Source organism: Sceloporus occidentalis, unplaced genomic scaffold (genome assembly GCF_023333645.1).
Source record: "Sceloporus occidentalis isolate IW3139 unplaced genomic scaffold, rSceOcc1.0.p SCAF_88, whole genome shotgun sequence".
NCBI classification, from domain to species: domain Eukaryota; kingdom Metazoa; phylum Chordata; class Lepidosauria; order Squamata; family Phrynosomatidae; genus Sceloporus; species Sceloporus occidentalis.
The window spans coordinates 4,200,627-4,325,488 of NW_028317068.1; the positions used below are offsets into that span (position 1 = coordinate 4,200,627).

Sequence of the window (124,862 nt, forward strand, 5' to 3'; positions counted from 1 at the left end):
CACCATGCCCTTACCAACCCATATGTCAGACAACCGCAAGGCCCCTTTACCTCCCCTATTCACACTAACCAACTCTCCTGGTACATTATATTATATTTATTTATAAAGCGCCGGCAGATTCCGCAGCGCTGTTACAGTCAGTAGAACAATTTAGAAACACATACTGTGACGGAAGCCTCCATCACTGGGACCACTGGAGAAGCCTGACTGCCAGCCTCCTCCCTATTGACTATGGGCCCTGGGTTTGTAAAGGCTTCTGTGGCTACCCCCAGCAGTATCATCTCATCACTGGCTGAGGGGATTATCTCCAGTTGACAGCCAGGATCTGCCACCAGGGAGTGACCACCATTGTTTCAGTTTAATGTTGTATAAATTAGTCTCCCCCCTAATGTATTGTTAATCTCGTTACTGCCCCTGTTGTCTCTGGGAGGCAGATTAAGGGGGCGGTTTGTGTCCCAATATCTTGTTTTATGTTAATGTGTGTTTTGCTGGATATATCCAGTCCTGTGTGTGAGAAATAAATCAGTCTTCGTTTGGTTTTACCCTACACTGAGTCTCGGCTAGTGACTGGGGAACCGGGGAAAGTGTGGTGTCCCAAGCTAAGGGAGCACAAGACAGCGGAGGTAGTCGGTCTGACTAGCCAGCTCCGTGACACATACAATAAAAAACTGGTGCAAAGGAGAAGAGGGCCCTGCTCTTGCAAGCTTACAATCTAGTCGGTGGTTGAGGGGGAAGTGAGACAATAGGAGAGGACTGCTTGGATGGGGATGAGTTGATTGTTCAGATGGCTTGATTATGATGATGGTTGGGAGTAATGGGAAGGAATGTTGTACGCTTCCCTGAACAGGGGGGTTTTCAGAGAGGTTTTGAAAGTTGCGTATGAGGCAGAAAGTCTGATGAAACGGGGAAGGGAATTCCACAGGAGGGGTGTGGCGCAGGTGAAATCCTGAATACGGGAGTGGGAAAAGGTAACAACAGTAGAAGATACAGTGGGGCGAAAAAGTATTTAGTCAGCCACCAATTGTGCAAGTTCTCCCACTTAAAAAGATGAGAGAGGGCTGTAATTTTCACCATAGGTACACTTCAACTAAGAGAGATAGAATGGGGGGAAAGAATACAGGAAATCACATTGTAGGATTTCTAATGAATTCATTGGTAAATTCCTCGGTAAAATAAGTATTTGGTCACCTACAAACAAGCAAGATATCTGGCTCTCACAGACCTGTAACATCTTCTTTAAGATTCTCCTCTGTCCTCCACTCGTTACCTGTATGGCACCTGTTTGAACTTGTTATCAAACCAAGACCAAAGAGCTGTCGAAGGACAACAGAAACAAAATTGTAGACCTGCACCCGGCTGGGAAGACTGAATCTGCAATAGGCAAGCAGCTTGGTGTGAAGAAATCAACTGTGGGAGCAATTATTCGAAAATGGAAGACATACAGGACCACTGATAATCTCCCTCGATCTGGGGCTCCACGCAAGATCTCACCCCGTGGTGTCAAAATGATCACAAGAACGGTGAGCAAAAATCCCAGAACCACACGGGGGGACCTAGTGAATGACCTGCAGAGAGCTGGGACCAAAGTAACAAAGGCTACCATCAGTAACACACTACGCCGCCAGGGACTCAAATCATGCAGTGTCAGACGTGTCCCCCTGCTTAAGCCTGTACATGTCCGGGCCCGTCTGAAGTTTGCTAGAGAGCATTTGGATGATCCAGAAGAGGATTGGGCGAATGTCATATGGTCAGATTAAACCAAGGTAGAACTTTTTGGTAGAAACTCAACTCATCGTGTTTGGAGGAGAAAGAATGCTGAGTTGCATCCAAAGAACACCATACCTACAGTGAAGCATGGGGGTGGAAACATCATTCTTTGGGGTTGTTTTTCTGCAAAGGGACCAGGACAACTGATCCGTGTAAAAGAAAGAATGAATGGGGCCATGTATCGTGAGATTTTGAGTCAAAACCTCCTTCCATCAGCAAGGGCATTGAAGATGAAACGTGGCTGGGTCTTTCAGCATGACAATGATCCCAAACACACCGCCCAGGCAACGAAGGAGTGGCTTCGTAAGAAGCATTTCAAGGTCCTGGAGTGGCCTAGCCAGTCTCCAGATCTCAACCCCATAGAAAACCTGTGGAGGGAGTTGAAAGTCTGTGTTGCCCAACTTTTGTTATTGACCAAATACTTATTTTCCACCATAACTTGCAAATAAATTCTTTAAAAATCAGACAATGTGATTTATGGACTTTGTTGTCTCATTCTGTCTCTCATAGTTGAAGTGTACCTATGGTGAAAATTACAGGCCTCTCTCATCTTTGTAAGTGGGAGAACTTGCACAATTGGTGGCTGACTAAATACTTTGGAGGTTACGTTAGATTTGTGGTGGTTTCTGAATAACAGATATTTGGAAGTACCACCAGTAATCTTCTCAACATGCTCACTGAGCACCCCCCACTGCCCTCCCTTTCCTCACTAACCGACCCACCCCTATAGTTAGCCCTCTTTATCTCTCTTATCCCCCGTCTTACCCCCTGACTACCATTTGAGACTCCTTGTCGGCTCTGCCAGCTATAAACCCTGCCCAACTAGCAGCAGGAGTGTGGCCCACCTGTCCCAGGTGAGCTAGGCACCCTAAGGAATGACATGGATGACCAGGCAAAATTACAGCCCGTCCTGCCCCCAGCCCTAGCTGACCAGAACCCATGCTCAGAGTACTTTTCAAAATGGAGCCTCCACATGTCTTTCTCACCCCCAGACCTATGTTTAGGCTCTGGCTATAGGGTCACCTGACCGCCCCACAGTCTGGTCTCCCCACTATACCCTTCCCCATGGGCCCTGTCTAGTAGCCCTACCTCCCACTAGTTACCTCAAAAAAACAGGAGACTGACTCGGGTCAATTAAACCACCCCCTTCACCCAACCCCCTGTGCTACCTATACTTGCCTTTCATTACTGATGGCTCCTTGCCTCTCTTTCCCCTGCTCAGAGGCACCACTCCCCTTCCACCTGCAGGGATCACCATCATCCTTCCTTACTTCAGCTTTCCTGGATCCCAATGACGTTGCCGCCACCATTTTCTTTCTTCCCGCCACTTCCAAGACCAGACCTTCCAACATCACCTCTGACTCCCTGAAGGGCTGCTATGGGGGCCTGGTCCTCCACATCGATCCATGTCCAGATGCATACATCACTCACTCTCTAGTGCTACCTGGTGTTAGAGGTAATGCACAATGCTATATAGAAATAACAGCTATGGTAATATATGCCACAGTTAGGGGAGATAACTCATATCATCAATAGGCACGTATGAAATTGCATCTGTGATGTGAATCACTAATAATGAACAACGCAAGCCATGTCCGCTACAGTCTTCTGAAGGGTGAATTGATTTTTTATACACACAACAGCATAAGCATAGGAAAAAGAATAAATCAGGGATTGATTGGTTTATATTTCTGTTATACATAAAGTGATGGCAGTAACTTTAGCATCCCTATTAGACAATAGCTTAGTTTATTAGACTCATTGTCACATACAAAAAGTCCATGTCCATGTTGTGACACAATAGAAGTTGCTTATAAAAGTATCCCTGGACAGCAACATTTTTATAGGTAGCTGCCCAGGCTGCTTCGACACATAATCCTGCTGTGGCATAAATGTGTTTTTTAAAACATTTTTTATCAGGTTCCTTTAAAATAAATCTGACTGACAACACTAATTCAGGTTTGGACTATGTTTCAAATTAAACAATGTTCTCTGCAGAAAATGTCAATGCTTATCGTTACCTGTCACTGAAAACATGTTAAAATAATATGTCAAAACATCACTCAGAAAAATGCCAAACTACATCATTTTCTTTACATTACTGATAATTAAATACATAATGTATGTTAAACATGTGTTATATAAGTGAATTTTGTTCAAGTATGGTTCTTCTTATCTTAAGTATGTGTTGTTAATATAGATTCTCTGTTCTCTTGTCATTGGTGTTCTTGTCTGGAGCTGAATGTTGCCTATAGTATATATTGTCCCTAATCAGTTCAAGTTGCTCACAATATTGGATTAGTTTAACAAAAGGCTGATGTACTTTGCGTGCAATGTTTATATGGACTTGAAATTTATTTTTGTTAAGGGAGGTTTGCCTTAAATTCCTTTCATCACACAGCAGCTACGATACTTGCCAGAAATTACGGATGACAAACATGCTTTACAGATTACGAGTTAAATTTTTGTGAGAGATGTTTTTCTCATGGAAGTATGATTCCTAAACATCTGAATTATGTCTTATTCTTAAATACACAGTCTAGCTGAAGTCGGTGCCATATTTATTTGATCAACATGACTTAAAGATAACTTGTAAGGATAATGCTGTACAAAACTGTACAACTGTCTCAGGGTCTGTTTGCTATTGCCCTTTTTGGCAGTATCATGGAATTGTGATGTTTCCAAAGTAACAGTTCAAAGAATAATAAGTAGCTACATTATACTCACAAGGATAAAATGACCTTTAGCTCTTCATCATGCAGTCAGAAAATGCATTGGTATCAATGAATGTTCCTGTCTATCTATTGCTCTATCTACCCATCTATCTAATCCAGGCATGTCCATACTTTTTTCGAAGAGTGCCAGATTTGATGAAGTGAACATGTGCGAGGGCCGACCATTTTGCCTGACATTCTTTGAACCATTAAAATGAAATGCAAATTAACTATTTTATGCAAAGTTTATTGAAAACGGCATACTTTTCATTTTGTGACTTGGATGACAAATCTAAACAGGTGTTAAATCACTCTGCTTTTAATATAAAAAAACAGATCTATATTTGGGCAACTTATCTGTGGGGCCTTATCAGTCCGGAACGTGGGCCGCAATTGGCCCTCGGCCCGGACTTTGGACATGCTTGATCTAATCTGTCTATCTTGGCTCAGACACTTGGCTTTACTGACTTTTACATAGCAGATCCTGTCCTTTAATATAAAGCCACAGGTTCAATACACACAACCAGGCACTACAGGAGTATAAAATGGGCCAAATCTTGGGTGTACTTACCCTTGCGGTAGTATGGCACATTTCACCAACTTAAGTTAATACTATCCTGAATCTATCCTGAATCTATTTGGTGTGACAAACTGCAAGCCACTTATTCAATGCTGTGATGAAAACAAAATTAAATTTACAGTAATACTAAACCGGATGTGTGTAAAAGTAATGTAAATATTGCAAACCCAGAGGAAAAGGAAAAACCTGACTAAAATGTATGTTTATTTCATGTCCGCAAGCTCTTAATCATAGGGCTATGCTTAAACTTCTCAGATTGTGAAAGATTTTCTTACTTGGGAACTCTCTGGGTTTATATTGCAGCTGATTACATTGCCTCCAGGGAAATGCCTTTTTTTTCCTAGTTGGGCTAAGTATTCATTGATGTATTCCGCTCCACTTCCACTCTTTCTCTCTTCCAACCGTTACCCACCTCCTAGGTGATGCAATAGGAGCCACACTCCTGTATGCAACTAGTCACGCCTCCCTGGCCCAACCCCACACCATACATGCTTCAGCAAACCTGTGAAGTTATTATATATTGTGATAGGACACTCTGTACTCCAACTGGGTACTACCACCAAACGTTTCTTCCTCCCGCCAGGTCACCAGCGATTAACCCCTTCAGCGCCAGACAGAACTAGCGTTGTAGAGAGGAGGATGGCGCTGCACCGGAGCTAGCTGAAGCTTACCTACACTGTGCGATGATTATCTTAAAAGGGACAATTATAACCCTTACGAAAAATTACTGCATTTTTTTCTGAAGTAATATTGCAGTTTTACTGCAATATTGCAGTATTACTGCAGATTTACCGCACTTTTACTGCACTTTTACTTCATTATATTGCATACCTACAGTTGTACTCCAATGTACTGCAGTTTTACTGCATTTGTACTTCCTTACAAAAAATAACTGCAGTAAAACTGCAGTACATTGAAGTACAAATGCAGTAATACTGCAGTAAAAGTGCAGTATTGCAGTGTTTTCATGTCCAAAAAACTGCAGTATTACTTCAGAAAAAAATGGAGTAATTTATCATCTAAACTATTGTCAGCCTCCTCCTCTCTCTGTCTCTCCTAATGGACCACCTCCCCCACACACTGTAATGGTTACCAAATTGACCTGGTGTGACCTTTGCTCAATCTATCACTTTTCCAACTCTCCCTTCTCTCTGTCCAACCACAGCCTGTTAAAATTTAACCTTGTCATACATCTCACACCTCCTCTGCCTTAAAAAAAACACCTTCGGAAAACCTTCTTAACATCAACAGTGCACAGATACAGTCTGGTCGCTTCAAGTATCTCCACCTCCTTCTATCCTGATGTTACCAAAGTTCAGTATAACCATATGCTAGCCTCCTGGATATGGTTGCTCCTGTAACTGTGTGCCACCCCATGCTGCCCATGGAATTCCACACAGACTTGTCACCTCCAAAGGTGTTCACGTACTGCTGAGCCCATGTCGAGGAATTCTTGTTCACCTGAAGACTTTACCCATTCCTGTACATCAGCCTTCTCTCTGCATCACTCCTTAATGAATCTCCTCTCTTTTCCATTACCCTAAATGCCTGTTTTCCACATTTAACACTCTTCTCTGCCCAAGAACATACCACCTACTTTAAAAAATAAATTGACACCATAAGGTATAACATCCTACCTTATGGTATCACCCATATGGTACCTTGACTCATGTCCTCTCCACAAGCCATCCTCAACTGCTTCAGTCCAGTCACCCCTGCTGAAGTTTTCTAAAGTATTATCCAACTCATCACCTATCCCCACAACCCTTTACCATGCCATCTCCTACCATTTCTTTCTAGTATCATTACCCAAACCCTAAATACTATCTCCAATCTCCCTTTTTCCTAAGTATGATCTCACATCCCCATCAAACTACTGTCCAGGTCCCCTTCTCCCCTTAGCATCCAAACTGCTGGAACGACTAACATATAACCAATTAACTAATTTCTTCAAACTCTCTGCCTGACCCTCTACAACAGAGGTGTCCAAGTTTTTTCTGCAGTGGGCCGCTTCATCAGAATTGTGCGAGTGGGCCGCACTCCATTTTCCACTGAGAGAAAATGTGGCATTTTAGCTTTATAATGCATATTAATACAGGGTTAATTTGGCGATAATGAAAAAAGCAGTGGAAAAGTTTTTTTGATCAACTTTTATATGTCATTCTATCAATACTAAATTACATAAACAGTAAAACAAAGTCAGTCCACAAACCATTTAAAACAAGTTTAGCCAAATAAAACCGCACAAGGCTGGAGCACACTGTGGGTACAAGCTGGATTTAAGTTGGCTGATGCACTTTTCCTCTCACTGATTTCTGGACCAACACCCAAACACACACACACACCAGGACAGGCTCTGCCACACCAACACCCAAACACACACTAGGACAGGCTCTGCCACACCGCCACCCAAACACACACACCAGGTCAGGCTCTGCCACACCGACACCCATACACACACAGACTCTGCCACACCGACACCCACACCAGGATGGGGTCTGCCACACTGACACCCAGACACACACACCAGGACAGGCTCGGCCACACTGACACACACACCCGGACAGGCTCTGCCCCACAGACACCCAAACGTACACACCAGGACAGGCTCTGCCACACTGAAGCAATTATTTTCTACACTGCTTTGTCATTAATTATCCCTTTTGTATTTTTGCCCCCTTGTATATTGATGCCCCAGTCGGGCCCCCTTTACTATTGATTAATGCCCCCCCATAACCTTGTATATTGCCCCCCTTTGTGCATATATATGCCCCCATACCCTTGTGTATTCATTTATGTGACGCCCCACCCCTTTTGTATTGGTTAATGTGATGCCCAACCACCCTCTTGTCCATTGATGCCCCCACTGCCATGTGTATTACCCCCCAGCCACACACACACCCCTACTTATATTTATTTTGTAATGCCATAACTCCTTTCCTATAACCCCTAACAATTTTTTGGGTAATACTTACTTACATTTTAGTTGTTTTCTTTTTTCCTGCTCTTCTCCGATGTGATGACCCTCTCCTTGCCACAAGGAACACCTTCTGTGAGCTCGCCCCCTCGAACGTTACATATTCAAAGCGGCCGCCCTCTGACAGCCCACCGGGAAATTTCCCAGTGGGCCTGTCCGGCCCTGCCGCACAATGGACGCCCCTTTGAGGGGCAACTTTGAGGACCCTAGACATAGTGGAGGTAGGGATATGGTCAGAATTAACTGACTCCTCAATGCCCAGGGTATAGGCAGATACTTATCCATCTTGAAATAACATCAGTGAAGTATCTGATCGGCCCCAAATATTTTTTGCAGCACGACAATGACCTCAAACGTACAGCCAAGGTCATTAAGGACTATCTTTAGCATAAAGAAGTACAAGGACTCCAGGAAGGGATGGTATGGTACCGGTCACACCAAATATTGATTTGACATAGATTTTTCTTCTGTTCATTCACTTTATATTTTGTTAAACAGTAAAAAATAAATTATTTACATGTTTACTATTTACTATTGTTTAAAGCAAATTTCACTTAGCTATACCTTTCAAAAAACTATGAAATCGGACCACATGATTTGCATATGATTGCTACACTGTCCCTTTTTACAGGATAATTTTCTATTATTTCAATGTAGCATTTTCCATGTGTTTCTCCCATTGAATGGTTGTTCTAAGAGGTTTAGTGAGCCTGTTGAATTGCTTACTGTGCTTTGTGTTAGATCATTGAGGCCAATTAGGGTTTAGTCACTGAATTGAGCCCATCATGCCTCAGTCTCCAATGTTAGGAAATAATGCAAAAGATATATGTATATAGCTTAAAAACAAATGCTTGCAAATTTAAGCCACAGCTTTTTTTCTAAATCTAACTCCATACATGATAAACACTTTGTCCCCCATTTTTTGCTTCTAAAGCTTCAGTGTATCTCATTAAGTGATCTGTCTCCTATTTCGAATAAAACAATAATTTAATCACAATGAATGAGACCTATTTGTGTTTCATTGTCCTTGCTCTGACATTAGTTTACCTTGCAAAATAATTCCATACAATGTTGACAATTTTGTCTTTACCTTTGCTGTTAAGTAATGTAAAAAAAAACCCAATATGCTTTTCACTTAATAGTAGGTCATAAAATATACATAGGTAATAGCGGGTTTTGCGTTCGCCCTAAAAGTCATATTTTACATGTTGCTGCTGCCTATTGAGGCATCCCAGTTGGCAAGTGAACAACTCTTTATATATTGCTGCCCATTTAACAGCTTTGTAACCTTAATTCTAATTGGAAATAGAGGCATAACTGGCTAAAATATCCGCTACATCCAGTATTAACAAACTGTGATATGGTGGATCAAAAATGTTAACACCGCATTCAGTCAGTTTTCAATGCTCTGCTAAATAACAGCTTATTTTGGTGAAAGGTACACTTCAAAGGAACATAGTTGCCTTATACTGTAAACTGCAAAAAAAAAATCACCTTTTGTTACAATAAACAATATTTGTAAAGAGCCATTCTCTCAGAAATTTCTAAATATGGAACAATCTGCAACATCATTATATAAGTTTTGTGATGCAATGCATTACATCAAATCCTTACAGGTAATAACAGCTTTGTCAGTATACACAGGGCTGCTTTTGAAACATTCTTCTCTTTTTTGGTAAACTAGATCAAAAGTTATTAAACACGAGAATTAATGCCTAAATCATTGTTTCAGAATTACTTATTTTTGTAGACTAAATTTATTTTATTATACCAATGTGCTGGGAAAAAAAGAAGGCACACCCCAGGTAAGTTGTCATATTAACCAAAATGTTTTAAGAAATATGGACTAAATGTATATTTTCTTTTTCATTTGACTAGTGATATGATAACGTCCAGACCATAATGTGTTATTAATTATTCTATACATTTATTATACAGACTTAATGGCCTATTTTCTTTGAATTCACCACACCTCATTCTATGCAACGTCATCAAATAATTCTTGACTAAAAAAATAAAACCCGATCCCTTCAATCATTTATGAACTTCTTGGGGTGAACTTGTACTGTACACTAGATCAGTTTGCGCTTTAATGTGGAATTATTCAAGAGTGGAATTCCTCTCCTTACTTTCTTGTGTTATGTTAGGGAACAGATGTAAATGGTTATAAAGCAATGCTGCTGTGCAGCTGGCAAATATCAGAGAACCCCTTTTGCAAGATGTCTGTTGAAGACTGCTGAAACTTGTTTTTCATTAACAATCAATTGTGACATGCTTTGCATCCAGTGTCATGGACATATTCAGTGAAGTAAAGTAGTGCTGATGTGATCTTTTTTTCCATCTTAATAAAAAAAAAAGTGTCCAGTTAAAAACAATTAGAAATAGATCTGTAAGAATTAGTATTTAATGTGTTTGCTAAAAGGAAATCCCAATTTGAAAGACACCTTTTCTCTCTGCATAGAAAGGAGTAGCAAAGGCATCTGAAGAGCAGTGGTGGGGTTCCCAGCTTTCAGTGGTCCCTCAGACTTTTCGTTGTACAGGTAGGTGCTTTGAAGTTGGGATTAACTGGCTAAAATATCATTGCATATGCAATGTGTTACATCATGAGTTAGGTGTTATCATATTGCTGTCTTTTTTTTGCAAAATTAAAACATTGTGTTTATTTGCTTCATAAGGTAAAAGCATTTATGCTCACTCGTTTTACATACTGTATGTCCAATGAAATATTCCAGAATACAGACATTTAAACCCAAAATAGAGAGGGAGCTCTCAATACATTTTGCAGGGTGCTATTCATGTTGTGACAGTCTATCTATCTACGGATGGATAAATAAACAGACACATACCTTACATGAGCTGGCCCTGCATAATGCATAGTTAATGCAGTGAGATGAAATGCATCATTACCCAACCACACAAGATAAGAGATTTCAGCAATCCACAAAAGCTGCATACACATGCATGCACTCACAAGCTTGTATGTTAGCGAATATAATACTTGTTTTGCAAGCGAAATTGAGTCTGATCAGTAGTGTTAACTCTGAACTTGACTGACCTGCCAGCTGAGAATAGGTCATCAATCGGTATATTGAAGTTCCCCAGAATTAATGTAGGGATGATGGAGGAAAGAAAGTGAAAGAGCCATGCAGCAAAGCATTTTATAGACGTGTGCATTCAGATTCATAATTACAAAAGTACCAAAAAGTACCATCCATTCGTTGCCACTTTCACTCTGACCAAGCAGCATTTACACGGGGAAGGTACAAGCATTAGATAAATAAGTGATAAATTAACTTGCCAGTGGCAGTAGTTACACACTGATAAGAGTTGGAGTGTGAGACAGTGACAGTTGACTTAGCAGGTGCTGAGATTGATGCTCATTGTTCATATACAATAATAAAGTTAATAAATAAATATTTAATATAATTTTATTGCAGACTAGTATTTGGTGGATTGGAGAAGCTGCGGTGTACTACTGTAGTATATGTAATATATAATTTATATATACCGCTTACAGTGACTGCATCACATATTTTTTTCCAGTTTAATTTAGGGCAAAACCTCTAGTTTGTGTTAAACACACACAAAATTTAGTTTAGTATTTTAGATGTTTTACTGTTCTGTTCCTGAATAGAGTTTGTCTGATTAAGACAGTTTACACTACCAGCCAAGCCTCTAATTTGTGGGAAACAAAGTATTGTGTATCATGTATTATTCTTCATTTTCATTGATAAACATTGGTTACAAAACGTGTTAAAATATTTCCCCACTGATGTCACCATCAGGAGAACCATCTAGTTCAAATAAAATGTAAAAAAGTAAAAAGTCCAATATTTATAAAATCAGTGCTATGTCTTCACAAAAATCCTTGCATGGAAAGAGTTAAAATACTGGTATTTTAAATGCCCATGAGGTGTCTAAAAATGTTTGATTTAATGGGGTAAATTGAATTGGCTGGGTTCAAAGATGATAGGACATGGGCACAGACTGGTCAGATGTCAAAATCACACCTCCCAAATGTGGCCTTTTACCCACTAAACAACCCAACTAGCCCATGGTATCACTGTACTCTTGAGATCTTGCTGAACACATATCAGGATGTTGTTTGACAGTGACATATTCTAGAAGTGGCAAATTAATACAATGTGTGTGAAAAAAGGCTGGTGGTAAAATTAGTGCATGGAAAGAGTTAAAATACCATTAGCTAAAATACCCTGGGGTGTCTATTTTTCAAACATATATGGCTTGATCAGGTAAATTGAATTGGCCAGGTTCAAAGATGTCCCAAACAGAGGGCAGGATTTTCAACACATCAAAATTCCAAGCTGAAAAACTGAATTGCACATGTCCCAAATTTGTCCTATTATCCCCAAACCCCCTGACAAACACATGCATGAGTGGTATCACTGTACCTAGGAGATGTTGTGGAACACATATTGGGGTATTGTTTGGCTGTGCCATGTACCAGGAGCTATAAATTCACACCTTAAGTAAGGTGTGTGTGAAAAAAACACACACAAAAGAGACTACTGCAAACTTTGACAAAGGCAGTAGTAAGATGTGTGCATGAAAAGAATGAAAATCCCAGCATTTGAAATACCCTGGAGTGTCTAGTTTTCAAAAATATATGGTCTAAATGGGATAAATTGAGTTGGCTGGCTTCAAAGAGGGCAGAATTTTCAACATGTCCAAAATTCCAATAAGAAAAATGCGCACCTCCCAAATATGGCCCTTTAGCCCCCACATAACTTGATAAACCCATGCATGGGTGATATCATTGTACTTCAGGAGATTAATTCAAAACCCTTCTTCTCCTCATTCACACATACTCATTCATACACCCACCCCTTACTTCAACTGCAGATTTCTCTGTGGTGCTTGGGCACTTTTGCACAGTGCAGAAGTATCCAAGCGCCACAGAGAAATCTGCAGTTGAGGTAAGGGGTGGGGGTGGGTGTATGAATGGGTATGTGTGAATGAGTAAATAAACAAGTAGGTGTGAATGAGTGACTATTTGTGAATGAAAATGTGTGAATGAGTAGCTGTAAATGAGTGAACCAATGAGTATTTGTGAATGAGTATCCGTGAATGAGTGAATTAATGTGAGTGGGGGCAAAAATGTCACACGCAGGCTGTTTGGGGGAAAGATGACACAGGCAGACTTTGTGGGGGTTTCTGGTCATTCACTGGACACACACCATTTATTTGCTATGCGATCAGCATAGTATTGTGCTACTGCCTATGTGGTCTCCCGCAGAGTCACTCCTCCTAATCTGTAGTTTCAGTGCGGCAAGTACTTATGTTTTTTTTGGAGGGGGTTGGTAATGGAGTGTAGGGTGTGCTTGCATGCCAAGGAGTGTGTGGGGGGCCCAAGCAAATGCTTGCCAGGGTCCAATTCATTTTAAAGGCTGTTTAAAGGTGCCCTACTATGGTTCTGCTGCTGCAGCTCAATTCCCTTCCTACTCTGAAGGACAAATATTTTTCTAATTTTGGCTGGACACGTGCCAGTGTCTACCTACTACCAGTGCCCTGCTAATACTGTTGCCATATCACCTTCCTTACTCAGAGGAATCAATTAATCAAATTGAATCCCATAGCACACTGCTGGATGTGCGTATCCATTGGTGTAGTGCTGCTGTTGCTGGTGGTCATGCAGTGCAAAACCAAGCATGGATCTCTTTCTTAACCTTGAGATGGTGATGCAGTATTTAAAAGGTGAGTCTAGAAGGTGTCAGTGACCTCCGCCTTTGACAACGCCCCCCCGAATGTCCAATATCAAAAAATGCCCACAATTTTCATTTGAAATTGTTGCCCGAAAATAAATGTGCCCAATTTAAAGACTATAAGAACTATTCTGCCCATAAGAAATTTATAAAGGCATTTTAATGAAAGTACAGATGATAATTGAATATTTTAGAAAGTAAATACATTCTTGCCCCCCCCCAAGACTGTTTCACATTTTTGATTCTCCATGTGTAACCAAGGTGTTTACTCTTTCATTTATTTTTTCAGTCAAACTATGTGTTTTCTAATTGCATGCCATAATCCAGCTGTGAGTGATGTATTTTATCAATATTCAGAAGCTACACAAACTTTCTATTCATAGTTCTTACCGCTGTATAAATTTTCGGTGGTCATGCTAGAATTCTTCAGAGTGGTTTACCGTAATCCTTAACCTGAGGGTTTGCAACTAATACAAGTTTACATTCCTAAGGCGGCTTACTTCAAATGTAAAGGAATGAAGTAGGTGTGCCCTCTACTAAATAAGCCTCTGAATTTACATGTTCCAGTAAGAAGGGTACACAGTGAACTTATACTGAGTGTCTTCAAAGGAATGCCCAACACTATTTCCTATATAAAAAATAAAAACTTTAGAGTTTTGCCAATATAAACGTTGCATTAACTCTTCAAACACCAAGTGGTAAACCTACATTATATAACAGATGTGTTGATCTCTTTTTCAGAGCACTGCGTGTTTGTCGAGCATATCATTAGACGTTTATTAATACATCCTGTTTTTTACCAGGAGAGTGAATTTCAGTTCACTGTTGAACTCCTGTAAAAGAATTTGTTTGTGAGAAGGGATTAAGGAAAGCACACACTATGAAGACAAATTAGACACTGTGTAGGGGAAGCTGCAAGGCAAAACAAAAAGAGAATAGTGGAAATAGATTTTAAAAGCTTATTTTAAAAATGTATTTGCTAAATATTTTGTACCATCTCATTTTACTATGTATATGTATATGTGTATATATATATATATATATATATATATATATATATATATATATATATATATATATATACACAAGCCTTCTGGCTTGTCTGGTGTCTGTATATGAGTGTTTAATAATACTTCTACTACCCCTTAAATTTAAATGGAAGGGTTTCCATCACCTTTACCCACCATAACTTATGTAATGGTATTTCTTAGCTACCCCAAGCCTTAACTATTAAGCCAGTATCACAACCTCATGCTGACGAGTCCCATGAAGGATGACAGCTGTCCATGTGTGGTGATCTGGCTATTGCACCTCTTACCCGAGTTTTGTCTAAAGGCTGTCTTGTACAGCGGGCAATTACTTTCAAGGGATCCATGTATAAAGTGGATATAGAGGCAAAGGTGATAATTGTTAACCTTATTTGCATGTGCCTACCCAGAACTCCTTGTGGTTGTGGCAGCACCATGAGATTTCTGAGGGAAAAACAAGCCTTCTGGCTTGTCTGGTGTCTGTAGATGAGTGTTTAATAATACTTCTACTACCCCTTAAATTTAAATGGAAGCGTTTCCATCACCTTTACCCACCATAACTTATGTAATGGTATATATATATACATATATATATATATATATATATATATATACCGTATTGGCTCTGATATAGGCCGCACCCGAATATAGGCCGGACCCTAAAAGTTTGGTGCTTTTATTAAAGAAAAAGTTTTGTAATAGATATGCTGCCACTCTGCCCCCCCCCGAGATATGCTGCCACTCTGTCCTCCCCCCTTCGAGATATGCTGCCACTCTGCCCCCCCCCCCCCCGACTTACCAGAGCAGACTCCCGGGTGTCTTGCGGGGCCGGAGGGGGACATCTACGCAATACGCATATACAACACCGGAAGTTGTATACGCATATTGCGTAGATGTCCCCCGCCGGCCCCGCAAGACACCCGGGAGTCTGCTCTGGTAAGTCTTGGGGGCAGAGATAAAATGCATCGTGCGGACGTTCCCCGGCTGCGGCGATGCGCGTAAACAACCTCCGCTGCCGGTACGTCTGCACGATGTGCTTTAACAATCTCCCGTGCCGGCACTCCCCCCTTGGAAAGTGCCGGCAGGGGAGGCTGTCTGAGCATATCAGAGAGTAGGATGCAGGTCCCCTGCACCACTGCGGGGGATCTGTATCCTAACCCTGCTGCCTGCCCGGTGCCCGGAACTGCATGTCCCGGGCGTCGGGCGCTAGACCCCGAATATAGGCCGCACCCACACTTAAAAGACGTAAAGTGGAGGAAAAAAGTGCGGCCTATATTCGAGCCAATACGGTATATATATATATATATATATATATATATATATATATATATATATATATACACATATATACACATATACATACACACACACTACATTCAAAAATTTAGTTAGACCCCTAGTCATCTAGTCATTTTGTAGTATGTTTAATTGAAGTTGGTTTGTTTTCTTGTATATGTTTACTAGTGTGTCTGACCCCCTTTAATGTGATATTTTAATAAGATATCTTAGCCACCTTTGTTAAAATAGCACATTAAGGGGAGTCAGACACACTAGTAAACATATTCAAGGAAACAAACCAATGTTTGAGATTATTATTATGTAAGCAGTTGAAGGCATGACTTGTAGACATTGGCAAAAATGAAAATTAAATACTAGGCTTATTTTGGTTAATTAGTTACTTCAATACTTAATAAGAGTTTAACGCAGACTAAACTTGCAAATAAATGTGATGACCATGGGATCAATTAAACAGCTAACATTTTACTTTTGAACTAAGAAGTTACTGATGGGAATGACAATCTGGCACACGAGGCAGATGCCCAGTGGGCTGCAGGACGAGAGTGTTCTGTACTGGATAAGTGTGGCAAAATACTGCATGGGTATACACATTTAATGTGCAGCTGTGCACCTTAATGTGCCAGGACAGCCTAGTCATCCCCAGTAGCAACCTGGTAGGAATGCATTAATTACACCATCAAAATACCTCTAATGACAGTCTTCCTGTATGCCCTAACCTTTCTGAATGTAAAGATGCCTTTAATTCACCACCGCCAAAGATTATGAAGTTTTAATGATGCTGTACTAGTAAGATTTGTGCACACTGGGAGGCTCAGGCATCATCAATGAGGGAAGGACTCAGCCACAGACTGAGAGCTCATGAAAACCTGACCGTTTGCTGTGAGACTTAGAGTCTGAAAGTCAGCATCAAAGCATTAGAGTTCCCCAGGTGGGAGTATAGTACAGCCTTAGCATGGCTGTGGGATGTGGCTTTCATACATTTCCAGAATCCTTTGAAGTAAGCTAACACTAGTACCTTTGAAGATTTTTAACCCAGAAAAGATGTAGTAGAGCAATTTAAAAGCCCTAAAAATGACCCATTTAGATGCTAAGCACTACTCCCTTTGAAATTGTTTTGAATCGCACTTCAAAATAAGACACCCAGTAGAGAGCTGTTGACTGTTACATATATAGTAATATGACTGAAGCTGCACGTTTCATTTCCCCCCAATTACGCAGTCCCCGGTAAGCTGACTAATGTAGCTTGTTACCAAATTGAGTTATCAAGTGTTTTCTCCATATAAAAAAAAAATAAATGTAATTCTTCTTAAAGTTATTTCCTATTGATTCAAACCAAAACATTATTGGCTAACACAATATATAGAGGAAAATACATTTTCATCAAATCATAGAAACATAGATGTCAGCTGATAACCATCTGCCCACCTAGTCTTCACATTTTCTGCTTTCATAGAAAATGTATTTGGTCCTTGGTCTTGTCTTATATTCAGGATAGCCTTAAGCCTACCGTGCATGTTTAATTCACTCTACCTCTTCTGACATAGGCTGTTCTACCACCTTCCTGGTGAAGTAGCATTTTCTTGTATTACATCTGATTAGACTATCACCTAAAGTCTTAAATTTACATCTTGCTTAACATCCCTCTTGTACTAACACAGAAACATAGAAAGTGACAGAAGATAAGAACCATTCAGCCCATAAGCTTTGAAATCATACTACATTGACTGCGTTTAATATATTACGTTACATTTATTAATATAGCTCCAGCAGATTCCGTATTGCTTTACAATTAGAGTTGGTAGAATAAATTGAAAATCACAACTGGTAAAAAAGAAGCAGGCCCTACTCTTGCGAGCTTACAAATGAGTTGGTTGATGGGGAAGTGAAACTGTAGCAGAGGACTGCTTGGATGAGGATGAGTTGGTCGAGTCAGGATGAGCTGTTGAGGTTGTTGGCTGTTCAGGGCTTAGACAGGATGCTGGCTGAGAGTGTTATGAGGAAAGGTTATATTCTTCTCGAAAGTGGTGGGTTTTCGGCAACTTTGCATCTGAGGGTGAAAATCTGGCAGAACGGGGGTAAGAATTCCAGAGAATCTGCAATTAGCAAAGAGGAGCAGCAGATGAGGAACAGTGACAGAGAAAGATTAATCTAGCTGCAGTGCTAAGGATGGATTGGAGCAGTGAACGGCATGAGGGCAGTGGCGTCGGCAGGGGGGGGCCAGAGGGGGCCATGGCCCCCCCTACATCATGCTGTGCCCCCCGGTGTGCCCCCCCAATTGAAACGCCGTTTTTTTGTTTTTTTTTAATAGACCCGGAGGAGAGAGTGAGAGGCGCCGAGCGGTTGCTGAGGAATAAGTTCTGAGCAACCGTTCGGCGCCTCTCACTCTTCTCCGCGACCGCGAGGCCTCTTCCTGGTTCGCAGTGCCGGCATTTCAAGCCGAGCGCCGGTATATGTCGTCATATCCGGCGCCCAGCAGTGAAGCCGGCAGAACCAGGGATACAGAGACCTCGCGATCTCACCGCTGGACAAGCCCAAGGTAAGTGAACTTCAAAGGGGGGGTTAGAAAGTTAGGAGGGGGTTAGAGAGAAGAGGTAGATAGGAAGTGAGAAGGGGTAGATAAGGATAGATTGGGAGGGAGAGGGGGTAGATTGGGAGGGAGATGGGGGTGGATGGGATACATTGGGAGGGAGAGGGGATAGTTAGGATTGATTGGGAGGGAGAGGGGGTAGATAGGATTGATTGGGAGGGAGAGGGGGTAGATAGGATAGATTGGGAGGGAGAGGGGGGTACATAGGATAGATTGGGAGGGAGAGGGGGGTATATAGGATAGATTGGGAGGCAGATGTGGTAGATAGAGAGGCAGATGTGGTAGATAGGGAGGGAGATGTGGTAGATAGGATAGATTGGGAGGGAGAGGGGGTAGATAGGATAGATTGGGAGGGAGAGGGGGTAGATAGGATAGATTGGGAGGGAGAGGTCTTTATGGGACAAAAACGGCGTACGTTCAGCTGTTTGGGGACAAAGTTGACATAATGTGTAACTTAGGTGCTGGTCAGGTTCTATATGGGCAGTGTGGACACCAGGGCTGGCTTTGGGGTGTGTGACCAGTGATCTATGCCTGTAATTTAGGGGGGTTTATCTATACCTTTAATGCAGAGTTTATATGTAATTTCCAATTGATTTATATCTGCAAAGCTGGGTTTTGTGTCATTCTGTTCATCTGTATCGGCTATATTTCCATACATTATTAATGTTTACCTGCAAATATAGGATTTGCATGTCTTATTCAGTTGATCAATACCTGGAGTGCTGTTTCCCTGTGTTGATTATTTGATCTAAACCTTCAGTGCTGAGTGTACATGTGATTTCCAGTTGATATATACCTGCAATGCTGGGTTTGTGTGTTCTGTTGGTTTATACCTGCAATGCTATGTTTCCATACATTATTTATGTATACCTGCAAATACAAGGTTTTTTTAATCTCATTCAGTTGCATGTGCTGTTTCCATGTGTTGTTTATTTGATCTATACCTGAACTACAGGGTGTAAGTAAAAGAGCGCTATGGTTTAGTGAATGAGGGGACAAAGGGACTCTGGGGATGATTACAGGGGAGAGGACCTCTCAATGTCACGGTGCAGTCAGAAGGAGGGAACACTGCACTGACTCTCACTGTCTTCCCCTGATCTGCAGTCAGTGTGGCAAATATATTGGCAGCAGGGGCTAATATTAATATATATCGGAAGCTGGGACTAATGTTTATATATATCGGCTGCAGGGCCTATTATCAATAAATATTGGCTGCAGGGGCTAATATTTATATATATTGGCTGCAGGGACTAATAATATATATCGGCAGTAGGGGCTAATATTAATATATGTTGGCAGCAGGGTATAATTTCTATGTATATCGGCAGCAGGGTATAATATAAGTATGTATCCGCAGCAGGGGCTAATATTAATATATATCTACAGCAGGGGTTAATATTAATATATATCTGCAGCAGGGTCTAATATTTCTATATATCTGCAGCAGGGTCTAATATTTATATATATTGTCAGCAGGGGCTAATATTAAATAATGAAAAATAACTGTCACTTTAGCTGTTATTTTGAAATCATATTTTAATCACAGTCTTTACTTCAAAGAGATAAGTGCATATTATGTAGTTAAAAATGCACGTCTAACGTGTGTGTGTGTGTGTGTATATATATATATATATATATATATATATATATAGTGTATATGTACCGTTTTATAATTGGCCCCCCTACTTTGGTCCCTGGCCCCCCATGTGCCCCCCCTAAATATGAAACCTGGAGACGCCACTGCATGAGGGGAAGACCAGTTAGTAGGAAATTGCAATAATCCTGGAGGGATATCACAAGGGAGTGAATTAGTAGTTTGGTCATTTTTCAGATATTGTTAATTTAGAAAAAGGCTAGCCAATTGGTAGCTCCCAACTTGTAGTGGAAATCATGTTCCCTTGATAGGGCCTATTGTATGGCCTATGGCTAACCACATATGAAACATCACGCAGACTAAACTTGCAAAAAAATGTGATGATCATGGGATTAATTAAAGAGTTACACAGTGAGTACTGACCTCATGCACGCACAATGACATGTGCAAAGATAGAAAGTTATCTCATTGTGCCAAAATTAACATTAACAATGTGCAGATTTAAACACAAAAACTTTGTCATATAATTAGGAAAGAAGTTATATAATATAATTTTCTCTGATCTCAGAAAATATATCTTGGAGGCATATAGTCCTTGCACTCATATAAACCACTTTTTTTTCTCACTCTAATTTTCCACAAAAACTTGGCTTCTCAGAATGCAAAATACATGGTTCCACAAACAAGGCAAAATCACATACATAAGCTTGTGTCAAATAATGGGAAGTGTTGCATCTATTCTTTAACCACATGCATGTGGTTGAAATAAAAATTAGGTTTGGAGTAAATCCAAAATTATTGTCACTGAACATGAGAAAATAAGAATATGCTTGTTATGCTGCTGTAGCCCATCTCCTTCAAGGTTAGACATGTTGTGCATTCAGAGATGGTATTCCGCATACCTTGGTTGTAACAAGTGGTTATTTGAGTTATTGTTGTCAAACCAATCTGCCCAGGCATTCTCTGTAAACCAGAGATCAGCAGTTTCTGAAATACTCAGATCAGCCCCTCTGGCACCAATAACCATGCCACATTCGAAGTCACTTAAATCCTCTTTCTTCCCCATCCTGATGATCGGTTTCAACAAGTTGTCTTGACCATGTCTGCATACCTAAATGCATTGAGTTGCTGAAATGTGATTGACTAATTAGCTATTTGTGTTAACTGGAGACCCTCTGGCGAACTTTTCCAACTTTGCTTTTTTTTTTTTAAAGGATGAGCCACCATCTTGCGAGTGGAAAAATCACAAAAAAATGGTGGTTGTGACCGCTCCAGACCAAAATGGGGGGAAAAAAGTGCACTTCCCAAATGTGGCCTTTTAACCCCCAAACACCAGACAAACCCATGCATGGGTGGTATCACTGTACATGAGATGTGCTGAACACACATTGGGGTGTTTCAAGTTAAAAAAATGCGCACTTACTAAATGTGGCGTTTTACCTCCCAAACAACCCAACAAAACCCATGCATGGGGGGTATCACTGTACATTTTCTTGTTTGAAAGTGACATACACCAGGAGCTGTTAATCCATACCTGAAGCACAATTTTTGTGATAAAAAAACACAAAAATTACTACCACAAAGTTTGATAGTAGTAGAATTAGTGCATGGAAAGGATTAAAATAACAGCATTTGAAATACCTTAAGGTCTAGTTTTCAAAAATCTATGGCTTGATGTGGTAAATTGTATCGGCCAGCTTCAAAGATAACCAAAATAGCACATGGGGCAGAATGACCAGCTTTGGAAAAAATGGTTTTGAAATGGCAAAACGCTACTTGCAGAAAAAAGCAAAAAAACATAAAAACATTGGATATTTCTAAACTCAGGACTAATAGTATCTAGCAGGTTTTTTTATTAGCTTTTTTGGATGTGTAAAAGATTTTTCAAATAAAAGTGAGAAAGTTAATTTTTTTTAATTTTTCATCATATTTTATTATTTTCATAGGAAATTAGATAATGTGATCAAAATGGTATCTGAAGAAAGCCCTTCTTGTCCTGAAATAAACCAATATATAACTTGTGTGGGTACACTAAATGAGTGAGGAGAAAATTACATCTAAACATGAGTACTGCAAAAGTGTTAACAGCCTTGGTCCCAAAGAGTACAAAAAGTAAAAAACAGCCTGGTCCCTAAGGGGTTAAATAAGAACAAACATTATTCAGGATAACAGGATACAACATATTATATAACTACAATTACTCAAGTTTGTTAGTAGGATTTCACTTTGTGGTTGGTTTCTGGTTGCTAGGTTTCATGATCATACATTTGATTGCAGCAACAACCCCAAGGTTACTGGGAATGCACTATATAACATACCCAAGGTGCCTTCCCATACCTCTGACAAAGGCTACTAAATAGAATGCAGCCACATTAAAGTGTTTAATGCATGACAAGCATCCCCTTTTGTAAAAACATACCATTACATTTATTTCTAAAGCGCCGTCAGATTCTGCAGCGCTGTTACAGCCAGAAGAACAATTTAGAAAAACATACAATAACAAACTGGTGCAAAGGAGAAGAGGGCCCTTCTCTTGCGAGTTTACAATCTAGTCATAAGTGGAGTTAACAACGGCCAAAGTGTTTATTGAACACACAATGACAACCAATGACATTTAACACATTTTCTATCTTAAATAACCTCTTAATGACTTCCAAATAACATTCGCCCCATTGGGAGGTCTGCTTAGGGCATAAATTATCTTCCTATGTTGGTTTTTACATGTTGGCATACCAGCACAGCATTGTACATCAAGGGCAAACCCAGAGACACTACCCATGGGGATACCCCCCAGTTTAGGCCCCAACAAGAACAGAATGTCCCAAGACCTGTCAAGCCTTAATGCATGAGACCTTGTGCATCATCTGCCCCTACACACCCTGGCTGCCTGCTTAAAGATAGCCTGTATGTCAAAAAGCCAGATGTCCAGCCCTACCAAATTGAGGTAAGACCTGTCCTTGAATAAACCACGTCAGCCCAATCATAAAATATTATGAGTGATGTTAAGTTTGTTTCTGGCACTAGAAACACCAGCTGTAATAGCTAGCATCTCTTCATACCAGACAGGCCATAATATTGGGCCACACAGAAAAATGGATGAAAAAGCTACCATAATGTAAGCAAGTCAGCCTTGCTTGACAACATCCGTGATCAGGTCATTACCACCTCCAGAAATTGCTAAACCATTCGCAATAAGCGGACCTAAATACGATAGAAACAATGCCAGGATGTTGCTGCTGGAAAACAGGTTGCCTGTCTCCTCTTTCCATCCCCTCTTTGCCGTATCTCGACAGCACTACCAAACTTTGCAACATACTCAGGGCTCATTGAATACCACATTGAAGACACACCATGTCCCTCTGCTAGCGAGACAAGGCATCAGCAATATCATTAGGGACATTCTGAAAGTCATCAAAGATTAAAATGTAAACGGCATAAGATGATCTAAAAGCTTAAAGACTGGGAAAGGGACCGAGGAAGCAGAAAATTTATTGGTGGCCTACAACACACTGAGCTTATCTCACCAACTGTGAAGGGGGGAGATTGAGTTATATTCAGTGACCTTGTCGCATATAGAGAATCTATACTAAAATGTAGAATTTCTTGTAGAACTTTCACATTTTGCAGAATACTACAATAATTGGACCTACTTTGTTAAAATGATTATGGGATTACAAACCTCTTTGGATAGAGAATGGCACCATTGGTAATGCTCTTCCATAGAATATTAAATGCTTCTGTCAAGTATTTCCAGATGTTTCCATTTCCTGTTTCTTTTATAGTATAGAAAACAATTTGTAATTCCCAGCATTTAGCGTGTGATAACAATACCTGTGGAATAGATAGCTAAACGGATTTATTTTACCATTTCACAACATAAATGTTGATTAACATTTTGTTTGTTAATGAACTTTTTAAAGTCAAGTATGTGTGTGTTTATTTTTTTCATAAAATACACACCTGAATGTGTATTTGTTTGCGTATTTGACTACAAAGTTTTCTGATTGTTTGCTAAATCTGAATATAAAAGTAAAGAAATTGCCCATCTTGTGTCTTAATTTTCTCACATTTCTATTGAATATGGAATGCATAGACTGAAGCTTTCCGACTGATTTGTTCCAGCTCATATGGTCCTAAGTAAGGAACGCCTAAATTTTCTGTTATTGGATTTAAGGGCTTTTTTATGTAGTCCATTACAATGAGGAAAACTGGAGACTGTTTTTCTAGCAGGCCCTCCCAATGGAACTGAACATTAGTAGGTTACTAGCATAAACAGTGGAAAATAAAAGGCTCAAAGAACAAAAAAATGTAGATTGGAAGCCAGCATTCCTGAGTTCCAAAAAAATGTTGTTTTAAAAGACTGAATTACTTTTTTCCATAGCCGCTCATTACCAGGAAGATTAAAGAGATGTTCCAGTCCAAGTTTCTTAACATATATTGCATTTAATCTGATACATTTTATACATGTATACGTGCATAGTAACTGTCTCATATTTGTCCTCTATCACTGTGTAGCGCTTGCCTCCTCTCACTGCTAGACATGTATTGCATTGCAACATACCTGGGAACTCTCTGCATTTCACCCAGAGACTGCCAAATTTGAAGGTTCTTTTAGCAGGTCTCTGGGTCAGTGCCCAGGTCCCCCATCCCCCACCTCACAGGCATTTTTGATTATGTTTTGGGGGATTGTTACTACAACTTCTTAACTCAAGCACTCTTTCCTGCTTCATTTAAGATGTAGTAGAGGGAGAGGTCCAGCAACACATATGTACATAAAGTTTAGCGTGCACTGCATGGAAACAGACAGCTGAACCTAGACTTGTGCAAATGGACCAAAAACTATTCAGACAAAGTTTTCCTGCCCTTTCAGTTTGGACAAAATTTGGAGGGCTTTTTACATAAAAAAATATATACTCGCCCTTAATTATACACTCTCACACTGTCATTCACTCTCTCTCATGCCCTCTCTCAATGTCTCCCTACTTTCTCTGCTGCCTGCTTCTGTGTCCCTATCTCCTTTTCTGCAGCTCCAGTTTTTCTTTTGGCTCTTCTTGTTCTTCTATCTTCTTTCTTCGTCAATTTCTCCTCGGTTTCAGCTCTTCTGCTCAGCTCTTCTGCAAAAGGGCTGAGGAGAGGCTGTCCCTGTGGTGCGCATCATGGTTCCACCATTTTGTGGGGGTACTCCAAGAGGTCACACTATTGCAAACAGATTTGCAGAGAAAGAGAGGTGCAGAAACGCTCCTCTTTGTCCACAAATCCATCTGCAATATTCTGGCCTCATGGAGTACTTCCGCAAAAGGACGGAGACATTTCCTCCCAATCCTCCGATCAAGGAAGAGGGTTATTTGGTGGGCTATGCTCTTTTGTGGAAATACCTGGATAAAGGAGCTGGGGAGTAGTGACCATACAGAAGAACAAGAAGAAGCAAGAGAAAAAGTGATGCTGCGGAAAAGGTGACAGTGATAAGAAGTGGTTGGCAGAGACGTTAGGGAGACATTGAGAGAGAGCGTCAGAGATGTTGGCAGCCCCTCATCATTCTAAGACATTCATACAAATCAACAAAATTGGCAAATTGCACAAATCTAGTTGAAACTGCTGACAGTGGGAACCAGTTTGTGGCTAGCAATGACTGATTTGTAACAGGCAAGCTGGGTTTCCTGGGCTACAGCTTTTGAAATTCAACTGAATGAAAACACCACTTGTATGCAATCAGTAGATGTATACAACATGCAATGCAGCTTCAAAAAGATGAAAACAATAATAATAATAATAATTTGATAAAAAGATTTGGGGACTGGCTTTAATGCAATGTACATTCCATAATGTACTTCATATGTATCCCATCTATTGTTTAAGTCTATTTTTAAACCACACCACACCACCACATTTCAACAACAATCACAAAAATACTGACACTATTCTGTTCATTTTAAACCTTAGTCTACATCCATTTTAGTATGTGATATAGTTGTGTATTTAGTAGGATATCTAGTAGTGTCTGCTTAAAGTAGTGTGAAGCAGTGTGCTAGAATAGTTACCTAAAGTTTTCCATGGGTGTCCTTACTTTCTGGTTCTCCATTTGTGCATCAGCTGTTGTCTCTAATTCATTAACATAATTTCCCCTCCTAGGTGGACTTCAGACTTAATGGGGAGATGCTTTCTGGCAATATGCAGCCCATGAGTATGGGATGTTGGACGAAATTTGCAGCCGCTATATTTATGTGATTTTTTATATTTATATTTATGTTGTAGGCTATGTAGCATATCACTTAATCACTGCAGTGTTTTGAACTCCTGCAGGCTTTAGGATCAAAGGTTGGCGTCTACCTGAGGAACATGGGTGGGTAGTTATGTATGACTATAATGCAGGAACATTGAAATGTAGAATTGAGTTGCTTCTGCATTGAGAAGTAGGCTATTTTAAGTAGGAGTTAAAAAGAAACAGGAGTTCCCCTGGAGGAGTACAACTGGTGGAAAAAGGTTTATTTGGTTGCATTTAATTACTCAGTCAACTGTTTTGGGTGCTTTATTTTTGGTGTGTTTTTTTTTTCTTCTGTGTGCTGCAGCTCAGTTAATTGAGGGGAGTGGTTAATTAGTTTCACCTGTGTGGGTTTATCTATATAAAGCCCCAAGTAACTCACAGAGCTTGCTCACTTGAGTTGCTTCTGCATTAAGAACGTTTAACTGTTTATTTTTGACGGGTGTTCTTGTTTAACTTATTTTGTAGATTCTCATTTTTTTTTTTTTTCTTTTCTTATACTTGATTGTGAGTATGGTTATGGGAGTTAGCAAGATTTATGATCTGACTCAACGCACATCTTGCTTCATGTATGCATGCCTGGATAAATCCGTCCTGGGTCCATACCTCTGTGGCAGGTGTGAGCAAGTGGTTTCTCTGGAAGCTCATATTAGAGATCTGGAGCAGCAAATTGCAACTTTGAGAGAGATAGACAATCTTGAAAGGAGACTGCTGCTCACTGAGCAGAGTTTAGTGGGTACAGGTAGTGAAGAGGGAGGAGATAAGTCAGCTGGGGAACAGGCATGTAGCTGGGTAACAGTTACACGTGGTGGTAGAGGGGGAGGAAAGAGGAAAGGTTTAGCTAGTCCTGACCTTGTGCAGCCTAACAGATTTGCCCGCTTGACCAAAGATGTTGGGTGCATCAGCTCAGGAGTAGCTATACTGGAGGAAGCTGTTCCTTCTAACAGCCGAGGGAACAGCCCCTCTAGTATGAGTGGGGTTGAGAGCGTAAGAAAGGCTAGACAGGTTGTGGTGGTAGGGGACTCTATTATTAAGAGAATAGATAGGGTAATCTGCCGCTCTGATCGGCTCAACCAGTTTGCTGTCTCCCGGGTGCTCGGGTCCGGCATGTTGCAGACAGAGTGGATGGATTATTGGGAGGGGCTGGGAAAGACCCGGCTGTCATGGTCCATATTGGTACCAATGACAAAGTCAGTGGAAAATGGAAGGTCCTACAGAATGATTTCAGGGAATTAGGAGATAAACTGAAAAAAAGGACCTCCAAGGTAGTATTTTCAGAAATATTACCTGTGCCACGCGCAACAGTAGAAAGGCAGCGGGAGATCAGGGAGGTAAATGCGTGGCTAAAGTCATGGTGTAGGAAGGAGGGTTTTGGCTTTCTAGACCACTGGGCTGATTTTGCACCTGGGTACAATCTTTATAGCGGTGATGGATTGCACCTAAACGGAAGAGGGTCTGCTGTGCTAGGGGAGAGGATGGCTAGAAGGCTGGAGGGGTTTTTAAACTAGTGGTAGGGGGGAGGGACACAGAGATCTTGAAAATGGAGATAGCGCAGAAAGGAGAGGGGCTTCAGATCAGAACAAGGTGGGTGGAGATGGGGGGAGGGGCAAGATCAGAACAGAGGAGGTATGTATTAATAAAAACTCTCAAAATTCAAGAGACTCAGGGTAATATTAAATGTATGCTTGCTAATGCAAGGAGCCTAAATAACTAAATGGGAGAACTAGAGGCAATAGCATACACTAAGCAATATGATATAATAGACATAACAGAAACATGGTGGGATGAGACCCATAACTGGGCAGTTAACTTAAAAGGTTATACGTTATATAGGAAGGACAGAAAAAGCAGGAAGGGAGGAGGAGTATGCTTGTATGTTAACAACGAGCTAAAGTCAAATATTAAGCATCTTGAATGCGACAAGGGATTTGTGGAAGTAGATATCAACTTGGGGCAGAAAAAAGGAAAAGAACTACTGGTTGGGATATGTTATAAACCACCTAATGTTAATAATGATGAGGAAGAGCAGCTGTTAGAGCAAATTGAGAAAGCTACACATCTGGGTAACATGTTAATTATTGGAGATTTTAATTACCCGGACATAAATTGGGATAGAGGGACTACTAGTTCTGCAAGGGGATTCAGGTTTTTGAACCTGTTAAATGACACATTTATGTCACAACTGGTACAGGCACCAACTAGAAAGGATACTTGTTTGGATCTGGTGATAACAAACAATGTTGATCTAGTGTCTAACATTCAAGTGGGGGAGCACTTGGGTAATAGTGATCACAATATGGTCTCTTTTGAAATAAACTCAAAAAAGAAATTGCCCATGGGGAATACTAAAACGTATAATTTTAAGAAGTCCAATTTCAATAAGATAAGGGCAGCTTTACAACTTATTGACTGGCAAAAACTCTTCAGGGATAAAAATACTGAGGAAAAATTTAGTATTTTCAAACAAATATTAGCAGGGTACACTTCTCAGTATGTACCACTAGGAATCAAATATAAAAGAAACAAATTGAAACCGATGTAGCTTAGTGGGGATGTTAAGCAGAAAATTAAAAATAACAAAATGGCTTTTTCAGCATTTAAATCAGACGAATCAGAGGCATCCTATATAAGATATAAGGAAGCCAATAAAGAATGCAAAAAGGTGATTAGATGGGCTAAACTAGAAAATGAGAGGGTGATTGCTAAAGAGAGCAAAACTAACCCCCAAAAATTCTTTAAGTACATAAATTCTAAAAAAACAAAAAATGAAAACATAGGTTCATTAAAAACAGAGAGGGGAGTGTTGGTTAAGGAGGACCAGGAAAAAGCAGAAACTTTAAATGACTATTTTTCCTCAGTATATAATAAGGAGGAACCTATGGCAATGGATATACATAGGACCAATGATAAAAATTTTCAGTCAAACTGTGAGTGGATGGCTCAGGACAAAGTGCTGCAGCAACTAAAGAAAATTAATGTTAACAAAGCTCCGCGGGCCTGACGGTATTCACCCACGAGTACTTAAGGAGCAGAGTCAGGAAATAAGTGAACCTCTGTTTCTAATCTTTCGGGATTCCTTTCTTTCAGGAATTGTACCTATTTTCAAAAAGGGTTCAAACTCTGTGCCCGGAAATTATAGACCTGTGAGCTTAACTTCCGTGGCTGGGAAAGTATTTGAAGGGCTGTTTAGGGATAATATTCAAGAATTCCTTGGGAAGAACAGTATTATTAGCAAAAATCAGCATGGTTTTATGAAACATAGGTCCTGTCAAACTAATTTAATTGCATTCTACGAAGAAGTAAGTAGAAGTGTAGATCAGGGTGTTGCAGTGGATGTAATCTACTTGGATTTTGCCAAGGCGTTTGACACGGTTCCACACAATAGGTTAGTATTCAAACTGAAGGAAATTGGTCTAGATACAAATTCTTGTTCTTGGGTAGAACATTGGCTTAGAGATAGAGAACAGAGAGTTGTTATAAATGGTAAATTTTCAAGCTGGTCAAAAGTGGTAAGTGGTGTCCCTCAGGGTCCTGTTCTGGGACCAATTTTATTTAACATATTTATAAATGACCTGGCAGTAGGCATTGAAAGTCATGTTTCTGTGTTTGCTGATGACACTAAACTAGGTAAAGTTATACAGGGCGAACAGGATATTAGTGTGCTGCAGAGGGATCTAGATAGACTGGGGGACTGGGCACACAATTGGCAGATGAAATTCAATGTAGATAAATGTAAAGTTATGCACTACGGGGTAGCGAATGCACAAGCAACCTACACCCTAAACGGTAGTGAATTAGGGGTAACGACAAATGAGAAGGAATTGTTATAGACAGTAAACTAGGCAACAATGTGCAATGTCAGTCTGCGGTTGCTAAGGCCAGTAAGGTATTGTCATGTATAAAAAGGGGCATCAAGTCGCGGGATAAAGATATAATGTTGCCTCTATATAAATCAATGGTAAGGCCGCACCTTGAATATGTTGTGCAATTTTGGGCACCTATTCTAAAGAAGGATATCATAGCACTAGAAAGGGTGCAGAGGCGGGCTACAAAATTAATAAAAGGAATGGAGCACTATAGTTATGAAGAAAGGTTAACTAATTTAAATCTGTTTAGTTTAGAAAAACGTCGCCTCAGAGGGGATATGATAACATTATATAAATATATTCGGGGCCAATACAAACCATTGTGTGGAAATCTGTTCATAAACAGGACTATGCATAGGACACGTGGTCACTCCTTTCGCAAATGGAACAAACACAAAATAACTGTCAATCTCCCTCGGTCTGGGGCTCCATGCAAGATTTCACCTCGTGGAGTTTCAATGATCATGAGAGCGGTGAGGAATCAGCCCAGAACTACACGGGAGGATCTTGTCAATTATCTCAAGGCAGCTGGAACCACAGTCACTGTCGGGGTCCGCAACTGAAACCCTGATAAAGTTACTCACACTGCCGCTGCTGCTCCTGCTCCCACTCCATCGCACACCCCCCTTGTCAAACATGGAGGTGGAAACATTATGCTTTGGGGTGTTTTTCTGGTAAGGGGACAGGACAACTTAATCATATCAAAGGGACGATGGATGGGGCCATGTACCGTCAAATCTTGGGTAAGAACCTCCTTCCCTCAGCCAGGGCATTAAAATGGGTTGTGGATGGGTATTCCAGCATGACAATGACCCAAAACACAAGGCCAAGGCAACAAAGGAGTGCCCCAAGAAGAAGCACATTAAAGTCCTGGAATGGCCTAGCCAGTCTCCAGACCTTAATCCCATAGAAAATCTGTGGCGGGAGCTGAAGGTTCAAGTTGCCAAACGTCAGCCTGGAAACCTTAATGACTTGGAGAGGATCTGCAAAGAGGAGTGGGACAAAATCTCACGCCTGACCTCTGATTGCCAACAAGGCTTTTGCCACCAAGTACTAAGTCATGTTTTGCAAAGGGGTCAAATAGTTATTTCACTGAGTAAAATGCAAATCAATTTATAACTTTTTTGAAATGCATTATTCTGTATTTTTTTGATGTTATTTTGTCTCTAATTGTTCAAATTAAGCTTCCATTAAAATTGGGCAAAGGTACAAAATCAGTAGGGGGATCAAGTATTTTTTTCCTTCATTTTGGTACAGTTTTCAAATACATTGTTAAAGTGATGGCCCCAATATGAAACTTTAATAACCAAATAAATGCACTTTAAGTTTATGTTGTGTCTTTAAGTTTATGCGTTGTCCCCCTTGCAAATGCATTGGGGGATTATGGAGAATCTCCTATATGTGCACTTGCTACTATCCTATTTGCTGTACAAGAGATGTGTTCATAGAAACATAGACTCTGAAAGCAGAAAAGAAACATTTGGCTCATCTAGTCAGCCAGTTTCTACTGATGTAAAGTCTCAAACATATATTTCATGCATGTTTAAACAACCTCTCTGTATTAACCTCTATATCTGGAAGGATGTTCCACTTATCTTCCACCCTCTTGACCGAAACATCTCCTGCCCCATGGTATACATACGCCTATACTTAACTCTAACAAACTCCCCCATTGATTTCAGTGGAAGCCCTTGCCTGCCACTAATTTGCTGCTTCGTGAGGAAAAATGTGGTGATCTGCAGACCTGGAGCTATAGCTTCTACCTGTTACATTTTAAATAATGCATATTAAAGTACTCACAAAGCACTTTAAAAACACATTCTTCTTTGCTGAGGCTACTTGGCTTGGGGCATCTCCTTCTTATAATAATGTCATAGGATGTTCTTCAAGCAATCAATGTCAATTATTTTATCTTGTTAAAATTGGTAATAAATCATCTCTTAGGTGTTATTTGGGCTATTATAGTATTGTTTCTACATCTTTGCTTACAGCATGTACAAGACTCTTAAAAGTATGTTAAAGTAAGAATCAAAGTCCTGTGTTATGGGAGAAAGATTTGTGAATTTCTCTAGCCAAAAACAGAGGAAAAAAGATCTTTATGTTGACTCATAAAGGTTTAATATCTGCTAAGGTGCAGGAAATACATTTTGTCTTGGTATCAGAGATGCTGGTAATGTAAGAGGCAGAAAAGAATATGTTTTTCATATTACTGTATCTGTGAGCACTTGATGGTGAAATCTTTTTGGGTAGAGGTATTAAGGATCTGGCTTGGATTTGGAGTTTTCCCCGTAATCACACGTCTGTATCCCTAAGAAAATATAAGAATTATCTCTGACAGTTAGTGGCTATTCAGTTCTTTTGGAAATACTACTCCTTCTATGATTTCACATGGGTTACATGAAATGGAAAACCCTGGTAGTACAGAAGAGCAGGATAGATAACTGTTCATAGCCTTATTGGGGGAATTTACAGATACATTATGCTCTTTGTCTGGTTAAGGCTTAGATGCATAGTCTTAGGGATATATATAAAAGTTTATTGTAAGGGAAAATTTACTGGCTCTTTTCTTAACTGGTTATAGGCAAGGCTAATTTGACAAGGTGCTATCACACACTGGGATACCTAGTCTGTAATGGAGTTTCATTTTCTTTAGGGTTGTTTTCCTTTTTTCACTTTTGTTAATGCTGTTCACACTAACTTCTATAGAAATAAATGCAGCCTTTTTCTGATATCATCATGTTGTATCTTGTTTTAAATGAAGTAGGAAAATGTACCTGCACATGTTTACTCAAAAGGGCAAGAAAGTGAGCCAGCTCAATATCAGAGGTTCCTTAGTGCACAATCTATCTCCCTGACCATGATTTGCATTATGTCTGCCAATGCAGCAGCTTAGCAGTTTAGTTCACATTTTAGGTAACAGTCCTATGTGCATGGAATAATGCGTTCTTACAGTGTCATCTAGTGGTATAATTTGTAACTGACATGGTAAAGTATTTAGTAGAAATTGATGTATACAATTCATATTGCTATGCTTATTTGTCTCCAGGGGTGGCATCAATACTGGAATGGAAACCAGAAGGAAATTGGAAATAAATACTTTTGATTCTGCATATCCCCCAATCATCCCACTTTTTTAGAGGGATAATGTAGATTTTAAGGGGAATGTCCCAATAAGTTTCCCCATTATTCCACTTTTGTGTGCAGCGGGCAGGTTATGGAGATCAGATGATTCCCCAACTGCCCAATGTGCTCCATGGTGCAGGGGTGACACTAATATACAAGTAGATAGAGCAGCTGCTTACTGCCTTTTAATTGAATTATGTCAATTACAGATGTACAGATATAGTTGCACATCTTGGCATATGTGTTGAGTATTTTCAGATGCTTAACCAAAGTGTTTAATCACTTCTTCATAAACCGATGCAAAATTGTTGATGTCAGTGAAATCCTTAAAAGATATTTGATATGCCTACTACTTTACACATAACCTTGAGAGTAGAAGAGTGGAACTACAAAATCCACAGCGTTTGATTGTAAGCTCACGACCGGGACCATCATAAGCCCACCATTTCAGCCAGGAACTTTATGTAAAAGGCTAGATGGCAAGCTCATGAGCAGGGTTTTCAACTCTTGATCTATATATATACCGGTATACAGGTTTTACAATCAGGATATTTGTATTGTTCTTTATTAAAGTCAACTATGGATAACTTCGGCCATGATGTAGTCAGTTTTGTGCATTCCGTGACACAAACAACATCATTTTTAAGGTCATAACACATTATAACACATGATAAACACGTGACACACCATGTGACATACCACGTGATTACTGTTAACATGTTGATAACTATAAATCCTGACATGGCTATATTAATCTTGGTTCATTATGGAGACCTGGCTGGCATAGGTGTAAAACCATATCCCTGTTGCGACCACTGCCGTCACCTGCACAGCAGCCCTCATCACCACTGGATTCACAAGGGCACAAGCCCAAATGGTGTTCTGCACCTAAGCCAAAGGCTTGTACACCACAAGTTCAACCACACGTCTAGGTGGTTAACCCTTACATCATGCCAGCCTGTTAAACAACCACAACTACAAAACAAGGGGGAGAAAGGAAATGCTGTCCCACAGTTCACAGGCTCGAGTGTGGGACTCTTTATATTCCACATATCTCCCCTCACTACCACCAGAGAGGGTGTCCCTATCCGGGGCCGGACTGGCCCACCGGGATACCGGGAAATTTCACAGTGGGCCAACTGGTCTGTGGGCCAGGCGGCTGGCAGACCAACATTCAAAGCAGGGTTGAAAGCAGCCTCCTCCGTGCCTCAACCCTTCATCCCACATCTTAAAAGGAGTAGGAAGAATAGCTGAGACACAGCCATTGTGCGGCGGGGTGCGTGCACGCCAGCCCCTTTAATTTCATGAACGCCAGCCTCCACCCGCTGCCCCCACCAGACACCAGTGAGTAAGAAGCAGTGGTAAGTTGGGGGGGCATGCCCCCCAACTGTCCCGATTTAGCCGGCAGAGCCCTGATTTTGGGTCTCTGTACCGCCATCCCATCTGGAGGCAGAGTGGCATATAGGGGATATTAGGCATTTCTGGAGGCAGAGTGGCATATAGGGGGTATAAGGCATTTTTGGAGGCAGAGTGGCATATATATAGGGGGTTAAAAGGCATATCATGGGGCAGAGTGAGATATAGGAGGGTATAAGGCATATCAGAGAGGCAGCATGGCATATAGGGGGGTATAAGACATTTATGGGGGCAGAGTGGCAAGCCTGGGGGCAGATGTGCATAACTGGGGGTGCAGGTTGGCAAATAAAAGGAAATAAAAAACAAAAATTTCTCAATCATAGCGTTTATTAAATATGAAAAAATATTTTACATGAATTAATAAAGAAATAAAAGTTTCTTACAAGAATATCGTGAAGAATAATGTGATCACTGTTTTGTTCCACTGAATAAAATGGAACTTTTTCATCTAAAAATGTTTGTAGTAGCAAATGTTTTGATTCCAAAATCAAAGGGCAGTGTACATGTATATGTGTGTATAAGGGCAGTGTACATGTATATGTGTGCATGTATATGTGTGTGTATAAGGGCAGTGTACATGTATGTGTGTGTATATGTGTGTGTGTGTGTGAGGGAAATGTATGTGTATATGTGTGAGGGCAGTATATGTGTGTTTAAGGGCAGTGTATGTGCGTCACGGAACCGGGTCCATACAGATGACTGCATTGACCCAGTGCGCCCAAAGATTGTGTGCAGGAGTCACAGTGCAGTAGCGGAGTTGGAAAGGACCTGGTGCAGGGCGACTGCACTCACCCGGGTGTTGAGCACCTAGGGTTCTGCAGCCACATACCAGCCCCCAGCAGCAGATGTAGTCCAAAATGAAACGAAGTGATATCCTGCAGGCACCCTGGAGCAGGCATGAGACATATCACTAGAATCACATGCAGGATGCTGCAGGCTGGGAGTATGGAAGCTAAGCGGAGTACAGGAGAAACATAGCAAGCAAGGGAGACAGAGCAAGGAGCATAACCAGACAAGATATACATAATACGGGGCACAACAGGGAACAAGACAAGGAATACTCAAGATCCAACATGAACAGGACAGGACACCCCTCTACCGGGGATTACAGGACACCCTTCTACCGGGGATAACGAGACCGGACACCCCTCTAACGGGGATTACGAGACAGGACACCCCGCTGCCGGGGATTACGAGACAGGACACCCCGCTGCCGGGGATTACGAGACAGGACACCCCGCTGCCGGGGATACGAGACATCAGACTGACACACATAAATACAGGAACTAGCCTAGGACTTTATGATAACTATTGGAGATTCCGTCACATTTTATGGCCATAGTATGCTTAGCCCACCACTAACCCAAAGTACTCCAATGACGGTGGGTCCTAACACTAATCCCTGCTGACAGTGATACGAAACAAACCAAACATGAAACCCAAACACATAACAATGAGAGACATACCTGTAGACTGCACACTGAGACAAACAGAACACACAAGTGGGGCACACCTTATAAAGGAAACAGAGTTGAAGCAAAGAGCAGAACTTAAAGCAAGGAATGGAAGATTCAGAGCATATTGAAATCCAGGAATGGATTAAAGCAAAACAGAGAAACTGAAGCAAGACAGATATGCAGCTCCGCAGCGTGGGTAGAACATGACAATGTGTATATGTGTGTAAAGGCAGTGTATGTGTATATGTGTGTTTATGGGCAGGTGTGTGTGAAGGCAGTGTGTAGGGGTCCTGGGAGGGAGGCTAACATTAGCCTATTTTAATTTAAAAAAAAAAAAAAAAAAACTCTGCTGCTGTGGACTACTCTTCCAATGATGCTCAGCCAGCATTATGGTGGACACTTGGCTGGCTGAGAATCATAGGAATTTTAGTTCACAGCTAGCATCTGCAGCTTTACTGTTGCTGCACTTCCCATGATGCCTTATGGGAATTCAATTCAATGTGTTAGTTATTTTTAATATGCATGACTGTGCTGACAAAAATGTGTGTGTTTTAAGTGGCGATGCAAGCGCGACATTGTAAAGTGCAATTGCTTGTATTGGTGAGTTCCGCGAGATTTAAAAAAAAAAAGTGTCTCTCTTTCACATTTTGAAATGTTGGGAGGTATGGGGGGGGTGTTATATGGGGGCATAAGGCTTTTCTGGAGGCAGAGTGCCCCATGATATTCCTTTTAACCCCCTTTATGCCACTCTGCCTCCAGAAATGCCTTATACCCCCCTATATGCAACTCTGTCCCATGATATGCCTTTTAACCCCCTATATGCCAGAGTGGCATATAGGGGTATAAGGCATTTCTGGAGGCAGAGTGGAGCTGCAGACCTTTACTGCAGCTGTCTTCAGTTGTTTGTCTGTGGATCTTTCTGCTTTAAGTATGGTTTTCAGCAAGTGAAATGCATGCTCGATCGGGGCGAGGTCAGGTCACTGAAAGAATACTTCTGTGCCTTAAAAACTCCTTCCAATCCAATCAACTTCGCTACATTAGTCAGAATCTGAGCAGACAATACCATATTTGCTTGATTATAAGACCAACTGATTATAAAATGACCCCCCCAAATTTAAATGTTAATTTAGGGCAAAAAAGAAAAACTACTACCCTGTAGGGAAAAAAAAATACTAGTAAATATTAATTCACATGGAAACTATGTTTTCATATTTAATAAAAACTATGATGCATTTCTTGTTTTTCCTTTTATTTCCAGGTCCTCTGCAGAGCTGCAGGGGATCCTCCGCTCTGGCAGCCGGTGAATGTCTGCGCGATGCCAGGGCTTCTATGATGGAGCACTGGAACGTCACGTCACTCTGGCGCTCGGTCATAGAAGCCTTAGTGGAAGTGCTGGGCAGCAGTTGAGGTTGTCTGTGCACATCGCACAGAGGTCCACCGGCTGCCAGAGAGGATGCCATGCATGCCCATGCCATCACACTGCCTCCACAGTGTTTTACAGATAATGTGGTATGCTTCGGATCATGAGCCATTCCAAGCCTTCTCCATACTTTTTTCTTCCAATCGTTCTGGAGCAGGTTGATCTTAATTTTGGCTTGTACCTTGTAATGAACCCTCTTTGCTCTTGTAAAGTCTTCTGTTTATGGTATACTTTGATAATGAAATGCCTACCTCCTGGAGAGTATTCTTCGCTGAATGTTGTCAATGGGTCTTTCTTTACCATGGAAAGGACCCTAATGATAATCCACCACTGTTGTCTTCCATGAACATCCAGGCCTTTTTGTGTTGCAGCGCTCACCAGTGTGTTCTTTTTTTCTCATAATGTACCAAACTGAAAGTTATTAATGTGTGGATTGTGATTGAGGAGCTCAATGAGTGGATTTTTATGTTATCATAACTTGTATCAAATGGCCTAGCACCATAAGAACCCTATGAGAACCCTAGTCACTCCAATATATCTTTCCTTATTTAGAAATGTTTAATTTGTAAAACCTGCATACTTAACTATATAACCTATGATGAAGTATGATTTCCGGCAAATTAAATGGTTTAACAGCTTTTTAAATGCATATGGTTGCAAAACAGACTTGATTTTATTCAAGAACCAGTAAATCCCCGCTTCTTTAATAGTTAATTGCTACCTTTTTTGCATGCTGTAAACCAAATTACATGTATGCTGCCTTCAGCCTAAATTACAGAATTATTACACTAATTACCGTATTGGCTTGAATATAGGCCCCACCCGAATATAGGCCGCACCCTTAAAGTTTGGTGCTTTTTTAAAGAAAAATTTTTTTTTTAAGAAAAAATAAACATTAGTGGAATAGTAAAACAGTATTCTATCTAATGAACAGTAATACATGTATTTTAACATTTTTTGTATCTGCCCCCGAGAAATGCCCATCTGCCCCCCAAAAGTGCCACTCTGCCCCCTTAAAATGCCACTCTGCTTCCTAGAAGTGCCAATCCCCCCCTCCCGATTTACCAATGCACACCCAGAGTCGGCCGGCATTTCCGCCGGGGATTCTATGACGGAGAAGCACCGGCGGAGGTCCCGGCATCGGAGGTTGCCTAAGCGCATCGTGCAGATGTCCACAGCTGCAGGAGAGGAGGATCCAGGTCCCCTGCAGCGCTGCGGGGGATCTGGATCCTAACCCTGCTGTTTACCTGCAGCAAGGCTAAATGAAATAGAAAAAAAACCACCCGCCCGGCACCTGGAACTGCATGTCCCGGGCATCGGGTGACACAAACTGTGCATCCCTGCGCTTAACCCTGAATATAGGCCGCACCCCCACTTTAAAGACCTAAAGTGGGGGGGGGAGTGCGGCGTATATTCGGACCAATACGGTACTTCAACTTTTATAGCCTTGTACTGTGAAAAAGTAAATAAGTATATGACCACTAGATGGCACCCATTCATCATTTTAATGGTACTATCTGAAATCTTCAATCTTAGACGATTATCACTGTTTCAACAAAACAAATTTGATTAGTTTTCTATGCTTGTAAAATAAATGGTAGACAAATAATACATTTAAAAGACAAAGGGAAGAGCTATTTATCTGAAAGTGGCCCTATATACAGAGATTTATTTAACTTCCGCTTTGCCCTAGACCCAACCTAGGGCAGCACCCGCAGCTACTCCATCCATTCTGAAAGTCCTCATCAGGGAGGAACTGAGCCAGGAACCACCTGCCACTGCCTACCTCTGTTTCAGCCCTAAGGCTGTCAGGAACTGGGTCCATACGGCCGACTGTAATGACCCAGCGCACCCAAAGATGGAGTTCAGGAGTTCGGCATGCAGTAGTGGAGTCTCAGGACAGGGCCTGGTACAGGGCGACTTCACTCACCCGGGTGTTGAGCATCTAGGGTTGTGCAGCCACATACCAGCGCCCCGATATAGCAGCAGATGTAGTCCAGAACAAAGTTAAATCCTGCAGGCACCCTGGAACAGGCATGAGACATAGCACAAGACTCATGTGTGGGATGCTGCAGGCTGGGAGTGCGGAAGCTAAGCAGAGTAATAGCTGTAACATAGCGTACAAGGGATAGGGAGACCAGGAAAGAAACATAACAGACAAGCTATACATGATACAGGGCACTACATGGAACAAGACAAGGAATACAAGACAAGATCAAGACAGAGCAGGACACCCGACACAGACATACAGGAACTAGCCTAGGACTATATGATAACTATTGGAGATTCTGTCACATCTTATGGCCATAGTATGCTTAGCCCACCACTACGCCAAAGTACTCCAATGACGGTGGGTCCTAATGCTAAAGCCTGCTTACAGAGGTACGAAACAAACCAAACATGAAATCCAGACACATAGCAATGAGACATACCTTTAGACTGCAGACTGAGACAAACATAACGGGTGGGGCACACCTTATAAAGGAAACAGCTGAAGCAAAGAGAAGAACTAGAAACAAGGAATAGCAGAGCAAAGCATAAGGAAATCCAGAAACGGATTGAAGCGAAACAGAGAAACTGAAGCAAGAGTGAGATATGAATCTCCACAGCCTGGGTAGGACGTGACAAAGGCATACCTTCCAACATTTAAAAATGTGAAAGAGGGAAACTTTTTTTTTCAAATCTCACGCAACTGATACACAGTCATGCATATTAAAATAACCAACACATTGAATGGAATTCCGATGAGGCTCAGCCAGACATACTACTTCCATGATGCTGGCTAAGCGTCATGGGAAGTGCAGCAACAGTAAAGCTGCAGATGCTAGCTGTGAACTAAAATTCCCATGATTCTCAGCCAGCCAGGTGTCCACCATAATGCTGGCTGAGCATCATTGGAAGAGTAGTCCGCAGCAGCAGAGATTTTTTTTTTATTAAAAAAGGCTAATGTTAGCCTTCCTCCCAGGACCCTTACACATTGCCTTTACACACACCTGCCCATAAACACACACATACACATACATATACACATACACTGCCCTTACACACACACACATATACACGTACACTGACCTTACACACACACATATACATGTACACTGCCCTTACTTACACATATACACATGCACTGCCCTTACACACACATATACACATACACTGCCTTTACACACACATATACACGTACACTGCCCTTACACACACACATACATGTACACTGCCGTAACACACACACACACACATACATGTACACTGCCCTTACACACACACACATACACGTACACTGCCCTTACACACACATATACATGTACACTGCTCTTACACACACATATACACGTACACTGCCCTTACACACACACACATATACATGTACACTGCCCTTAAACACACACATATACACTGCCCTTACACACACATATACACGTACACTGCCCTTACACACACATATACATGTCCACTGCCCTTAAACACACATATACACTGCCCTTACACGCACATATACACTGCCCTTACACGCATACACATATATACACATACATTGCCCTTACACACCAGCTAACAAATACCCATACTGCTCGCACACACACACAAGCTTACAAACACATACATACACATACACTGCCCTTACACCCCTTTCTTCCCATCTCTTACCTCTTCCACAATCCTTCTGCCTTCATCCTTCTGCCTCCATCCTGGATCCTGTGGTGGGAGCGCAAGGCCTGTCACTTCAGACCTCACTTTACTGCTCCCTCATCACTATGCGCCGGCTATTGCTGCTATTGATGACGTCATATCCCTGCACTTGGCATTCTTTGTCAGCGGGTAGTGATTAGGAAGCAGTAAAGCAAGGTCTGACAGACCTCACGCGCCCTAGTGTTGAGCCCCCCTTCTCACTATCTACCCTCCCCCTACCCCCCTTCTCACTATCTACCCTTCCCCTTTTCAATATCTACCCTCTCCCTACCCCCCTTTGTAGGTCACTTACCGTGCAGTCCTGTGGTGGGAGCGCGAGGCCTCTGTCTCGCCGCTCTGCCACGGTGTCACACAGTGTGAAGCGCCAGCACACGAGACAGATGCCTCACGCTCCCACCACTGCAGTCGGGGCAGCGCTGAGGCAGGCGGCGTCAGGGAGCAGAAGAGACTGGACGCCGAGCGGTTGCTGAAAAGACCACTCAGCGCCCCTTGGGCCCCCTGACTGGCAGAACTCCAGGTCCCGGTCGCAGTCGCGACCCCGGTAGCTCCGCCACTGTATGTATCCTTCCAATATTAACTGAATGAAAGAAAAAAAAATATTACATATGAATTTCCAAAGTCTCCTGAATAGCACATCACATGGTCACAACATACCCTCAAATTATAAATGCTCAAAGCGGTTTCAAGAAATGTTCACTGTTGAACGAAAAATTAGCATCTTGTGATTTAGGGGGAGTAACTACCCATCAACATTAGTTTAATAATACAAACAGTATACTACACAAATCTCTGCTAAGAACCACAAATCCTTCAAATTCTTATTTTAAAAATTTTTTTTAATGTTCCAGTCACATTTGAAGATGGGTGCTAAATCCTAGTCTACCAGGAACAAGGCAAAAACAACTAAACATTAATCTCCCATGTCTCCTGAGCACATACATACGCTTAAAAAAATAATACTAAAACAAATTTTGTTTAGGATTTCTTCTACAGAATAGGTGCCACTCCTGAATAACAAACTGTTCAGTGTCACCATTCACACAGTAATGGTGTACTGGCGCTCACGCCATTGCACCAGAAATGTCTATGGGGACACTAGGTAGAGTCTAGGTTTTTAGAGGTTGCCTCTTGTGCACTGGCATTTAAATATGGACACAATGATAGCATTTTAGCACCATTTTCATGGACATATTAGTACATCAAAAGGGATGCAGATGCAAACGGCTAAATATAGCTTCAAAATAATACCATACTTGCCCTCAAAAGCAGTATGTAATATCTCTGGATACACCAAACATTAAAAAGGGAATAATAGTTGAACAAACATATGGCACAAAAGTTCCAGTCTTTAAGGTACAAAATATTGTTGATCATGAGATCTTTATAATATTTTCAGAAAACAGGAAGCAGAAGGTTGTGATTAACTGAAATCTAGTATTAAAAAGATTGTTCAAACTTCTGAACCATTTCAAAAATGTTAATGAAATAGTTTTATTTTCATGGTTTACTGATTACATAATGTTTTTTTTGTTTGTTAGTTTTTTTTGCAAATTCCATTTGCACAACAACAAAAAAATTTGAAAAAGCTGAAGTATTATAATTTCTTTTCCTTGCAGAACTATATTCTATATTCTATATAAAAAAGCAACCATTCCATAGTTAAAGTTCAGACACAGTTATGTTAATAAGAGTTAATATGATATAGGGGGAACTGTGGGCATAGTGGCATGTGATATAAAGGGTACTCTGTCTTGTCTTGATACAATATAGGAAAATGTATGGGGAGGTTTAATCTACTGTGGGGAAACATATTGTGGCAGGAAGTTTTTAATGCAGGGGTCTGGGGCCTAGAATCTAAAATTAGTACAGTGACCTACATATTCTAATACAGGTCCCTTTTAAAGCTCATTGTGTAGTGTATATGCCTGTAAGGCTACTTTTGGTCTGGTTTTGCTGCTATGTAGTACAAACGTAATCCATTAACTATGAAGGGATATAATGTAATATCTATTTTTAACATTTATATTACTAGTATAAAATATAAAACATTATTTATTATGGTACTTTTAAAATAGTGATACCAAAAAATAACGTCAATCAATGCATACAAACATACATCATATGACAGTTTTAACATAATTATAAAACTGAATTTAAACTGCCTTATAGTGTTGAAAAAGGTTAACATATAATTCAGGATTTGTTTTGGTAAAAGCATCACAGATATCTCAACTGATTTATAATGACTTTTTGCGTGCTGAATTTAAAGTGCTTCCATAGCTCACATTGTTAGTTTCAGATGTTCCCATTTTATATGTCCTGAGGGCACATCATATGTATTGGACATTCATCTACAATTGAAAATCGTCCAGATACTTTCATGCACACACAGTATCACAAAGTGCTCCAGGGCAGGTAAGTGTAAATACCTTATAAACTATACCTAAAACCAGAATATTAATTAACCCTAATATGTGGTGGACAGTTCTCATGTAAAGGTACATGACAGATACACCTCATATTCATCTTTTAGTGGTAAATTGACAAGAGAAAACAGGAATTTCTTTTGAAGAAAAAAAATATATGTTTTTATGTATCTGAAGTTACCTATAAAAACTAGCTGAAGTTACCTATAAAAGTTAGCTTTAAGATCTAGGCTGACATACTTTGGGGTTTATTTACCAACGCGAGTAAGTGGAAAGTTTTCAGGAAAGTTGTGGTTTTAACTCCTTGACTTCATTATACATTATGAGGGCCTATACCGAATACGCTTATGCTGAGCTTGGCTAGCCCTGTATAATGCATAATTCCATCAGCAAGATTTCTTTGGAGTCTCCTCACCTTACCTGGGAACTTGTGGGCATTGCTGCTGATGTCAGTGGGCGGTCCGCTGACATCGTGGGAATTCCCACATTTGAAAACTCCCACATTTAAAGGGGAAATGGGTGGAGAGTTTGGTGGGTCAGGACCCCACTCCCGCAACCCAGAGGATTCAGGTGACGACCTGGAGAACCGGAGAAGTGTTCTCTGGGCACAATTATTAATGAATAGACCCTCTTACCATAGAAAGGACAGTGTGGTGCTTCAGCAGGGAATGTCACATGACTGCGTACAATGGCAACCGGGAAGGTTTACATATACACAGTGTTTCTTGGAACAATATGAAATAAAACTAAATTTAGTGCAACAGTATTCTACAGTGCTGTCAATAAAAACATATTAATTCTCAAAATATCTTCCAATGGGACTTCTGAAGACTTCAGCTTTTTCAACTGCAATGGACAGACTGGAATGAGCCATTGGCTTTATGTTTCAATACAATTTCTAATTAAAGTTACTTATTAAATGAAATATTTTCTTGGCATCTGCTTCATCTCTCCATGCGATCATTGTATTCATCTCAAAAGCACTGCAAAATCAGGTTATGATTGTGGTAGAAAAAGAAGTGAGGCAAGGTAACACAAACAGTGAATTGATGTATTGAGGAATAAATAAGTTAGAGCAAAATGACTAATGGAGGCATAAATGAGTGTGACGTTGTCCGTGTATCACGTTGTTTAATATAGCAAGATATTTTGGCAGGCTTCTGAACGTCCCTAAAGTTTTTACATGGCAGCATGGGAAAAGTACATTTTCAAGGTTGTATGATTAATTAATGTTACACAAAACTGTAGACCCAGACAGCATTCTAGGTTAATAGACACCCCAGGGTATTTCAAATGCTGCACTAATTCTACCATCAGCCTTTGTCAAACTTTATGGTAGTAATTTCAGAGGCCTGTTTATACCTAATAACAATAGCTAAAACAAGTTAAACATCTTATTAGTATTAACACTACAATTATGTTTTGTGTTTTTCATAGTGTAGAAAGTAGGTTACGTGGCAGTCCACATCACCTGGGGGGGGTAGTGCCATCTTGTTTACTTAACATGTGAGTTCTCTGTGGAGCCGGGATGCTGTGGTGTCTCGCAGATCCCAGTCTGGGCATTCAGAAAAAAACTAAGTTTGGCCAGGTATAACATAGTGAATATGTTTTTGTCAACACGTTATTTGCAGACTGGGGTGATATCTCTTTGTTTTCCAGCCATCAAAGCTGAGTAATCTTGAAAGATGATGACTTTGTTCATATCTCAGGTCCGGGAATTTCTGATATGCCTGGAATATTTTAACTTTGTCCACAGAGTTTAGCAACTTGATAACTTGCTTTGGTCTACTGGTTGTTGTTGGTTGATGTGATGCACCCTCTCTATTTGCAATGACCAGGTTCAGATGAAGAGCAGTTGAGAGCCATTTCTGGAGCATAGGAAATAGTGTTTGTTATTTTACTTACTCAGGGATTCCCACAACGCTTAGGTTATGTCTCCGGCTTGCTGTGTCAGTAAGCTCTTCTGTGAAGAGGTCTTCTTTTGGAGAGGAGAACCGTGAGTCATCACTTGGTGGCTTTGAGAAGGAAAGGATTTTTGTAGCATTTCTTTAGTGGTGGCTTAGCTGATGATTTTTTTTAAATGTTCTGCCAATATTTATCCATGCTTATTTCAGTGTTGGATTCCATAGTAGGTATTTGGGTAGTATTTGTTTAACTTTTTATTTTTGACGTGTAGTAGAGACCGTGTGCACAAGATTCTCCTGGGGATGTTTGTGTTGATGTCCACTGTGTAATCCTGGTGTCAGCAGGTAAATTGTTTTTTTTGTGTATTGTGTTGTTACCATGGAGTAGCAATTGTTATGGCCGTTCAACACCCCACTACAAGGTTTTACAACCTACTATCAGGACCATATATTGTAAGAGAATAATAGCAGTATTGTCGTCTTCTCACCCCACGATAAGGCTGTATGGCAAACCCATTGGGACTTGGACTGTATTTGTTCAGTGGAGTTTCTCCTTCAGAGTTTAGTCGATTGGTTATAAAGTAAGGATAATACATCAATTGAGCAGACATAGTGAAGAACGTGTGCACACGAGTCTCCTAGAGACTTGGGTAGTAATGAGTATTCAGATCAACGTCCATTGTATAATCCCAGAGTCAGCAAGTAAATTGTTGTCTATTTTGTATATTGCACTAGTGCAGGTATTAGCCATAACTGCCCATAAATTAACCCTAAAGACCCAATTAACTACAACTGTCCCTAAATTAACCCTAAACACTCCATTAACCATAACTGCCCCTAAATTAACCCTAAAGGCCCCATTAACCACAACTGCCTCTAAATTAACCCTAAACACTCCATTAACCATAACTGCCCCTAAATTAACCCTAAAGACCCCATTAACCATACCTGCCCCAAAATTAAAACTAAAGACCCCATCAACCATAACTGCCCCTAAATTAACCCTAAAGACCCCATTAACCATAACTTTCCCTAAACTAACCCTAAACACCCCATTAACCATACCTGCCCCAAAATTAACACTAAAGACCCCATCAACCATACCGATTTATTAGGTAATTTATCTAGAGTACATGCAATTAATTTAGGGGCGGTTATGGTTAATGGGGTATTTAGGGTTAATTTAGGGGCAGTTATGGTTAATGGGGTGTTTAGGGTTAATTTAGGGGCAGTTATAGTTAATGGGGTATTTAGGGTTAATTTAGGGGCAGTTATGGTTAATGGGGTCTTTAGGGTTAATTTAAAGGGGGGCCAACTAAGGGGAATCTAAATCCTGGGGGCAGTGAAGATTAATCCTGTGTTTATTTATAAAATTATTGTGTCAGTGAGGTTCTCTGAATCATTCTCTGAACGATTCTCTGAATCATTCTGTGAACGATTCTCTGAATCATTCTCTGAACGAATTGAATCCCTGAAGGATTCTCTGAACAACTCTCTGCCTTCAGTGACATCACCAGAGTAGTCAGGCAGGAGGATTCATAGATTCTAATGAAAGGGGCGGGACCAAGAACAGGCAGCCCCTTCATAGCATGTCCCACGGTGCGTCCTCGCCAGGGGGCATCTCAAGTTTTAATTGTCTTGTGCAATTAAAAAAGGAAAAATCTCCATCAGCATATCAGTCTGATGATATTAAATATGGTAAAACTACGCTTCTTGTCATATCCAGCCAGTTAGTTAAGACACTTACTTCAAAACCAGCAGGAGCTCTAGAGTTTAGAAAAATCTGTAATCCCAAAAGGGAAAGAAAGAGAAAGATGGTTCTGTTAAAAATTATTTAATACAAAAAGAGAAACAACTTCAAAAGTGCATATCTTCATTTCCATAAACGTGTGTGGAAGAAAATAGCAATTTTATACAAAGAAAATGTATAACACATTACATAGAGTAATGAATATGAAAATCAATGTATTGAAGGTTGAACAGCATGACCGAGGCATGCATGATAATTCTTTTGACTTGTATATCTTTTTAACTTCAGGTGGGGAAACGATCAAGCCTTGTACCTGTAATAGAAAAAAAGAATGTGGCTGAATATTGTCTGAAAAAAACATTTGCTGGAGTTTTACAGTCGCCACTTGAAAACAAACCCCTCAACCTAGGTACCAATTTTTCACATTTGATAATAAACACCTTGAACATGCATGAATATTACAAAATTCATATTTTAATTGATTAAAGTCTTAATGCTCAAATCCTGCCGCCTCCATCTGAAAAACATCTCCCGAATCCGCCCTTACCTCACACAAGAAACCACCAAGTTACTAATCCACTTCCTTGTGATATCCCGCCTGGATTATTGCAACTCCCTACTAACCGGTCTCCCCCTCTCCTGCCTTCCACCGCTTCAATCCATCCTCAACACTGCAGCTAGATTAATTTTTCTCTGCCGCCGTTCCTCATCCGCTGCTCCACTATGCCAATCACTTCATTGGCTCCCCATACTCTTCAGAATAAAATTTAAACTTCTGACCCTGGCCTATAGAGCCCTCAACTACTCTGCACCCCCTTACATGTCTATCCTCCTATCCAAATACACCCATACCCCCACCCCCTTCGCCCCTCTCACCTCCTGCAGCTATCTTCTACTGTTGTTACCTCTTCCCACTCCCATATTCAGGATTTCACCCTCGCCGCACCCCTCCCGCTTTCAAAACCTCTCAGAAAACCCCAGAAAAAGTGTACAACATTCCTTCCCATTACTCCCAACCATCATCATATTTAAGCCATCTAAATAATCAACAGCTTTAACACATCATCAGAACCAGGTCAACGCATTCCCATCCAAGCAGTCCTCTCCTATTGTCTCACTTCCCCCTCAACCACCGACAAGATTGTAAGCTTGCAAGCACAGGGCCCTCTTTTCCTTTGCACCAGTTTGTTATTGTATGTGTTTATAAATTTTTCTACTGACAGTAACAGCGCTGCGGAATCTGCTGGCGCTTTATGAATAAATGTAATGTAATGTTAATGATAATTGGTACTAGAAGCATGAATTGTGATTCAGTTACCTGACTAATTCCTAAGTTGGGGACTATATCCAGTAAAACTAAAATCTGAATTTGAAGTAACATAGACTTTTATTACCATACCAGTCATACCGTCACTTACATAAGGATTGCTTCTTATCCAGTCATATATTTTCAGGCTATTATCTGACACAGATATGTAATTTTTAGAACTTAACTGCATTGATTAATATACAAAACAAATCTATTTACTACAGGGGCAAATGGACATCAAAATAAACACCAGTAAACCCAAAAGTACTTACAATACTGACTGCACCACATAATAAACTTCTGTTGTGGCAAACACCTGTGCTAATACCAGTTGGAGCTTTTCCCTTAATATTATAAGATAATAACCACTAACTGCTCAAATGCAAGTGACCACTTTGTTTTCAATTAGTCCCATGAGAGTTGAATTGCTTGCTTGAGAGTAAGATTTTAGTGCGTAATTTTTTCCTTTAAAACTAAATCTGCATTTTTAGATGGGTCACTGAATTGATACGTGGATATTGAGAACTTTATTAGCCTAAATTACTGGTCATACCGCAGGTCCCTGTACAGCCTTGGTGTCATGGAAATGTATTCCCACATACATTGAAGCATACTAATATCAATTTATATGGTGCCATCATATCACACCGTGCTGTACAATGGGCATAAAGAATATTCGTAAAAAGTAGTGCATCACGTAACAATTTAGGCTTAATATTTTTTTTGTTGATATTCAGGTACTTGATGTTTTTTGATTCAGTACAGTAAGTGCTAAACTGGTAGCTTTTACTAGAAGTCAGTAGTACATTATGTTTTACATTACATCAATCAATAAATTCAATTAAATTCAATCAAATTACCTCTTGAATATATGTATTGTAAGAAGCACTGCATAAATTGTTGGCGCTGTATAAAGAAAATATACCGTAATAATAATTCTAGCCCTAACCAAAAGTATTTAAAGCATTCATTGTTCCTGAATATGTTACTCCAGGACATTGACTTGACTTGAATCTGTATGTATTAAATCCTTGCACAAAAAAACACTGTGATAGTATAGACAGTCATCTCCAAAATCACCAGGCCTACATATAGTACATCAAGAAACACTTCTCTTTTTGTTTGTGGAGTGATGTTTGATCATATTCTAACGCTATTGCCCAGACAGAGTTTGCACCTGTACAACAAAAAGTGCTCTAAGTTAACCTAAAAAAATCAATATTGTGGCAAAATACACTAATACAACCATTTTCTCTTGTTTATTTATTAAAATGCTGCACAGCAACCTAATTTGCAGAACTCACACACGCCATTATAAAGAGGCTTTCAGGCATAGCATTGCTATGTTTTTACTGATCCAGTTTTTTTAGACACTTTTATACTATGCACTTCTAGGATGTTTCCTGGTTTACTAGCTGGGTGTTTTTTAATACAGCTGCTTGAAAGCAAGGTATCAATTAGAGATGTTTCTGATGAAAAAAATACCAACTATTATGAAATGCTAGTAATTTGAGGAGTCTGAGGATCTTCTCATTCATAAAGGAAACTGTGATGATCTCATGTGTAAACCGTGTATAGATTTAGGACAAGTTACAGATAAACATACCATCCATTCATCATTGTCATGCTTTGAACACCTAACATTTATTTGTATTTGTCGAACACGTTCGTTAAAAGAATTCCCTTTTTTTTTGGACCACTGGAAAGTGTTCATGGCATCTGTGAAAGTAAGGTTGTTGTACTTTTTAGGGCTCTTGATGATGAAAGGCCAAGAACTGCAAAACAACACAAAAGTTTATATTTGATTTATGAAACAAAGAATATCAAAAACTTTAAAGATTTATAATAAAAAGTGAGTAACCATTTATTATCAATATATTATATGTAAATAAGCTAAAAACAGTCATATTGCTGTTCATTGGTTTAATATATGGGTTAAACTGAGGGATATTGAATCAAAAGGGGACATTGTCAAGCTTATGCTGGCCCTAATTGTATCTTAATTCTAGGAACGGGCAGTCTCAGGCCTACTGTATGCACCCCATGGTTCTCCAGGTATCTCCACCTGTAATGACCTTTTTAGCTGCATTTTTATGGGTTGATGGGACCCAAGCTGCTCAATATCATCAAAGATGGGTGCCAAAGTAGAAACACAGGAACCTCTTATTGGTTGCCTGTTTAAAGAAAACTGCCAATGAAAGTGCAAGGAATAAAGAAGCAATTATCTAATAATTAACTAATGTGATATGACAGCTATAAATAGGAAGTGCCTCTCTGGCTCTTATTATTTCTTGTAATAACTTACGTGACAGGCCTGTAAATCTCCTTCACACCAATGAAATTAAGTTGCTCATTAATTTCAGGAATGCTTTCACACCGTGCAAGATTAATTCTTGGGTAATACATTAAATAAGAGAGACACATTTCATCTCTGGTGCTCAGTCCACCCTGAAGAAATATATTACAAATAATTAAAATTTGTATTTATTATGACTTATCCCTGCCTAAATAATATTCAATAATTATTGTGTAATCAACTCCACTGGATAACAAAATAGATCATTGCATTTTTCTTTTTTTCTTTTGTATTTTCTCTATTGTTTTCTTTACCATATCTAACTTTTGGAAGGTAAAAAAAAGCATGGTAAACATAACGCAATATAGAATTTGTAAGTGTGCTAGTGCTTACCCATGTCATTGTAGTTCGTTCTTTTGTGTTGTATTGGCATTCTGTAATTAAATTGTCTCCCTGGATAGATAAGTAAAATGTTAGTTAAGTTTTCAGCGTGAAATGGCAGGATTCTGCATTACTGTAAAGTGATAGGCAATTGACATGATTAGATCCTTACAGGTAGAATGACTCTTTCTTCTTTTAAGTACTGGAACTCCTGAAAGTTGAAGTCAAACTCATTATCATAAGCAAGTAGTTCCAGCTCCTCTCCGTCCCTGAAATGGCGTGCCTGGATAGCTTTTCCTGCAATGTGTGCATGTAGAAGAACTGCAAAGACATGGATCCCAGTTGGCTTTTCGTCGTTCAAAGCCTGAAATCATTTAAGTAGGTTGTCATTGTATAAATATTATATAATGTTTTTAACGTTGTGCTGCAAAGTAAATTATTGCGCAAAACAATATACTGTTGTACTGCATTAAAATTAGTTACATGTACTTTATCCACATAATATCCAGTTAACAGTTATTCTTTTGTATAGAAAATATGCTCAAATGACTTGTGCCACGTGTAAAGTAACCAAAATTACTTTTCTCCCTTACAAAAATAATGCAAAAATATTTAAGCAAAGTAAAAATTAGGCTCCTTGTGCTACTAGTAGGACTTGTGGGATTATGGGAAATGAAGGAAACATTACATGAAATGTCAGGAGTGGATGAAGATGTCAGGAGTAGAAAACAAATCTGAATGATTTATAAATGGTGCATTCCAAAACAGTAATGCCAGTACAGATGGTGTGATGGGGAAATGGTAGCTGAGTTACAAGTTGCAGTCTGAGGGCCTTGTAACTAACGAAAGGAGTAAGGACATTGAGAAGGTACGACAGAAGAGCTTGCATTGTTTATAAAGGAGGCACTGCTCCATATGATTGCAGACTATAAACTGCTCCATACCTTTGCAGGATTATTGTTCATTAATGACAGTGTTATCCATGCCAGTTCTTTTACACTTACTTGGGGGTTAGATTTCATAACTATAATTAGCATTAACCCATGGTTAAAGTTAAAATGAAACTCAATGTATTAAATGTTTGTTTAAAGTAATTTATTTAGGAAATGAAAAGAGATTGTATGTTTATATGCAGGACTTTTATAACATCAAAATTATTCGAAAATTGACCAAAATAAAACAAAATGTAGGCATAGAAGTAGCTTCCAACTGTTGTGTAGTTTTGAGACTTAAAATGCAATTATTCCATCTTTCTTGGCTTAATCCTTCTATGTCGAGACAACAACATTTTACAAGTCCAATTATATTCAATGTAATAAAGACAAGCTTTAATGTTAGGGCATTGCAGGGTGCAGAAGCAGAGTTCACCACAATGGGATTAGTGTCCTAGTGATTTTCCCCTTGTAGCTGAAAACTGGCCACTGGGCCCCTTCTTACCGCCGCTGATGATTGTATGCGTCCTGTGTGATTGGTTGTTTGGATATATCATATTCTCGGCCCATAAAGTTTCTAATTTGATGTTTTTGTTTATATCTGATCTTTGTATTCTCTACGGGCCGTTACAAATGTCTCTGTATTTATTTATATATTTATGTATTTATTTATAATTATGTATTTTTATATATGAATAAAATATCTTATTAAAAAAAAAAAAAACAGAAACTGATACAGTCCAATACTCTGAAAGCCAGATGGCCAAAAGGTGATTGGGAAAAGGTAGACAATACATTAAGCAAATAACCTATAATAATTAATTATTACGTTTAGTTTAGAAAATGTTAATGTTCATACCTCTTCCAAACATTCCTTAGTGCAGTGGCCCTCGGAGGTGAACAGAGACATTCCTGGAGGGATCATGTGATAAAGACTAACCCAGATGCCAGTCTCTAAAACACCTGCGTCATATTTTCTTATATTTGGAGTGTAATACATCCTTATTCCTGAATTATCCCTTAAACCTACAAAGAAAATCAGCGCATGTTGAATAATAAAAATACATTTATATAAGTATAAGTCTGATCAGTAAAAAAAAAACCACTATACAGTATTCCAGGGTTCAACATCCCAGTTGCATCGAGTAAAGAGGGGCTGTCTGTTTGATGACTCTTCTCTTTTACCCACCAGCTCCAATAGATTCTATAACATTATTACAATTAACAATATTAACAAACAACGTGAACGGATATACAGGCCCTTCCTCTTGTGAGCCCTCATTCTAATAGAATATTGAACTTCATAACTGGGTTTTATTGGGTTTTTGTTAATGGATAAACATTCAGGAAATAAAGTGAATTCCTTTGCTACCAATTGGATTTCTTTTGTCCCCCACTCCCCCGAAACTCTCACACAAGCCAGCACAGCAGTTGGCTGGCGGTAAGAAGACTACACTTATTTACTAGGAATCAGAAGAGCTTTCTGTTCTTATACTGAAGATTACAAAGTTGAAAGGTGCAAAGCAGTAAACTTGTGCATGGCAAGCAGCCGTTTTCAGGCTACACATTTTGTCTCTGGGCTGTTCGGCTCACATGAAATTCAGGGGCATTTTTTTCCAGAAAATTCTGGAACGGAACCGAAAATGAAAATTCAGGATTCAGTTGGCCGAGACCGAAATCGAAAACGACCCCCCCCACCTTTATTTAAAAAAATAACTGCACTTAAAAAATAACTGCACTTAACAGCAATCACACTCCTATCATGCCCAGGCATACCCAGATTCCAGCATGTACTGGCTGACTTAGCATGATAGGAGTGTGATTGCTAACAGCAATCACACGCCTATCATGCTCAGGTTCTAGCATGTACTGGTTGCCTGGGCATGATAGAGTGTGATTGCTGTTAACAATTATATATATATATATTGTTATTTAATTATTCTGTCCAATATTGGTGTGTCACTTACTTTTAATGAAAGTGTGGTTAACACACCAAAATTGGACAAAAAAAACAAAACAAACAAACGAACAAAAAAATATATATATATATACGCTAACAGCAATCACACTCCTATCATGCCCAGGCAGCCAGTACATGCTAGAACCTGGCCATGATAGGAGTGTGATTACAGGTTCCCTATGCCATGCTATCACACTCATTCACAAACATTCATTCACTCAATCATATACTCATTCATTCCCTCAATCACGCATACTTACTCATGCACCCTCCCCCAGCCCCTTACCTGAACTGCATATCTCTCACTCGCAGACTTCTGCAGGGGCCCTGCTGCTTCCCTCTGTGTTGCTGTGCGAGCAACTTCTCTTGTCCTGCCCTCAGGGGAAGAATGAAAGGAGCAGAGTCATGTGGCGTGCATTCACGTGACTCCGCTGGGTTCCTGCTTCTCCTTGCCAGTACAAGAGACGCACTAACGCACAGGTAAGCAGCCTGGCCCGTGAAGACGATTATTTTCGGCTGTTTTTTTTATTTCGCCATTTTGCCGATAATGCCTGTCACAGAGCTGGCTAGTCCGACCCACTACCTCCGCTGACTTGTGCTCCCTTAGCCTGGAACACCACACTTTCCCCGGTTTCCCAGTCACTAGCCGAGACTCAGTGTAGGGTATAAACCAAAACAAAGACTGATTTATTTCTCACACACAGGACTGGTAGTATCCAGCAAAACACACATTAACATAAAACAAGATATTGGGATACAAACTGCCCCCTTAATCTGCCTCCCAGAGACAACAGGGGCAGTAACGGGATTAACAATACAATAGGGTCCCAATCTCCACTATCTATTGCTGGCCAGGGATGGACGGGTTAAATGTCTGTAGTAGTGGAAATGGGGGGAAGGGGGGCAACATAATAATGCACCATGGGGTGGACTGGTCTGATATTAAATAAAAACAAAGACGGTCACTCCCTGCTTGCAGATCTTGGCTGTCTGCTGGAGATAATCCCCTCAGCAAGTGATGGGATAATATACTCCAGGGGGTAGCCACAGAAGCCTTTACAAACCCAGGGCCCATAGTCAATAGGGAGCATGCTGGCAGTCAGGCCTCTCCAGTGGTCCCAGTGATGGAGGCTTCGTCACAATGCCCTTTTCGTCCGATATATTTCGGCCACCGATATATCGGTGCATCCCTAAAATGTATCCCTCAGAGTAAGGAAGTAAAGAAGGAAACTGAGCTGCAGCAGCACAGGCAGAGCAGGACACAGGGCAGGCACAGACAGACTGAACCCCCCAGTAAGGAATGGCATTGAGGCACAGGGCATGGAACAGAGCAGGACAGGATAAGCACTGGCACATCTAGCCCCAAGACTGATTCTCCCTCCATATTAGAAAAAATAAGAATTGATCCGCTAGTGTAAGGAAGGTAAATGAGGATCAGCAGCAATAGTAGTAGAGCACTGGGCCTGGGCAGGCAGGCACTGGCAGATGATAGAAACATGCAGCCCTTTGCAGAACGAATATATTTCCACAATCATAGAAATTACAAAAAGTTCCCCCAGAGTAAGGACAGTGTAAGAGGAGCAGCAACAGCAGTAGTAGTAGTAGGGCACTGGGCATGGGCAGGCAGTGAGAGATAATAGGCACACACAGCCCTTCGGAACAGGACTGAATTTTCCCAATATTTTAGATATGTAAAGAAAAGGTTCCCCCAAGAGTAAGGATGGTGAAACAGAAGCAGCAGTAGTAGGGCACTGACCCTAGGCAGACAGGAACTGGCGGATGAGCCAGGACTGAATTATAGTTATAGTGTCTGGTTTTATCTCCAGTATTTATTTATCAATGAAGAATAATATATGATATGATAGAAAGAAAATTAAAACAGTGTACCTTGTTCACAAATTAGAGGTTTGGCTGGTAGCATAAATGGGCAACTATCAACTATCAACTATCAACTAAGGAAATAACAGGAACAGAGCAGTATTTAATAAACAACTGAAATGCACCATGAGCAAGCAATCAAATGCCTAATTGTGTCACAATTATATTATTTTTGGTGTTGACTGATATGTGAACACAAGGACTGTCTGATACAGTCACTATACAAGTGGTATCTATAAATGATATACATACACTACTACAGTAGTACACCACAGATTCTCCAATGCACCGCATACCACTCAATTTTCTGCACTAATAACTTGTAGTATGGTAGGTGAGCAATGAGCATTAACCTCAGTCTCTGCTAAGCTAACTGTCACTCTCTCACACATGCAAATTTTTTTCAGGACAGTATATTGGACAAGAGTACATAACATAAATGGAGCTATTTAGTATATATACACATGCCATCACAGCAGTGTTTTCTGGGTATGTTAGCATATGTATCTCGGTATGTTAGTGTGTGCATGTGTCTGGGTATGTTAGTGTGTGAATATTTTATGTGTGATTGGGTATGTTGGTGTGTATGTCTGTATTTTAGTGTGTGTGTGAGTCTGGATATTTTAGTGTGTGTGAGACTGGGTATATCAGTGTTTATGTATGTGTCTGGATATGTTAGTGTGTGTGGGTATGTTAGTGTGTATCTGGTATGTGTGTCTGGCTAAGTGTTTTTGTGTCTGGGTATGTTAGTGTGTATTAGTGTGAGTGTATGTGCATGTGTTACTGTGTGTTAGTGTTGAATGTCTAGGTGTATTAGTGTCTGGATGTGTTTGTTAGTGTCTGAGTGCATTAATGTATGTGCATGGGTGTGTGTATTAGTGTATGTTTATTAATGTGAATGTCTGGATGTTTGTTAATATGAATGCCCCTCCCAATGCCAAGCTCTGGATCCACCCCTGGACTTACCGTCTTGATGTGATGGGTTATCGTAATGAATTTCCATTAGAACATATGTAGGATCAGTAGATAAGCCTATTGATAAACCAACATGAGGTGGATATGTGAATCCCTGCAAATGAATAATCAATAAAAAAAAATCAATATGTGCATTTTTAAAAAAACAATCTGTACAAACTTTCTAAAGCGCTATAAAATGTTGAGACAAGCAGAAAGGGAAAGACAAGCTCACTTTTTTTATTCATTAGCCACTGTTACATGGGCTCCCTCATTTGCATAAGTCTGATATGTTATACTCAACATATAATATAAATCTTACAATACACATGGAATCATCAATTATTTCATGATCTAGCATCGCTATATTAGTGCAACATCATAAATGTAGAGTGTGTAAATGTATGATATTTTCATTCATGCTACTAAAGTTTCCTTTGAAGGCGTTAGAGTTGATCTTTGGCCAAGATCTTATGAGACAAATATAATCTGCTTTTGTTTTGTACACATTAATGTCACTTAGTATGCTAAACAAAGCTTGAATTATAAAAGTTTTTCTTACTCCCAGGTGCCAACAGAACTAACTTCATTGATTGATCTATGTCAGAAGTGATAGGCATTACATCATATAGCTGCCTAAATAACAAATAATCTGAAATCTTTCTTACCATATGGCATTTCAAAATATGAAAGTTACACCATAGAAGATTCCTTAATAATTAAATTGTTTTAGTTTGATAGATCCTGCCTTGTATACTTTTTTATATGTATGATTGTTCTACTGTTTAAATATTTAACTCCCTAAGTGCTCCCACCAATTACTGTTTCACTTAGTATGGTGCCTATGCCTGATTCTTGTATCAAAACGTAATAATTAATAATAATTAATAATAATAATATGTCCCCGAAAGGAATAGAAGTTCTGTTGTAGACCTGGAGTAGGGTGTGAAGCATATAACATTCACAATTGCCCAACCAGAATGTATTGCAGCTACAACGCACATAAGAAGGTCTGAACTTACCTCTCCACCAATCGCCCATGCAAAAAGCACAGTTTCACATGTAAGAAAGATGTCTGGCATGTTAGGATGGTAACATTCGTGCCCATAGTCTAGCACTGCATTGCTGGCATTTCTATCACATTCATACAGTAAAATGTGATGTACTAAGTTCTCATGACCCTTTTGGATCAGTGGTTCAACCTGATAAGAAATAAGCATTTCATTCAATTACACTGAAAAGCTTTTACTACAGACAAAAAAATATTATATTGCCTGCAAAGTATAGAAGAAAATAAGTCAATTAATGCATTTCAGACAGTCATATATTATTTGGTTATAATCACTATTTGTGAATTTGATCTTCATTGTCTATTTAGGTATATAGTTGTACCGTGTTAGCCACAGGAAGAGAGAAAGCTTTCTAGGTCTCTTCGTGAGGCATCTTATTATATGGTAAAGTAGGCATAATATACCTAAAGAAGAGACCTAGTTAGTCTTTAAAGGCCACAATCCATTATACTTCAGTTAGCGAATAAAAGGTATCATCATCATTGTCTGTATAGTAGTCAAAATTGTTTAAGAATCACTGGGAGATATGGTGTATATTACGGTAATATGTTTGAGCGCAATAACAAATCTACAATGTGTTTTTGAAGAGACCCTTGTTATGGTTGTTAAAAAAGAATGATAATGACCTACTGTAAGCTTGTTTTCATACAGCAGTTTCATCGTGAATAATATTGTTTTTTTTTTGTCTGTTTAGTTTTTTGGAACTGCTGACCAGAGTCCACCACAGCTTCACTGGCACCATGATAAAAAAGTGATTGACATTTATCTCATGTTCAAAATATTTAGGTCCCTTTTAGGTAGAGTCCTAGTGAGGACTAACAAAGAAAAAAAAAAGTTTCCTGTTACTCTACATACTGCAAATGGAATATTGGGTGTTTGTTAAAATATTTTTATAAACAGGAACAAATTCTTACAATGTTTTATGTGCATTGGTTAACATTTGATGTTTCAAATAAAAACAAAATCCTCAAGAACACGAGACTGATTTAAATTGTTCCAAGATTATCAAAGTATGAGAAATACACCTTTTCCTGTTTAGATGACTTATTTCAAAATTGGTGTAGCTAATCTCCTCTTTTCTTGTTGTTCCAGAGTGACCAATAAAATGATGAGGTTTTGGCACATGGATTATGAAGATTATTAAGCTTTCTGACTTCATCACAAAGGCAGGAATAAATAGAAGATTAAAAAAACACCATAAGGAGTATTTAGAAGGAAAAACAATAATTCTACATAGAATAGAATCTACATAAAGAAGCCTAGTTGATTACGTGAACTGGAAACCTTTAGTTTGTCCAGTAGGACAGATGTTATAGATAAGGAATTATATTTTTGTCATATATATTTCTATATATACAGTATCTCATATTTTCATGTGATAACACTGAATAAATGACACTCTACTACAATGTAAAGTAATGAGTGTACAGCCTGTATAACAGCGTTAATTCGCTGTACCCTCAAAATAACTCAACACACAGCCATTAATGTCTAACATCTTGGCAACAAAAGTGAGTACAGCCCTAAGTGGAAATGTCCAAATTGGGCCCAAAGTGTCAATATTTTGTGTGGCCACCATTATTTTCCAGGATTGCCTTAACCCTCTTGGGCATGGATTTCACCAGAGTTTCACAGGTTGCCACTGGAGTCCTCTTCCATTCCTCCATGATGACATCACGGAGCTGGTGGATGTTAGAGACCCTGCATTCCCCCACCTTCCATTTGAGGATGCCCCGCAGATGCTCAATAGGGTTTAGGTCTGGAGACATGCTTGGTGTCACAGTCCCGGGTCCCGGCTGGCACAGGCAAGTGATTGCCCGTACGCGGCAAACTCCGGGATCCCGGGTGGCATCCTCAGGTCCCGGCGAACACAGGCAAGCCGATGCCTGTGAACGCCGGGCACCGGAGTCAAGTGTCGCAGACTCGGATCCCGGCAGACACAGGCAAGCTGATGCCTGCGATCCACCGAGCTCCGGGTCGTATAGGGCTTCCTCCGGGGGTCATTCTACCACGCTGCAGCAGCCTGCCTACAGCAGTGGAGACCCCCGGAGTCAGAGACTTACCCGAACTCGGTCCCTTCCTCGCGGCAGGAGCGTTTCGTTGCCACGCAACTGGAGGCGTGGTTTGGACGGCCGACTGGAGCTTCAGCGGTGATGTCATCTTGGGGCGGGGTTAGGTTCTGGCGCCAGATTTAAAAGTCAGGAAGTGCTCTAGCCAGTTACCCTGTTGTGGTCTTTGCGCTCAGTTGTGTTTCAAGTTTCTTCCAGTTATTTTTTGACCCTTTGCTTGCCTGAACTCTCTTTGCCTGCTGATTTTGTACTGTTGCCTTGCTGATCCTATTGCTGAACCTTGATTGTCTGACTACATTCTCTGGATCTCGACCACGGATTGTCTGACTACCCTCTCTGGATCTCGACCACGGCTTACCTGACTACCCTCTCTGGATCTCGACCATGGCTTGCCTGACTACCCTCTCTGGATCTCGTCCACGGCTTGTATTGTTCCTGTGTTCGTGTCCTGATTCGGCTATCCAGTCTTTGCTAAGCCTTTCACCTTGTACTGCCAACTCCGTTCCTACTACCTATACCTACCTTATCTGGCCTCCTTGCTGTTGGGATCATCTAAATCCTGGGGTGCTGCTGCCTGGGGCTCCTCCTTTGGTTGTAGTAGTCCAGGTGGAATAACTTCCGCGGTGAGTGCCAGTGTAAGGGAGGTCGTGACAGTACAACAGGGTCATGGATCCATCGGAGTTGCACAAGGTTCTGTCCTCTCATGATCAGCTGCTGGAATCTCATGAATCCAGATTTAAAACTATGCAAGACACCCTGGAGCAGATGGCGCATGCTGTTCAAGTTCTGGTATCCCGGTCTGACGCCAGTTCAGCTGGTACTGCTTCGGGGGCCGCTTCATCATCTACACGGGCTTCTGCGCCTCCGGTTGCGACGGCTGTTTCCATGTCGTCTCCTGTGAAGTTACCGGCTCCTAACAGATACAGTGGTGATCCTGAATCCTGTCGTGGCTTCTTGAATCAATGCTCCATCCAGTTCGAAATCTCTCCGCATATGTTTGCTTTGGAAAAAGCCAAAGTAGGATATTTGATTTCTTTACTCACCGGTAAAGCCCAGGCCTGGGCTTCTCCATTATGGGAAAAGGACTCTCCCATGATTTATAACTGCAGTTCGTTTATATCTGCCTTCCGTAAAACTTTTGATGTCCCAGGCAAGGCCGCTACAGCTTCCTTATCTCTGCTACATTCTGTTCAGGGAGCTCGTTCTGTGGCTGAATATGCCATTGAGTTCAAAACTATCGCAGCAGAGGTTAATTGGTCTAATGAAGCTCTGATTGCGGCTTTTTATGATGGACTTTCTGAGAGATTAAAGGATGAGTTATCCACTAGAGACCATCCTGATGAATTGGAAGATTTTGTTTCCCTGGCTCTCAAGCTAGATAACAGGATGAGAGAAAGACGATCGCAAAGAACCAGAAGATGGGAGAAGAATTCCTATCGGTTGCCTCAAGTTGTCCCCACCTCTGGCCCTTGTACCCCAGTTTCCTCTCCAGTTGAACCTATGCAATTAGGGGCTACAAAGTTAAACCCTGCCGAGAGGAATCGTCGCAGAATGGAGGGACTTTGTTTTTACTGTGGGGGCAAGGGTCACTTTGTCCGATCCTGTCCTATTCGGCCGGAAAACTATCGCACCCAGTTCAAGTGAAGGAGCCTTGGCTGGGTGAAATTTCTCGTGCTCCTGATTTCAAGAATAAAGACTGTGTTCTCCTCCCTATTGCTTTAGAATGGAACAAGGTTAAGATTTCTACCGAGGCTATGAAGGATTCGGGAGCTGCTGGGTCATTTATTGATCTTACCTTCGCTCGCTTCATCCCTGTGCATATTTCTCAAAGAAATTCTCTCCTGCAGAAATCAATTATGATGTGGGTAATCGTGAACTTCTGGGCATAATCATGGCCTTACAAGAGTGGAGGCATTTATTAGAGGGTGCCAGGAACCCCATCACCATTTTGACCGACCATAAAAATTTAGAATATCTCAGCACAGCTAAAAGACTGAACCCTCGGCAAGCTAGATGGTCTTTATTCCTCTCTAGATTCCAGTTCATAATATCTTACCGGCCGGGTTCCAAGAATATTAAAGCGAATGCTCTTTCTCGTCAGTTTCTTAATGACTCTGATAGTAAGCCTTCTCTGGAACCTATGATTGTGCCCTCTCAAATTGTGGCATCCGTTACCACTCAGCTATCCTCGCCTATGGTTTCTCGAATTCTCAAAGCCCAAGAAAGAGCTTTTGTTCACAGTAAATGGCCTATGGACACTTTGTTTGTTCCCATGTCTGAAAGGGATAATGTTTTAACCTGGGCGCACGCATCTAAATCCTCGGGACATCCTTGCGCTCGGCGTACTCAGGAGGTTACAAGAGGACGTTTTTGGTGGCCTACTTTGGTGGAGGATTGTAAGGATTTTGTGGCTTCGTGTGTTCCCTGTGCCACTGCTAAGAGTCTTCATTCTAAACCTGCAGGTTTGCTTCAGCCTCTGCCAGTCCCTTCTCGCCCTTGGTCTAATCTAGCTATGGATTTCATTGTAGAACTCCCCGTGTCTGAAGGGAACACCGTAATTTTGGTTATTACCGATCGTTTCTCGAAAATGGCTCATTTCGTTCCCCTTCCCAAGTTACCCTCGGCTCCTGAACTAGTTCCCATTTTCGTTAAAGAGATAATTCGGCTTCATGGTCTTCCGCAACAAATTGTCTCCGATAGGGGTGTTCAATTCACTGCTATGTTTTGGAAAACTTTCTGTAAGTCCCTTAATATCTCTTTGGCTTTTTCCTCAGCATACCACCCGCAAACTAATGGGATTTCGGAAAGGACCAATCAATCTCTTGAACAATTCCTCCGGGTGTTCATTAATGATCATCAAGATAACTGGACACAACTTTTGCCTTGGGCAGAATTTGCTAGAAATAATTCTTGTCATGAGGCCTCTAAATTGTCCCCATTCTTTTGTAATTATGGATATCATCCTACTATGTTGCCGCATTCCTTTACACCAACTCTAGTACCTGCAGTGGATCATTACATCTCTCAATTACCTGCTCTTTGGGACTCGGTCCAACAATCCTTATCCAGGGCGGCTAATATGTATAGGTGTCAAGCTAATCGACGTCGCAGGTTAGGTCCCTCTTAATAGGGGATAGGTTGTGGTTGTCAACTAGAAATTTTAAACTCAAAGTCCCTTCGATGAAACTGGCTCCTCGATATATCGGTCCGTTCCGTATTTCTCGTAAAATTAACCCAGTCACATATGAATTGCTCCTCCCTTCTTCTCTGAGAGTGCCTCGGACCTTTCACGTCTCCTTGCTTAAACCGCTTGTGTGTAATAAATTTACCAAATATACTCCGCGCCCCAAATCCATTTTTATTGATTCCCAAGAGGAATATGAAATCCAGTCCATCCTAGATTCCAAGAAATTACGTAATTCAGTTCATTATCTTGTTCATTGGAAGGGATATGGTCCTGAGGAACGATCTTGGATCCATTCTAGAGACCTTCATGCCCCCGCATTGCTTAGGAGATTCCATAAAAAATTTCCTCATAAACCTGTTTTTTTCGGCCTACGGCCGGCCCTCAAGCAGGGGGTACTGTCACAGTCCCGGGTCCCGGCCGGCACAGGCAAGTGATTGCCCGTTCGCGGCAAACTCCGGGATCCCGGGCGGCATCCTCAGGTCCCGGCGAACACAGGCAAGCCGATGCCTGTGAACGTCGGGCGCCGGAGTCAAGTGTCGCAGACTCGGATCCCGGCAGACACAGGCAAGCTGATGCCTGTGATCCACCGAGCTCCGGGTCGTATAGGGCTTCCTCCGGGGGTCATTCTACCACGCTGCAGCAGCCTGCCTGCAGCAGTGGAGACCCCTGGAGTCAGAGACTTACCCGAACTCGGTCCCTTCCTTGCGGCAGGAGCGTTTCGTTGCCACGCAACTGGAGGCGTGGTTTGGATGGCCGACTGGAGCTTCAGCGGTGATGTCATCTTGGGGCGGGGTTAGGTTCTGGCGCCAGATTTAAAAGTCAGGAAGTGCTCTAGCCAGTTACCCTGTTGTGGTCTTTGCGCTCAGTTGTGTTTCAAGTTTCTTCCAGTTATTTTTTGACCCTTTGCTTGCCTGACCTCTCTTTGCCTGCCGATTTTGTACTGTTGCCTTGCTGATCCTATTGCTGAACCTTGATTGTCTGACTACCAGTGTGGACGCAGACAACCCCCGCTGCTAACCGCACCTCCTTCCGTTTAGCATTGGGGGTTGTCTGTGTCCATCGCGCAGACCTTCCCCAGCTGTTAGTGATCAGAGTTTCCCTTACTGGGGAATTCCCTCTGACAGCCGGGGAAGGTCTGCACGATTGACGCAGACAATCCCCGCTGCTAACCGCAGGCGGAAGTTGCCTACGCGAATCGCGTAGACGTCTAGACGCTACCCAGACAACGCACCGGTCAGAAGCACCGGTATGTTTTTTTGGGGGGGGGTAAATGGGGGGCATAAGGCATTTCTGTAGGCAGAGTGCTCTATGAAATGCCTTTAACCCCCTTAATGCCACACTGCCTCCAGATATGCCTTTTAACCCTCTATACGTCTCTTTGCCTCCTGAAATGCCTTATACCTCCCTATATGCCACTCTGCCCCATTATATGCCTTTTAACCCCCTAAATGCCAGAGTGGCATAAAGGGGTATAAGGCATTTCTGGAAGCAGAGTGGCACATAGGGGGTCAAAAGGCATATCATGGGGCACAGTGGCATTTAGAGGGTTAAAAGGCATATCATGGGGCACAGTGGCATATCGGGGGTTTAAGGCATTTATGGGGCAGAGTGACAAGCCTGGGGGCAGATGTGCATAACTGGGGGGCAGGTTGGAAAATATATCATAGCTTTTATTAAAAAAAAAATTTACATAGTTTACATGAATTAACAATTACTGGTAAAACTTTTTTCCTATATTCAGGCTTTTTCTTTTTTTCCTAAATTAATATTCAGATTTTGGGGGGTCGTTTTATAATCGAGCAAATACGGTAAATACCTTTATTCTATAATAGATGTAAAACTTGCAGACATAAATAAAAATGAATCACCACAAGTGGGAAGCAATATAAGCAATACATTCACCCCCAAAAAACACGTCCCCTGGTTTTCCTACAGCTTTAAAATAAAGGAAAGCACCTCAAAGGTGACATTCTTTAATAGACAACTAAACACAAAAGAACCAGGGAATTTATGTGGATTTTATGATGATATGCTGTTGGCATAGTGAGTACAGGAACAGCTGCACCAAGTATATGCTAAAACCTGCTAAGTCCAAGTGGGAGATTACACAGAAGGTTGGAGAAGAGCAAGGGTAAGATCCTGTGGGACTTCCAGATATAGAAAGCCAATCAATGTAACATTGTGGTGGTAGACAAAGACCAGAAGACAGTGGTGGTGATAGATGTAGTGGTGCCAAGTAACAGCAACGTCAGAAAGAAGGAGTGTAAGATGCTGCAGAAGTAACAGAGCCTGAAGGATGAACTAGAGAAGATGTGAAGGCCAAATTGTTCCTAGTGGTCATAGGAGCACTTGGGGATGTGACTCCTAAGCTGAAAGAGTAGCCCCAACAGATTCTAAGAACAACATCAGAACACTTTGTCCATAAGAGTGCAGTGCCAGGAACAGCTAAGATACTGCACAGAACCCTTAAACTCCCAGGCTTCTGGCAGAGGACCCAATATATACACAACAAAACATGCAAAATGTTGCATGTTAAAATACCTTTATTTGAAATGGAAGATAAGATAAACTCTGTATTTACACATACAACAAGCACAAGCAACTTTGGTCCTTAACTTGTCATCAACCTAAAACCAGACATATGATCTATAGAAAAGGAACAGAGAGAAAGGATAGAAAATTAAGAGTTTGGTATTTTTCTTCTAAATCATGCCCTCTTTGTGAACTATAATTATATATTCAAGAAGAACTATAGAGATGCAATATGATACTGCAATGGGTAAAACACAAATCCTTTAATAATGTTTCTTGAAAAAACACCACCCACCAAAAACAGAGGCACCTTTGTTTCATAGCCATTGATGTCTTTCAGTATTCACCTCCCTAATATCTGCACGTGAATTATCTTTTTCTTCCTATTCATGTTTCTTTCAACTTTTTAATACGTTATTTGTTCCTTTTTAAGGCTCGAGGGATAACTCTTTGAAAGCCAAAAAAGCAATGTAAAGTAAAACAAAGCATTTACCCAAATAACACACATTCTCCTGAAGGAGGCCAGCTGCCTTCACCTGTGCAGCTGCTTTCACCCCTCTAGGAAGTACAGACATCTCATTTTCCACTGGACATGACAATCAGGACACCTACTGTAAGACTAATTACTCGAATCATGCTATTTCTGTTTCATTATTGTCTCTTGGAATCTAAGATTTCAAGAGCATTGGGACACCACATGCTATAGTTAAGGTCAATAATTCAAATTAGAATTTTTTTAAAATTCTTAACACTGAAGGATTGCTAGCAAATTAGATTTTTTTTTTTTTGGCACAAAATCATGCATGTTTGTTGCTAATTTACAGGCATTGCCTACTATTCTGGGTTTTGACACTGTAGCTGAACTGGAGAACAAAATCGTCCCTGGAACTTTAAGGTTGGTATATATAGACATACATTCTAACTATACACTTTAATATTCTCACATCACAGGAGCTGCACAGACTTAAATTCTGCCAGGAAATGGGCTCTGACCAGCCTAGTTAAATTAGTAGGAAGGGGGAAAACATTCAAAAATCTAAATGTTACTTGTACTCTCTAGTATTTTATACAAAAAAACTATTAGCAGACACATTTATTTTTTTTCGCATCTGATGATTTAATCACATACAATGAATGTAATAAATAAAGTATTAAAGGAACAATAAATACATTTATTAGGATAATCTGACTGCCCACATGTAAGAAGATTCATTAATTTGTTAAAAATTCAACATTATATGTTTAACATTTTGTGCTATTTTTTTTACTTCCTTTACCATTCACGCCTACATTCTTTTTGGTGAGTGCTCAATGGAAGATGTTGTCCTATATTTATTAAGACGAAATAGGAGCAATTTTAATGCACAAAAGAATAAAAACATTACCTTGGCTTTTATGGTGATAGCTCCATACATACCATTTGCTCTAGAGCTTACTTGATAAATAGCCCAGGTATGTTACATAGTTATAACCAGGCTTCTCTGCTTCATTAACAGCGTGTGGTGATATTTAAAACTGGTGTTATTTCGTTATATTTACTAAAATATTATAATAAGAGAATAGATGGAGTCCATGATTTGATTGACATTTGGGCAAAGTATTTCTAAAGAAAGCTACATACTATTAACATATTTCAGAGATGAATGGGGTGCATTATTCAGATAATAGATGACTCTTTCCTGATTGTGACTCATAAACTATGAATTCTTTATGACTGCCTAAACAAGAACAGTATTTCATCCAAGAAAACCATCTAGATATCACTTGCTCTGACTTCCTGTATGATCCTGCATGTTGTGAGATCCCATTATCCAATTTTAAAGAAATATATATTCATACAGATTTTATTTTAGAACTGCTTATACATAGTCTGAATAAAGAAAAGAAGATTATGATCCATAAAAAGAGTGAACACCATGAATCCAAGCAGTAACACAGCCGAATTTGGAGTTTTGTTAACTCTGAATTAAATCATAGCATTTTTTCACCACTGTGATGAACACAACCCTCGTTAGCACCATTACCAATGTCCCGTGTGTGTCCATTTATATTCCCCAGTAATTTTCCTCTCTTTTTTCCAGATATCAAGTTACATAACAGTTTTATGGATAGACAAGTCTCTTCATTTTTTATACCTTGCTTCTTTCCTTGACCCCATGCCTCCTTTCATCCTTGTCCCTGCTAGTCCCTGCTTGACCTCTAACCTATGTAGTCATCTAGTGTTAACCCTCTGGCATATTCTTCTCTTCCTTAAAGACAGCAATTGTTAAAGTAACTCTCATAAATAATATCTCTATCTTTAATAGTTACCCATTGAACCCACGCCTAAGGCATCTAGTTTGCGCTAAAAGCATATCAATTAACATTTACCACAATCTTCTTGTTACTTAAATTACCCATTGTGGTGTTAAAACACAATCCCATAGCTCAGCACTGAATTTATCATGGAAATTATGCTTTTAAATGAGGATGCCATTAATTTATTTTGCCCTTTTGAATATTTTTTCCCCTATACATTGACAGATTTGAGAAAAACAATGATACATTTTTCTTAGTTAAGGAATTTGGGCCAATTTTCAACAAATTTTTGCTGCAAGCTTTATGAGGATTTGTATTGAATTGTGTTTCATAGAGTCACCACTGCCATTTAATCCAATTTAATATACCTTGGCAACTAGAGAAACAGGGTTGAGGAATAAAATAATTAGGACATCAATTTTCAGCAGTAATCTGATTTGGCACATTGTTGATACCCTAGGCCTGACCCAGGACATTGCTTCAGCCTCTCCAGGACTCACCTCCATGACTACTGTCTTTTACTGACACATGCTCCTGGCTCTTAAGGACCTGGCTCCGTATACAGCATACTATGGAGGCTGTGTTGGCTAGGTTCAGTTCTAGAGTTTAGGCCTCTAGGACTGAGTATCAGTACACCAGTACAGCAGTAATTATTATTATTTATTGTTTTATACAGCACCATCATATTCTGGATTGCTGTACAATGGGTAGACAGGACATAACAAGTAGTACATAAGATAACAATTTGACTTAAAGAAACAACAGATGAGGAGGGTCATGCTCAATCGAGCTTGCAATCTAGAGCTACTGCCCCCAAGGCATGCCGCCCTTAGCCATAGAAACATAGAATCTGATGACAAATAAGTATCATTCCGAATTCATAGAAGATGATGGAAGATAAGAAAAGTAAGAGATGGGGAGAAAGGGGTGTAAGGGTTGTGTATATGTGTGTTTGTAAGCTAGCTTGTGTATATGGGCAGTGTGTGTGTGTGGATGAGTAGTGTATGTGTATATGCGTGTTTATGTCCACATGTGTGTAAGGGCAGTGTGTGTGAATACATATGTGTGTGTTTGTAAGCTGGTGTGTATGGGTTGTGTATTGGCAGTGTGTGTGTGTGTGTGTAGGAGCATTATATGTATTTGTATGTTTGTAAGCTGGTGTGTGTGTGTATTTGTGTGTGTGTAAAGGCAGGGTATGTGTATATGTGTGTTTAGGGCAGGTGTGTGTGAGGGCAGTGTATGCGTATATGCGTGTTAATGGGTAGGTGTGTGTGTAAAGGAAGCGTGTATGTGTAAATGTGTGTAAAGGCAGTGTGTAAGGGCAGTGTAAATAAAATCACCTCTGTAAAAACAATAGATGAGGGGCACAATTTTCTATTCTTGCTTCAGGCGCAAAAGGAGCTAGCTACGCCTCTGAGTGTGAGACAGTCAGTGACATTGACAGTGTTACATTCAGCTCATTCAAGTTCATCTATCTACCATACTGCAAGTGTAGTGTAGTGCAGGAAATTCTTTAAAGTGGGGTGGATTCGAGAAGCTTTACAATTTAGAAAGTTCTTTCCCGCTCTTTTTTATAATAATAGGTTCATTTATTTGTGGGCTGTTTTTCCATGTTAAAATACATTTAGAAGCCAATTCTCCAAATATTTTCCCATTAAGATGTGCCTTAGTAATACACTTATCCTACTAGCAAAGCATTATATTTTTGGATGACACAAAACAGTAAGCTCTATTGGTGACAAATTAAGCAGGGCAGGGGACTGTGCAATATGTGCAGTGTTTGGACAACACAAATAATAAATCAGAAAATACATTGGTGGCAAATTAAGCAGGGCTTGGGACTTAATTCCATCTTCACTTGTGTTTACAATCAATTTGGAAGTTTCTGTGAGATGGAAAGATTCCATTTTTTAGTGGATTGGGCAGAGGCGACGGCAGGTGTGTACTATAAAGTAGTCAGATGACCCCTGGTATACCTGTCCAGGTAGGCTGAAGACTTCTTGCCAGGAGTGAGAAATACAACCAGCTGGCAAACATCCTGGCTGTAGTAGTGGTAAAATATTCTCCACCCCACCTACTAATGTGAGGCACATTTTAGTCACTACCAAGAACTCACAGAGGGGTACTTTTTTGATGTCTTCGCGGGATCAAAAACAAAGATTTCTTGTAAGCTAGTCTATGGTGAACTTGGAACAAAACAACTAGCAGGACCACTGCAACCGCCATATCTCATACGAAGAAGAATTTTTTTTTTGTATGTTATCTATTGTGTATAATAATTACCATTATTACACTTCCATATAATATAAAGCTGTATTAAGCATATGTATATCTTATATATGTTTTGTCAGGAGTGATTATACACTGTATTTGATAAATGGGTAATATTTTTTTTTTGTTAACCGTTTCATTTCTGGTCAACCACTCTACATTATTCCTCACACAAGAGCACATTTGAAGGGTGAATAATGGAGAAATGTGTAAGCTTATTATAATAAGTGACACCTATTACCTTCAGACGTGGCCCTACATCACATTTTTAGTTCATAGCATTTTTAGTTCATAGCATTTAAGGTTACATTTTATTTATTAGTTAGGATTTCTATTTTCAGCTTTGTTATAATAAGGAACATCTTTTTATTGGAGAGTTTTAACCCATGGAAGTAAATTGTAGTGATTGTCTATAACAGTTTATAGAAAGACAAAGAAAGGATAATTTTTTGCTCATGATTATTTGTTTTGATCACTTTAGTCTCACAATTATTTTGATCACTTAGTATATCACTTTATAATCCCTTGTCCACACAAATTAGTTGGACATCAGCAGAAAAAGGTGGTTAATATAATGTTATTTTTAAGTTTTTAAATAGTGGTGAATTTTCTCTTCAACATTTAGAATAATTTCTTAGGGAGGGGGGGGATTATATTTTAATATTGCATATACAGGATTATGAGAACTAGGGCATATAACCCAAAATACTTATATTAATATTTTTATATTGAATGTATATTCATTTTATTTATTTTGAAGGAATTAAACAATTTTATTGTGATACTTATCTGTGTACCTATTTTATGTATTGTAAACATATACTAAGAAATTAACGTTTTAAATCACCTTTTAATGTAAACATACAGCAGATCTGGAATATATAAATAAAATTTAGGAAAGTATTTAATTCTAATTAGTGGATTGCTTCAGTAATAAATATGTTATTTCAATACTGAGTTTCCATATGGAAAAAGTTGATAAGCATCAATAAGCATGAGTGAACTCAGTGTGGAAAAAGCCCTTATTGTGTGTGCAATCATTGACTGTCCTGTCTTCTGGAATAGCCAGTAGCTGGCATTATTCAAGTTTGTTGAGCTATAGTCCATTTGACTTTTATAGCATACTGTAACTTTCCAAATACTGACACATTCTTGTCTACATTCTTGTCTAATAAGCTCCCATTTCTCTAAGGAACAATATGTATGCTAGTAACAGACTTGTAATTATAGATCACATTACACTGGAGTGCCACGCTAAGACATGTTAGCCCCTGATGATACGGTACAGCCCACTTTTTTAAAGGTTTAAGTATTGGAATAATTTTTTTTTTCAGAAAAAAAAAAAATTAGAAACTAATCTTGCAGAAGATTTGTAGTAAGAATTTGTATACCAAGTAAACATTTATTCTAAATACATTGTACACCAAGAAATGAAATGTTTAACAAAATATTATTTAGAGAGCCAGGTCCTACCTCCTGTATAATCTGACATACCAGTCTGTTCAGAGAGTTAGCATTACTATAACACTTTGCTATGGCAAAGTATAAGGAACGTTGCATACAAATAGATAAGCATGAATATAGTATTTTACTTGTTAAACATACACCGATTCTTGTTTATTAGTATGCTAACTACATTCCTACCTATTCAAAACACTTATCAAAGAATGCCCTATTGAGAAATTATGGTTACAAAGTGTCATAAAATGTATTTAACAAACATGGGTTTACCAATGATACAAAATAAATGCAAATATTATACAAAAGGACGCTTTAGTAATATGTCATAATATATTCATACCTTAATAATGTGGTGCTTCTTGTTCATTGTTGGCATCTTAAACATTTGGCACCAATATGTTGTGTCTTTATGTGGAACAGGCACCTGTCTTGAAAAAATATGTATATCTTCAATAAATTTGATGGTGGTAGAGTTGGTGCACTTCCCACAATGCAGTAATTCTACAATGATCCTCCATTGTACACGTGTGAAACATCCAAAGTTAAGGCTGGTTGACAGGGGAAGGGAAACCTCCAAGATTGTAGCCGAAAGCCTGGGCGCAGGTTAAAGAAACTCAGATATTCTCCCCAGGATTCAAATTTTCATAACTACTTCTCGGTCCCCAATATTTTCTTAATGACATCACAGGTTTAATGAATAAGCCCACAAAAATATACAAGAACAAGTTGTTAATTCTTCTGTTTTCCCCTAATGTGCCTTTTTTCTAGGTGCATAGGACCTTAGGATGTCTGATGGGTGTGTCACAATGGTCTACAGCCCTAAATGTTACAATAATTTATATTTAATCAGTATACGTCTTTATTTTAATGTATAAGAATTTGTTTCAAATAATGATCAGTAGGTTACAATGTCACATATCAAAATTATTGGGAAAGCCCTGCTCACTACCCCTGCCTCTAACCACATCCTCGCAACATGCTTGGGAACTCTTGAGGTTTGAACCATCACTGCTTCCCCTGATATCCAGGTTATTTTTCCTAGTTTTCCAGGTAGGGAAATAATTTTTGACCTCTCCTACTCCCCACCCACTTAGGTGCTTTCCTATAATTAGGCTTGCCCTCTAGCTCACCTATCACAAAGATACTCTGTTGGAGGAGTTAGCTTTCCAGGTACCCTACCACAGGAAGTTCCCAGGCATGGCTATAAAACATGTGTCTCTCTTTGGCCCTTTAAAATATTGTGAGGTATTCCACCAGTGGTTTTTAACAGTAGACATCTGGCATGCCAAATTAATTTAAGTAAGACTATAGCCTGCCAATTTGATACTACCGGTATTATACTAGCAATTTTACAGTGTACCCTTAACCAAAGCTTCCTATTGTTATGTGATCTTCAACATTTAAAAACTTGTTCAACCAAAATAATTATTTGTATTGTTGTGTTCAGGTAATAATGGATCTGAAATTTGTAAGTGTATCAAAATAAAACACCCTGCTTATTATTCAGTAGAAAGATGATGTTTACAGTAAAAACTTACGTCTGCATTTGTGAAATTAAAAAATGGGGTTTCCACAGACACAAAGTTGCTTTTCTCAGGGTTCAGTAAGCGCAAGCTCTTGCGACCGCAATTTGATCCATGGTATGTAGGTCCAGTAAGTCCGATGTCATTTCCATGATAAGCCCATATTACTCTCACTGTGCTTTCCTATAATTCAAAAAAATATTGATTTGTCACAAGAATAAAACATTTTAAATGTACTATATGACAAAAATATGTGGACATCTCTCCTAATTAATGCATTTAAGTGTTTCGGACAAAACACATTGCTAAAAGGTGTATAAGATCAAGCACAGTAGAATGGATCATAGTAAGAAGCTCAGTCACTTTAAACGTGTTAGAATCATAGGATGCTAGCTTTGACACAAGTGAGTTCATGAAATTTGTGACCCGCTAGATCTGCCCTGCCCCTTGTAAGTGGGGCCTCCAACCTCTGAAGCAATCCATACTGCCTCTGGAAGTAACATCAGCACAATCACTGGAACTGAAATTGGTTTTCATGACCAAGCAGCTGCACACGGGCATCTACAGCATACAAAGACAATTTAGACAATTGTATGCTTCCAACTTTGTGGCACCAGTTTGGGGAAGGTTCTTTCCTGTTCCAGCATGATCCCTCTGTGATGGTCCTTAAGGACCTAGTTTCACAAGTTTGTTGTGGAGGAACTTGAGTGACAAGGCCCTGACCTTAATCCCACTGCATACCATTGGGATGAACTGAAACAACAATTGCAAGCCAGGCTTTTTTTTATCCAACATCCGTGCCTGACCTTGCAAATGCTCTTTTGGCTTAATGGTCACAAATTTCCACAGTCCAAAATCTTGTGGAAAGCTGTTATAGCAGCAAACTGGGGGCCAACTCAATATTAACACCATGGTTTTGGAATGAGATGTCAACCAAGCTCATATGTGTGGGATGGTCAGGTGTCCACATACTTGTCATATAGTTTACATTTCCCTTTATGTCTCTGGTTTGATCAATATGTTTTATTAGAAAGAAACCTACTGTTATTGCTTTGTCATTAAGGTCACATGTATGCAGAGCTCTGCTGAATTTTACAATAGTATGGGTGCCATTTTCCATTGCGTATTCAAGGTTATAATCCTGCTGTGAATCTTTATGAAGAATTCTGTTACCATCTGTAAAATAGTCCTAATAAAAAAAAACAGAAGGAAATTTGTGTTAAGAAAGTGCAAGAACAAAACAATAATAAGCATTGCTATAAATCCCTTATACATTTGGACATGTCAAATTCTAACATTTTACAGTGTATTTTAATGCGAAGGTGAACCAGGAAGATAAGCAAAATGATGAGATGATGCAAAAATTTATACTATATGGACAAATGTTTAGGAGACACCTGACCATTACACTAACAGGGACTTTTATGATATCACATTCTAAATACATAGACATTAATATATAGTTTACAGCTATAACAGCTTCCACTTCAGCACACCAAGACAATTGTGGACAATACTGTACATTCCCAACTTTGTGGGTTTTTGAGTTTGGTGTGGAAGAACTTGACTGACCCGCAGACAGCCTTGGCTTAATCCTATCGAACACCTTTGATATGAACCTTTTAGTGAAAAGTACCGTATTTGCTCGATTATAAGATGACCCTGAATATAAGACGACCCCCCCAAAATCTGAATATTAATTTATGAAAAAAAGAAAAAGCCTGAATATAAGACAACCCTATAGGAAAAAAGTTTTACCAGTAAATGTTAATTCATGTAAACTATGTGAACAATTTTTTTTTAATAAAAGCTATGATTGAGAAAAATATTTTGTTTTTATTTCCTTTTTTTTTAACCTGCCCCCCAGTTATGCACATCTGCCCCCCTGGCTTGCCACTCTGCCCCAGAAATGCCTTATACCCCCTATATGCCACTGTGCCCCACGATATGTCTTTTAACCCTCTAAATGCCACTGTGCCCCATGATATGCCTTTTGACCCCCTATGTGCCACTCTGCGTCCAGAATTGCCTTATACCCCTATATGCCACTCTGGCATTTAGGGGGTTAAAAGCCATATTATGGGGCTAAGTGGCATATAGGGAGGTATAAGGCATTTCAGGAGGCAGAGTGGCGTATAGAGGGTTAAAAGGCATTTCTAGAGGCAGAGTGGCATTAAGGTGGTTAAAAGGCATTTCACAGAGCACTCTGCCTCCAGAAATGCCTTATGCCCCCCATTTAACACTCTCTCCCCCTCCCTCCTCCAAACTTAACGGAGCTTCTGAGTCCCCGGTGCGTAGTCCGGGCAGCGTGTAGAGCTCTATGCGATTTGTGTAGACAACTTCCGCTGCAGCCGGGAGGAGGTGCAGTTAGCAGCGGGGGTTGTCTGCGTCCATTGCGCAGACCTTCCCCGGCTGTCAGAGATCACGGGGAACTCTGATCTCTGACAGCCGGGGAAGAACTGAGTAGAGCTCTACACGCTGCCCGGACTAAGTACCGGGGACTTAGAAGTACCGGTAAGTTCGGGGGCGGAGCAGGAGGATCCAGGTCGCCTGCATCGCTGCGGGGGATCTGGATCTTAGTCTCATAGTCAGACCTAGTTGAGGTCCGATTATAAGACGAGGGGTATTTTTCAGACCATTTGCTCTGGAAAAAACCTCTTCTTATAATCGAGCAAATACGGTATATGTTGGAGATGCGGAGAACGAGATGGATCTTGGAAACATATTTGTTTAAAATGTAGCAAAGTAGATGAATGTTGGAATGAATCTTTCAGAACTATCTCCAACTTAGTGGGTAAACAGATCCTTCCTTCGTTCTGTAGACCACTTTTACTCCAGGATTGGGAGAAGAATAAAATGAAAGAAAAAAAAACGTAGTGGACTATATTATATTAGCAACGCAAATAGTGGAAATGCGTTATAATATAATATATATATATATATAATTGTATAATTGTATAATAATATATATATATATATATAATATATATATAATTGTTAACAGCAATCACACTCCTATAATGCCCAGGCAACCAGTACATGCTGGAATCTGGGTATGCCTGGGCATGATAGGAGTGTGATTCCTGTTTACAATTATATAAATATATATATATATATATATATATATATATATATTAATATTGTTCATTATTTATTTTTTGTCCAATTTTGGTGTGTTACTTTTAATAAAAGTGTTTTTTTTTTTTTTAAGGCGTGTGTGTGGGGGGGGTCATTTTCGGTTTCAGTTTCGGTCAACTGAATCCTGAATTTTCGGTTTCGGTTCAGAATTTTCATTTCAGTGCATCCTACATTGCAACTCACAGTAATTAATCAAGGATTTATCCACAGTTACACAAAGTAACTTCTCTGGTCAGAGGATGCCCTCTATACAAACCGACCTGGAAACGCTCCATTCCTATCATGGTCATAAAAGCAGAGATACTGCGTCTTGTGCTGCTACAGTGATATACATATAGACACAAAAAGTCATAAACATACATACACACATATGCAGCCACATGAATTCAGAATTGTAAAAAAAAAAATCGTATGGCGTAATGATGTATGGACTTCCATGCAGCTAGTATTTGTCACGGTTCCGGGTCCCGGCCGGTACCGGCAAGAGTTTGCCAGTACACGGCAAACTCCGGGATCTCGGGCTACATCCTCGGATCCCGGCAAACACAGGCAAGACGAGGCCTGTGAACGCCGGGTTCCGAGGTCGCGGGTCGCAGTCTCGGTTCCCGGCAAACGCAGGCGAGCCGATGCCTGCGAGCGCCGGACGCCGAGATCGTGTGACACTGACTCGGATCCCGGCAGACACAGGCAAGCCGATGCCTGTGAACGCCGGGCGCTGAGGTCTAGTGTCACTGACACGGATCTCGGCAGACACAGGCAGGCGGATGCCTGTGTTTCTCCGAGATCCGGGGCATATAGGGTTTCCTCCGGGGATCATCTTTCCACGCTGCAGCAGCCAGCCTGCAGCAGTGGAGATCACCGGAGTCGGGCACTTACCTCCTCTCGGTCTCTTCGCGGCAGGAGCGTTTCGTTGCCACGCAACTGGAGGCGTGGTTTGGATGGCCGGCTTGAGCTTCTCGATGACGTCATCTCAGGGGCGGGGTTAGGTTCTGGCGCCAGATTTAAAAGTCAGGAAGTTCTCTAGCTAGTTACCCTGTTGTGGTCTTTATGCTCGGTTGTGTTTTGTGTTACTTCCAGCTAATTTTTGACCCTTTGCTTGCCTGACCTTTCTTTGCCTGCCGATTTTGTACTGTGCCTTGCTGATCTTATTGCTGAACCACGGATTGTCTGACTACCCTCTCTGGATCTCGACCACGGCTTGTCTGACTACCCTCTCTGGATCTCGACCACGGCTTGTCTGACTACCCTCTCTGGATCTCGACCACGGCTCGTTGGATTCCTGTGTCCGTATCCTGGTTCGGCTTTCCAGTCTCTGCTAGCCGGTCACCTTGTACCACCAACTCCGTATCTTCTACCTATACCTACCTTATCTGGCCTCCTTGCTGTTGGGATCGTCTAAATCCTGGGGTGCTGCTGCCAGGGGCTCCTCCTTTGGTCGTAGTGTTCCAGGTGGAATAACTTCCACGGTGAGTGCCAGTGTAGGGAGGTCGTGACAGTATTAAGATTTGGGAGCTATGTGATCCCTTGTCATTCTATCAGCGACTCACTGCTAACAAACTTTTACTTGATGAGCCATGTTGCATAAATGAGGTTGTAAAAGTAAATAAATCACTGCAAAGGTGTTAAAAATAATAAATGGGGGAGGGGTGTGAACACCCTTAGCTTAAAACAAAAAAGCTCCATATGAATGAAAAGAAACAGAAACAAAAACAGAAAGGTGATTTGATCTCATTTACAGATGCGTAATGTCCGTATAAGAGAATGGTGGATTAGACACATTTCACTGCTGCCTGTCATATGATAACTTTAACCACAGCTATTCCTCCATCCTAAATCATTACATGCCAATAGGAAAGGTGAAACATAGAATAACCAAAAAAATGTTTTTTATTGTTTTGACAAGGGGATGCCCAACACTTAGTGCCACCCATGAGTTTTTTGCACTGGCCTTTTATCCAGAATATATCTCATAGTTATAGTTGTTAATCTCTAAATGCCTGGGAGAGAAGATTCGTGAATGACTATATTATAAAGATTATAATAGTAAATGGCCATTAGGTGCAACCAGTCATCTCCTCCTGCAAGAAAAGCTTACTTGGCTTGTATAATGCAAAAAACATCAAGACTCTTTAAAAGTCACCTTGCTGATTAAAGCTGTACCCTTTTTGCAGGAGATTTTTAGTCATTTTTTATAGTAACCACATACCTGTCTCTTCTGAGTCACCATAATACCAGTGCCAAGATTGTCCACCTTGTTTTTGTTAGAGGTGTTGTTATTGGCAATTGTTCCCTCACCACAGCTACAAGACATTAAAACAATACAATATGTTTTATACTACATACTACATACTAGAGACCAGTGATTTCTCCACAGTATTGTCTGAACACGTTTAGATTTTGTTAATGTATAAGCAACCACATTGAAAAAAACTGTGCCTCTGGACTATACCGCCTACATCTTGCTATCAACCCAAATGTTACAGACAGGCAACAAAGGCATATATACCTAAACTGTGTTGACCAATCATATCACCACTGCTCATCATCTTAATCAATCATCATGACCTCCTCCATCATCCCTTCTATTTCTATTTTCTTCCTACTATCCAATCCTTTAGAAACTATGATTTCATAGCCACTTTTCTCTATACCATAATCTTAGCACAAATCATCATGTCCCAAAGTATTTACAGGTTCTGTCATATATCTCTTGTTAATATCTTACATTACTGCTAGTTTTAGTTGATATCTGTTCCATTTGTAGTATTCCTGTTTTTACCATAGGGCTAACAAAGTCTGATTTTCATGGCCATGAGACCACGTACCTCTAATTTACTTGGAAGTCATGTCCTGGGTCTCAAGTAGCTTCATTGCTGGGAGATATGTAGTATCCTAGAACAAAGTAAATATAAGGCAGGCTTCATGCAACATCAAACACTGGCACACATCTGTCCAGCAGTCTTCAGTCAAGATTTCTTTAAGGTTGCAACCATAATCCTGCAATATAGCTGTATATTACCAGAGCCACATTCTGAACTAATTTACTCTCTGGCCTAGTAAGGGTAGATGATTAAGGGTCTGGATACAAGAAGAAGCAGCCAGGGGTCACAAAGCAAAACATTTTGCAAAATCTGTCCACATGGAGTTGGATTTGCCACCATACACCTTTAATCCTCGGGACAGGCCACCACACATGAATATAGGTATATCCTGCCCCACAACCCTTTCAACAAGGATCAACTCACAGTCATGAAATGGATGCTTTTGGCACTGCTATGAAGGACCAGTAAGCAAGTCTGTGTTAGTAGGAAAGAGCATTAGGGATGTCTCCATGGGCTTCCTGAAACACCAGAAGACCTTAATTAATGTTGATTGATATGTTTTAGCCTGTTGACTGCCCCTATTTTTCAAATGTTTGCGTTATTTCTGGCAGTACATTTTAATACACTGTAAGTACATGGAAATATCCTAATGTTTAATATCACATGTTGCACATTCATGTTTTATGTGTTGGGTCAAGTGTGCCCTTCTAAAGCCTCACTCATACTGAAGTCATGTCCCCTCTGTCCCTGAAGCCCAAATCGATGAAAGTACACTACCAAGAAATGAACCAAAATCTAAATTCAACAATGGAAAGCTAAAATGTTCACTCAATGAGTTGCCTGCTTTTGGGCAAGAATGCAAAGGTGTTGAAAAAAAAAATATAGTTCCTATTACTCCTTACTCATCTTGGCACTGAATATGTAATTAGATATAGGTTGGAATATCCTTTAAAATAATTATAATTAAGTGAATAAAGTGTGAGAGAAACTAGTTGTAGAACACGTATTTTTATAAATGGACGTCTACTAAAACATGTCATTGAATGAAAGTTATTTAGTATAGTTAACATAGATAAAGAAGAGGCTAAAGGCAAAATGACATTATTTATTATTTTACTCCTATCACTGTATATTCAGCCAGATCACAATATCATGTCAAAGTCATTCAGCTCTTTGCAGAGATTAATCTTGCAAGTAAATAAAATACAGGCACATTGTTGTTTGCATTTTATCTTGTCATTGCTTTCTATATCTTTTTTTCTAGTAAATTGTACATTTAAGTAATTTTTTTAACATACTTAGCAGATATTGGCCTACACAGATTTAATTATTCAAGTAACAGATTTTGAAACTGGAGATTTGTAATTTAACAATAATAAATAAAGCACTGTTCCTAGATGTGATCCTAAATGAGTATATAATTTTTTTTAAGTTGTTCTTTACTTTGTTTTTCTTGAACTGTGAATGCATAGTTATTTACCACAGCACTTCCCATTCAATTAAATTGCTCTCTATGGAAAATGTCCTTCCATTCCAGAAACAGCTGTACTAGCTCTAGCTTTCATATGAATTTACTTTCATGTTTCCGCATGTTTCCTTTTATCTCTGAGATCTTAGAGAACATCATGGGGAAGCAAATAATGTTACTTGTCATCCCAGTCCAGATGCCCGTTGCTCCCTTTTCTGAGACAAGAAGAAAGCATTTTGATAGTATTATCCCCAGGAATACAAAGAAGTAAACTGCCAAAGGGAACTAAAACACATTACAAAGAAATACAAGTACAGTGTTCATACAAACAAAGCCTAAAAGGATATATATTGGGAGCTGCATTTTATAACAAATTAACTATTAACCCCTTTGCGACAATGGTTGATTTTATTTTTTGTACACTTCGTGATAATGGCTGTTTTAACATTTATGCGGTGCTTGCGTTTAGCTGTTATGTTTTTCTTTCTAATTTACTGTACCCACAGAAGTTATATATTTTTTTTCAGGAAAAGAAGGGACTTTCTTTAGATGCCATTATTTTGATTGTATCATCTAATTTACTACAAAAAAGGTATAAAATATGGTGAAAAAAAATTAGAAAAGGGACTTTTTCTGACTTTTACTTGAAAAATCTTTTACTCATCTACAAAAGCTAATGAAAAAAATTCTAAATAGATTCTACTATTTGTCCTGAAATTAGAAATAACCATTGTTTTTCGCATATTGCTGTTTCAAAACTATTTTGTTCAGATTTGTAATAGCTGGGTGATCTGCATAGTCTTCTGAATTAGAAATCTTGGCTATACTTTTGGTCACATATTTCCTATATATATTTATATATATCAAACTATTGTTCTTTTTTCACCATTATCCTGCATGCGGTCCTGATTTAATAATAAATATCCATAACCTTTATAATTTTAGAACAGAAGTCATACGGTGTTTGCTTGTCTGCACAATTAATACTTACAGCTGCAAATATAAAATACATATTTGAAAATAAAATCAGTAGTATGTGTCTAGAAATATTAGGGTCAATGACAATTAGTTCACTATTAAACAGCTCCATGTGTTTTTTTTTCCCTAAAGAAATTCTAAAAAAAACCTTGAAAAAAAAACAGATGAAAGTTAACTCATAAAAAAGAGTAGAAAACAATGGAAATATGCAGTATCCAAACCAAGCGAAAATCAAATTAAGCTTCTAAAATTCCAAATCACAAGACCTGGAAAAATGTAGTGAAATTTTGAGGGAATGGAGCATCTAATAAAATACGTATTGAATTTTACATTAATGTCGGGATAATTTCACAACAGAATAAAAAAATTGTTGTTTGGGAAGTGAATAGGGAACAGTGGGTGTGATTTTAGATATTTTCTGTCCTTACCCTGCCTTTTTATTTTCTTAAGACCCCTTAAATCCTTAGGAAATATTTTATATTTACTGGGGAACTCTCTGGGTTTCACCCGGAGTCTCAAGGTGAAGCCCTGCTAGGTGTCCAGGTCAGTTTCTTATTTCTCTGGGCAGCAGAGTGGTGTTTGGCCATGCAAGAAGGACATCATTGTGTCACAATATATGAGATACGCACGGACCATTTTACAACCACATATTCCATACATGCTTCACACAAAAATAGTTAAACCTCTTCCTGGATATGATCCTCATCCTTATTATCCTACACACTTCCATGTAAATTTGCTTTTAGAGAGAGGAGGCATCACAAGCCTCATTTTTGCATAAGGGTATCTGAATTATGATTCCTGGATTGTATAATGTTTTTTAAAACAATTTAGTAAGTAGTGAGAAGTTCATATGGGTGAAAATGCCTTTTATTTTACAAAACCTCATTTTTTTTAGTAATCATATTGATTGAATTTATCAGTTTTCCTTCCGGTTTCATTGTTGCTTCAGCAGATACTATATTACATGGTAAATTCCTGAACCCGGTAGTTGATTTGTATATGTTTTGGAATTCAATAAAATAATAAACATACATTAGCAGATTTTGCTCACTGCAAATGAAGCTGCCAGGGTAATGGTCCCAATCTCAACACTCTCTTTACCCATTGTACAGCACTGAGTAAGATGATGGCGCTATATGAAACAACAAATAGTAAGTTGTCACAACAGTGATGAAAAGTGATAAAACATCACGTCTCTATACTTAATTAAAACTTAAAAATGCACATCCAACAAAATAGGACAATGATTGAAAAATCTTGAAAAAAATGTAAAGCTGAGCACATATTAAAGTAAAGCTCGTTTTCTTATCCACAAAGTCTCTGGGTGCTATTCTGTGAGTCCTGCATCGGTTTCCTGTTTGTTTTTGGCTTGACCTCGAGTTTGCCTTATCCTATTGTACTGCTGCTTTTGAACCTAGAACTGTGTACTAGACCTCTTGCTTGACATTGTTCTTGCTTTATTCCTGGATCCTGATGCCTTGAGTTGTGCTACAGTATATCTGACCTTGGTCTGACCTGTCAGTGGCGTCTCCAGCTTTCATATTTAGGGGGGCAATTATAAAACGCTACATATACACTATACCGTATTTGCTCGATTATAAGACGAGGTTTTTTCCAGAGCAAATGCTCTGAAAAATACCCCTCGTCTTATAATCGGGGTCGTCTTATAATCAGACCTCAAATAGGTCTGACTATGAGACTAAGATCCAAATCCCCCGCAGCGATGCAGGGGACCTGGATCCAGGGCCGGACTGGGACTGAAAAGCAGCCCTGGAAACATTTGGAGACATACCCGAGTCACACTATTTGCCATACAAAGAGCTTTAAAACATTATTTTTGTCACATTATTTGTATTAAAATGCCAGAAAGCAAGTGTTAAAAGGCCCTAATAAATGAAATACATTAGACATAATGGAATCAAAACATTTGCTACTGATGAAAAAGTTCCATTTTATTCAGTGGAACAAAACAGTGATCACATTATTTTTCACGATATTCTTGTAAGAAACTTTTGGCTATTAATACCACCACAACTGTTCTAGCACTGCATCATCCAATGAATACCTCATCCCAGATACATTATTATTATTTTTTTTTTTTAATGCACACAGTTCATGGTGGAAAGTGGTCTGCCAGTATGTCTATGTAAAAGGTCCTCTCTTAAGGGGGAAGGACTGTGAAACCAACAGGAATAACGAAATTAGTCCTTACAACTAAATTGGGTTTCACTCTGAAGATCCCAACCACCATTCAAGTTTCTGCGATTGATCCTTTGTGATAAAATATGCAGATTAAAATAAGAGTAAATAACACAATACCTTTACTTTTCCTCTCACTCATTTCTGGGCCTAGAAAGTTTTGTCCTCTGAAATGATTACAAATTCAGGAGGGCGTTTTATCTCTGGATAAGTAAACATTAAATAAATCCATTTATTTCTACAGTAAGTACAGTGCACACCGACACCCAGACAGCCTCTGCCACACTGAAGCATAAAACATGTATGTTCTACACTGCTTTGCCATGAACTCCCCCTGTCATTAATCCCCTTATGTATTGATGCCCCAGCCAGGTCCCCCTTTAGTATTAATTACTGTCTTCCCCTCACAACACAACCTTGGGTATTGCCCCCTTTGTGCATTTATTACCCCCACCATTGATTTATGTGATACCCCAGCTAACCCCCTCCCCTGATGCCCCTAACACTTTTGTGAAGCACACTTGTCTATTATTGATGCCCCCCACTGCCATGTGTATTACCCCCCAGCCAACCCCTCCTTTTGTATTATTTAATTTTAAAATTTAATGAAGGCAAACCCCCCTCCCTTGAATATGGGTCTGCTTTCCCCTTTAACCCATAACTATATTTTGGTAATACTACCGGTACTTACATTTTTGTGGGTTTTTTTTTTGTCCTGCTCTCTTGATCTCCTTGACGACGTGACAATCCTTCTGTAAGGAACACTTACTTCTGTGAGGCTGAGCCCGCCCCCTTGAGTGTCACCACACCGTGCCGCCCAATGGCCGTGCCGCAGCTCTTCGACCCTCCCCACAACACGTTCCACACAGCCGCCGTGCTGCTGCAGCGTAAGACAGCCGCTCAGCGGCTGCAAGCAAAATTCAATGTGCCGCCCAATGGCCTTCGTCCCATCCCTTTTGTGGGGTGGGACGAAGAGCAGCGGCAAGGCCATTGGTGTGCACACCAGCCATTTTCATTTCATTAGTAGTCGGTGGAGGCGGACTGGCGGCCGCGCAAAGGCCGCTTTGAACTTTCCTAGCAGCCGCTCAGCGGCTGTCTTTACGCTGCAGCCGCTCACCACAGCGGCTGTGTTGAACGTGTTGTGGGGTGGGACAAAGAGATGTGGCACCGTCAGCCCTCCTCCACCGGCCACTGATGAAATTAAAGCTGCCCAATGGCCTTCGTCCCACCCCTTTTGTGGGGTGGGACAAAGAGCAGAGGAAAGGCCGTTGGGTGGCGCGTTGTGTGCACACAAACCGCTTTAATTTCATCAGTGGCCAGTGGAGGCGGACTGGCGGCCGCGCAATGGCCGCTTTGAAGCTTCCTCGCAGCCGCCTAGCGGCTGTCTTACGATTTTAAGACACTTACGGCCGCCCGATCGGTATCCCGGTGGGCCAGTCCGGCCCTGCCTGGATCCTCCTGTGTTATGCCCCCCAACTTACCGGTGCTTCTGAGTCCCCGGTACTTAGTCCGGGCAGCGTGTAGAGCTCTAAATGATTCGCGTAGACAACTTCCGCTCAAGCGGAAGGCATTTCTGGAGGCAGAGTGCTCTGTGAAGGCATATCATGGGGCACAGTGGCATTTAGAGGGTTAAAAGGCATATCATGGGGCACAGTGGCATATAGCGGTATAAGGCATTTCTGGAGCAGAGTGGCAAGCTAGGGGGCAGATGTGCATAACTGGGGGGGGAAGGTTGAAAAAAAAGGAAATAAAAACAAACTAGTTTTCTCAATCATAGCTTTTATTAACAAACAATTGTTCACATAGTTTACATGAATTAACATTTACTGGTAAAACTTTTTTTCCTATAGGGTCATCTTATATTCAGGCTTTTTCTTTTTTCATAAATTAACATTCAGATTTTGGGGGGTCGTCTTATAATCAGGGATCAGGGCCGTCTTATAATCGAGCAAATACGGTATATACACACCGTATATATGTGTGTAACTATATATATATATAAATATATATATATAATGTATATATACACATTAGACATGCATTTTTAACTACATAATATGTACTTATCTCTTTGAAGTCAATACTATGATTGAAATATGATTTCAAAATAACAGCTGAACTGGCAGTTAGTTTTTATTCTTTAATATGAGCCCCTGCTGCCAATAGATATTAATATTAGCTAGGGATGCACCGAAATGAAAATTCTGGACCGAAACCGAAAACTCCCCCCAACACAACCACAATTTTATTAAAAGTAAGTAACACTTCAAAATTGGACACATATATGATTGTTTACAGCAATCACACTCCTATCATGCCCAGGATGTACTGGTATGCCTGGGTATGATAGGAGTGTCATTTCTGTTAGCAATCGTATATATATATATATATATATATTTTTTTTTAAATATTAATATAAAAGTGTGGTTAACACACCAAAATTGGACAAAAAAAATCAACAAAAGTGACTACACTCCTAAGTGGAAATGTCCAAATTGGGCCCAAAGTGTCAATATTTTGTGTGGCCACCATTATTTTCCAGCACTGCCTTAACCCTCTTGGGCATGGAGTTCACCAGAGCTTCACAGGTTGCCACTGGAGTCCTCTTCCACTCCTCCATGACATCATCACGGAGCTGGTGGATGCCTTCTCCTCCCACAACCTTCCGTCGGATGCCACATAGATGCTCAATAGGGTTTAGGCCTGGAGACATGCTTGGCCAGTCCATCACCTTTACCCTCAGCTTCTTTAGCAAGGCAGTGGTCATCTTGGAGGTGTGCTTGGGGTGGTTATGTTGGAATACTGCCCTGCAGCCCAGTCTCCGAATTCATTGGAATTCATGGTTCCCTCAATGAACTGTAGCTCCCCAGTGCCGGCAGAACTCATGCAGGCCCAGACCATGACACTCCTACCACCATGCTTGACTGTAGGCAAGACACACTTGTCTTTGTACTTTTGTGAGATACTGTATATAATTGCTAACAGCAATCACACACCTACATGCTGGAACCTGGGCACGATAGGAGTGTGAGTACAGCCTCCCTATGCCATTCTTACCCCACACACACACACTCATTCACAAACATTCATTGACTCATATTCTTTCAGATACTTGCTCATTCACCATACCCCACCCCTTACCTGAACTGCAGATCTCTCACTCGCAGACTACCGCAAGGACCCTGCTGCTTCCCTCTGTGTTGCTCGCACTCTGTGCAAACAACTTCTCTTGTGTTGTCCAGCACAGGGGACGAAGGAACGGAGCAGGGTCATGTGACTCTACTGGGTTTCTGCTTCTCCTGGCCGGTACAACATACAATTAGACCCTGTTGCCAGTATATTTTATATTGAAAACAAATTGGACCCCAGGAAAGCATTACCTTGGGCCCCGCCCCACGCTCCCTAGCATGCAATCACTCCCTCTGCTACCAAACCAAAAAAAAAAAATTACATACTGACTGCAGATTAGGGAAAGACTGAGAGAGTCAGTGCAGTATTCCCTCTTTCTGACCCTACCGTGACATTGAGAGGTCCTCTCCCCCGTAATCATCCCCAGAGTCTTTGTCCCCTCATTCACTAAACCACACATCTCTTTTATATACTCCCTGTAGTTCAGGTATAGATCAAATAAACAAATGTAAACAGCACATGCATGTATAGATCAACTGAATAAGACATAAAAACTCTGTATTTGCAGGTACACATAAATACCAGCACTGGAGGTATAGCTCAATTGGAATTCACATAAAAACTCAGCATTAAAGGTATAGAAAACCCCCTGAATTACAGGCATAGATCACAGGTTGCACAACCCAAAGGTCAGCCCTGGCATCCACACTGACCAGCACCCAAAATATACATAGAACGTGACATCTTTGTCCCCAATCAGCCCAGCATGAGTCAACTTTGTCACCAAACAGGCCAACGTACGACATCTTTGTCCCAAACAGCCCACCCTGTGCCATCTTTGTCCCATAAACAGGCAATTGCCCCAGGCGGCACTTTGCCGCCCCAAGCGCTTTTTTCTTTTTTAAAGCTGAGGAGAGAGAGGGGCGCCGAGTGGTTTTCGCTTACCCGCTCGGCACCCCTCTCTCTCCTCTGCGAGCCCTCTAGCTCGGTCTCGGTGCTGGCTTGTAATGCTGAGCGCCGGAAGTGATGTCAATTTCCGGCGCTCAGCATTACAAGCCGGCACCGTGGCAGAGCAGGGAGACTCGCCGCAGGACTGGTTAAAGGTAAGTACAAAGGGGGGGGGTAGGGTAGATAATAGGGAGGGAGGGTAGATAATAGGGAGGGAGGGTAGATAATGGCGTCGGCGAAGTTTAAAATGCCGAAGTTTCTCACCATCTATCCTTTTCCCCGCTTTGGAGTTCACTTACCTTGCAGAGGCCCTGTGGTGGGAGCACAAGGCCTCTGTCTCACAGCTCTGTCACAGTGCACGTTGCTTTACTGGTGAGTGCCGGAATATGACATCATATTCCCGCGCTCAGCATGAAATGCCGGCACTGCGACCAGGACAGAGGGCTCGTGGAGGAGAGTGAGGAGGCTCCGAGCTTTTGCTGAAAAATTTTTCCTGAGCAACCACCTGGCGCCCCTCTCTCTCCTCTGCATCAATCAGTTCTCCCTCGTGGCTGCAGAAAAAAACAAAACAAAAAAAAACGGCATTTCAATTGGGGGGGCACACGGTGGGGCACAGCATGATGTAGGGGGGCCATGGCCCCCTCCTGCCGATGCTACTGTGTACTAGGTTATACCAACTCTGCATTGTGGATCCTAATCATGACACCTAAACCTGGAGCAACAACCCCCTAAAGCCCCTTATCCCTTCTGTTCTCTGTAAGTTAATCGTTGTTTGGTGCCACTGATTCTCCAGTCACCTTTCTTTTTAAAAATTCTAATTTTCACTTCTCCGTTCTATGTACACATAGTATTATTTTTCACCCTTCCCTGAGTGTCTTTCAACTGGATTTCACTCATCTTCCCTGAATGAGTCCTTAAACTCTCATACATACTCAAATGCATGTTTACACAAATTCACTCATGCTCACACATTTACATTTAATCACTATATAAATAATAAATCCCTCTGAATGTACTTTAAATCTCCAGAAGATTTTGTATATTTTTAAAAATAATAAAACGCATGCATATGAAATGCAGCATTTTCCCCTTTTTTAATTGGCACGAGATAGATCAAGTTATTCAAATAATTAGGAAATTTTATAAGACATGCCCGAGGGTCTGAAAGTAGAACTAATCCTTCCCGTGGGAAAATACAAGTAACGTTTTTGTTTTTCGGTTTTCAATGTAATTCATAACATCAAAATATTGCTCCATAGTTTCAGGGATTCAGCAGCAGATAGGAATCTTGACTACCCATTTCCCTGTCTGCAGCAAAACCTCAGTGCAAATTTATGTACAAGGCATGCCTTTAACAAACAGCTACAGAACAAGTATAAATGCCTAACCACTCCGTCTAGGTCACCATATACTCTAACAAATTCCTTCATCCAAATCATATACAAAAGGTATTATGAGATGTGCTGGTTAAGCTTTGTATATATTGTCAGACATTTTTTTCCCTTAAGTCAGCTCTAAATTGCTTGCTATGTTTTTGGGGTATTTTAAAATGTCAATAAGCAAACCTTATGTATATTAAGGTAACAAATGTGTAAACCTTAGTTTTAAGGAATTACGGTAAGGTAAGAATGCAACAGTACTTGTCAGGCTCATCATATCTCAGCCCTTGCTGGATGTTGGAGTCCAGTGCGCAGGAGTGTAAGAACGCACACAGTGAGACACAAACGCGCCAAAAGCTGAATGTTTGAATATAGGTATTTTAAGCAAAGCAGATACATCTCACCATAAGTAGCAGATGAGGAGACATATCAAGTTTACAGACTGCTGAGGAGTACAAAGTTAGAATAGTCCAGTTAAGAATCCAAAAGTGTTTGGGACAGGTAGCAATCAAAAGGGGTAAATCCAATAGGCAGTCCAAGTAAAAAGGGTAACAGGCTGGCAAAAGGGTAAATCCAAGAGACAGATCCAGAGTCTGGCATGAACTATAGCTCCAAAGTACCTTAATGAACTCGCACCTCTGTTACTGAGAGGTAGGGATATAAAGCATGTCTACTAGGCCAGGTGTGGTGATGACATAGGCTTCAGGTGAGGCTTTATAGCAAAACCAACACAGCTGAACATAAATACACAGAAAGCGGGTTCTAAACATAACCAGACAAGACGTACATGGTAAAGGACGCCACAAAGGACAGGGAACAAGGCAAGGAACACAAGGGATGGAGTGAGGAGCCGAGATCCTCAGACACTTCTCCTTTAAGCAAGGATAGGATATCTCAAACGGGACATAGGGAGAGGAGGGAGGAACCGAGATCCTCAGATGTGTAAGGGGAAAAGGTCAAAGGTACTTAAAATACAGATACACAAACAAAACAGCAAACTGTGGAGAGCAGATCAACTCCAGGCAGACATCTTAAAGGGGCATCCAAGCCTGGCAGTTTGCAGGGCTGGGGCCGAATCCTGATGGTAAATGGTAAGCATCAGGAACTTGGGTAGGGGGACTCTTCCCTTAACTAAGTACTTGTTTTCCTTTCTTTTAATGGTTTTTAAACAATGCATATGAAAGTACTTACATTAGTTGTTTGGAGGGCCTGGTGCACTGCGGTTAAGCAGAGGTGCAAAATTAACTTAATAAGACTAATTTTATAGAAGGCTGAAATGAGGGAAGAGCAGCAGGAGGAAATTTTCTCATTTTTGTTCCCAATTTTAGTTTCTGCAAACTACATGCATACGAGCTCAGCGTACATGAGGCATCAATGAGTAAATATGAAATCTAAGCAATGCTGAATGCTAATATCACCCCTAACATCATGAACATTACAGTTTTCAACCTGGAATCTCTCCCTAATGGGCTTCCGGTAAGTATCTTAATTCTCTGGGTAAGGGAGCCATGTATGGCCCCCTCACTCACCACTATGGCCCTGACCCACACAGGTCTTGTCCCACCAAGCCAGATCCTGCCAGTTTCCTGTCCCTTTAAAGTCAAACTGTGACTAACCATGCCCCGCTCACTTGCCACAGCCATACCCCTTCATATCCTCTATAACATCCAGGAGTAGGCAGCTAACCCTGGGATTTTCACAAAGATGATGAACACTATTTTGTTAAATCATTTATTTGTGTGGATGCTCTGAAAGCTATCAATGCTATCTACCATGTGGTAGAACCAAATATGTAAGACATCTAATCTCATGTTGCCAGGGAGAAGAAAACAACTGTTTGAAATAAAAATCATAGAACAAGTGTTTAAAAAAACCCCAAAAGCATATGACATGCTGTGTGGTCTTGCATTTAACCCCTTAAGCACCAGGGTTATTTTACAATAGGGGACCAGAGCTATTTTTGTGGTTTTTATGTCCTTCAAATTAGTCTACCCACATGAAATTATATTATTTATGAATACAATTTTAAAAATGCAGAAGTAAATTGTACACAGCTAGTGCAAAAAAAATATCTGTCGTAACTCGCTTCTAACTTGCCCTGATTTGGAAACCACCTTATATGCCAATATGATTTTCATTTATTTAAAGTTTTTTTTGTTTTATTTTTGGGGGCAGATCTGCTACAGACAAACTCCTCAGGTTATGGCGTGGTTAGCAACAACAGTGTACCTGTGATCACAGTGATGTGGTTGCTGTTTAAACCAGTGATGTACCATTTTTTTACGACGTACCTGGTACGTCATTAGTTGCGATGAAGTTAAGAACCCTGATGGTTTTTAAAAACAACATGTTATATGGGGTTATAAAAGTTAATTTACTGTGATGTTTTAAAGTGCTGTTGTTACCATAGCAACTATATGAATATGCTGATTGGACCATTTTCAAAATGTCATACTAGAATCTCTTATAGAATCCAGTTCTGTTTTTCCCTTTTATATTGTTTTATTGTTTGACTTCGGTGTTTTTTTGGTTTTAAAAGCATATATGAATGCATCTTATTCAGTCACATATTCAGTGTAAATCCACTAAAAATGTATCCCTTTATTTGGACTATCCATTATGATGCAAGACATATGTTTAATTTTATATCTATATTTATATTAATTATGACACAAATACTACATCATAACATATAACTAGCATATAGAAAGTAAGTAATAAAGTAGTTGTCTGTTTAAAATTGTCAGTTGATCTAAAATAGTAACCTAATATCAGAATGTGTCTTCATCAAAGGGTATTAGATAGGAACTCTTACATTTGACTATTTTCTATTGTGACAAGAGACTAAAGAGTCAATAGATTTTCTGCTCTGTAAATAGTTGACTCTTTGGATAGTGTTCCCATTACTAGACTTTTTGTTGAACTTGCAGACACTTTCATTTTGTACAGGCTTTTTGTTAAATCTTAATTTTTATTATTTTATTTCTTCATTGACAAATAGCTGAGTAAGGATCAATGGTTTTCATTGAATTACTTCTTTGTTAACTACTTATGCATTATCTCTTTATACAACACTGTAAGCAGATGGTGGGTGTTAATTTAAACAGTGAGATGGTAATAATTCAGATACTTAAAGATGTACTTCAGGCTTCTATGTCTTGCAATGGAAGCGCAACACCTTGGAAAGCATATAAAAGGCTCTGTTTTCTTATTGACCAACTATAGTAGTGAATTAAATTGCTGGTATGCAACATCACATTTTAGCACTATTTGTTCCGCATTAGAAAAGAAAATGCATGATCAACATCATTATAGGGGTAGACCTCATGTCCACTAAAGCCCCTTACTGAGAACTTATTTAAGAGGAGCAAGAGTACATGTTGCAACCCCCCCCAACTATGGCATTATTAAGCCCCCTGACAAATTCCCACTGTTTGCAATGATTTTGTGGCCTTTGCGAAGGAGAATCAGAGAAAGATTTCCATTTGTCTGGTCAAAAGGAAAACAGAAACCCAGTTCTGTGACATATGATATTTATTAATATGATCAAAACGCGCATTTCCTCTATAGTCAATGGCTAAGATATGTAAGTTAATATTCTCACCTGCAAGTATGGCTTGCCTTTTTCCACTCCACCGATTACTATGTCAGAACTGGCCATGGCACCGTTTGGAGAGAAGCCAAACCCTACATAACCTAAAGTCTCCACCTGCAGTAAGAAGGTTATTGTCTCCCCTTGGTAACTCCAATGTATGTTGTATTTGCCTTGCCAATCCAGGACAGCACTGTGACTGTAAGAACGCAGATCTAGACTTAGAGCTTCAGCAGCCAAAGAAAGGACAAGCAGTAAAACAGGCATCTTCTTCTAATGTTTCCTCTGTAATAGGGAGATGACAGACTGAAAATATTTTTTTCTTAAATTTCTTCCTTTCCCTCCCACAGTACTTAACTATACCCAGCACCTCTAGTCCAATAGTATGAACTCTGGAGAACAGGGGAGGAGTGAAATGTGAAGAGTACCGTGTTGCTGTGGGGCTTCTTTGTGGAGCATATCCCTAACAGGAAGAAATAAGCATGGCTCTGAGGTTTAGCTAGTTAACTAAACTCTTTAATACCCTGAGGGGAAGCTGCCTTGATGCGCAGTGCATATGGCATGCTGTTACAAGTGGGTACTACTCATCTTTGTGCAATAGATTTTTTTTGTCTTTGTATTATTCCTGTGTGCCAAATATGAAGAGTTCACTTAGACCTCTGGAGCTGCACAAACTGAGCTTGCTTTATTCACATTTTAAGTACTTTAAAGTACATTACTACTGTCTTACCCCCTCTTGTGGTTGAAAGGAAAAATGCAACCAACTATGTTAAGAGATAAGGATTCCCACAAAAAACCTTGAAAGAAAATTAGATTGGAATATGACTGATATTTTTTTTTGTTTGGGTGCTGCTATATACTAACAATATTAATTCCAAAGCTAAACCTCTGGTCATTCCTGCACATTCCAGGATGTGCATTGGATTGCTTGCAGTGGCGTCGGCAGGGGGGGGCCAGAGGGGGCCATGGCCCCCCTAAATCATGCTGTGCCCCCCGGTGTGCCCCCCCAATTGAAACGCCGTCTTTTTTTTTTTTTTTTTTAATAGATCCGGAGGAGAGAGAGAGAGGCGCCGAGCGGTCGCTGAGGAATAAGTTCTCAGCGACCGTTCGGCGCCTCTCACTCTTTTCCGCGACCGCGAGGCCTCTGCCTTGGTCGCAGTGCCGGCATTTCAAGCCGAGCGCCGGTATATGATGTCATATCCGGCGCTCAGCAATGAAGCCGCGCACACTGCGGCAGAACCAGGAAGACAGAGACCTCGCGATCCCGCCGCTGGACTTCTACAAGCCCAAGGTAAGTGAACTTCAAAGGGGGGGGAGGAGGGTAGAAAGTTAGGAGGGGGTTAGAGAGTGAAAAGAGGTAGATAGGAAGTGAGAAGAGGTAGATAGGGATACATTGGGAGGGAGAGAGGGGGTAGATAGGATAGATTGGGAGGGAGAGGGGGTAGTTAGGATAGATTGGGAGGGAGAGGGGGTAGTTAGGATAGATTGGGAGGGAGAGGGGGTAGTTAGGATAGATTGGGAGGGAGAGGGGGTAGTTAGGATAGTTTGGGAGGGAGAGGGAGATATTAACATATATTGGCAGCAGGGGCTAATATTAATATTAATTGGCAGCAGGGTCTAGTATTTATATATATATCGGCAGCAGGGGCTAATATTAATATATATTGGCTGCAGGGGCTAAGTTTATATATATATTGGCTGCAGGGACTAATAATATATATTGGCAGTAGGGGCTAATATTAATATATACTGGTAGCAGGGTCAAATATTAATATATATCGGCAGCAGGGTATAATTTTTATGTATATCGGCAGCAGGGTATAATATAAGTATATATCCGCAGCAGGGGCTAATATCAATATATATCCGCAGCAGGGGTTAATATTAATATATATCAGAAGCAGGGTGTAATATTTCTATATATTGTCATCAGCAGGGGCTAATATTAAAGAATGAGAAATAACTGCCTAACGTGTGTGTGTATATGTGTGTATATATATATATATATATATATATATATATATATATATATATATATATATATAGTGTATATGTACCGTTTTATAATTGGCCCCCATACTTTGGTTCCTGGCCCCCCATGTGCCCCCCCTAAATATGAAAGCTGGAGACGCCACTGATTGCTTGCTCTTAGGAACATTTCCACCAAAGTTGGCAAGTTCATCCACTATAATGCACATTTCAATGGATAAAGAGACTTTAGAGAAATGTCACTGATATAATTTTACATCATAGAGGATCAGTATAGCTCTTCCTACAGCAGAAATTTGTTCTGGGACGGGCCCTCACAAAGCACAGTAAAGTCAGAGTTATTATTTATTATTGTATTGCACTTGGCGCCAGCCTGGACAGGCATAACTTACTCTACAGTGAGTTTTAAGTGAGTTTCTTTTTTGTGTTGCTTATTGATTGTCCTTTTTTTAGTTTTGGATTTCTTTTTGGATATACAAATCCCAGTATTTATATCTTTATTGTTTGTCTATATTGTTTTTTGTTTTAAATGTATTTTTAATATTTTTTTTTGCTTTTTAATTTTTTTTTATAATATATATATATTTATTTATATATTTATATATTCATATATTGCTTGAGTGCTGTCTTCTTTTAGTTCATTTTTTGTCATCACAGGTTTTCCCTAACCAAGTGGAACTCCATACCCCTAGCTGCTTTGTTTGCAAATATCGACATATTGAATACTATCTACTATTTTTCTTCTTCACACTACTTCCACTGATAGAGATAAGATTGGTAATTATCACTGGATTTTACTACTAAGAGTCCTATTTTTGAATAATAGTTGGGGTTTTTACACTTGATTGACATACTTTAATATATACATATATTTTTTCTATTGTATTTAGAGCCATCGTATTTCATACGTATTTTCATCGTATTTCATAGATTTATGAGACCAAAAAAAAAACTATAGAAATTATTTTATTATATTTTATTTACGGAAACATATTCCAACCAGACGGTCCTGTTGTCCTCCAATGTTTGTATGTTTTCTGTATTTCTCAAATTTCAGAGGAAGTCTGGTTTGGCAGAGCTCCTCTCTCTGTTCTCTCTTTGATTCCCCTCCCCACACCGTAGACGTTTTTGTTTATTGTTTTAATTTTAAAAATTAACTCCTAGTGAAGAGACAAGTGCTGTGTGATACTAAAATTTTAAGAATATAACCTGTATTTGAGAAATTCAGTAGCATATGGATGCTCAGAGGACCAAATGGTGCTGCCTGAAAGAAATAAATCGATGTTCTTTAGCAAATCAAAAACTGATTTATTAATGTAACAATCTAAAAAAATCCTGGGCATTTAGAGCCCTTAAAATTGTAATGTTCCTTCTGGCAAGATCCACATGAAAAGGCACTAAAAAGGGTAAGGCCAGTTACACAAATTCATCTTGACCATGAAATACTTGGTTTTGGAAATGTGACAGGTTAATTATGTAGCTTTGGTAAGGATAGTTATCCTAGGTTTGATTTTCTCATTTGTTCCTAAACGTGATCCCTAACAGCAGGAGATTAACTAGTGCAACATCTAAAAGTGGACATTCTAACCTTTATGCATTTTCATGTTTGGATGTAATGCTGCTATTTTGGATGTGTGTTAATTTTGTTGGCTTTTTGGGTGCAAAAACCCAACAAACATTTAACCTCCAATGGTGTGTTCTTATCCCCCTTCAAACATGGTCTCAACCCTCCCATTTTAAACAAGTCTTCCCTAGACCCCACATTGCTCACCAAATCCTGTCACCTTCACTTGTGAAATGGCTCTCAAATGTGTGCTAACCACACAGGAGTGTACTAAAATGTTAAACAGTTCCCTTTGTTTATATCCCACCTGGATTATTGCAATTCCCCACCTCCACCTTTTCCCCCATTCACCTCTCCAATCCACCCTGAATACTTCTGCCAGACTTCTTCTGGTGTCCAATGTGCCAGTTCCATTGGCTCTCCATACAGTCCAGAATTCAAGTTAAACTCTTCCCCTACAGAGCCCTTAACAACTTGTATCTCCAAATGTTTTAACTACAGCAGAACCTGCACCTCTTCTATTGCTCTCACCTCTTCCCAGATGCATTTCCAGGATTTTATATGTGCTGTAATATTTTCTGTAATTCTACACCCCATTCTGCCGGACTCTTTTCTACTTACACTAATTTTAGATTACCACTAGAAACCCACATAATCAGAGAAGAATACAAGCTACACTCAACCTGCATCCTGATGGAACATCATGTACCTCGATACTACTGACTTCTTCACATCACCACTACAATCAAATCATCACACAAGCAGCCCCCTTTCCTTTCCTCCTCAGCCTCCTAATAGATTGTAAGCTCCAAAGAGCAGTTCCCTCTTTGCCGACTACGTCTAAATATTGTATTTTGTCAATGTTTATTTTCACTGACCCTCTATTATAAAAAGTGCTGTGGAATATACTGGGGTTCTATAATATGAAATTTATTGTAATAAAAATGCATTCATAAATCTATTGTTTGACATGACGTTTTTTTTCATTTCCACACCTACAGTGTAATACAATGCACTACATGTAATACAATTATGATGGTTTATAAAATGTCTCAACTTTTTTTCTTCATAGTTTTAATATTGGCTTAGTTACAGTTCATTTCCATTCTACCATATGTACATATTTTTTAATGGGGGAAAAATCTACAAGCTCAACAACAACCTTTTTCACATCAATTTTCTGCATAAAATACACATTTTGTGTGCTTTATACTTTGTATTATTCTCTGATAATATTGTCATAGAATAAGCGCAAACATAGGATAAACATGGCACATATATTTTATAAATCTTTTATAACTCCATAACACACAGTGTTTTGCACAGTCACAGTTGGATGTGTTAATAAACTAGCAATAGCCATAGATTTTAGGTTTCTTAACCCCGTGTTAAACTGATAATTTACTTGACTTGTTGTATCAGCGGAATTCAGGCATGTAATTCATAGTCATACAGTCCCTGGTGAGGGTCGCTCAGCTAAATGTGGTTACTTAACATGTCATAGCTAATTATATATTTTTACTAAATGACATTTGATTGCTGAAATGGCAAAAATCATTCTGTCAGTATAGGCATCATATCAAATTTCAAACAATACAAAAAAATCATTCTTGGATTACCTAGTTTCTGTTGGCTGCATGCATAATATAACCAGCTAATTCGCTTTACAGGTAAATTTCGTAATTAAGGGAAAGTAAAATTAAAAAGCGAGAGAAAAAACCCCTGTAAGAGGATCAAATTAGCAGAGTATTTACATTTCATGAATGTTCTAATAAAATTGTATAGGTCTTAAAAGGTGCGGTTCCACTGGAGTTCATATTAACTCAATTATATTCATCCAAGTTTGCTCACATACAATGGCGTTAACTCTGGAGAATCAAAACCCACTGCCCTTAATTTATACAGCGATATGTATGTCAGCCTACAGGGTAAGATGTTGAGGAGCTGCTGCTGTTTTTGTGACTACTTCCTGATTACACCCTAATCTTCCTTTTGTCATGGTATATATTTTGTGTAAAATGTTTTTTTTCTTATGCTAGGTCATTCTGATCCCTCTCTAAATTTAAATTATGTTTTTTTACGATTTATTTATTTATTTATTTTTAACTTGTAGCTCCCTTCAGGATTCTTTTTATAACATAACTACTCTGATGAAACAATTTCTTTTTCCTGCCTTGATGTACAGGCAACATCTTATTTTGTGTCAACACTTTGTACCTGAAGAGACTTCTGTTGTGATGTTACACTGACACTTAGTGGACAAATCAACACTATGTAGCCATTTATTGGATACTGGAAATATACTTTTTCTTCTTTTTGTATATTAAAATAAATGTTTTATACTTCCTGTTTCATAAAGAAAGCCACCAATCACACTCTCTAGAATGTTAAGCAAATAAACCTTAGCAGATGGCACTAAGGGGTAAGAGGTGGAAAGATGCGATAGATACACATAGAAACATATAATACAACATACAGGATGGAAGTTTATTGAAATACAGGATAAATGATCGAACAAGAGGTCATAATCTAAAACTAGAGGGTCAGAGGCTTAGATGTAACGGAAGGCACTTTACTGAGCGGGTGGTAGATAATTGGAACAGCCTCCAAGCAGAATTTAAACATGCAAGGTATACCCATATGATCGGGTGCTACAGTGTGTGGGCACCAGCTGGATATGCCAGGGCCACCTCATCATCCTCAGTCTGGCCCTGTAATACTCTAGAGAGGGAGGTTTATCAATAGCCATTGCATGGAAGGACATGAAAAATAAGTGAAGTTTATGCTAAGATTTAATTGCATAAAAATAGAAACATTCAGTGCTTGCTTTTGTGTCATATGGCAACTGATTGAAGAATTATTTATGGAAACGTTTTGGTCGTTTAACAGTCCTATGAATAATGTTTCTAATGTTGCATTTTGTTATACAAGAGTTACATTTGGGAGAGTTGGCGGAACAGCAACTTTAACACTCAGGTCAGCATAATAATAATAATAATCCAATGTTAAACACCATTGCATGCTACATCTAACTAAATCTGCACCTGAATTTAAAAGGAACAAAGATCATTAATGGTATTTGTAAAAAAGTTAGAAACAGTGTTTCAAGGAAATCAAGACTTCCGATAATTTGCCAGGGATTACTGAATACAGGTTGTGCTTAGAAGTAGCTGCATTTCACAATTTGCAGTTTAACTTACTTTACTGTCCGAAGAGGATCATATATAACTACATACAGCATAATAATAAACCCTAAATCAAATTAATCATGTCAAGGATAGGTCCTGATGGAATGAAAAAAGTTTAAAATACACACTGAAATATTAGTTTAGCCCTCTGCAACAACTTATGACATCTGAAACCATCAAAGCTTGAATGAGTCTATACCCAACATCCCTAAAGATATCTTTTTACTAACGACTAAATCTTCTATTGATCCAAAGCTAGCTATACCCATTTTTTGCATCCATCACTAAATGATTCCATCATATTCTGACAGTGTCCAAGATTGTGCTTATAATCTATAAACCCATCTATATCTATGGAGGGCTGGCACCTCCTGGCCCCTGGGGGGGCATATAACGAACTTACACACATCTACTTGAACTATGAGGTCATGTTGCTCTGCGTCAGGCTGGACCTATGGGGAATCAGCACCCACCTGGGTATACGTCCCTGTGTAAACCACACATCAATACAAGCAAATGCGTGAAAAAGGGGGGAAAGAAAGATATTGGAAAACCAATAACAATTTATAGTTACGGCTGAAGTCAACTGTAAATATAAATTTAAATAACCCTACGGGCAAAATCATAATAGATCATTGCTCAATAGCAGACTGGTGTATTGGGTGTATACTGAAGTACAATAAACGATATATCATTTATATTTATATATATATATATGAAATAGCAGTTACATAAATGGTTTACATAAAACAAATTAAGAATCAGTATGTACTAGCAGAAAGCCCCAACTGGAAGACAACACACATGTATTTGTGAATAAACCAAATTACGAAGCTTTATCTGCTGCCTATTCAATACTTCACATCATATGGTTTTAGTGGCACTAAAAAATGTTGGACTCCTAAGAAAATCCTGTCGTGCAAGGGGTCCCAGGTTAGGTATACGCAAACCAGATTAACAACGTTAACCACTTTTTACAGTTTTTAGACGAGCTCATGACATTTGTAGTGTATTTCAGGTAAGGTTTCTAGATTTTCTTCCTCTTTGTTTCGGTACGAAACGTGTCTACTTGTCTAGGTTCGGTTCCACTTTGTCCCATAACCGTGAAGATATTATTAGGCATTACAGACACAGCAGACTTCTTAATGGTCAGGAGACCGGCTTCTGCTGACAACATCAGGGACAAGGCAGCAGACGGAGACAAGCATCAGCTTTTTATATAAACTAGTTCATGCAATTTCTTCTTTTACTTGGGTATGGCTTGGGTAAGTGTCAACACAAAAAAGGTATATAAACCCCTTTAGTTTTGTGTATTCTATGAGATGTTTCAGTCAACTTCCACCTTTACAGTCACATACCTATTTGTTCGGAGTAACTTTTGCAAGCAAGAAATGTTGTTGCTAAACCACATTTTTGACTGTTCTTTCTTGCTTTTGGCTTACTACCAGGTCCTGGTCAACACATTTACAGAAAGGGGCTGAACAGAAAATAAAATAGGTTACAGGAAGGTCTGGTCAAAAGGTAAGTGCAGCCTAAAGCGATTGTAACTATATATGGAGTGGAAGGCAAAGTGCATGAAAAAGCCTAAAGTAATGCCCTAAAAACTTTAAATCAGAGTCACACTTGTAATTGTGGCTGTCTGCACTCCCCTGGTAACTGTATCTGCCTCCATATTTAATTTAAATATTGAATCCCAATAATGCAAAAAATGTAGCCATGTACATTTATTCCCATCAGACTAAAATTTATGGGGCATTCTGCTATGTTTAAAACAGGTAGAAAGATAAAGATTAAGTGATCGCATGCCTTTGCATTTGAAAAATAAGACTGGGTATTTGCTGCGTGTCCTGTAAGCGCAGGCCGTCATATATATACACAACACCGACCAGTAGCTAAATCAAAGCAACTCATTCACAACCAAGATGTACATGATTTCTTTTTTTGCCTTCATCGATTTGAAAGAATGGGAGCCTCTAATTTCTTGTTAAGTGTTGTACAAATATTTGGACAGTATTAGATGACTATTATTTAGTGGCTCCCCAGATAATCAGTCCAATAACAGTTGCCAGCACAAGCAGTACTGCAATGATGATGCAGATCTTCCGCCTTGACTTGCGCTATAACAGAAAAGAAAAATAATTTTTATGACTGAAATTCCATGTGCAGCTATGAATGTAAAATACTTCAACTACCCAATGTATTTGTGCTATGGCTAACCAGCATAATATTAAATCTTTACGGAAAACAAGAGGGATGTGGGCGATTATAAGAACAAAGTTCTTCCTCAAACATTAAGGTTTGCATGATAATATCAAACATCTTTTTTAGGTCTAACACCAGATGGGAGGGACTGGGTGGAGATCCAAGTGGGTGAGGAATAAGTAGATGGGAAAAAGAAAAGAAAAAAAAAAAAAAAAAAAAAAGTCAGTGTAATTGTGACCAAATGACTGTAGACACAACCTGCCAAGCCCACAGGTTATTTTGTCCTCATTGGTTGTTTACTTGCCCTGCCCCTTCACCGTCATTGGCTAATTTACATAACTATTCTATTAGTTACTGTGTGTTCAACCCCCATATTCGGACTGATCAGTTGCTCTCAAGTTCTTTTTGTCATATTCATCCTGTTAGTTTGTGATGACATAGTGTTTAATTATTTGTATACATGGTTTTGATTTTGCACAATAAGTCAGTTTTTCTGTTTGAATCTTCTTTAACCAAGTGCCAGTGAGTTCATGAGATGTTCTCAAAAGACTACATTTACTTAGCAGCATTTATCTCACTGTACAAATCTTAATATATTATCGTGTAGTTAAGAAAGCAAAATGGAAAGAATAAAGTGTACGTTACAATTACCTGGTACTCTGCTGCCCTGGCCAGTTGCTGGTTTGCTTGCTGGACGTGCACATCTGCATTTTCCACATTGGCCTCTATGCTATCTGAATGGTTAATGATCACATTAAGAGATTGTTATTTGGATTTGAGGACTCTGGGCTTTAATAGTAAGTAATATGATGAAACATAATAGTATTATGCGGTTTCTTTATATAAAATAAAAAAAAAAATGAAAAGTCTTGGTGTGCTTTGTCACATAACCAACCAAGGGGATGATCCAACCAGCAAGAATATTGTCGGTCATTATGGTGTCCCTATTGCCGGTCCATATAGCGTTAAGGACATTTTTCAAACTTTGAACCAAAATTAGTTTTCACATGACTCCCAACTGCATTTATATTAGGAGATAAATCTTTAGGGCTAGCTAAAATACAATACTAATGATTAATGTATATTTGGACAGGATGGATTAGTTGGCACTATATAAATAAGGGAAATAACAGTGGTAAGGAATAATAATAGGAATAATTATAATAATAACAGAGGGATGCTAGGCTTGGTGGTGCCTTGTCAGACATATTGCAGTTCTCTATTTAATATGCAGCTTTTCGTTCAAGAGGATACCTTTTCTCGGGCCAACAGATAAAAAGACTGCATTTGCAGAAGAGATCACTAAAGTTCTAACAGAGTTACATTGCCCATGTTAGCCCAACAAATGTATCTGAGGCTGAACACTCCAACTTCTCTTTGGCCAATATGGCTATATCTGTTTTCCATATTATATATACAGACACAATCGAGTACTCTTTAATAAATAAGAATATAGTCAAATCACCAAAAGACACAGCCACTGGGAAATTTATTCAGGCTATTTTTATTTTTTCCTATAATTGGATTCATATTCTAGGCCACAGTAAAACAAAACAGAAAATACAAACTAAGGAAGATCAGTAAAAGACACTATTTTCTGAATGCTGCAATGGAACTTTCTATGTAATTACAAAAAACTTACCTATCATATCTCCCTGTTCATGGACCATCATACCCAAGTCTTTAAATATTTCATTTATGCCTCTGATATCCTCCTGCAAGAATAATTACATTACATTCACATCTGCAAAAATACAACAATCCATTAGAATGGCATTGATATTTCACATGACCAGAAACGGGTGTTTGTTTTCTCCAGTCAATATCAAGGCATTACAGCAACACCATTTGAGAGAAGAAAGTGATCTTTGACCGCTTTCTATACCCATTTAACCCCATGAAGTGCCAGGCATGTCATTTGTGGTTAAGGGATGCTGAAGGGTTACCACAGGTCTAGGATGCCAAAATGCTAATACCAATATAAGATCCCATTAAAAAACCCACCTCAAGCTGTTCTATAGCAGATTCTCTTTCCTCTATAATACGAAGGTCTTCTTCTGTTATTTCTTCTTCTTGCATTGTTGCCTGCGATAGACCCTCACTGACAAAGTAAGAAAATGTTTTAGTCAAGGCAAGTATTCTTTACATTCATTCAACGTGACTTGAGCTGGATAGCAAGACTATTAACCTTACTTAAGATAGAAAAAATATTAGACAAACTGTTTTCAGAGGGAAAATCCTGCAAAATACTCAGCCATGTAAGTACCAGGATTCAGACTATATGATGTTCACATGTATATTCTACCCTAGCAGCTGGATTCTAGAATGAACCTAGCCAAAATCTGTCTATGGCATTGGCACACTCGCAGCCATTGTTTTACCATCCTGAGGTTTCAGTATATGCCATTAAGTACGTAAGCTATCCTAAAACTGCACAAACAGAAACCGTTTAAAATCAGATAAAATGCAATACTGGGAAAAAAGAAAAAAAAAAAAAAAAAAGGCTTACTTTTCCCAGTTGACCAATGTACCTTCCTTGTGACCTTCATCTGGTAAACCTCCCTAGAATTTGGCAGATGAAATCAGACAATTAACTTAATCAGTACGAAGATATCAATCACACATGACTGACCATTGGTGACATCAAAGTCTTGTCCAGTATTGATTTACTAGTTAAAAAAAAAAGGTACTTTTTTTTTATTCAATATACACAGTTCTGCAGCTATAAAATTGGTGTGTGAATTTCCAAACACTCACAAAATGTGTGTTTTTACACTCATGCCATAATTTTCCAATGTTTAAAAGCTATAAAAGCAATGAAATTTAACATGTATGTTACTGAATGTTTACTGTGATGATGTTTAAAATATTGAAGAAAAACATTTATTAAGTTAAGCTATACACTATTTTCAAACCGATGACTATCCAACAATTTACCTATTTACTGCTTAGGGAAGAACATTATAATTTACAGCATACTTTCAGACATGGTAGGCGAGTAATATACTTTATTAAGCCATAGCCACAGTTAATACACATTATTAATATGTACACTGTATAACCAAAAGAATGTGGACAACTAACAATCACACCCATATGTGAGCTTGTTGTACAACAAACTCCAAAGCCATGGGCATTAATATGGAGCTGGGACCCTCTTTGTGGGTATAAGAGGCTCCACTCTCCTGGGAAGCCTTTCAACAAGATCTTGCAGTGGGTCTATGGGAATTTGTGCCCATTCAGCCGAAAGAGTATTTGATGTTGTATAGGAAGACCTGCCACAAAATTGGAAGCATACATTTGTGGCTGAAACCCAAACGCAATCGGGGGGAGTCTACATACTTTTGGTCATATAATGTATCTTACTGCTCCATACCTTGTAAGATTTGAAACACCCAAAAAAACAGATGTGGTTGGGGGCGGGCGTCCAAGTACTTTTGGTCATATAATATATCTGACTTTTCCATACCTTTGTAAGATGTGAAACAAACGTGGCTGGGGGCAGGGCAAAACTTTACGGGCCTTTCTATGTGATCTTATTGAGTAAAGCGTTTTATAACATTGTGTTTTATTCACAGAATGTAGTATATAAATGGATAATGAAGAGGTTCCTGTTAAGATACATATTTGTGAATTTTTGATCTTAGGTACAGAGTGAGCACATCCATTTCGACGAAAGACTAAGTCCTGTACTTGAGTCCCAAAGTGGGCCTCTCTCTCCTAAACAGTGACACTAGGGATGCATGTTCCCCCATGTTTTAGTACCCTGACTTAAAGATCAAGGAATAAACATCAACTTACAGATATTCGGGACCCTGCGCGAACTCTGGCTACAAATTCTTTTTCCTTTTCAGCAGCTCTTCTTTGAATTTTCTGAAAATTTGTCAGTGTTGCAGTAAATTCATTCACAAGTCGATCTTTCTGCAATTTTCTCTGCCTCTTTAAAGAAAAATGAAATAAATAGTATTAGCATGTAGATTATTATTATTCTTTTATTTATATAGCGCCAACAGTTTACGCAGCACTTAATACAATACATTAGGGCTGCAACAACTAATCGATAAAATCGATAATAATCGATAATGAAAATCGTTGCCAACGAATTTCATTATCGATTAGTTGAATCGATTTTTATCGATTATTAAATGAGGGTTTTTTTCAGAGCAAACGCTCTGAAAAATACCCCTCATTACATAATCCGTTTTAGTGACTCACAGCAGCAGCTCCTACTTACCAGTCCCTCCCTGTATTCACTGTGACAACTGGCCCCGCCCCCTTCCTTCTCCCAGAAGGCCAGAACCACATGGCTGTGACACTCATCTAACTGTAAGTATAAAATTAATATTTGGGCTGCTGAAAGTTAGGGGAGGTGGGAGTTAATTTAGGGGCAGTTATGGTTAATGGGGTGTTTAGGGTTAATTTAGGGGCAGTTATGGTTAATGGGGTGTTTAGGGTTAATTTAGGGACAAATTATGGTTAATAGGGTGTTTAGGGTTAATTTGGGGGCAGCTATGGTTAATAGGGTGTTTAGGGTTAATTTAGGGGCAGCTATGGTTAATGGTGTGTTTAGGGTTAATTTAGGAGCAGCTGTGGTTAATGGGGTGTTTGGGGTTAATTTGAGGCAGTTTTGGTTAATGGTATGTTTAGGGTTAATTTAGGGGCTGTTGTGGTTCATGGGGTCTTTAGGGTTAATTTAGGGGCGTTTAGGGTTAATTTAATGATGAGGACTGAGGGTTAATTTTATTAATTTATTAAAGTTAACTTAAGGTGCAGTTAGAGATAAAGGGGGGCAAACTAAGGGGAATCTAAATCCTGGGGGCAGTGAAGATTAACCCAGTACTTATTTATAAAAGTATGGTCTGTGACTCTATGAGGGGACTATGAGATATCTGGGGGGTATAAGGCATATCTGGGGAGGACGGAGTGACATATCTGGGGGTATAAGGCATATAGTGTATATAAGGCATTTGTGGGGAGGGCAGTGTGGCATGTCTTGGGAGGACAGAGTGGTGTATCAGGGTGTATAAGGCAGATCTCGGGCCACAGTGGCATATCTGGGGGTAGAGTGGAGTGGCTTATCTGGGGAGGGCAGTGTGGCATGTCTGGGGAGGATGGAGTGGTGTATCGGGGTATAAGGTGTATCAGGCACAGTGGCATATGTGGGGGTAGAGTGGAGTGACATATGTGGGAAGCAGCGTGGAGTGGCATATGTGGGAGGCAGCGTGGAGTGGCATATGTGGGAGGCAGCGTGGAGTGGCATATGTGGGAGGCAGCGTGGAGTGGCATATGTGGGAGGCAGCGTGGAGTGGCATATGTGGGAGGCAGCGTGGCGTGGCATATGTGGGAGGCAGCGTGGAGTGACATATGTGGGAGGCAGCGTGGAGTGACATATGTGGGAGGCAGAGTGGAGTGGCATATGTGGGAGGCAGCGTGGCGTGGCATATGTGGGGGGTAGCGTGGAGTGGCATATGTGGGGGGCAGCGTGGCATGTCTGGGAGGCAGCGTGGCAAGCCTGGGCTCAAACGTGCATAAATTGGGGGGCTGGTTGCGAAATAAAGGCAAGAAATGCATTTTATCAAAGTTTTTTTATTATGCTGTTTGTATTTAATATAATTTGTTTATTACATTATTTTAAATAAATGAAAAATTTACATTCATTTTTTTATCCGATTAATCGAAAAAATAATCGGCCACCTAATCGATTATGAAAATAATCGTTAGTTGCAGCCCTACAATACATATATTCAAGGGGTATGACAAGATGAGAATTGACAGACTAAGACAAACCGATACATTAGGTGGAGAGAGCCCTGCTTGCCAGCTTACAATCTTGAGGGAACTAATAAAAAATGACCTAAGATAATAGTCCAGGAACAATAACTTATCCTGGAATTCAAGGTGGGTTACTTGGAGTTGATTTTACATTTTGCTTTAAATACACAATCTGACATTTTACATATTTTGCTTATGTTTCTGAAGCGTTTTTGTAAAACTGATTATTGAGGCTCAGTTTCAAACCAAGTAGCAGGGATGCTAATGGGAGGCAAACAGACTTGAGTTTGACATGCAGCAAATGACAAAGACTGAGACTTAACTTAAAGGGGAACACTCATTATTTTGTTACTACTAGTATCATATTAACCCCTTAATGACAAAGCTCAAAATGCATTGTTTTCAATGGGTTTAGGGACCGCCCATTGTCCAGTTCTAGTTTTTGCATAACCCCTTCGTGACAAAGGCTGATTTTACTTTTTGTACCCTTCGTGACAATGGCCGTTTTAACATTTCTGCGCTGCTCGTGTTTAGTTGTAATTTTCTTCTTTCCCGTTTACTGAACCCACACACATTAGATATTGTTTTTTTCAGGACAAGAAGGGCTTTCTTTAGATGACACTGTTTTGATTGTATCATATTATTTACTACTAAAAAAAGTATAAAATATGGTGAAAAATTTAGAAAAAAAAGTTTCTAACTTTTAGTTGAAAAATCTTTTACTCATCTATAAAAGGTAATGAAAAAACCTGCTAAATAGATTCTACTATTTGTCCTGAGTTTAGAAATACCCAATGTTTTTTTGCTTTTTTCTACACATTATGGGGCAAAAAGTACAGGTAGCGTTTTGCTATTTCAAAGCCTTTTTTTCCAAATCTGGTAATTCTTCCCCCCCATGTGCCATTTCGGGTATCTTTGAAGCCGGCCAATGCAATTTACCCCATCAAGTCATATATTTTTGAAAACTAGACAGCCCAGGGTATTCCAAGTGCTAGTATTTTAACCCTTTCCAAGCACTAATTCTACCATCAGCCTTTGTCAAACTTTATGGTAGTCATTTTTTTTGCATTTGTTTTTTCACACACATTTTACTTTAGGTATGAATAAACAGGTTCTGGTATATGTCACTATCATAAAACACCCCAATATGTGTTTAGCAACATCTCCTGAGTACAGCGATACCTCACATGAATGATTTTGCCTGGCTGTTTGGGGGCAAAAGGGCCACATTTGGGGCATGCACATTTTCAATGTTGAACTTTGGCATTTGGGGATCCACTGCCCATGCCCTATTTCAGGGGTGGGCAATTAATTTTCCCATGGGGCCACATGAGAAATTGGAATGGTTTTAGAGGGCCAGACCTCTACAAACTACAAACTCCGAAGCCTTGTCCATTTTGTTAACTTATGTGCTGTTTAATAAAGTTATTCAAGCCTACGTCATTGGTAGAGGTGCTTGAATAAGTAAGGCCTGAATAACTATTAGCACAGCACAGAAGTGAACAAAATGAACAAGGCTTCGGAGTGCATACCGTATTTTTCGCTCTATAAGACGCACCTGCTGATAAGACGCACCTAGATTTTAGAGGAGAAAAAAAAGGAAAAAATATTTGGAGCTAAAAAATGGGCTAAAATATTTATTACAATAACTGAATAAGCTATGAACACAGTAAGACACACGCAGACACAGTAAGACACACACAGACACAGTAAGACACACACAGACACAGTAAGACACACACAGACACAGTGAGACACACACAGACACAGTAAGACACACACAGACACAGTAAGACACACACAGACACAGTGAGACACACACAGACACAGTGAGACACACACACAGTAAGACACACACAGACACAGTGAGACACACACAGACACAGTAAGACACACACAGACACAGTGAGACACACACAGACACAGTAAGACACACACACAGTAAGACACACACAGACAGTGAGACACACACAGACACAGTGAGACACACACAGACACAGTGAGACACACACAGACACAGTGAGACACACACAGACACAGTGAGACACACACAGACACAGTGAGACACACACAGACACAGTGAGACACACACAGACACAGTAAGACACACACAGACACAGTAAGACACACACAGACACAGTGAGACACACACAGACACAGTAAGATACACACACACACAGTAAGACACACACACACAAACACAGTAAGACACACACACACAAACACAGTAAGACACACACACACAGTAAGACCTCCCTCCCTAACCCCCCTTCTCAGTATCTCCCCTCTAACTCCCTAACCCCCCCTTCTCAGTATCTCCCCTCTAACTCCCTAACCCCCCCTTCTCAGGATCTCCCCCCCCGCCCCGGTCACTTACCTTAAACTCCTGTGTTGGAAGCGTGAGGCGTTTGTCTCGGGACAAACGCTTCCAACACAGGAGTTTAAGGTAAGTGACCGGGGCGGGGGGGGACACCGGACTCATTGGTGAGTCACCAGGACACTCTTTGCGGGCCGGTCCGAGCTATTCAGCGGGCCGGATGTGGCCCGCGGGCCGTGCTTTGCCCAGGTCTGCCCTATTTGGTACATCTTTGAGCCGGACCATTTCAGTGTGCCCAACAAAACCATATATTTTTGAAAACTAGACACCCCAGGGTATTTTAAATGCTGGTATTTTAACTCTTTGCATGCACACATTTTACCACCAGCATTTTTTCAAAGTTTGCAGTAGTATTTTTGTGTGTGTATTTTTCCCCACACACACCTACTTTATGTATGAATTTACAGCTCCTGGTATATGCCGCTGTCACACGACACCCCAATATGTGTTCAGCAACATCTCCCGAGTACAGTGATACCCCACATGCATGGGTTTGTCATTTTTGGGGGGAACTAAAAGGCCACATTTGGTACGTGTGCATTTTTCTAATTGGAAATTAGATGTGTGGCCATCCTCCCCCCCCCCCCGTGTTAATTGGGACATTGTTGAATCCGGCCAATTCAATTTACCCCATCAAATCATACATTTTTTAAAAGTAGACACCCCATGGGCATTTAATATGCCAGTATTGTAACTCTTTCCATGCGAGAATTGTTTTAAGCTAATGTGCTAATTTTAGGACTTGCTCACAAAAATATATTTTTTATATATATATTTTAATTTTTTTTTGCCTTTTTTTAAAACATTTTTAAAAAAAATTTCAACTTGAAGGTTCCCCTGATAGTGACATCAGTGGGAAATTATTTTTACATTTTACTGGTTTTTTACTATTTTTTTTTCTGATTATTAATTTTATTTTATTTTTAATTAATTTTTTTCTAATCACACTGTGATTAGAAAGCTGGGCTCCATTGACTTGCATGGTTGAATGCAGTACCTGTATTTAACCTGCAATTGGAGCCAGAGTTCTCTAGAGGGTCAGGAGACCGTCTAGCGAACTTTTTCGTCTTTATTATTTTTTTTCCCGGGCCGCCGCCATCTTGCTGATGGAGCTCCGCTTGCTCCGGAGCGGTCACAGTCCATCAAGAGGTAAGTGTTTGGTGTCGCTGGATGCCTCCTGATCGAGGCATTCCAGCGACACCATTTAAGTTTAGGAGGTGATCGTTGATCGCCTCCTAAACGCTTTTAAAACGGGCGTCCGCCACCATACTTTGTATGGCGGATGTTGACGCCCCGGGGAGGGGCCAGACATGGCCCCTGATTCCGATCATGGCGTTGCTGAATGCCTCGAGGTCAAGGCATTACAGCAACGCCGTTTGGGTAAAAAAAATCGATCACGGATCGATTTTTTTACCCGTTTTAACAAATGACGGTCCTGGCACGTCATTTGTCGTTAAACGACATGTTTTTCAGTGACGTGCCCGGACCGGCAATTGTCATCTAGGGGATAATGTTAAGGTTTTTAATAACTGTATTATCTACTACATAAACACTCTGATGCCTTTTCAAATTGCCTGTGTTTAACTATAGAATGGCTCGTTGTTGATGACCCAGCTGGACACTCAGACTAATGAAAGTCTATGGAGGGACAGACTTTATTAACAATCAGCTCAGTACGGTGTTTAAGGAGGGAAAGCCGCTGCAAATATCACATGATGGCAGTCCCCAGGAGTGCAGATTAAGGAAGTTTATTGGAACAAAATGAAATAAAACCAAGTTTTGTCAAATCTAACCTACATTATAATTATCATCTTTTATGTATCAAGCACCAAATTACGCAGGGCTGTACACACATAGATATACCGTATTGGCTCGGATATAAGCCGCACTCGCATACAGACCGCACCCTAAAAGTTAGGTGCTTTTTTAATGAAAAAAGTTTCTGCCCCCCCCCCCTGAGATATGCTGCCACTCTGTCCCAAAGATGTACCCCCCCGAAATATTCTGCCACTCTATCCCCCCCAAGATATGCTGCCACTCTAAACCCCTCCCCCCCACCAGACTTACCGGTGCAGACTCCACAGGGTCTTGCAGGGTCGGCGGGGGGACATCTACACATAACACGTATTCAACTTCCGGTTTGAAAGGAAGATTGTTCACGCAGACGTTCACCGGCAGCGGCGATGCGAGCAGAAACAACCTCCGCTGCCGGCACGTCTTCAAGATGTGCTTTAAAAATCTCCCTTGCCGGGAGTCCCCCCGTGGGAATTCCCGGCAAGGGAGATTGTTAAAGCAAATCGTGCAGACGTGCCGGCAGCGGAGGCTGTTTACGCGCATCGCTGCTGCCGGTGAACGTCTGCGCGATGCGCTTGGACAATCTCCCGTGCCGGCACTCCCCCCGTGGGAAGTTCTGGCAGGGGAGGCTGTCTGAGCACATCCGAGAGTAGGACACAGGTCCCCTGCACCGCTGCGGGGGATCTGTATCCTAACCCCGCTGCATGCACGGCGCCCAGGACTGCATGTCCCGGGTGTCGGGCGCTAGACCCCGAATATAGGCCGCACCCCCACTTTAAAGACTTAAAGTGGGGGGGAAAGTGGAGCCTATATTCGAGCCAATACGGTACATTGATACATACAGGCACATCAGGAGATTTCCCCTTTAAGAATACCATCAATATAATGGTATAGTTATACCATCAATATGAAACTCTGCTCGGAGATATCGTGGTTTCCCAATATGGTAACTCAAAGGGGGAACTTTTTTTTCAGCACAAGTAAGTTACCGAAATTAAATTATCTACAGCCTGTGCCTTTTCTTTATCTAGTCATAAAACAGTTTATGAGATATTTAGTTTAAAAGTCAAACAGATTGCCAGAACCCTGTGGCAGAGCCAATGTTATGAAATCAATTTCCTGCCCTGATGTTCTCTCCCTTTTCTTCAGCCCATTCTTGAAAAGGCTGTATGAACCAATCAATAACAATTAGCAAGTTAACAAGGCAGAGGAACAATCATGAAGACCCAGAGAATGTAAGAATGTTAAGATACCTTCACCCATAGTAAATGCATAATGTAAAAACACCATTACATAGGTTTATAGGTTTACATAGGCCACAACCACAAGGAATTCTGGGTAGCCAAATGCAAATAAGGTCAACAATGGTGACCTTTAGCCTCTATATCCATTTTATACATGGATCCCTTTAAGGTAAATGCCTTTAGACAAAACCCAGGTAAAAGCCGATCATTGTTGACCTTATTTGCATGCGCCTACCCAGAATCCCTTGTGGTTGTGGCGGCACTATGGGATCTCTTCTGGCCCGTCTGGTAGATGTGGATGAGTGTTCAAGAATACTTCTACTAACATATAAAAAATTGGCTACCGTACAATTTAGACATAGTGAATCAGTCACTTTAAAAATATCTATATATGTCAGGAAGCGTAAACACCAAAGTAACATTATCGCAATTTGGAAAAACATTTTTTTTCTCCCAACAGAAATAATAAGAATACAAAGATAATACATTTTAAAAAAAAATCAGTTATCTACCTGATCACTTTCTGCAGGTAGAGAAGCAAAATCTTTCAAGCATTGGTCTGTTTCTTTAGCGATCTTGTTTATGTACTGTATTTTCTGTTGTCTAAAAAGAAAACAGAGGTCTTTGAGAACAAAAATATGATCTTATCACAGTCTGACTTCATTAAAGCAATTCTGCTGCCCGTAGTAAGAAAATGTCTTTGTTTACCTAAGAGTTTTTAAGATATAAACGGATGACAGCATATTGGAAAATGAGCAGCTAGTCAATAAAATGAGGTCAAAACCTTGTGAAATCTCAAAATAAAAAGAACCATAACAGATGTCATTTTAAACCTGGTTTATGTAAAGGCAGAATATATTACTATGTTCTATATATGAGAAAGAAATAGGATTCAAGATAGTCTGCCCCCTTTGCAATGAACCAGACACATGAAATGATCTAGACAAAATGCAGTCACATCGCTATTATGGTACATAACAGATACACCATTGTATTCTTTCCTCAAATAAAAAAGTTTTATTCACAAAACACAAAAACATTTGCATGTTTTTTTCTGTTGCTACAGCAATACACACCTATGCCATATTGGAGAGTACTTTTGGAGTAACACAACAACTACTCCAGGATAAAAACTATTTCTAGGTACAGATTTCTAGGCTCAATAATATTTTACGTGGCAGAGGGTGCTCTGATCTATCAACGCGTTTTTGAAAGATAGCATTCGCTACATTCTCGTAGCGAACGATACATTTGAAGCACGCGTCGGGATTTATTTGATTCCCCCCCCCTCCTTTCTGATGACCAATAGATCAGGGCACGCTCTACACCCTCTGCTACGCGGAATATTATTACGAGTAACTAGTTTCATTAGATGCAAGCAGACTAAGATGTAGGAAGAAGCAATAGGATGGTTAACATAGTGTCTGTTGCCAGGAATCTTTAGACTGAGCAGTGACTGCCACAGGATAGATACTTTGTATTAATTTTACATGGCATAGTTACTATTAAAAGTTACGTTTTATGGCAGGATTTTAGACACTTGTTTGAGGTAGGTTCTTATAAATCTGTACCTAGAAATAGTTCTTATCCTGGTATTTGTTGTTGTTGTGTTGAGGTAGGTTAATATTAGGGTTTGATTGCCCTTTAGAATCCTGCATTTATTTGGTTTAGTTTTGAGCCCTTTCTTTGTGGTATACAGATTTATAAGAAAGAAAGAAAAAACAAACAAACAAACAAACACGTAACATTCTAGCATTAATAGAACCAACACTTACAGTTGATTCCTTAGTTCTGGAGTGTCTTGTGCTGTTCCAAGTTGATTCACTATTCTCTGGATTTCAGAAGCTAAAATTAAGAAAGGAATTGGAATTTTATGAAATAGTTAGTTCATAAGAAACACAGAACTATAACAAAATGTACATGCTAATCTGTGATATTTTGTGAACGGTCCCTACTGAGTAAAATGCAATTACCAAATGCAAATGAGTACAAAAAACACAACTGTGTCTGACCTCTAGCAGGTAGATATGTTTAAAACAGCACTTAACTCATGGCACACAATGTTGTATCTTTGAAGACCCAGCTTGCTTTTACGCACTAGCTTGACAAAACAAAGGAGAACTTGTCCATCCTTATTCTCCTTCCAATTATTACTTGTTTAATGATGAAACCCGACTCTGTAGCTTTTATTACTTGACTACCCTTGTCATATGATATTATACCACCAGTTTTCCTTAAGGAATAAACCAAGGAAATACAGTCCATGGGTTTGTCTTGAATAGTTTCTTTAATAAGTATAGGGTTCCTAGAATGGATATATAAATGTTTTCACAAAAGCTGGCGTTTGCAGGAGAACTCAACATTTCACAGGAGTACAATGTGCATTGTAAGGGGCTACTGCCAACCTGTGTCTCCTACAAGAAGGGCTGAGCATACCAGGGTCATCTCCTCATCCCTTCTTGTAGAAGAAACTTACTGGGATTAGCCCGTCATCATGGGTAGTGAAGGTGGTGAGATTTAGGAATTAGCACCAACATTTTAAACTAATATCACAAGTTCTTTTACAAGGATATAACCTACAGTTCTGTGTTATCTTCTGGATGTTTGTTGATATCGTCTGAGCAAGCTGCCCTGCATCTCGTCCAGAACTGTAAGACATAGCTGCAAAACTGGAACGTTGCTCTAATTAGAAATGGCCAGGCCGATGATAACGACTGCCCCACACGTACCTGCGGAGAGAGAAAACGTTTAAAACTCAAGCAACACCTTTAGAGAGGGTGGTTTCTAAAATCTCACATCAACAGTTCAAGTACCTTCTTGATTGAAAAAGCTTTCTTTCGGAAACTTGAAATACTTGAAAAACGGTCTGCCCACACTCAAGTCGTTCCTACACTATTCTTACTCTCAATGTTATATGTCATTTTAATCTTGTGGGATTTTATATGTAATTTACATCAAACTTTATTGTGGACACCTCTGGTTAGCTTTAGAGCTAGATACCTTTCAATGTGGAAACCTTGGATTTGGAATTTGGTTACCTAATACAGCTCAAAATCATTATCACAGAATCAGATAGTACACGGCATTACAAAAACTTTGAGGAATTTTAGAAAATTTTTTTTTAATTAGATAGAAAAATAAAAAAATAAAAAAAGTTCCTACAGAAGTTTTAGAACTTGTAATAAAGACATACATTTTTCATTTTGGAAACACCATAATTCATTTTTTTATCCATGCAATGGAATTAATTTAAGCCCCTTTAGCAATCTTAGAGATACACACGCATTACAACTGAAAGTTGCTGGTGGGCCCAATTGAGTTATTAGTAAATGGCCCCCACTAAAGGTAGTATTATAAAGCTGCATTGGGACTTTTTTTTATCAATAATCATGGGAAAAACTAAAACTAGAGATCTTAAATAGATAAGAAAAAGAAAGATAACTATAGAGGAGAGGAAACAATCAATACTGGGAGTAAGAACGTATATTCATAAAGTTAATTTATGGGAAACTCACATGGTATTATACTTGGGATGTTATATCCAAATGTAATCATTCCCAAAGCAGTTTATGTTGGATATGTCATTTAGCAAAAGGGACTATTTCACATATTTTCTGAGATTTTCTGGATTTTGTAATATGCCAATATTGCTATGGACTTCGATATAGGGTATTATGAAGCTTTCCTTAAGTAGACATTATAAGTTATATTTGAAATCTAAGGCATCCTCTGCAAATAAAGCCCTTTGTATTAATATAATTGTCGCAACTGGATTTTTTGGCACGGTGATAGAATTCAAGGGGGATCCTGAGAATAGCTGAGATAATTAACCACGTTGATTTGCAAGCGGTCATGGAAATCAGCGATTCTAACGCAACCAATCAAACAGTTAAATATCATTGTATATGGGACCCATAAAAAATTTAGAAAGAGCAGCGTCCATTGTCACTATAATGTTGTTGGGAGCCTTTTTCTAAACACTAGATAAAGTCGGATAGTATTTCTTTTTGTATGATTAGTTTGGCTATTATGTATGAAAATAATTTTAAAAATTATATATTCCTGTGGATCTCTCTATTACACAATGCTGTCAATATATATTTGTGTTTTAGTACATGCAAAATTACAGAGGAAACAAACACATGAAGCTGTATGTATTCTGTAAGAAAAGGCAGTAAATATCAGTGGCGATTGTCATTAGTTACTATAATTAACCATAAACCCAACCAAGTATAACAGAGTTAACACAGTTCTGCTTTCATGCACCTGCTGAACAAAGTCAATGAAGCAAAAGCATATAACGTTAAAAATAACCAGTTTCTTTTAGTTTTATGTACAACAAACAATTAAAGAACTTGCACATACACATATATATATATAATATATATGCGTGTGTGTCTCTACCCGCATATATATGGATCTATGAACAATTTTGCTTGAGATATATATATTTGCATGTTTTATATGTTTACAGCAGTGCTACATTATTCAGCATCCAGGTATATTTCGATTGCAGCCACCTAATTCTGCTTTCTATGTTGAGCAAACTTTTCCAGATTTTACATATGGGGGTACAAAGTTTGAAAGGCTGCTTTATCGCCGTGGCAACCAAAGGAGCGGTCCAATCAGCAACACCATTACACTGGTTGCTATAGTTCTTATAGCAGTTAACTAGGCCCGTATATGAACTGAAGCCAGATCCGTAAAAACGTACAGTAAGTTTATAAAACTGAAAAATATAGTATTCAAGTAACATTTCTGCTGAAAGGCCTTGGCTCGTGGCATCTAGAATGAGCTGGTAGTCCGCAGGGTCACACCAATGATAACCTTGTTCTTGCAGGGCCAGGTTCGGTACTTTTTGTAACGTATTTAGCAAATTCCTATAATTCAAAGAATTAAATTATGCAAGGTATACGGGATCCTGATGCTGATTTTAAAAAGTGGATTTATCACCATTAGCAACCACAAAAAAAAATAAGAAGGTTCCATTGGTTGTCATGGTGATATAACCACGTTTGCCCCAGAATCACTTTTTAATCCATACAGCCCAGTGTACTATTACATCAGCACTTGACTTAGCAATTAAATTCATGTTGGGGGGGGGGGCACTTTTATTTACACAGTGCATGACTAATATAATGGTTAACAGGGACAGGCAGGATGAGGATGATGGGCGTTGCTGTGCACAGCAGTCGACTACAGGTTACTACGCCCCAATGGGAAGTGAAACCACGAGTTCTAAACTAGGCTGTAACGATTTGAGAGCGTAGTAAATATTTTTAATAGGTAACCTGCCGTCCTGCAGGACACTCATTCTAGTCTTATAAGTCGGTATTCACTACAGTGAGCGGGTGACTGGGTGTCGCGTATTCCATTAACAAGCTGCCCCTCCTGTCCATCACATGACTGGAGTTCAGCCTTGTTATCACATGGGAGGCTCCCGACGCGATTTATACAAGGAAAGGCAAATACATAACATGAGCAATAGACTCCGTGCGTTGGTAACGAGACAGGAGCATTAAGTGCATTTTAATTCGAATTAAAATGTCATAAATTCAGAACCAGCACCGAGAAGGGCCGACCAGGCTATTGTTTTCAGACTCTACGGTATGTAGAAAGTGGGACTGAGAGAGACAACGCGAGCCGGGTGTCGTCCACGGACAAAGTTACAATCACATAGGTGGGATCCCCGAGCACCTGCTATTACGACGGGGAAGTCAGTGTTTTTGCGCACCTCTTATTCTCTCGGATTGGACGGGGCTAAAACGCGGGATGTGAGCGTTTGGCATCGCTGACAAGAAGCAAGAGCATTTATCCCATTAAAACCCACCCAGCAGCCTGCGTGCCCCGCCGCTGCTGTCTCATACCTCAGTGCGGTGTCTTCCAGTCTCTCCAGCGGCCTCAGTCGCTTCCTCCCAGCCTGACAGCTCTGCACATACTCAGTTCTCAAGCAGGGAGGAGCCTGTGACCAGCTGATTCCTTACCCTCAGAACGCCTTCTTTACTAAGCGGCTACATAACAGCTGTCTGTCTGTCTTTCTATCTGTCTTCATATCTGTCTTCATTGTTTTCTTTTTTGTGCCACCAATATTGGTGGACCACCTTTGATGATTGTGATATTTTGGATACATTTTACAGTTTACTTCCCCTTTTTGTTTTAAATATGGTTTCCCTTATAAAGAAAAAGGATCCCAAGGAACTACAACTTCCACTTTTTTAAAGAAGTTATGTCTTAGCACTCTTGCTCCCATATTCCGTTAGCTCACACTAGTGTGGCTGGTCCATCCCAAACAATGGCACTTTTATCTCTTGTGTAATACACCCACAACCCTCTAGATTCTTTCATGTTGGTTGACTGTAATGGCTTGTCTAGATTCTGTAGCATGATGGAAGTTGTGTTCTGTACACAATGCCCTTTATTCTTGAAAATGTGATCAGGCAATTTTAGGCGCTGCATGAGATATGAGCTTGTGGCTGTAGATTCATACTCATACCTGGGAACTTCTCGGCTTCAGCTATCCGGAGCCTTCCCTTGCGGGACGCAGCCAGGACTGCACACTGACATCGGCGGGCAGTCCCACTGACAGCAGAGGGAAACACCCCCATTTAAAGGAAAAAATGGGCGGGGAGCGGGGTGTTTCAAGACCCCGCTCCCGCGACCCAGAGGATTCGGAGGAGGAGCGCTCACCTGGCAATCTCTGGGTCAAACCCGGAGAGTTCCCAAGCATGCTCATACTGAATATCTGCATTTCGTGGTTCTGGTGTCCTTGGCATTGTGTAGTTGTGGGGCTACACATAAACTTGCAAAACTGGTCCACTGCTAGACATGTGTTAAGCGTAAACAATACACACAAACCGAGCAATAACAAGTAACTACTACTAGACTTGGGCACCAAGGGGCTCTTCGTCTTCATCTTCGTGCTCGTCTTCGGCAAAGAAAAAATCTTCATATTCCGCGAATATTCGCCCGTTCCTGACTTCTCTTCAGGCAAATTTTTGTGAACATTCTTCTTGTTCGTTTTTTCTTTGTTTTTTCCGGTTAAGGGTTTAACGCGTACCGCAGCAGCTCTGGCGCCAGGAGTTTAAATGTCCGTATGAGCAACTCTATTGGTCGCCAGCAGGGGGCCTCCTACCAATGAGCACACTACCATATATGGCTAATATATTCTCGGGCAGAATGCTGCCCTCTATTGGTTAGATACATTGAGTAGCATTGTTCCATATGCTTGAAATCCAAAGTTATGATGCTACTCAATGTATCTTACCAATAGAGGGCAGAATGCTGCCATTGCAAAATTGGAAAGAGCAACAACTGGGTTTTTTTGCCTTCTTTTGGATCAACAGCAGGAAATAAACAGATATCTAACTATGTAACCCCTGGGGAAGATCCAAGCCTCTGCTGGCTCCTCGAGCAATCATATGCGCCGAAGTGGCTCCTGTTGGCCACCTGGGTTTGCCAGCAGCAGTGGTCCTACTACTATCTTGAATAGCAGTTTTGTGGGGATGTTATATTACACCTTCTGTTCTTAAATGTTTGAACATTAGAGCCCCACATTTTTATATGTATTGAATATTTTTGTAGGGAGAATGGAATTATTTTAAACATAGTTATGGAACAAATCTTTTGGAAACCATCTATGTGTTCTTTCTCATGCAAGAGCCTTTCAGTATGCATAGTTAAATCTCTGGGATATCTTTAAAGAAACTTTACTGATTACACCCTATCAGAGCCAAGTAAATACAGTGAAAATTTGAAAGAAACCTTACACTGGGTAAATATCTCTGTTTGTTCTCCAAGTATGCTACTGTTACAGGCTTTCCTACCAAATGTAGGTTATGTGGTGGCTTTTTTTTTTCTAAATGCTTTGATCTTTTGTCTGTGACCTCAAAAAATGTTATTGCTGCCTAATTGAACCTTGCATTTCATTTCTACCTTGGACACTGCTGCCCTTTTGACTTTTTAATCTGCCACAAAGACAGCTCTATATTTTACAGATGAATAAACAATGACCTCAACACAACACATATGCAAAAAGGCAATGGGTCTGCATAGGAGTTATTGTCTGAGTAAGGAATGGGGTAAGCCAATTAGGCTGAACTCAGATTTATTATCATAAGTATGCTAACGTCCCGTTACACAGTTGTTTATTTGCAATTCTGTACCCCTATTTAGCTACTTAACATTATTTTTGGTTCTGGCCCTGTCCCAATGGGCATGCACCTAACATGGTCCTGCTGCTACTTACCAATCTTTGAATTATTTATAGGTCATATAACAAAACATTTCCAGCATGATTTCTGGATTAAAACCTCTTGTTCCTCCGGATGGATACCAGAAACAATACAGAAAGATAAGGTGCTGCGCAAAATTTACAAAAGGCACCCCAATATGTGTGAAAATGAAACATTTGAACTAAATTGACTCTTCAGTAAGTTCCTCGGTTGGAAAGCCCATGGAAGTCCCTTCTGGGGAATGGAGCTTCTTCCTTGTACCGTTATAAGAGAATAGTATAACTTTAATAAAAGAAAATGTAAAAGTTTAAAGCTCCTGTGGAGAGGACTGGAATTGTGCCGTGGTGTAATAGTGAAAGCTTGATTCTCATAAAATTCCTTTGCGTCCACTTCCTCAATGGGTGTATTCAGCACAACGCGTTTCACCAATTGGCTTCCTCAGATGCCCCTAACAGCTAGTCTGGTCCTGCTGCTACTTCGCAGTATTTGGTCTTATAACAAAACATTTCCAGCATGATTTCCGGATTAAAATCTCTTTTTCCTCCGGATGGATACCAGAAACAGTGTATAGATAAAAGATTATTATTACATTTTGTTTATAGAGTCCAAGCAGGTGCTAATATAATAAGCAAAATTAACAATAACATAAAAACAAACCATATAATAAACAAATATATTACATACAGATGCCCCTCAATTTAAGATGGCTCGACTTCCAGTGTTTTGATAGCAATGCACTTTCAGTATGTTTACTTGATTACCCTAGGAACAGTACAGGTACAGTACATGTAACGATATGTGAACTGGACTTACTACCGTATTTGCTTGATTATAAGACAACCCCCCAACATCTGAATATTAATTTTGGGAAAAAAGAAAAAGCCTGAATATAAGATGACCCTATAGGAAAAAAGTTTTACTAGCAGTGTTCCCTCTAAGCTGTGCGTTTGTGCGCGCGCACATAGCTTTCAGAGGGAATGCACACAAACAAAAATTGTGCGCACAACCAGTAGCGTACCGAGGGGGGGGGGCGGTCCACTACTGGTTGTGCACACGGCACCCCTCCAGAGACGGACAGTAATGTCCGCCGCTAGAGGAGCAAGCTCGGTTGGGGAGATCAAGGATCTCCCTCCAACCGGCTTAAAATCAATCAAGGGAGCGGGAGGTCTGTTAATGCAGACCTCCGATCCTGCTCCCTTGCGATGCGCGCGGCAACTGATGCTGTGCGTCGGGATTTGATGTCATATCCCGGCGCATAGCACTGAAGCCACGCCCATCACCTCCACTGCACTGGAAGGAGAGGACACAGAAGAGGAAGAACAAAGAGAAGGAAAAGTGACAGAGAAAAGGTAAGAAAACATTCTGTGAGAGTGAATTAGTAAGTGTGTGAGAGTGATGGGTGTTATGCTGTAGTTTAAACTGAATGTTTGTGAATGAGTGTGTGTGTGTAATAGCATGGATGTGTAAGTGTGTGTGGGGGGATAGCATGGCATAGGTAGGCTGTAATCATATTCCTATCATGCTCATGTTCCAGCATGTACTGGCTGCCTGGACATGATAGGAGTGAGATTGCTGTTAGCAATTATATATTTTTTTTGTTCAATTTTGTTGTGTTAACCATACCTTTATTAAAAGTAAGTAACACACCAAAATTGGACAGAAAATTTTCATAACAATATTATTATATATATATATATATATATATGATTGCTAACAGCAATCCCACTTGTCACGATCTCTCCCTCGGTGTCGGGTGCTCGCGTACGTAGGACCGCTCGCGAGCAGCCGCTACCGGGGGTGAGGGGTATCCCTCTCGACGCTGGCGGTCGAGTCCTCGATCGCCGGCGTCGAGGAGTCTTGGTCTCTTCCCCGGTGACGAGTGCTCGCAGGCGGAGGACCACTTGCGAGCGCTCGGCTCCGGGGGTTACGGTTGGTCCCCACAATGCTGACGATCGGGGTTCCGATCGTCGGCATCGAGGTTTGAATGGTGGAACTGGGGACAGTGCTGCCGTCCGGCATCATGATGCCCGACGGAGCACTGATCCCCAGTACACGGTACTTACCCGCTCCCGGTCCAGTGGCGTTCCTCCGGTCTGTATTGATGGGGGCGCGGCTGGACGGGTCCGGAGGCGGAGTTCTGGGAGATTACCCAGAACTGTGATGACGCGGTCCAGGGGGCGGAGCTTGTAAGGGCGCCAAGTTTAAAAACCCTGGTACTGCCTCATTCTGTACCCTGTTGTGGTCTGAGTATCCTGAGCTTTTGCTGCTGTTAATATTGCCTTAGTTTTTGACCCTTGCCTGCCTGACGATTCTTTTGCTTGACGATTTGGTACCGTATCCTGCTTATCCTGGTTTCCAGTTTTTTTGGCTCGTCTGATTACCCGCTTTGTTACTGACCTGGCTCGTCTGATTACCCGCTCTGTTACCGACCTGGCTCGTCTGATTACCTGCTCTGTTACCGACCCAGCCCTCCTGTGCACGTTACCGGAATTAACCCCGGCTCAGCTCCTTTTGCCTACCAGCTCCGACTGTCGAGGCTACTGCACCTTGCACACCAACTCGGCCCTTAATTTATCCACCTGCATCAGGCCTCCTCACTGTTGGAATCATCCCAGCCTCCACTCCCTGTCTCTAAGGGTCTCCCTTGGTGAGGGGTTTCGGAGCAGAAGAACTTCTGCGGTGAGTGCCTTGGTGTTCGTGGTCGTGACACCACTCCTATCATGCCCAAGCAACCAGTACATGCTAGAACCTGGGCATGATAGGAGTGTGATTGCTGTTAATCATATATATATATATATATATATATTGTTATTGATTTTTTGTCAAATTTTTGTGTGTTACTTTTAATAAAAGTGTTTTTTTTGTTTTTGTTTTTGTTTTTAAAGGTGTGTGTGGGGGGGTCATTTTCGGTTTCAGTCAAGTGAATGCTAAATTTTCATGTCCAGAATTTTCATTTCGGTGCATCCCTATCTATCTATCTATCTATCTATCTATCTATCTATCTATCTATATATATATATATATATATATATATATATATATATATATATATAGATACTAGACCTGACACTAAAGTGGTAGGCCTACACCACATCAATGTTTGGCTTAGTATATAGTGATTGGGGTTATGCTGCATTATTGTCA

General features: G+C 40.1%; 2 protein-coding genes across 2 annotated transcripts; both read right to left on the reverse strand.

The window, feature by feature from the left end:
* Positions 1-47,740: 47,740 nt before the first annotated feature.
* On the reverse strand, positions 47,741-93,624 carry LOC149284812 (DBH-like monooxygenase protein 1). The gene is made up of 12 exons (XM_089496223.1): positions 93,370-93,624; positions 74,744-74,890; positions 73,717-73,884; positions 72,519-72,602; positions 58,313-58,492; positions 57,303-57,405; positions 53,358-53,524; positions 51,739-51,930; positions 51,579-51,638; positions 51,195-51,337; positions 50,496-50,664; positions 47,741-47,893 (listed from the first exon to the last, which is right to left on the reverse strand). The coding sequence occupies exons 1-12, from the start codon at positions 93,622-93,624 to the stop codon at positions 47,741-47,743; spliced, it is 1,821 nt and encodes a 606-aa protein (XP_089352349.1).
* An 8,498-nt stretch (positions 93,625-102,122) lies between these two features.
* Positions 102,123-116,146, reverse strand: LOC149284813 (syntaxin-7-like). Its single transcript, XM_089496227.1, has 9 exons — positions 116,068-116,146; positions 115,263-115,332; positions 114,000-114,090; positions 106,102-106,239; positions 104,810-104,862; positions 104,305-104,401; positions 103,943-104,015; positions 102,952-103,034; positions 102,123-102,215 (listed from the first exon to the last, which is right to left on the reverse strand). Exons 1-9 carry the CDS (start codon positions 116,144-116,146, stop codon positions 102,123-102,125), a joined length of 777 nt encoding a protein of 258 aa, XP_089352353.1.
* Positions 116,147-124,862: the final 8,716 nt, after the last annotated feature.

Excerpts from the sequence above, each read along its gene's own strand:
- LOC149284813 (XM_089496227.1), bottom strand. The coding sequence starts at position 116,146 with ATGTCTTACAGTTCTGGACGAGATGCAGGGCAGCTTGCTCAGACGATA. Across the intron at positions 104,863-106,101 it reads GCGCAGGGTCCCGAATATCT|GGAGGTTTACCAGATGAAGG; the intron begins GTAAGTTGATGT and ends GCCAAATTCTAG. Across the intron at positions 104,402-104,809 it reads ACATTGGTCAACTGGGAAAA|TGAGGGTCTATCGCAGGCAA; the intron begins GTAAGCCTTTTT and ends TTACTTTGTCAG.
- LOC149284812 (XM_089496223.1), bottom strand. The coding sequence starts at position 93,624 with ATGCCTGTTTTACTGCTTGTCCTTTCTTTGGCTGCTGAAGCTCTAAGT. Across the intron at positions 51,639-51,738 it reads AAGAAAGAGTCATTCTACCT|GGAGACAATTTAATTACAGA; the intron begins GTAAGGATCTAA and ends TTATCTATCCAG. Across the intron at positions 50,665-51,194 it reads GAGATTTACAGGCCTGTCAC|TTCTTGGCCTTTCATCATCA; the intron begins GTAAGTTATTAC and ends GTTGTTTTGCAG.